The 103,860-nt window shown below is 53.7% G+C and overlaps 2 protein-coding genes, 1 long non-coding RNA gene, 1 other non-coding gene and 1 pseudogene across 9 annotated transcripts; 4 read left to right on the forward strand and 1 right to left on the reverse strand.

The window, feature by feature from the left end:
* Positions 1-3,809: 3,809 nt before the first annotated feature.
* Positions 3,810-30,508, forward strand: SYNGR1 (synaptogyrin 1). Of its 4 annotated transcripts, none has more exons than XM_047740223.1 (4): positions 3,810-3,992; positions 20,934-21,171; positions 22,482-22,627; positions 26,605-30,508. In XM_047740223.1, the coding sequence occupies exons 1-4, from the start codon at positions 3,894-3,896 to the stop codon at positions 26,824-26,826; spliced, it is 705 nt and encodes a 234-aa protein (XP_047596179.1). In that variant the 5' UTR covers positions 3,810-3,893; the 3' UTR covers positions 26,827-30,508. The 4 variants fall into 4 exon arrangements, with proteins under 4 accessions (XP_047596179.1, XP_047596182.1, XP_047596180.1 ...); XM_047740226.1 differs by having other exon boundaries at positions 3,811-3,992; positions 26,671-30,508; XM_047740224.1 differs by lacking the exon at positions 26,605-30,508 and adding an exon at positions 24,051-24,432 and having other exon boundaries at positions 3,811-3,992.
* Positions 15,575-15,705, reverse strand: LOC125108146 (small nucleolar RNA SNORA84). Its single transcript, XR_007129822.1, has one exon. It is a non-coding gene; the product is annotated as a small nucleolar RNA SNORA84 (small nucleolar RNA).
* Positions 30,509-34,530: 4,022 nt separating the features above from the next.
* LOC125108153 (uncharacterized) lies at positions 34,531-34,672 on the forward strand (annotated as a pseudogene).
* A 22,082-nt stretch (positions 34,673-56,754) lies between these two features.
* TAB1 (TGF-beta activated kinase 1 (MAP3K7) binding protein 1) lies at positions 56,755-89,701 on the forward strand. 2 transcript variants are annotated; one of them, XM_047740219.1, is made up of 11 exons: positions 56,755-56,891; positions 71,908-72,044; positions 72,421-72,574; positions 78,945-79,031; positions 79,542-79,680; positions 80,617-80,730; positions 81,313-81,424; positions 83,128-83,272; positions 84,880-85,102; positions 86,371-86,533; positions 88,025-89,701. In XM_047740219.1, exons 1-11 carry the CDS (start codon positions 56,859-56,861, stop codon positions 88,230-88,232), a joined length of 1,515 nt encoding a protein of 504 aa, XP_047596175.1. In that variant the 5' UTR covers positions 56,755-56,858; the 3' UTR covers positions 88,233-89,701. The 2 variants fall into 2 exon arrangements, with proteins under 2 accessions (XP_047596175.1, XP_047596176.1); XM_047740220.1 differs by having other exon boundaries at positions 86,377-86,533.
* A 1,617-nt stretch (positions 89,702-91,318) lies between these two features.
* LOC125106342 (uncharacterized) lies at positions 91,319-97,418 on the forward strand. Of its 2 annotated transcripts, XR_007129305.1 has the most exons (4): positions 91,319-94,158; positions 94,799-94,957; positions 95,196-95,351; positions 97,224-97,418. It is a non-coding gene; the product is annotated as an uncharacterized LOC125106342 (long non-coding RNA). The 2 variants fall into 2 exon arrangements; XR_007129304.1 differs by having other exon boundaries at positions 94,799-95,351.
* The last annotated feature ends 6,442 nt before the right edge of the window (positions 97,419-103,860 follow it).

The raw sequence follows: 103,860 nt of genomic DNA on the forward strand, positions 1-103,860 counted from the left end.
CTCAAGGTCTTGGGATCGAGCCCCGCATCGGGGTCTCTGCTCAATGGGGAGCCTGCTTCCCCTTCTCTCTCTGCCTGCTGCCCTGCCTACTTGTGATCTCTGTCTGTGGAATAAATAAATAAAATCTTAAAAAAAATTTTTTTTTTTAAAGATTTTATTTTATTTATTTGACAGAGAGAGATCACAAGCAGGCAGAGAGGCAGGCAGAGAGAGAGGAGGAAGCAGGCTCCCTGCCGAGCAGAGAGCCCGATGCGGGGCTCGATCCCAGGACCCTGAGATCATGACCTGAGCCGAAGGCAGCGGCTTAACCCACTGAGCCACTCAGGCGCCCCTAAAAAATTTTTTTAAATAAAGATTTATTGAATGAATATGTGAATGTATATTTACTTATTCAGTCCTTCATACTCACACAGATTTATTTCCCATTTTTAAAAAAAGTGTATAATTAACATACAGTGAAAATCACCCTTTTTTTTTAAAGCTTTTATTTATTTATTTGACAGAGAGAGAGATCGCAAGTAGGCAGAGAGGCAGGCAGAGAGAGAGGGAGAAGCAGGCTCCCCACCGAGCGGAGAGCCTGATGTGGGGCTCAATCCCAGAACCCTGAGATCATGACCTGAGCTGAATGCAGTGGCTTAACTCTCTGAGCCACCCAGGCGCCCTGAAAATCACCCTTTTTTTTTTTAAGACTTCATTTATTTATTTAACAGATAGAGATCACAAGTAGGCAGAGAGGCAGGCAGAGGACAGAGAGAGAGGGAGAAGCAGGCTCCCCACCGAGCGGAGAGCCTGATGTGTGGCTCGATCCCAGAACCCTGAGATCATCACCTGAGCCAAATGCAGTGGCTTAACCCTCTGAGCCACCCGGGCACCCCGAAAATCACCCTTTTTATGGACAAACATATATTGTCAATTTTATAACTGTCACCACAAACAAGAGAGAAAAGGATTCCATCATCCCCCAACTTTTCCCATGCTCCTCGCTAGTAAATCCTCCAACGTGCCCTCCAGCCACACTCTCAGTCCCTAGCAACCGCTGTATCTGTTTTCCGTCCCTATAGTTCTGTTTTTGGAAGGACACTAAAAGGAATCAAGCCGTCTGTAGTCTTTCGAGCCTGGCCTCTTTTACTTAATACAACACATGCTTTACTTAATACAACACATGTGGAGTGTATCCATTGTTCGTTCCTTTTCATTCCTGAGTAGTAACCCATTGCACAAAGGGTCCCACAATTTGTTTCCGCATTCTCCAGTTGCGGGACATTTGGGTTATTTCCAAGCTTGGACTATTACAAATAAAGCTGCTATAAACATTCTTGAGCAGGGTTTTGTGTGAACATAACTTTTTTTTTTTTAATTTTTATTTATTTATTCAACACAGATATCACATGTAGGCAGAGAGGCAGGCAGAGAGAGAAAGGGGGAAGCAGGCTCCCCGGTGAGCAGAGAGCCCGATGCGGGGCTCGATCCCAGGACCCTGAGATCATGACCTGAGCCAAAGGCAGCGGTTTAACCCATTGAGCCACCCAGGCGCCCCCAAATTAAAATTTTTAACCATTTTCATAGGTATGTGGAAGTGTCTCATCCTGACTTGCATTTCCCTAGGGACTAGTGATGTTGAGCATCTTTTCACAGGCTTAGGTGCCATCTGTGTATCTTTTTTGGTGAAATATAGCTGTTCAAGTCTTTCACCCATTTTCTAAAAACCAGGTTATTTTCTTATTATTGACTTTGTAGAGTTCTTTATATATTTGGGATGCAAAGTCTTTTTTTTTTTTTTAAGATGTATTTATTTATTTTAGAGGGGGTCGTTGAGAGCACGCAAGCAAGGGGCCAGGCAGAGGGAGAGGAAGAGAGAAACTTCAGCGGACTCCTCCCTGAGCTCAGAGCCCAACTCGGAACTTGACTTCAGAACCCTCGGGTCATGATCTGAGTCAAAACCAAGAGTCTGACACTCAACTGACTGTGCCAGCCAGGGGCACCTGGAAGGCAAATTCTTCTTTTTTTTCTTTTTAACAAAGAGTTTGGTTTTTTTTTTTTTTTACGATTTTATTTATTTATTTGACAGAGATCACAAGTAGGCAGAGAGGCAGGCAGAGAGAGAGGAAGGGAAACAGGCTCCCTGCTGAGCAGAGAGCCGGTTGTAGGGCTCCATCCCAGAACTCTGGGATCATGACCTGAGCGGAAGGCAGAGGCTTTAACCCACTGAGCCACACAGGCGCCCCTGGAAGGCAAATTCTTTATCAGATGTATGTTTTGTAAAGATTTTTCTCCCACATTGTCGTTTGCCTTCGTTCATTTCTGTAACAGCGACATTTGAAGAGTTTTGACGAACTTCAGTTGATGGATTGTTTTCCCTTAGGGATCATGGTCTTGGCGTTATATCTGAGAATTCCTTGCCCAACCCAAGGTCACAAAAATTTCTCTTGTGTTTTCTTCTAGAAGTTTTATATAATCATAGCAGCTACTATGAGGTTGTTGTATTAAATGGGGGATAATATATGTAAAGGACTTAGCATAGGGCCAGGCACAGAATGAACCCTCGGTAAACAGAGCCTACAATGGACATTTGCCGAGGTGATATTTCTTTTTTTTTTTTTTTTAAGATTTTATTTATTTATTTGACAGACAGAGATCACAAGTAGGCAGAGAAGCAGGCAGAGAAAGAGGGGGAAGTAGACTCCCTGGTGAGCAGAGAGCCCGATGTGGGGCTTGATCCCAGGACCCTCAGATCATGACCTGAGCCAAAGGCAGAGGCTTAACCCACTGAGCCACCCAGGTGCCCCTTCGAGGTGATATTTCTAAGACATGACCTCACACCCACCACACATTTCCTCTGCACAGACCTGTGTCCTTTTGTCACAGAATGACAACACAGCAGCAAAGCATATCCTTGTCCAACCTGATCCTGGAACCAATGGAGGTACCTGGGCCATGGAGAGAGGCCCTAAGGACTGCAGGTCATCTCAAGGGCCAGACCTGGAAGGTGTTCTCCCACTGCAACTAGCACTCCTCCAGCCTACCTGTTCCCATGAAACCTGGTGGCCTCGCCCAAATTGTAATGCGGTTCTGGAGAGCAGGGTGTATTTATTGTGCACCTCCTGTGTGCCTGGCCATTGGCTCCACAGACTAACAGAAGCAAACAATGAACAAATAATGACGTAATTAATTACTGAATTAAGGAAAAGGGTAGTGGGGAGGGGGAGGACACATTCATTAATTTCTTTTCTTTTTTGCTTTTCCTCAGCCTCCTCCTCTGTACCAGATGTCTTGGGCCCCTCCAGGCGTGGGGTAGGGGATACGCAGACACAGTGGCCCACGGCGTGATGTCAACCTAAAAGCAAGGTGGAAACTCAAAGGTCCTTGGGGAGGTGGATGCTTCGGAGGGCTCGGAGAGAGGGGTTATTCATTCGTGGTCCATTCAGTCATTCGAGAAATCTTCCTGTGGCATCTACTCTGTAGGAAGACAAACGCGGCCCCTGCCCTACTAGGTTGGGGGACAGACAGCGACAGAAAACAAATCACGCAGACGGTTTCAGCCAGAGCCTCAGGCACCGCGGGGCTGTGATGGGGAAAGCGCGGCCCGGGAGAGCGGCCGCCCAGGGGTGGGGACGTCCCGTATTTGCGGCACCCGCCCCGGCCCCGCTCCGCAGAGAGGTCACCACGCCGGCGACGAGCGCGCCCTCCACCCGGTCCGCAGCACGCGCGCCCCCGAGAACGAGCGCGCGCGGCCCGCCGCCCGCCTGCGCCCCGGCGCAGTCCGCGCACGACGCCCCCTGGCGGGAGCCCTCGACCACACCGGCCGTGCGAGCAGGGGAGGGGGCAGGGGCGCCGCGCACGCGCAGGGCCGGCGGCGCGCGCGGAGCGGGGGGCACCGCGCGGGTGCAGCCACGATGGAAGGGGGTGCGTACGGAGCGGGCAAAGCCGGGGGCGCCTTCGACCCCCACACCCTGGTCCGGCAGCCGCACACTATTCTGCGCGTCGTGTCTTGGGTAAGGACGGCTGGGTGGCCCGGCCGCGCCGGGGGTGGCGTGTCGTGGGGACGCGGGCAGGGGCGGCGCGCCCGGCCGGACCCCAACCCCGCCGAACCCCGGGCAAAGGTGCCGCAACCGGCGGGGAGCCTTCCGGACAGGGTGCTGGCGGCCGCCACCCCGCCCCCTCCTTCCCGGGCCTCGGGCGGGGGTCCCAGCGCTGGCGAGGGGCTCCCGCTCCTGCTGCCGGCGCCCTTGCTTCCCGGCGTCCCCGTTCGCGTGCGGCCCCCCATCGCCGTGACCTCCAGGCCGCGGCTATGCAGCTCGCGGCTCCGGTTGCGCGCTGCCGCCGGGCGGATCAGCGGCGGTGGGGATTGAGCCCGGGTCTCAGGTGGCCTTTTTTGGGGGGGGGTGGATCAGGGCGTAGATCAACTCCCGGTGCACGCCACGTCTGCCGTGGACGTTCAAGGAGGAGAGGGCCGGAAACCAGGTTTGATGGCTTAGCCCGGAAGGTATAGAGCGATGCGCTGGGAGCCGGGGACCTGGCTTCCACCCGGGCAGTGCCTCTCCTTCGCGGCGTGACCTTGGGCCGGGAACCACCCAAGGAATGTTTATGGGAAACGAGGAGTTACATTCTGAGGTGGGGAGAGGCAACTCTTCTCTCATGCCTCAGTTTCCCGATTTGTAGAGAGGTGGGAGGAGCCACCTTGGGCTCTGATATTTCCTGAATCCATGACCGCCCCACCAAGTACACCTGAATGCTTGTTGGGGGAGGGGGTTTGGCAGAGAGGCCTGTTCTGGACCTCATCCTGGTGCGGGTCAGAATCCCCCAGCAGTAGGGGGGGTCCCTGCTCAGACCTGGGGCTCTGGGGAAGGAGGATGGGACACAGACAGTGAGCACAGAGGGGGCGGTTCAGATGGTGTGGGCAGCACCCCAGGAGAAGAAGGCCAGTGCGGGAGGGGGTGCCTTTGGCCCCCCTAGGGTTTGCTGGCCATTGCCCAAACACCCTCACTGGAGGGTTGTGCCTCTGCGGGCCTGGGTCCTATTCCTATGGGCCCACAGGGGGCTAGGACTGGGGACACTGGACAGGGTCACTATCAGCGACCCCAAAGGACTACACCTAAGGCCAGCCACGGTCTCAGGGTGCTCAAGCTCCCTCACTTCCTGGGTTTTCAGGGCAATATTAGGATCTGATGGGTGGGACAGCTTGGGTGTTTATCTCTGGCCTCCCAGAGAGAAAGGAAGCTAACTGTCCTTTGTCTGAAAATGTTAAAACCTCCTCCTGGCACCACAAGAACCCCCTTTCTTCTTAAGATGGGGAGCTTGCTGAGGGCAGGGAAGCCCCAGTGGCCGCATAGGGCCTGGCCATGGGCCTGGCACCCCGGGCACATCCAGAAGGGTTTGTGGTACTGGATTCATTCATCTGTGCCAGTCTCCAGCTCCCCTGCGACCCCGACTGGCCCTTGGCAGAGACAGAACTCTGGTGGGGGGGAGGACACACCTGCCCCATCAGGCCAACCAGCTGTGTGCTCTGCTCCCCTTTGCCAGCCCCTGGGCCACGGGCCTGGGAGGTTGAAGCCACTGAGGAGGTGTGGGCAGTGTGCCTGCTTGGGACACTTCTGCCTTGATGGCTTCATTTAGCAAAGCTTCATCAAGTCTGCTGGGCCCCTAGGGAAGGCAGCATGACTCAGACGCAGCCGGTAGTGCTCGGGGATCACAGAGTCCCACTGGGAAGGGAGCCAGGTACCCCCCCCGGGGGGGGGGGCAGAGGCCGTGAGAGCCAGCAGAGGGGTACCCCCTGCTGTGGGAATCAGAGAGGCTTCGTGGAGAAGATGATATCAAATTGGGCCTTGAAGGATAAGCAGGGCTTACCTCTGTTCATCACGTCCGGGTGCCAGAGAGACATTCCAAGAAGGAGGAAGGAAAAGTAACGGTGGAGAGGCCGCTGGGTGCAGGGGGCCTGCGTGCAGTTACCCGCCACTCATTCCCCTACGGCTTCTGCATCACTTGAGGAAGCAGGCTCAGACCCAAGTTTACTGAGCAAGTAAGCAGCAGACAGAGGATCTGAACCCAAATCTTGGAATCTCCAAAGCACAGTAATCGCTTCTCCGGGAGCTGTAAGAGGTCAGAATCCTGGGTTTCAGGACTGGGCAGGATAAAGGTCATCTGGGCCAAGCACTCATCTACTGCCCAGATCCCCTCCCCACCCCCAGCGGCCTCCTAGCTGTGCTCACTGCCTTTGTGTGAGCAGAGACAGCTGATAGAGGCTCATTGTCGCCTTTAAAATATATATATATTTTTTTCTGATCACAAAAGTAACGCCTGCTGATGTCTGGAAGATAGAAACATCACTTGTGATGATCACACAATATTAATGTACTGGGCGTAATACCACCTTGTACCTAAAAATGGTGACGATGGTATATTTTATGTCCTGTCTATTTTACCACGATAAAAACAATCAGGAAAAAAATCACGTGTGATCCCACCACTCAGAGAGGCCCAGTGCCTGCCTTCTAGTCTTTTTCGGAAAATGTGTGGTGCGCCGACGTGTTCTAACGCGTTTGTGAGTGTGCAAGGGATGTAGCTGGAGACCTGACCTTGGCCCTGGTGTTCCATCGGCACCCCAAGAGGTCAGGGAGGCCGTGGACTTCACCTTGAAGCTAAGGAAGTCTGAGCTCGGGGCTAGGGTGACTGGTTCAACCCGGTTTGCTGGCCCTTTCCCAGCTTTAGCCCTGGAAGTGCTGTGTCCTGGGAGCCCTGTGAGTCCCACACAAACCCGGACACCTGGTCCCTCCATCCAGGACCACGTCTGGGTCCCTCCCTTGCAGCCGGGGTACGGCCCTAGCCCCATGTGTGCTCGTGGGCTGGGGATTTTGTGCCGTTTGTATAAGACTGATCTTGTTTCTGAAAGAGGGACCCCCCTACCCGGATCTACCCTGGAACCTGGGGCGGAAGCGGGTCCCCCAGCGCCTCCTCTTTGGCTTCCTCAACTGGCCCTTTCCCCACCCACTGGCCCCCAGGCCCAGGAGGGTGATTAGGCACAGCAGGCCTTGAACGCTTTGGCTAAGTGGGGAGGAAGCTGGCAGCTGGCTGGCCCAGCTGACTAGGAGCCAGACTAGAACCTTCCATGTCTGGGGTGAGGCAGGGGATGGCCGAGGTGGGGCAGCGTTCAGGGCAAGCTCTGAGGCGCTGCCTCTGCCCCAGTTGTAGGGAGACAAGGCTGGTCCGGCTGGCGGCCAGAAGAAGGCTGCCGCACAGACCAGCTACGACCACCCCTGTGCCTCAGTCTCCCCAGCTCATTGAGGAGGCTGAGCCAGGTCATAGGTGCCCCAAGACTGCGGCCTGTCAGGGGACACCTTTCTTTGTTCTGGGGCCAGGTGGGGGCCCCGGAGCTCTGGCGGGGAGCTAGCTGATTTTATATAAAGGATCCCCTCCTCTGTGGCCTTTGCGGTTTTACTTTTAGTGGGTCCTACTGCCATGCGGGGAAGGAATATTGGCGCTGGTGGAGAATAGGGTGGTTCGTGTTCTCATGTTCATTTGGAGCAAAACAGAATGCTAAAGTGTTTGAAATGTTGGTGTTTCTGGGGCTGATTTCCTGAACATCCCAGGATTCTGTGAGTAGGGTGGATATCACCCCCCACAAACGACAGAATAAGGCACAATCTGGAGGTCTGTGGGGTCCACATTCAGTGTACCCTTGTGGTCCCCCATCTACATTGCCATGGCACCAAGGGGGACTCGACGGGGTCTCGTTTTCATCCACACCCTCAATCACCCCAGTGAACACTGACAATAAAAGCTGAACTTGGTTTGGAAACAGCAGCTTTGAGATGAGACCACCCCCCCGTCCCCACTCCGGTCCAGATCACCATTCCCTAGCCATCCTGCATCAAAATCCTGGAGGTGTGGAGTGGGGCAAAGGGGTCTGGGGTGGAGATGGAGCCTCTGGCCAGCTCTGGCATTCAGTCATTCATTCCGCAAATGCCAAGTCCCTGCCCGGTACCAGCCTGTGTGTCCCACCAGAGACACTCTCAGTCCAGTGACACGTACTCCTTGGGAGGCCTGAGACACCACAAAAAGAAAATCCAGTAGGGGGTAGCTGCCTCTGCGAGTGGGATATGGAGGACTTCCAGGGGGAGGTGACTGCTGAGTTGGTTCTGATAAAGATGCAGGGAGGGAACATTGCAGGTGGAAGGAACAGCAGGTGCAAATGTCGGGAGCTTGAGGTCCAAGTGGGCTTTAGAAATGATGGGGAGCTCTTGGGGGTCCCCGGTGTGCGAATGAGAGTGCCATCACACTCTGTGAGCAGGCCCCAGGGTGGCAGGCGGGGGGCACTCACCAAAGACCTCGGGTCACAGAACGGGATTTCAAACGGAGAAGAGCTCCCTGTGGCTGCCATGGGGAGATGTGGCTTGAGGTTCTGGGAGCAAGTGTCCTGACAGGAATTGGGTGGCCTCATCCAGCCTCTCCTCTCCAAGCACCTGGCACAGCCGGGTCACTAACTCAGGGAGCGCTGTCGGCGGAAGTAGATCACACGCTCCTTTGTCCTTTATCACTAGCAGTCTTGGCATCTTCCTTATCTTTTAATCTGCTTGTGGCTGACCTTTGGCTAGTCCATCTGTCTTAGGTCTAGGAAGGAGGCAGTGGCAAGGAGGTCTTCAGGAGACGTTGGCCGAGGGCTGAGGTCTTCAGGAGATGTTGGCTGGTAGGATCCTGCCTTGCATCTTGGGCATTTCCTCATGCACAGGGGCAGTGCAGGAGCTTGGGAGCCTGGGGGAGCCTGGTACTTGGCGTGGGGAGCAGGATTGCCTAAGCAGGATCTTGGAAAATCCTGGCCTCTCCAAACCTCATCTGTGACCTGCGATTGGAATGATTAGCTTTGGGGCAGACTTAAAGCTTTGCGAAGACAGATATTTAAAGGGCCTGCCACACATCCGCTCTTTCCAGGCCTGTAGCGTCCTGGTCAAGTGGGTTTTGTTACCCCACTTCAGGTGAGAAGCTGAGGCCCGAGAGGTTAACTGGAGGGGCTGGGATCACAGCCAGCAGCTTCTGCGTCAGGGAGTCCCCAGCCACATGGGGAGAGCCCATGACTGGCTCCTGCAGGGCCCTGCCCCTGCTCCTGAGAAGCTGTGAGGCAAGCCCGAGCTGGGAGAGAAAGAACAAACGCTGGGGGAGGAGGGGCGGAGAGGAGGAAAAACCAGGAGGAGAGGAAGGGCAGATGGCAGAGCTGGCGAGGGAGCCGCGCTTGGCAGCCAAACCTGGAGAACCGGCTGTCCGGTGGGAGGAGAGGCAGGACAGGCCACTGGGAAGTGCCTGCAGCCTTGGGGCCTGAGGCCACGTTCTGCACCCCCCTCTGACCCTGACTGGTGGTATGACTTGAGCAAGTTGCCATGTCCTCTGGGCCTCAGTTTCCCCACCTGTCAAATGGGAAAAAGAGAGTCAAATTGGGCTCCTGGTTGCCAACCTTTCTGTCCTCAAAGAACCCCGACTTGCTCCTGGTGGGCTTCAGGTTGGGGACTTTGGGACCGGTCAGTCCTTGAAGTGATATCAAGAACCACATGCCCATAGCGCTTGTGGGGGTCCCGCAGCAGGGGGCCTGGGCCCCGGGTCCGAGTATGTGAGCAGAGTGTCTATTAGATCCTGGCCCAGCGGCTCATACCCCTGTGTGTCTGGAGGACCCCTCCCTTCCAGGAATGGAATTATGTTCAGCTTCCCTCATAGGGGGGCGGGGGGAGGTGTGAAGGGGACCGTGGGGAGGGTGGGTCACTGTTTGGCTGGGGCAGCCCTAGGCTGCCAGGCTCAGACTATTTAGAACCCCAACGAGCCGGGGCTCCCAGCTCCCAGTCCAGGGGGCAAGCAGACATGGCCTGGGGCCCTGACGCTTTGGCCCAGCTCTGAACATCCCTAATTGTAAATTGCACTAACCCGGCCTCCCCGCCTCAACCCTGCTCGCCTGGCAGCCTTCTTAAGAGAGCTCTTCTTTCCCTCATACCCCCCTCTGTCAAGCCTAGAGGTGGGACATGGTCCTCCTGGCTCCCGAGGCTGCCTCTAGACCGTTCGTTCTCCCCCAGCTTTGGCTTCCGTGCCGGGCTGGCTGCCCTCCTCTTAGGCCAGCCCCAGGTTGCCCCCGTATTCCGTGCAGGGCCCACCACCTGACACTTGCTCTGTCTAGCACAACCACTGCCAGGTGACTGTGGCTCCCACTTCTGTGATCCTGCTCCCGTCCAGCCTCGCCTCCTCCCACAGTCCTCTCCTCACGGCCCAGAGCCCCTCTCCCCTGGCCCACCTTTCCAGCAGCTGCCTTCTCTCCCCCACTCCTGTCTCTCCAGCTCTCTTTTCACCTCTTGACCCCAACATCTCTGAGCTTGGGACCTCTGAGCCATCGACCCTCGGGCTGGGCCCTCGCCCCGTCCTCCCTGTCCCCTTCCAGCTGAGCTCCTTCGGGTCTCAGGTCTCACCCCGGGTCTCACTCACCCGCACCCCTCCCCAGCCTCTTGCATCCGGTGCTCACCCTTCCCCAGTCTCTCCGGTTCTGTGGCCCCGGCCGGCCTCACTGCAGCCCCTCACTCCTGTCTGATCACAGTCTCCAAGGGGTCTCCCTCAGTTTCTCACCTGTACCCACTTAGGCTTTCTCCCCCTTCTCTCTGCCATCTGTGACCTTCTCCTTGCCAAACCCAGGGTCGCTGGTCATTAACAACCGTCTCGGCCGAACCTGGCCGACTGTGAGAGGCTCATCCGTCCTCCCCTTGGACCCAGCAGCCGCAGGACACACACACGCTGTCGTCTTCCGTTTAACACACACGGATCGCGTGCTGGGGGCCTGCTCTTGCCGAGGGCTCATGGTGGGAAATGGTGGAGGGAAGTGTGATGATGAAACCAGTAAAAAAACACAGAGATGAGCACACAGCCAGGGTGAGGAGACACTGAGGTCAGGGACAGGGAGGGGACAGTACAGTGGAGATGAGAAGGCTGGGGCCAGCCAGATGGAGAGGAGGGCTTCCCGGCAGGAGGAGTGTCATGATAAAGCCACACAGGTACAGCAGGGCATCGAGGAGGCTGCTGCCCGCATAGGTGTAAGCTAGGTTGGGGGGGGGCTGTGTCTGTTATGTCAGTCACTGCTGTGTCCCTGGTGCTTGATGGTGCATGGCATCTTGTAAAGGCTAAATGAGGTGGGGAACTGCGCTGCTCTACCTTCCTCTCTCCACCCTTTGTCCTTATTCAGGGTCTCCCACTCGGCCTTCAAGGCCCAACTCAGATATCGCCTCCTCCTTGAAGCCTTCCAGGATCTGCGCCCCCCCCCCCCCAGCTTGCTGTCTCCTCCCTGCTTCCTTTGTGCTCTCTGTGAACAGCTGTAAGAACTCTCGAAGCAGAAGGCATTTCCCCCTTTGTGTCTTTCTCCTTCTCTAGAAAGTAAGGCAGGGCCTGGGACCAGATTACCTCTCTGAAGACCTGGAATTTCCCCAGAGGGGAAGACCCTGGACCTTGTCAGGCTTGTAGGAACTGGCAGGGCAGAGGCAGGCACTGAGTTGAGGAAGAGCTCACAGACCTGGGAGGTTATCCTCGTTCTTCTTAACCAGCGGAGAGACCCAGAGAGCCTTGGTTTCCCTATCTGCAAAATGGGGAGAGCCGTGCCTGCCTCCAGGGGCCGCTGGGGCAGAGCGCGGTCCTGCCTAGGAAGGGCCCCTGGTGCTTGGTTGGCCTTCAGCGCTTTTCCAGGGGCAGCATCGCTCCCCCTCCTGACCTCAGAAAGTTCCGAGGGGGCAGGACCTGGGTGAGGAAGGACCTGGGCTGTAGAAGGTTGTTGGTGGGTAGGGGGAGGGGGATCCTCCTGCCCCGCCCCCCCCCCAGTCCCTTGGTTGCACAGCCACAGGAGGCTGAAGCTTTCAGTGCCTTGGGGACAAGGGTCTGCGTGCTCAGGCCCCTGCCCCATAGAGCCCCCTCCCCACCCCCACCGCTGAGAATGTGAGGGACAGCTTGCGGAAGATTATGGTCTAATCCCCTGCAGGTCACATCCAAGGCTTCAGAACAGGGTGCCCAGGCAAGGGAGGAGAGAAGGGACCCTAGGAGCGCCCCGACCTGACCCTGCCTCAGCCCTGCGGCTCAACACGAGGCTCTCTGGGAAGCAGAGTGGCTGCCTGGTGCCTGTCATGTGCTCCTGCGTTGGCTTCAGCCATTTTCCTCATATGACCCCATGGGAGGCAGGGCCCCACTCCCATGAAACGGGGGGGGGGGGGGGGGGGGGGGCTTGGCAGCCTGACTCATCCCTCAAAAGCACAGCTCCTTTTTTCCTCGCAGCCTTTCCCTGTGGCCCAGGGGCAGGAATAGGGACTTTGGTATGGACACTGACAGGAAGGCAGGTTCAGCTCAGAGTAAGGGAGAGGACGCAGGAGCCCCTCCTTACTGGGGAGTGAGCTCCCCATGTTCAGAGGTATGCAAGCCGAGGCCCAAACTAGGGGTGCCGAGGAGGGAATGCTCCCTACTCCTGACTCCCATGCTGCCTGTGCCCCTACCTATCTCAGATTTGCTGCTCTCCCCTTTAAGCTTTTCCTGACCCTCCCTCTGGGTCCCAGGAGGGAGTTGTTCACCCACAAATGAACCGATAACTAGGGACATTTGTGTATAATGATGTTATCGAGGAAATGAGGTGGAGTATCAGAGAATAGTGTAGATCTGGGAGTAGGGTCTGGAGGGTTTCTCTGAGTAGTCTTCTTGCCCTGAGGTTTGGATGTTGAGAAGGAAGCAGCAGGAGCCAGCCTGGGAGATCTGGGGATCTCTGGTATTCCAGGCAGAGGGAACAGCCAAGTGCAAGGGCCCTGAGGCAGGAATGAGCTTCGGGGAGAGCTAAAGGGCAGTGGCGAGAAAGGAGTCTGTGAGGAAGGCAGGAAACCTGGGTTGCAGTGGGGGAGGGATTTGCGGTGGGGGTGGAGGTGAGCAGGACAGCAGGGCAGTGACAGTTCTGAAGGGCCCTCTCCAGCTGCTGTAAAGGGGAGGATGCAGGAGTGGGAGAGGACACATCGAGACTGGGAAGCTGCTGTCATCGCCTGGCAGGAGGTGGTCGTGGCCTTGGCTGGCACGGGGGACATGGGGTAATTTGAGTTACTGGGGGGCAGGAGGAAGCAGTAGTCCCGGTGCCACATTGGATGGCCTTTGAGGATGAGCGCAGTTTGGGGTTTGAGCTCCTGGGTGGGAGCCAATGTGTGGAGGGATGAGGGGCACTAGAGGTCACTGGAGGTCACTGGAGCTGGAGAGGTGAGATGTGAACCAGCAGCCCAAGTAGGGGGGACCACAGAACCTGTCTAGGGAGGCAGTCCTCAGCTTTGGGAGGGACTAGGAAGAGTTGGGGTGGGGGAGCAGCCACCGGCAGAGGCAAGGAGGCAGAAGAGGTGGCTGTCCTGGGCCAGGCAACTTTGCAGCCTGGAGGTGGGCAGCAGAGACCGTGGAGCAGAAGGCTACCTGGGAAGATGTCCCAGTAGAGGGTGAGACAGACAGTGCCATTCACAGCTGGCAGGACCCAGGAGCTCCTCTCTCTACAGTTTCTCAGGGGGTGGGAGGAACCCAGCAGGTGCCTAAAGATGGTTAAGGCCACCCTCTGGGGAGTTCCCAGCAAACAGCAGCGACCTCTGGCCCTCAGGCTGGGTTGGCCCAGCTCTCCCTGGAGCTGGCTCAGCCTGATGCCCAGCAGGGGCCCAGACACGGCCTGCCTGCTCTGGGTGCAGATGTGGAGTAAAATGGGTCCCACTGCTCTTGCCCTGTGGGGTGGTGACACGGCTCCGAGGGCAGGTGTCCCTCCTGGAACTCATCCTTGTCCTAGAATTTGGGATCTGGAATTCACTGTTGGGTCAGCAGGTAGAAATTTGAAGGTAGAGATTTGGCTTACATTCTGGAATGGGGCGAAAGGGGGGCAGGCCTGGGCTGGGAGCTGGCACCCTGCTTAGCCGCTGTGGGCCAGCCTGTATGGGCCGCCAGCTAGAGTCCAGGCGTGTCGGGCCTCAGCTTCCTTCTCTGTGAAATGGGTTCAATGAGCCTCATTTGTGGAGATGTTTTTAGGTTTATATTTTCTTTCAAGGTTTTAAAAATATTTTAATTTATCTTATTTTATTTTTATTAAAAAGAGAGCGAGAAGGAGGGGCAAAGGGAGAAGGAGAGAGAAAATCTTAAGCAGGCTTCACATCCAGCTCAGAGTCTGACTCAGGGCTCAATCCCACGACTGTGAGATCATGACCTGAGCCAAAATCAAGAATTGGCCACTTGACCAACTGAGCCACCCAGGCGCCCTTCCTTCGAGGTTTTGGTGAGGATTAAGTGATGTGATTTTTGTCAGGACCTCCCAGTTGATGCGGAGTCCCTGCAGAAGCTGTGGGGTTAGCTCAGAGTCTCCTAGGGGAAACAGACCCAGAAATGAGTTCCCAACAGGAGTGTGTGCAGGGTCGGGGTGGAGGAGAGTTTTGAAGGGTGAAGGATCAAAGGAGCTTGCTCCTATTTGAAAGATGAAAAAGGTGGGGAAGGGGGGCATCTGGGTGGCTCAGTAGTTAAGCGTCTGCCTCCAGCTCAGGTCATGATCCCAGGGTCCTGGGATCCAGCCCTGCATTGGGCTTCCTGCTCGTCAGGAAGCCTGCTTCTCCCTCTTCCACTCCCCCTGCTTGAGTTCCCTCTTTCACTGTCTCTCTTTCTGTCAAACAAATAAATAAAATCTTTTAAAAAAAAGAAAAAGAAGAAAAGGTGGGGAAGGGCGTTCAGGGAGTGGGAACAGCAGGTGCATACTTCTCAGACAGCCTGTGATGATGCCAACCCTGGCCCTCTGGGATGGCTGAGCCAAGTGGGGGAGGGGGAGCGGTGAGGCCGGCGTGGGGGGTGGGGTGGCCTGGCCCGACTGGGGTCTCCATTTCTGTGCCTCTAAATCCAGTACCCCAAGATCCTGAAATTCTGAGGTACCCCTGATTTGTTTTTCTGAGTTCAACCTACCTCTGTTCCAACTGCCATCTGGAATCCATTTTTTTTTTAAATCCATTTTTATAAAGACCCAGGATTGGATTATAAAGACAGCAAAAAAACAGCCTTGGCCCATTTACATTGGTGCCTTTAAAAAAAAAAAAACCTTCTTTTTATAGTATTTTCTTTAGTTCAAGGCAAAGGGGTGGTTTATTTCCTGAGCCTTCCCTTGACCAGTGGCCTTTGTGGGACACCTCCCTCCCCCGCCACGCCACCTTGTCCTTTTGCGGAGGCACTAGTTCTGCCACCATGGACCTGAGTCCCATCCCTTCAGCTGATCCACTTGTCAGGAAGAGTTCAGCCATAGCTGCGTAGAATTTCATTCTGGTTTAATTTCCGGGCCGCTGGTGGCAGCTCTGTGTACTCTCGCTGCAGATCCGGCCTTTAGCAAGTCCCCTGGAGGCCGCCTGACCTGACGCAGAGCCTGGCATGGGGCTCCGAGAGACTCGGGTTTTATTTATTTATTTTTTTTAGAAAGTGAGATTTATGCTTTTGGTGAAAAAGGGTCATAAGTTTTATAAAACTTTCTAGGGAGCTTCTATTCCCCCCCAAATTAAGAATCAGTGATTATGCCAAACACAAAGACTCAACATAACAGCACAGGGAGGAGCTATGTATCAGTGACCGGGCTGTGGCGGCTGCTGAGAGAAACAGCCCCCACGCATAAATCACAGGGTTGCTCTGGCCCTTCACATCCACTGGAGAGCTGTACTTGCAAACAGCATCCAGTAACCACAGGGCGTGAGACTCGGGTTTTAGTCTGCAGCTCCCCCACCAGCCATGGTCCCAGGCAGGTCCCCGGACGCTGACCTCGTCCAATTAGGAGGATGCATGTTAGTCACCTAGCAGTTCCTGAGGGAGCCCCCCCTTCTCCCGGCGGGATGGGAGCGCTGGGGGCAGAAACCTGAGGCCCATCCCAGCTCGTAGGGGGGCTCCCTCCCACTGGGGTAGAGGGATGGCGGCTAAATGGAGAAGTTAACCCAGGGCTAGCAGGGTCCTTGAGGGAGTTCAGCAGCCTCAAGGGAGCAGTTATATATCCTTGGTAACACCTTTCCGTGTGTAGACTCTCTGCCCGGTCTGGGTGAGGCTCCCTGCCCTAGCCCAGCTCTGCTGCTGGCAGGGGATGTGGCGTGCACACCTGTGTCCCCACTGGTCATCAAGCCACACCCCTACCCCCAACCCGCTGCCCTTTGCTCTTCCTTCCGTCCCCCACAGCACACCTGTCAGCAGATGCTGGTGGCTTTACCTTCCACCTACATTCGGCACCCACCCCGTCCCACCACCCCCCTGCCGATGCCAGCCCAGGGCACCCATTAGCCCCCAGGGGGTCTCCCAGCTTTCACCCTAGCCCTGCACTCTTCAGTGCAGGCAGCAGCCAGGTCCAGAGAGGAAATAGTATGGGGAAGGAGAGCAGGGCGTGGGAAGGTGGGAAGCACTGACTGGTGAACTGAACTGGTGGAGGGAGGTGAGACCCCGGGGCCCTGACTGCCAGCCCTGGAAGGTTGGATCGTGTCTGGAAGGCGGTGGGAAACAGCTTTAGGGCCCTTCATGCTGCAGGGTGGGGATGGTGACCCATAGGTCTGGTCACCCCGCTGTGACTTCTCACCATGTCCCACTGTGGTCCATCTGGCCTTGTCACCCCCCCACCCCGGAACCTCGCCTGCTCTCCCTCCCACCCGTCCCATGCACCTGTGCAGCCCCACTCCTCGGTCACTTCTTCCACCTTCAGCCTCCGCCCTTCCTGCTCTGCCTGAAACACACTTCCCCGATTCCCCTCCTCTCGGCCTGGCTGGCTGCTTCTCGTCTGCTCCAAAATCTCAGCTCGGCTCCCTCCCGGCCGTTGCTGCCTCCTCCTGCCATCACTTAGGCCTGTGATGCCTCCGTCTCTGTCCAGCTGCTCAGCATCAGGCTGGCATTTGGGGACGCCGCCCCCACGACACGTGCACGACCTCATCCCTTCCTTCGCAATGCGCCATTGCTTTACGAATGAGGGGACTGAGGCACAGAGAAGGCAAGTCACTTGCCTGAGGTGACTTTGAGCTGCAAGGAGGGCTTGAGCACAGAGAGTCCTGCCTGCCAGAGCCGTGGGCTGGAGAGGAGGACCAGAGCTGGCACAGAGCCTCCTCTCTCTGCGCTGCCCTTGGGCCCCGCCGGTTCCCTGGAGGATGTTGCGATCTTGTTCCTTACCCTGTTGGGGACACACTGTCTCCAGCACGTGCCTCCTGGCCTCTCCAGGGACTCCCTGCTTCTCTCCCCAAAGAGGGCCCTGTCTTAATGGTTCCTCCTCTACTGTCCCCAAAGCCCCAGCTTCCGCCCGTCTGCTTTCCCACCCACCTCCTCCTGGCCTGCTTTTGGCCGGGGGTCCACCCTTGTCCCCAACCCTGGTGGAGCCTATCAGGAAGTACTTACTGCCCAAGAGGACCTTCCTGGTGCTCTTCCTTCTTTCCTGGGGCCTCTGGAGAAGGGAGTTAATCCTTGCCAAGCCCCTCCTGTGCACTGCTCTGCTCGGGGTGCTTGCTTGTAGTTCTCCCGTTAGCCCTGAAGGGAGGGTTAGTTTTTGCAGAGGACAGATCTGAGGCTCAGAGAGGTTGTCATTACCTGAGGCCACATAGCATAAGCCACAGGCCTGGGGTTTGGCTCCAGCAGCTCTGTGGGACTCCTCAGTGTCTGGAGCATCCTTGAGTCAAGAGGCTTTTCCATTCTGCAGGATTGGGGACAGCGGGTGACATCCGGAGCTGGGCCTCAGATTCCTGACCTGGCAGGTTCCCGGTAGGAACCCTGGACTTACCTTGGCGCACAAGTCCGAGGGGCTGCGTGAATGGCAGTCCCGAAATGGTGCTGTGCACAGCTCTGGCAGCCAGCCGTGGGCGCCTGCCTTCGTCTCCCGGTGGCCAGCGTCTGCCTTGCTTGTTACCCAGACTGTCAGTAGACCAGGAGTCCCTTACACAATTCCTGTGAAGTCCAGACTTCCTGCGTCTCCCCTCCTGGGCCCCCGAGCACCAGACGTGGCACTCAGTCACACCGTGGGCCCCTCGGGTGTCTGGAAAGACTACCCGTCCTTCAGGGCCCCCCTTCTAAGGCTGAGAGTCAGCCTGGTTAGAGGGGAGAGAGCGCAGGGCTGAGAATCGAGACACTTGGGTTCAGGTTCAACCCATTCTGCCGACAACAGTCCCACCTGTGTTTGAGGCTCAGTTTTCCTCTGCCGTTAATTGGGAGAAGTACCAATTGCCCTCTCTGCCTGGCGGGGTGATCCTAAGGATTCAGAATGTGTGGCATGCCTGCACGGGGCTGGACCTTGGCTGTGTGTACACGCTCGAGTCTGGACTGTCAAATGTGTGGCTCACAAGCTACCACAGCCCACCAGTGTGCTCGTCGTTGAACCAGAACACAGCCCCACAGTCTCATCTTCCTTCCTTCCTTTCTTTTTTTTTTTTAATTGCAGAAAAACCCACATAGCACACAATAAACCATTTTAAAGCACATAGTTCAGTGGCATTGATGTTGTGCAAAGATCACCTCTGTGTAATTTCAGAACCTTTCGTCCCTATAAAAAACACCCCATGCTCATTCAGTAATCACTCCCTGTTCTCCCCTCCCTGGTCGCCTCTGGTCTGCTTCTTGTCTCTGTTTTGCCGGTTGAGGATACAGGACATAAACGAAATTATGTAACATTGACCTTCTGTGTTTGACTTCCTTCACCTCTTCTTTTTCTCTTGTTTTAAGTTATGGCCTTGTCAGAACTGTTTTGTTGTTTGTTTGTTTTAATGACTAAAAACTATTCCATTATGTGGAGATGCCACAGCTGTTTCTCCATTCATCCATCGACGGACATTTGGTTTCGAATTTTTCCTAACACACAGTGCCAGGCACCAGTGGTCTCCACACTCTTGGTCATGCCCTCCTTTAGGAAAAACTTCCGAATCATTCCTCCCATTAAATGTAGATTTCTTCGTTTATATACATTATTACTCCACAGATGCAATACATTACAAAACCCACGTAAAGTATGGACATCTTAGGGACGCCTGGGTGGCTCAGTCCTTAAACATCTGCCTTCGGCTCAGGTCATGATCCCGAGTTCCTGGGATCAAGCCCCACATCGGGCTCCCTGCTCAGCCGGGAGTGGGGGAGGGGTGTTTGCTTCTTCCTCTACCTCTCCCTATGCCCCTGCTCATGTGTGCTCTCTCTCGCTCACTCTCTCTCACATAAATAAATAAATTAAATCTTTAAAAAAGTATAGACATCTTAGGAAGATGAGATTAAAAAAATAATAATACTTATCGTATTTTTTCCTACACCTGCCACGGAGTTACTGCCCATCCTATTAGCTGAGGATGAAAATGTGCCTGAAATTAGTTTCTTCTTTTAGAAAAATTGGAAAACACAAAGTGGAAAACAGGCAATAAAAATCCTTCCGGCCTCTGCCTCAGGCTCACTGAAGGCCACACACCTGAGGCTCTGAGGTGAGAGGTAGAGGTAATCTTTTTTTAAGATTTTATGTATTTATTTGACAGACAGCAGAAGAGGGAACACAAGCAGGGGGAGCGGGAGAGGGAGAAGCAGGCTTCCCACCGAGCAGGGACCCCCATGCAGGGCTGGATCCCAGGACCCTGTGATCATGACCTGAGCCAAAGGCATTTCCTAATTTCATTTCCTAGTCATTTCCTAGTTTCTGATGTCAGGAATCCGCTTAGCCAGGGGCCAGTGCCTCGGGATCCTCACAGGTTACCATATGGGGCCAGCCAGGGCTGTGGTCTTGTCTGAAGGCCGAGGGTGATTCCACTTTCAAGCTCACTCACACGGTGCCAGCCAAGGACTCGATTCCTTGTGGGCTGAGGGGCTCCGGGCCTTGTTGACTGTTGGCTGGAGGCCTTCCTCGGTTCCATGCCACATAGGCCTCTCCACCGGGCAGTTCAAAGCATGGCAGCTTCTTCATTAGAGCGAGCAAGTAGGGAGTGGCAGGAGAGAGCAAGCAAGGTGGAAGCCAAAGTCTTTGTAATCTCCTCACAGAGATCTTATCTCTCCCTTTTTGCAATATTCTGTTGGTTCACAGTGAATCTCAAGGCCCAGCCCACACTCAAGGGAAGTAGGTTGCACAAGGCTGTGAATACCAGGAGTTGGGGCTGGAGGGGAGGCGGGGTGGGGTGGAGGGCGGCCATCTTGGCTGGCTGTCTACCCCGCTGTGTAGACCCGTCACAGAGGGCTGCTGGGTTCAAGGAGGTACCATGTGCACTGCACTTGGGGGAGTACAGATTGCCCTGTAATTGGTGGGATTGTGACTGGCGTTACTTTTTTTTTTTAAATTAATATATTTATTTGAGAGAGAACGAGCGATGGGAGGGGCAGAGGGAAAGAACCCATGCAGACTCCCTGCTGAGTGCAGAGCTGGCCACGGAGCTTGATCCCAGAACCCCGAGATCATGACCTGAGCCAAAACCAAGAGTCGGAGGGTTAGGGGCACCTGGGTAGCTCAGTCGGTTAAGCATCTGCCTTCGACTCAGGTCATGATCGGAGATGAGGCTGGGCATGTGCCAACATCTAGGGGAGTCGGCCTAGGGTCGGGGCTTGACAGGCCCACCTCCCAGGACGTAAGACCACTCGTTCTAGGAGGCCAGGTCCAGCTCTAGAGGAATCTTGGTGTCAGGGCCCAGGAAGACCTCCCAGGACCTGGCTGGTGGGATGGTACCGCCAGATCTGTGGTCAGAGGGCTCCTTAGAGTCCGAGGCTGAGGAAGGAAGTGATTGTCCCCTCCTGCGCCATGTGACCCGAAGCAAGTTGCCCTCCGTCTCTGGGCCTCCCCTCTGAAATGCCTGCTTCACAGCAGCCTTGTGGCTGTTTGAGGTGAAGAGGGCTCGCTGGGGTGTGGGCAGGCAGCAGGCTGAGGGCAGTAGCCTTCCCTCCTCCAGGCCTGGTGTTGGGTTGGGCGGGCCTGGGTCTCACACCCGGCCCGCCCCTCCCCCGCCCCACAGGTGTTCTCCATCGTGGTATTCGGCTCCATCGTGAATGAGGGCTACCTCAACAACAACTCGGGGGGCGAGAAGTTCTGCATCTACAACCGCAACCCCAGCGCCTGCAGCTATGGCGTGGCTGTGGGCGTGCTCGCCTTCCTCACCTGCCTGCTCTACCTGGCCTTGGACGTGTACTTCCCGCAGATCAGCAGCGTGAAGGACCGCAAGAAAGCTGTCCTGTCCGACATTGGGGTTTCAGGTGAGTCCCCCGGCCCCGTGGGCACCCCCCAGCACAACAGAGCCTGTGGAGGGTGTCCCCTGCCCCGCGGGCCCATCACTCCTCAGCTATGAGGCAGGTGAGGGGATGGACTTGGGGTCACCTGGCTGGCAACAGGGAGTGGTGGGGCTGGGCCTGAGATACTGCAACAGCAGGGAGGGGACACGGCTTCCCGCCCTTCAGAGGCCCCTTCTGTGCCCTCTCCCTTGGTAGAGCCTCGTGAGAAGTCAGGCAAGACTGACAGCCTGGTATGCAGTCCGGGCCTAGGGAGGGTCGGGGTCCGACATGACCTGATGCCCCTGCCCTCCAGAAACAGCCTTTGGCAGAGGTGACCCGACCTCTGTCCCCAAGAGTTCTGAGAGTCTGATCGCTGGGTGCTTTGTTTGAAGGGCAGTGAGACTTTGGCTGTGGTCTCAGGTCCCTGGCTGCGACCTCCCCCCATTACCCAGCCTGGGGCTCTCAGGATGAGTCTGGCTGGCTGTAAGCAGTGAGGCCAGTCCCTTCGACCTAGAAGCTAGAATGAAATTAGTAGTTCTCAAACTGTATTCCACGGAGCCCCAGGTTTCCCCAGCAGTGCCTATGGGCCCAGCCCTTTGGCACACACACGCTTCATCGGAGCAGCTCTGGTTCTCCCTGGGTAATCTCTGAGCACCCGCAGGAGATCTCACTGCCACGAGGCTCCCGCTACTGAACTCCCCAGGCCTCTCCTCTAGAGGGCCCACCCGAACCTCGGGCTTTATGAGGCTTCAGGTATGGAAGAAGTCAGTGCTCAGACCCAGCCAGCCAAGCTGCCCCCCTTGCCCAGCCTCCTCCTCCTCCTCTCTCTACCCTGTTAGGCCACAGTGGGGCAGTGGTTGGGGCGGGGGAGGGGGGTTTCAGACCGCTGCCCCGCGCCCCGCCCCCACTGCTGCAGGGGCAGCCGGTGGTCCCCAGGTGGGGATTCAGCTGGGAAATCTGTGTGTGGCTGAGGTGATAGAAATGCCTGCCCAGGATGCCTGACTTTTCTCTCTGTCTCTCCCTCCTTCCCTCCCCTCACCGCCCCTGGCTCTCCCTGGCTCTGCTTGTGGCTGCGCTGTCCCCACGGGGCCGGCTCCTTTCTGTGGTCTCTGTCCCACTCCGTGTCTGACTGACCTCCCTGCGCTGGCCTCACCTTCCCTGTGTTCCCTTCTCTGCCCACCCCTGCCCCCGGGGGCCTCTCCCTTTGGGGGTGGGGGAGCGCGGGAGATGTGCTCCTGAACCCCTCCCTGGTCCTCCCCACTCACCCTCCTGCCTGGCCCCGGTGAACACCCCAGCCTTCTGGGCCTTCCTCTGGTTCGTGGGCTTCTGCTTCCTGGCCAACCAGTGGCAGGTGTCCAAGCCGAAGGACAACCCAATGAATGAAGGGACAGATGCGGCCCGGGCCGCCATCACCTTCTCCTTCTTCTCCATCTTCACGTGGGTGAGTACACCGCTCGCCCAGCACGCACCCTCCCACCCCAGCCAGGCTCCCAGGCTGCTGGCCTCGAAGCTTAGCCAGGGACTCCTGCTTCCTAGGGCCCAAACGGCCCCCTGCGTGACGCCCGCATGGGGCTGCTTCCTGAGGACGGAGGCTGTTGCCAGTGCCAGCGAGGACTGTCCCCCAGTGACGGGAGACCCTCGCTTTGGCGCAGAGCACCCTCCAGGGATCACGAAGGCCCTCCCAGCCGCTCTGGGAGTTGGGTTGTGGGCGTTTACCATAACCTTTTACAAACACAAGCAGAAGCCTTGATGGAAAGACAAGGTTTGCAGTCCTAAGGGAAGGAGCTCAGGCCTTGGCATCGGGAGACCTGGGCCACATCTTGGTGCTGCCTGGAAGTTTCCGGGACTCTGTCTTCCCATCTGTAAAATCAGGCGATTGGATTTGGGGTGGGAAGTTGTCATAAACTCAGATGCCCACGGGGCAGGCAGCACATGGGAAGTTCTGAGTGGGCGGGTGATAGGTACGTGCCCTCCAAAAGGGCACCCTCGGCCCGTGTTCCAAAGCAGGAATGGGAATCCACACAGGCCAGGTCTTCCCACTTTCCAGAGAAGACAGAAATCTGAATTTCTATGTGAAATCTGATCTTTATATGTTAGAAATTAATTCAAGTTAAAAAAAAAAACAAAAAACCTACTATGTAGGTCAAAGAAAGCATGTCTCTGGGCCCCACTGGCCAGACAGCACCCCTTGGCAAACTCTAGACCTAGGCTGGGCCCTCTTTCCCACTGGTTCCCGGGTCACCTTGATGTATTTCTTCTCCTGTCATCTCCCTCCTGCAGATGTCTGGGTCACATGGGCTCCAGGCCCCCGTCCGAAGGGTTCCCCTCCCCTGTGTACAGCCCCTTCCCCTCCATGCCTCCCAGTGGTCCTGGGCCCAGCCTCCTGCAGGGAGCCCCTGGGGCTAGATACAGGCCACCTAGCCCCTCCTGCAAAGCGAGCTGCAGCCCGCCTTCCCTGTCCCTCTACCCTCCTGGGCTTGTCCTGGAGTGACTTCCTGCTCCTTATGAGAGGCCTTGAATATCCATTTTCTCTAGGGACCCCCCAACCCCCATGCAATATTTGGAGGAGAACACCTGTGGTTCGGGCCCCAGCTCCCCAGCTGTGGTCACACCACACCCTCCATGGTCACACCATGCCCAGGGCTGGGCAGGAAGAATCAGAATACCCCAGGGCATCTCAGACCAGAGAAGGTGCCCCGTGTGTGGGGACAAGCCAGCCCACCCAGCCCTACAGGGAGGTGTTTGGAACAGTGAGCCCTGCCATGGGGATGGGGTTCACAGAGGAGGAATGGGTGATAGGACGGCAGGACTTCTAGGGGCAGATCCAAGAGCCTGACAGGAGCCTGCTGGCCCACTGCTGCCAGCCTCCCTGCTGGCACTTCTGCCTTTCCCAGCTCATCCCCGTTGGCCTCACCGCTGCTCTCTCCTGCTCCTGGCAGAGCCTGACCGCAGCCCTGGCCGTGCGGAGATTCAAGGACCTTACCTTCCAGGAGGAATACAGCACACTGTTTCCCGCCTCAGCCCAGCCGTAGGCCTGCCTGGCTTCCAGAGGCTAAGGGGCGCCCCAGGTCATGGCCAGTGGCAAGGCCATGGGGGCGGCCTGCTGCCGGGAGCGGCCAGGATACCAGGGTCCACAGGGCAGGGGAATGCTGGCTGGCAAGGCCAGTTCCGACCCTCCACTTAATCGTTTGTTGCCTCCTTTATGTTTCATTTGTCCGTTCATTCAGTAAACATTTATTGAGTTGTTTTGTGCCTAGTGATGAATCAGATGGGGTCCTTGGCATTAGGAGCCCACGAGCTGGGGAGGGGAAAACAAACAAATTGCAGTTTCCCCCAAATAGACTGCCAGGGGCTCTCAGAGGATGGGAGGTGGCTCACACGCGGGCTGCCGGGGTGCTGACTGTGGACGCTGTGAGAGCCTGTCCCTCACTGTGGCACAAAGGCTGACCTTACTCCCGGGGGAGGCTGGCTGCTCAGGAGCGGGGTGTGGGGGGCCTGCCCGAGGACGTCAGAGGATGCCTCGCCTGGCTCTGCTTTCATATGCTGTGTGACCCTGGGCAAACCCCTGCACCTCTCTGAGCCTCCGTCCACTACCCAGTGGACCTACCTCTCAGGGCTGTTGTGCGGATGAAACAAAGGCTGATGTAGGGCCTGGCACAGAGATGCTCAATAAATGTAGGCTCTTTTGTTCATTCATGCATTCATCATTCATTCTCTCCCAGGAGTCAGGGACACCTCCATAATCCCTACTTTGGGGGCAGTTCTCATGGGGTGAGTCCTTATTCTTCCAAAAGACTCTGACCTCCAGTTCTTTGTAGCCTCCAGCTTCCCTGGGCAGGAACCACTTTTCTCTCCACCCTCTGCAGGAGCTGAGGGGGTATTAGAGCAGACAGGCCCCAGAGCAAAGCACAGAGAGAAGGAGCTGCCTAACACTAGAGGCATACAAGTGCAGATGGCCACAGACAGTGTACCCGCTCTGGAGAAGGGGCCAGGCACACCACAGGTCCCTGGGCTCTGCGCACAACTCCCAGCCTCCCCTTTGCACCCAGTCCAGCAGGGTCCCCTGCCCTGTGACACAAATCAAAAGTCAGTGCCTGGTCACTGGGCTTTCGGAACTCTCCAGAATAAAATGCCAAGCACATATCAGCCTCTGCCTCTCACCAGATGGGCCTCTGGGGTTCCTCGTTGGTTTATGGCCTTGTCAGGGGGCTGACCAAAGAGTTGGAGCTGGAGAGGGCCCTGGCCTGGAAAGAGGAGCACCTCTGTGTTCAGGTCTGGCTTCTGGCACTAACTGCCATGAGGTCTCCTGTAACGAAGCCTTGAGGTCTCCTGTAACCCAGCCCAAAAGCGGGTTTGGAGGGCATTCGCCTCTTTGCATCACAGACAGACTACCTGCTGGAAAGATCTTTGGAGGAGGCTTTCAATGTAAACCTGAAAACTTTTTTTTTTTTTAATTTATTCCCTAGCTTGCTGTGGTCAATGTCATTGTCCTTAATAACAATGCAGTAGTTTTTACTGAAAAAGAATTTCCCGCCTATATACATATGCTGTAGACAAGTCGTTCCCAGTGAGGTCTTGTGGGGAAAGGGCTTTGTTGGTCAGATAAGGTTGGCACATGCTGCTTGCCATAGTTTTCCCCTTGGGGAATCCCAGCATACATTAGTCAAGGCTCTGACACTTTATTTTACTCTGTTTCCAAACTCGTTTGGTCAAATGTTTGAGTTACAATTAGGTTCAGCAACAAGTGAAATTGTAAATTGCAGCCCAAGTCTGTGAAGACAGTGCAAGACTGGCCTACGGGTTCCAGGGGACTTCCGTGACCCAGGCCTCTTCCATCCTTCCAGTTTGGCTCATGGACCTCATGGTCCCCTGTGGCAGCTAGAGCTCCAGCTACCACATCTGCATTCCAGGCATCAGGTCAAAGGATGGGACAAAAGACTTAGGGTGACGTGCTGGCCAGAACTTCGTCACATGCTTACACCTTGCTGCAAGAGAGACAGATGGCTTTTAGGAGATACCAACAGTTCTCTCTCCCACCGAGAACCTGTTTTCCCCCATTCCACATAACATGCTTGAGGACACAGTTTGAGGAGGATGCTGTGGCCTTTGGGCCACTTTAACACTACCCCCACGGATGTTTGGTGGACCGTCGTGACCTCTGTGACATGGGGGGGTGACTTCTGAAGGTTTCTGTAGCTAGATGGACGGTGTGGCTCTGGCTCTCTCAAGGGCTGGCCGCCAGCACAGACTCTCCCACCCCCCCAGGCAAGCTTAGTTTCCTCCTCGGTGCTTTGAGGGTACTTAACCCCTGTTGCGTGTGTCGTGTGAACTAACTGCCACTAACCCACTGTTCTTGTCTGTCTCTCCCCTAACCTTCCCCTCCCTCCTGTCCTCATCCTCGCCGGCGCCTGTCACCAGGCGGGCCAGGCCATGCTGGCCTTCCAACGGTACCAGATTGGCGCCGACTCGGCCCTCTTCTCCCAGGACTACATGGACCCCAGCCAGGACTCCAGCATGCCTTACGCCCCCTACGTGGAGCCCAGCGCCGGGCCGGACCCCGCCGGCATGGGTGGGACCTACCAGCAGCCGGCCAACGCCTTTGACACCGAGCCCCAGGGCTACCAGTCCCAGGGCTACTGAGCTGCCGTGACCACCTGCCCCTTGCCTGTCCCCGCCCCAGTCCCAGCTGCCCCTCCCCCCCACCCCTGCCCACACCCAGACCCTTGCTCCCTCCCAGACTGCCCTGCCCAGCGCCTTGCCAGCCTCTGCGCTGTTCTGCTGTGGTCCAGGGCAGCTCGGTGGGATGGGGCGGTGAGGTGTTGGGGGTGCGTCTCCGCGTGTGTGCAAGGCTGTCTGGCAGGGGCTGGGGGCGTTTGCACTCGTGCGTTGTGTCACCGAGCGTTCATCACGTGCCTACTGTGTGTCACGTATGGGCTTGATACAGGTAGTGAGAGACCAGTGGCCCAGGGAAGGGGGAAGACAAGGTGCAGAGGAGCCCCGCTGGTCCCGGAGGTGGGAATTGGTGTGAAAGCCCGGGATGATGCCAGGAAGGTTTGGCTCCGGGGTGTGTGGGGACACGTGGAGGACACTGGGGGCTGTCACCCAGCCCTACTACGAGCATGGGGGCGGTCTCCGTTTTATGGTTGAGAGCACTGAGGCCTGCAGAAGTCAGGGTCCCTTGCCCAGGGTCACGCAGGCAGCCAGTGATAGAGTTGGGCCCAAGCCCCAGCCACCTGACTGGAGAGCCCCTGCTGTCTCCTGTCTTCCCTGCCTTCCCCGTCCCTGGGGCTCCACCACTCAGTATTCCTGTCACTCTGGGAGGCCTTGGGGACCTCAGCCCGTGAGAGAACCCCGATTCTTCTGCAAGCCAAGGGCCCGCTCTGCCCGGCTGCTCCCCACAGCGGGACAGCCCAGCCTCCAGGCCCCGCTCCCCACAGCGGGACAGCCCAGCCTCCAGGCCCCGCTCCCCACAGCGGGACAGCCCAGCCTCCAGGCCCCGCTCCCCACAGCCCCACAGCCCCTCCCCCAGCCTCCAGTCAGGGTGGGAGGCCGCGGGGCTCGCCTCACTCACCAGTTTCCCCACGTGCTGTTCCGTGCTGTGCGCCCCACGGGGAGCTCTAGCACCCTCTTTGTGGCCTCCCAAAGGACTGACCGTTGTCCCTGCCCAGGGCTGGGCGGACGAGGAGGCTCAGAGTGGGGAGTGACCGGCCCAAGGTCGTAGTGACTGAGTGGCAGAGCTGGGCTTGCTGCCCGGGTTTCTTGGCCCCAGCCACCCAGCGGGTGCCCCAATGCCCTGCCCTGCCCTTGTGACCTCCCAGGAAACAGAAGTGATCTGGGACACTGTGTCATCTTTCCCTCAGCTGGGGTTAGCCAAGGGGCTCGGGGCCTGGAACACCCAAGGACATGTAGAGTCCTTCCACTGGCCTTCCAGAAGGCCCAATGAGAGGACCGTCTCCCTGTGGGAGTCAGGGGAGAGAGGGCAGGGGCTGTGGAACCCTCAAGGCCAGCCTCCGAGCTGCTGCCGTGGGACAAACCGCTCCCAAGATGAACGCTGAGAGCCCCTGGTGCATGGTAGGCTGGGGGAGACGGTAGCAGGTGTCTCCAAAGGCACGAGGAGGATTGGGAGGAGGAAGGGATTCTTCACTGAACCTTAAAGGATGGGGAGGCCTTAAAGGAGAGAGGCGTGGGGGTGCATGGGGCCCCGCGTCCACTGGCCGGTGCCCCAGGGAGCAGGACCAGGATATCGTGGCCTGGCACCATGCTGGCTGTTCCCACCACCGGCACCCCATGCCCCCACAAGAATCCTCAGAGGCAGGTGATACTCACTCACTTGCCCATTGACTCAGCAGCTGTCTCATGCCAGGGTTTCAGAAAACATGCAAACTGGCTATCCAGAGATGTGTCCCAAGCCAACCACTGTACCCAGGGTCCACCAGGGGGCAGAGTGCTATCCCGAGTGCTTGCCGCGGTGGGGTGGGGGTGGAGGGGGCTCTAGGAGGGGCCAGGAGGATGGGCAGCAGTTAGCACAGTGATGAGGGAAGAAGGAGGAATTTCCTAGATTGAGAAGTAGCATCGTTGTCCCCACTCAACAGAAAGCGAAACTGAGGCTCAGAGTGTAAACAAGTTAGCAGTGGAGCAGGGATCTGAACTTGAGCCTGTTCAAATCCTCGGGAGGGGCAGCAGTGACAGGAGAGATCCTCAGACAGCCAAGGAACAGCTGGTCTTCATATACTCCAATTTCCACATCTGGGGGAGGCGCCCTGTCTCTGGTAACCCGCCAGTGGCACAAGTGGGGATGGGATGAAGTGGTGGCGTTTACCAGGCCGAGCAGCGGAGCCTGTACAAGACCCAAGTTTGAGAAGCAGGTAAGGGGCGCGGGTGGTTGTGGGTGCGCTTCTGGCAAAGTGAGGTTCTGTACACACGCGGGAGGTTGAGAGAGGTCCGGCACCAAACAGCTCCCCTGCTGATGGACACCAGGAGACCCCATTCTCCCTGGGCACCAACCAGCTGCTCATGATATGGAGCTGGAGGGTTGGGTACCACTTGAGTTTCGCCGATCCCCTTGGTATTTCTTCTAGACTGTCCCTGCCACCCCAGACTGGGGAAGTTTACAGAACCCCTGCCATGAGGGAGGGGCCCAGAATCTTCTCACTTTGCATTCTTCACTCGACCTGGGGTACAGCCCAGACATGATCCCACCATCAAGCTGGGTGTTGGCAGGGGCCCAATAGTGGTGCAGGTGATAAATGGGGAGAGGGCGGGATTCAGCTGGAACCCAGGACTCCTGACTCCCCTTCTGCGGGTTTGGTAGGGACCCCCTGCTTCTTCCACTGACTGAGGACAGCACCCAGGAGGTCCCAAACTTAGAACCCATGTTCGTGGGCCAACAGTATCCTCTTTCCCCCTCCCTGCTGCCTCCCTCGGCCTCTCCCTTGCTTCCAACCCTTTCTTTGGAGAAGGCTGCCGCCTGCAGCCTGACCTTGCCGGGCTTGGGCTCCCTCCTTCCACCAAGCACAAGAGAGGGCCCAGGAAAACTGGGTTCCACACAAGTTTAGAGTTGCAAGGACCCTTAGAGAAGGTAGAGTAGGCCAAGAAGACCGTCATTTGTCCAAAGTCCTGCATAGAGAAGTTGAGGACGTCGGTCTCCTGCCCCTGAGTTAACACCCTGCACAGTCTTGGGCCGTCTGCCCGGGTGTGGTGTCTGGTACTGGGGGTGTGACAGTGGGGGTCTAATTCTCCAGGGTGTGGCATCCGCTCCCTTACTCCACCCTCCCGTGATTTTTGATCTTCAAAGACTCTCGGGGGCATCAGGCTCCCCCCATGTAACCAAGAGCCCCCACTTGTTACCCCTTGAGGGCCCCCAACCTTGGCCCAAGACCCCTTTGATTCTCTAAGGAGCAGGAAGGGGGAGCACCCCTCCCAAGAGTTTGTGGGAGGATGGGCTGGTCCAGCCATCTCCTAGCGCTGCCCCTTAATGTGACATTCCCCATCCCCTGGTGCCCACAGCCCTTGTCTGGGTGTCCCAGCCCTCCTGCAGCGTAACTGCCTGTGTATAGTATAAATATATATATTTTCTATATATAAGATGTATAATATAAGGCTCCACAAATATATCTCTGTGTGTGCGCGTGTGTGCAGTGAATGGCGGTCCCCATCCTGGGCCCCCACTCTGGACTCCCCCACCACCTGGTTAAGTCTCAAGAGTGAATCCAGTGGCCCCGTGACACCCTCCATTATGACATCTGTCCATTTGTGGTGAACCAAGTGAAGGTGGTGACTTCTGGTGACATAGTAATAAAGTGAAGACAAACCCACCAGCTGACTGCCACTTGTCCGGACGTCTTTGTTCTATCTGGGTGTGGCTTGGGGTCGCATTCCCTCTCCCCCGTGAATTGGCACCTGCTTTGTTTTTACTGTTCAGTACAAGTGAGGTCATGACCGTGACCGTTGAAGTCAGTGCTCCCCAGCTTTACATGTGTGCGTGCAGGCACACGGGCCTACATCTGCACACACACCCCTGTCACCATTCCCTATCCTGGTCCCTTTCCCAGTCCCTGGAGGCACTAAGCTTCCATACAGACCTACGCGTAGGTTTGCAGGACACTAATTAAAGGTTATGGTCCTGAGCTGGGCTGTGTATCTAGACACAGTGCTGGGCTCTAGAAGTCAACACTGAGCAAGGTAGTCAGCCCCTGTCCCCACAGACTAGTCCTCCAGCAGGAGGCATGGATGCAAAACCAACATGCAAACAAAATAAGTTGTGACAAGTGCTGAGAGACCATCAGAAGATGCCGTTTAGACCTGGGCTCAGATACAGACCCCTCTGAGCAGATGACCCTTCGCTGCGAAGAGCAGTTGTTCAGCCGCAAGGGGGTGAGCGATCTGAAGAGAGGAACTGAAACACGGAGGTCCCTGCCCAGGAAGAGCTGGGAGAGGCAGAAGGCAGGAGAGGCAGACACACAGGAGAGGAGGAGGAGGGACAGGCCACAGGGTACTCCAGGGTCCCACCGCACCAGCCTCCAGGCTTCCATCGGAGGTCTGGTTCCTGCTGGGCGACGTAGAACCCACTGACAGGCGGCTGCCCATCCCGATACGTGTTCAAAAAAGACCACTCCTGGGGTCGGATGGCAACCAAGAGGTGGCTGCCCGTTGTTCAGACAGGAAGGTCACCAGGGACATAGGGGAAATGGAAGAAATCCAGATATATTTGAGGAAAGAGCAGATCGGTAAGGGATGGCTTGGGCAAGAAGGGCTGAGGTGGGTGTGAGAACCGCCCCCCAGCAGAAAAGCAGGAGCTCAGGTGGTGGAGGAGGAGCAGGGGAGTTCCGGTCTCTGTGTCGGCTACGCCCACACCATGGCCCTCCGCAAGTCCCGCCTTAGTCCAGCTGCGGGGCCTCTGACTGGACAGAGGTGAGGACCTGATCCACGGGCCGCCCCCTCCATAGGCTGCGAGGTCCCAGAGCCGAGGTGCCAAGGCAGCACTAAAAGGCACCGCCCTCCCTCCATAACTAAGCCAATCAGATTGCCTCCCTCCACGATGGGGCAGAAGGATTGGTCAATCGGGAGGAAGCTGGAGGAGACTCCTAAGGAGGTGCAGTTAAGAGAGAAAGTGCAGGGGCGCCTGGGTGGCTCAGTGGGTTAAGCCGCTGCCTTCAGCTTAGGTCATGATCTCAGGGTCCTGGGATCAAGTCCCGCATCGGGCTCTCTGCTCAGCAGGGAGCCTGCTTCCCTCTCTCTCTCTCTCTCTGCCTGCCTCTCTGCCTACTTGTGATCTCTGTCTGTCAAAGAAATAAATAAAAATCTTTAAAAAAAAAAAAAAAGAGAGAGAGAAAGTGCAGGACAGGAGTTCCGTACTACCTGGGTCTACCTCCCTCCTCTTGCTTTAAGGAGGCCTGGGGGCTGCAGCTGCTTCCAATCACAAGAGCTTCACTACCTCCGGAAGGCTGCCTCACCTGTAACCCCTTCCCTGACAGGCTTCCAGAAGACTAATGAACTGCGAACCAACCAGACAGCAGAGCGCATGCGCGGAGTCACTGCTAACAAGCCCGATCACATCGTTATTATGACTTAATAGTCACGCCACCCTGCGTTTGCCTTTTCTGTTTTTGTCATCATTATTCACCTATTTCCTTCACTCTGGAGTAACCAAAGTACTTGCCACATACCTTACCTACCAAAGGACTTCAAAAATTAAAATCTGAATTCAAAGGACTCGGATCTATGGGAGCCGGGGGGAGGACTACTCAGAAGAATGACCCTTAGCTGGAGAAGATGGGTCCCAGATTAGGATAAAGAGGACATCACAGCGGTCATCTCTGCCCTCAACGATGACCAGCCTTCCATGCTGTGATGTGGTTTTCAAAACGTGATAACATGATGGCTTTTCCTTGGACTTGACAGAAATCAGTAAAAGCCTCAACAGGCTTTAACAGAGTAAGAATAATTTGGAGAAATAGGAAAATCCTTTCAAAGAAATACTAGCTTTCAGAATCAGAGCCCCTACATAATTTTCAGGCCTCTTAATTCAAAAAGCAGTAAAAAGGGGCGCCTGGGTGGCTCAGTGGGTTAAAGCCTCTGCCTTCGGCTCAGGTCATGATCCTAGGGTCCTGGGATCGAGCCCCGCATCGGGCTCTCTGCTCAGCAGGGAGCCTGCTTCCTCCTCTCTCTCTGCCTGCCTCTCTGCCTACTTGTGATCTCTGTCCATCAAATGAATAAATAAAATCGTTAAAAAAAAAAAAAAAGCAGTAAAAAGGAGTGCCTGGGTGGTTCAGTTGGTTAAGCTCTCAACTCTCTCTTTTTTTTTTAATGGCACCATTTTATTTTATATTAAGATTTTATTTATTTTGACACCACACGCACGAGCAGGGCGAGGAGCAGAGGCAGAGGGAGAAGCAGGCTTCCCTCTGAGCAAGGAACCCCATGCAGGGCTCAATCCCAGAACCCTGAGGTCACTACTGGAGTTGAAGGCAGATGCTCAACCGACTGAGCTACCCAGGCACCCCATAAGCACCCAACTCTTAATCTCAATTCAGACCTTGATCTTAGGGTCCTGAGTTCAAGCCCCAAGTTGGACTCCATGAGGGGGGTGGAGCCTACTTATACAGACACACAGAGATACACACAGCAGTTTAAAAAAAAAAAAAAGTGTAATTAAAGGTACTAAAATAATTTTTTTTCCTTTCAAAATATTTGATTACTTATAAAATGAAATAAGGGGGAAGGGTGCGCCTTGGTAGTTCAGTGGGTTTGAGCCTCTGCCTTCAGCTCGGGTCATGATCCCAGGGTCCTGGAATCGAGCTCCTCATCGGGCTCTCTGCTCGGGGGTAAGTCTGCTTCCTTCTCTCTCTGCCTGCCTCTCTGCCTAATTGTGATCTCTGTCAAATAAATAAAATCTTTTACCAAAAAAAAAAAAAGAAAGAAAGAAAAGAAAGAAAGAAATAGGGGTTATGCAAATGACATAAACTTAAAACTGCAAAAAAAATTTTTGTTATTAGTACATTTAGAGCTGATGATTCTTGTGGAACAATTTGTCAAAAGATTTAAGTCTTTAAAAAATCTATTTCATGGGGCACCTGGGTGGCTCAGTGGTTAAAGCCTCTGCCTTCGGCTCAGGTCATGATTCCAGGGTCCTGGGATCGAGCCTCACATCGGGCTCTCTGCTCAGCGGGGAGCCTGCCTCCTCCTCCTCTCTCTCTCTGCCTGCCTCTGTGCCTACTTGTGATCTGTCAAATAAATAAAAATCTTTAAAAAAAAAATCTATTTCATGTATACCTGAATTTAATTTTTTAATTTAATTCTATATGTAAGTTTATACAGTGGCATTTTAATATTTCCTCTAACATTTTCTGTACCTTGTGTAGTTGTACAAGAAACTGAAAGTTAGGGGCGCCTGGGTAGCTCAGTCAGTCTGGTTAGGTGTCTGCCTTCAGCTCACGTCATGATCCCCAGGTCCTGGGATCCAGCCCTATATCGGGCTCCTTGCTCAGTGGGGAGTCTGCTTGTCCCTCTCCCTCTGCCCCTCCCCTCTGCTCATGTTCTCTCTCTCATTCTTTCCCTCAAATACATAAATAAAATCTTTTTTTAAGTTTTTTTTTTTTAGATTTTATTTATTTATTTGACACAGAGAGAGAGAGAGAGAGAGAGAAATCACAAGTAGGCAGAGAGGCAGGCAGAGAAAGAGAGGGAGAAGCAGGCTCTCGCTGAGTAGAGAGCCCGATGCGGGGCTCGATCCCAGGACCCTGAGATCATGACCTGAGCCGAAGGCAGAGGCTTAACCCACTGAGCCACCCAGGTGCCCCCATAAATAAAATCTTTAAAAAAAAAGAAAGAAAGAAACTGAAAGTGACAGTCACCTGGCATGAGAGATGCTAAGCGATCGCCAAGGTGGCTCTCGCAGTGTGAGGCTCATACAGTGCACTTAGGAAACGTGGGAAACTTGACTGTGCAATTTCTAATGGGGGGGGGCCTGCATTCATGTTCTCCTCTGGAAAAAAAAAAAAACTGAAAACGACCTCATAATTTGTCTATAATTTTAACAACCTATTTATGCACCTGGTTACACTATGTTTGATTACAAGAAAAATTAATTTTAAAATTTCCTTTCTCAAAAATAAAAATAAAAAATAAAATTGTCTTTCTCATGAATAACAAAGCTTCACATGAAAATAGAAGGATTTGGGGCGCCTGGGTGGCTCAGTGGGTTAAAGCCTCTTCCTTCAGCTCAGGTCATGATCCCAGGGTCCTGGGATTGAGCTCCACATCGGGCTCTCTGCTCAGCAGGGAGCCTGCTTCCTCCTCTCTCTCTCTGCCTGCCTCTCTGCCTACTTGTGATCTCTGTCTGTCAAATAAATAAATAAAATCTTAAAAAAAAAAAAAGAAAATAGAAGGATTTGCTATAAAGTGTGACCTTTATTTTTTTTTAACATTATTTATTTATTTATTTGAGAGAAGAGAGAGACAGTGAGAGAGAACATGAGCGAGGAGAAGGTCAGAGGGAGAAGCAGACTCCCCGTGGAGCTGGGAGCCCGATGCGGGACTCGATCCTAGGACTCCAGGATCATGACCTGAGCTGAAGGCAGTCGCTCAACCAACTGAGCCACCCAGGCACCCAAGGTGTGACCTTTAAATTTGAGTTCTTGTCATAAGCCTCTGAATATTTGCTTTGCAATGTTGCGGTGGTTTCCAAAACCAGGGATACTAGACTCTGAAGAATTGACAACTCCCGGATACACTTTATTGCCATGTCCGTCCGTAGGCTTTGGTTTTGTGATAGTTCACCGACAGTTCACTGCGCACAGGTCCCGTCCCAGACTTAGGCTGCAGAGCTTCTGTTGCTGTAGATCTTCTGGACGGGCTCTTCTGTGAGCCAGCGGCGGGGGGGGCCTTCTCTCACCCTGGCTTGGGTGGACTGCAGCCATATTCTGCTGCTGCCAATCTGGGCCCGGATCCCAGACTGCCCCGCCATGTGGGTGCACACTGGGTGGCCAGGCCAACTGGCACAGCACCCATGCTGCCCACAGCCCACCAGACTTGCTGGCCAGGGCCGGCTCCCCACCACCTGGTGTATCTTCACACGCGTGCGTCCCTGTCCCGTTGGACTTCCTTTACAAAACACAGGTTCAAGGAGCAAATCATTACAAATTTCAAGATGGGGAGAGTAGAGTGTTAAACCAAGAACCATTCTGAGCTGGGAGGCCTCTGTAACTGCACAGGTCATACACCTAATGAGCTCAGCCTTGTCCAGAATACTGATTCCAGTTCCCTCTCTACTGCTCCTTCATTCTATCCTGTTGTTGTTTTTATTTTTTTTTTTAAGATTTTATGTATTTATTTGACAGAGATCACAAGTAGGCAGAGAGGCGGGGGGCTGGGGTGAGGGGAGCAGCCCTGCCACCAAGCAGAGAGCCCAATGCAGGACTTGATCCCAGGACCCTGAGACCATGACCTGAGCCGAAGGCAGAGGCTATAACCCACTGTTCCACCCAGGCACCCCTTGTTTTTAAGATTTTATTTATTTATTTGAGAGAGAGAGAGAGAAAGAGTGCATGAGCAGGGGGGCAGAGGGAGAAGCAGGCTTTCCACTGATCAGAGAGCCCAACGAGGTGCTTGATCCCCTGAGATCAAGACCTGAGCTGAAGGCAGACCCTTCATCAACTGAACCACCTGAATCGTTTTTTTCTCCTTTTAGTCTCCTTGTCAATTAGATAGCAACACTTAACTGTGGGCCTGTCATAGTGGCTATAATTATGATAAATTTAATCACCCAGTTCTAGTTCCCGGCACAGAGCTGCGAAAATCCTTGGAATTTCTGAATGATAGGGTTAAGAGGTTCACTTTGTGTTGTTCATAACAAGCCCCTTACAGTCACACCTGCATGTATGGTAATGAGGTAACTTTTGGAAAACCCCTAAGAATGAGAGGGGTTGCCAAGGAAACCAGCCTTGGGATGGGGGCTGGAGATTGAGCTCAGTCACCAATGGCCAATGATTGAATCAAGCATGTCTTCATATAAAACCCTAACCAAAGGAATTCCGAGAACTTCTAGACTGGTAAACACATCAAGGTTCTGGGAGGGTGGTGCCCCCAGAAAGAGCAGGGAAGCTCTTCACGCCCCACCCCTCCAGGTCCTAGCTCTGTTCAGCTCCTTTATCTGGCTCTTCCTGAGTCTTATCCTTTAATAGCAAATAAGTAATAGAAAGCAAAGCATTTTCCGGAGTTTTGCGAGCCCTTCTAGCAAATTATGGACTTATTCAGGAGGGAATCATGGCAACCCCTGATTTCTATAGCCAGCAGATCTGAAGTAGAGTGGGCTGGGACTTGCCATTAACATCTAAAGTGAGGGCAGTCTTGGGACTGAGCTCTTAACTTCTGAGATCTGACACTAATTCTAGCAAGATTAGGTCAGAACTGAACTACAAGATGGCCAGCTGGTGTCAGAGAGTGGGTCAATGTGAGAAAAAATCCACATGTTGGTGTCAGAAGTGTTGGTGCTAGCTCTAGTAGTAGAGAAGTGTGTGTGTGTGTGTGTGTGTGTGTGTGTGTGTGTGTGTGTCCAGAGCTATGCTAAGCACTTAGCAAATCTATTTCACGTCTTTCAATGCCTGTGACAGAGACACGAAGCTGAGCCCATTTTAGAGATGAGGAGCTGGGCCAGAGAAGTGGCAGAGCCAAGGTCACACTGGGCAGAGCCTGAAGAACCATAGTTCATCCGCCTTCAAAATCCGTGCTCTTGGGGCACCTGGGCAGCTCAGTCAGTTAAGCATCTGACTCTTGATTTCAGCTTAGGTCATGATCTCAGGGTCATGTGATAGAGCCCTGCATCAGGCTCCGTGCTCAGTGTGGGGAGGGGGTCTGCTTGAGATTCTCTCTCTCTCTCTTTCTCTCACCCTCTGCCTCTGCCTACCCCCCACCCCACTCTCTCTCTCTCTCTCTCAAATAAATAAATCGTTTTTTAAAAATCCATGTTCTTAGCCACTGCCTTTTGTTAAATGATTTTTATACCAGTGTGTGGTTGTGTCGATAATTCCCATATCCTTAAAGCCAGTTTTACACAAAAATCACCCCCACTCAGAATGTCTCTGGATCAGCAAAGTCTTCAACTTTGGTCACCCACCCGTCTTCCTCCGTGCTTACCCATCTCTGCTGTCTTCCCAAGCCTGTCCCAATTCTGTGTCTTAGAAAATGCTACTTCGAACATTTGAGAGATTGCTGACAAAACCAAAAAGCTTTTCCTCAAGCTTTTTCAAAAATTTGCAGGATTTTCAAAACTCACATCAGCTGGGTGGTGGCATGGGTCGAGCCCTTGCTGTTAGCATGGCAGACTCCCAGGCTCACCCTTGGCCCTCTTCTCCATCCATCCTTGCTTCCTTGGTAAGCCCATCTGGTCCCACTGCTTGAAATAGCCACTGTATACTGATCGCTCCCAAGCAAACACCCCCCAGCTTGGGCCACTTGCTTATCCGACTGCCGCCTTTACCTTGAGATATCTGGTCGATGTCTCCTGTTCATCGCCCTCAAAGCCAGACTCCTGGTGTTGCTCCCCAACTCAGTAAATGGCAACTCCAGCTTCCATGTGCTCAGGGCAAAAATCCTTGGAGCCATTCTGGTTCCCCTTTCTCTCATATTTCATGTGTGATCCGCTGGCAGATGCTATCACTCTTCCTCATTCTGACCACTTCTCTCCACTTCCACCATAACCATTCTGGTCCAAGCCACCCTCACCATTCTCCTAGGGCTCTGGACCACTGCAGGAGCTGCCCAGATAGTGTCCCTGCTTCCACTCTGGTCCCCTCCAGTCTGTTCTCAACACCAGCAGCCTTAATGATCATTATGGTAATTGTTGCTCCCAGTCTATGGAGCTTAGAATGTGCCAGACACTGTTCTGAGGGCTTCTTTTATATTAACTATATTTAATCCTCGTAATAACCATACAAAGTGATTACTGTTATTATCCCCATTTTACAGATTATGAAACTGAGGCACAGAGAAATTAAATAACTCATCCGAGGTCACCACTCAGCTAGGAAGTGACCAAGGAATTCTCACTTACTAAGCCTCTAAAATACAAGCCATTTACAGGGGTGCCTGGGTGGCTCAGTGGGTTGGAGCCTCTGCCTTCAGCTCAGGTCATGATCTCAGGGTCCTGAGATCGAGCCCCGCGTTCGGCCCTGTGCTCAGCAGGGAGCCTGCTTCCCTCTCTCTCTGCCTGCCTCTGCCTACTTGTGATCTCTGTCAAATAAATAAAATCTTTTAAATAAATAAATAAATAGATAAATAAATAAAATACAAGCCATTTAGGATCCTCTTCTGCTCAAAACTCTCAAAAGCCATTCTGGCTTTCTTAGCGTAAAAGCTGAAGTCTTTATAAGGGCCTGCAAGGCCCCACAGGACCTACCTCTGCTACCCCTCCTATCCCATTATCTGCCACTCCTCCCCTTGCTCTACCACACTGGCCTCCTCAGTCTTCCTCAGACCCTGTTCTTGCCTCAGGGCCTTTGCACATGCTCTTTCCTCTGCCTAGAATGTGCTTGCCCCTCCAAGTCTCTGTCTATATGACACCTTGTCAATGAGACCATGCCTGGTCATGTCTTTGAAAAACTGTGGACCAGGGCACCTGGCAGACTCAGTAGAGTTTGTGACTCTTGACCTCAGGGTCATGAATTCCAGCCCCACGCTGGTTATAGAGCTTACTTAAAAATAAAATAAAAATATATTTTAAAATTGCAGACCCCACCCACCCACTTTATTTTCCTCCATAACACTTTTTACTGCTTGACATATGTTTGTGTGTTTCTTCATTGTCTAGCTCTCCTCACAGAATTTCAGTCTCACTAGAGCAGAGATTTTGTCCTTGCTCCGTCCTAAATACAGTGCCTGGCATAGAGTAGGTGCTTAATTGCGAATTGTTGCCTTAATGAATGCATCTTCCCACCAAACCTCCTCCTTTCCCTGTGCTCACTATTCCAAAGACAGGCACTTTCAGGCCTGGTTCCCCTCCCTGGTCGTAATAGCCAAGCTTTGTCCCTCTCTTAAAAAAATCAAAGCAGGGCGCCTGGGTGGCTCAGTGGGTTAAAGCCTCTGCCTTCGGCTCAGGTGGTGGTCCCAGGGTCCTGGGATCGAGGCCCGCATCAGGCTCTCTGCTCACCGGGAAGCCTGTTTCTTCCTCTCTCTCCCGCATCGGGCTCTCTGCTCACCGGGGAGCCTGTTTCCTCCTCTCTCTCTCTGACTGCCTCTCTGCCTACTTGTGATCTCTCTCTCTGTCAAATAAATAAATAAAATCTTTAAAAAAAAAAAAAATCAAAGCATCTGCCAGATCGCGTTGACTCAACTTCCTAAATATTTTTCAAACCATCCCCTTCCCACCATCCCTCTGCCACCTCCTTGGTTCTACCCTTCCGGAACAGATGCCTGGAATGCCTACAAGAATACACTGAGTTTTGCAGACATCAAATTTTTCTGTGTCTTCTCTAGCCCCAACCCTTTCAGTGGATTTCTTGTCCTCCCCAACCCCGGGCCCAAACGAGCTCCCCTTCTAGTGCTCCCATCTCAGTAAATCCTTCACCATCAACACAGTTGCCCAAGCCGGGAACCTGGGGTTCTCCTTCACACCCCTTTCCACCTCCAACCCATTGCCAGTCCTTCTCTTTTTAGTTAATTAGATGTTTTTGAAAGCTGCCCATTTCCTTTTATCCTTGAGGCCACCACCCTGGTCCTGGCTGCCACCCATCTTATCTGCCTTATCTCAGCAGCCCCCTAGGGCTCCCCACCTGCCATCTGGCCTGGGCTCATCTTCCTAAAATACACGTGTGATCACGAGACTCTCCCACTTCAATGAATCCCTACCCTTTCCCGTGCACAGACAACACCCTCCCTGATTTGGTCCAGCCTCCTGCACCTCTTGATTTCTACCAGGGCTCCCTCCCACTCTTGCTTTGATCTATTCCTTTGGCCTGGGATGCCCTTTCTCCCTTCTCCACCTGCCCAATTTCTCTCCCCCACTGAACCCAGCTCCAAGGTCACCTTTCCTGTGAAGTTTCCCCTGACTCCCCCTCCACCCCCACCAAGTCCTCAGCACTGGATAACTACCATCCTCACCCACCCAGCCCTCCTGAGCAAGGTCACCTTGGCTGAGGCACTAACAGGCCAAAGAGAAGTTTGGGGGCCAAACAGTGAGGCCTGAGTAAGCACCTTCTGTGTGGCTGGAACCATTCCCAGAATCCCAAGGTCAAACCGTAGATGCATATGGCATGAGGAGGGAGTAACGGTCTGGAGAAGGAGAAGGGCAGAGAACCAGCGTGTTTGGAGCGGATTCTGTGTTCCCATGCTACAGGCTTTGAAAATGTGACTTCATTTAATCGTTGTCGCATCTCTGGACAGCAGGGATTTCAAGAACAAAGAAACTGGTGCATAAGGGTCACAAAACTAATAAAGGCAGCATTTCAAAGCAGTGTGAGGAAAGAAGAGATTAATCAATGAAAGGCCTTCTTGGGAAATTGGCAACATGTATGGAAATAACCAGATTGGATCCCTTCCGCTGCATTTAACCCCAAATGGACTAAACATGACCGCAGTTAAGTGATTATTTACTTCCGTTCGGGGTCAGGTAGCTCTTTCTCAACACAACACAGAAGACAGAGACCATAAAGGAAAACATGGAGAGATTTCATTAGACAAAATTTAAATGTTTAGAATGTCAAAAAATAAAATTGAAATGAAAATAAAAAACTGGGAAAAGTGTTTCCAACACTTAACAGAAATAGGTTCATGCTCTAAACAGACAATTCACATAATAAGAAATAAAGTGCACAAAAAATTTCCATTTTCTGCGTAATCATAGAAACACAAATTAAATCGAATTACGGTGCCATTTGTAATCTACCAAATTATCAAATACTCGCTTTAATAAGATTATTCTATCATGGGTGCCATGGGAGAATGGGTCTTAAAAATGCTGATGCTAGGGCGCCTGGTGGCTCAGTTGGTTAAGCGACTGCCTTCGGCTCAGGTCATGATCCTGGAGTCCCAGGATCGAGTCCAGCATCAGGCTCCCAGCTCCACAGGGAGTCTGCTTCTCCCTCTGACCTTCTCCTCGCTCATGTTCTCTCTCACTGTCTCTCTCTCTCTCTCAAATAAATAAATAAAATGTTTAAAAAAAATGCTGATGCTAGTGGGGTGAGAAACAAAGGCAGTAGGAAACACATAAAATTAAGCGTCTCTACAACCTGCCGCCAATTGGCAAATACTTGAGATAGGCAGATTCTAACATTCTTCCAGGAGCCCACCCCCCCCCCCGCCCCCACCCCCCACCCGTCTTCTTTAGCATATGAAAGTCCTCTTGGACCTCCCCTTTTCTTTACTTCTCCCACCCCCTGAGGTATAGAATCAGGTCCTGCTCACAATCCTGGGGCAGCCTGGGGCAGCCAGGAGCAGCAGGCAGCCCTCAGTCCTGCCCCTTGCTTTCATAAAACTACCCTTCTGCACCAAAGACGTCTCAAGAATTCTTTCCTCGCTGTTGGCCCCGGACCCCACCAACCTCACCAACACAACAATATCCAAAAAACTACATCACTAGAACCTGCCATTTTCAAGGTTATGGGGGCGCCTGGGTTGGTTAAATGTCCAACTCTTGATTTTGGCTCAGGTTGTGATCCATCTCAGGGTCATGCGATCAAGCCCTGTGGGGTGGGAAATCTGTCCTTGGCAGGGAGTCTGCTTGGGATTCTTCCCCTCTGCCCCTCCTCCCCAAAATAAATCAACAAATCGTAAAAAATAAATCAAGGTTATAAACAGGGGTGCCTGGCTGACTCAGTAGAGCATGCGACTCTTGATCTCAGGGTTGTGAGTTCGAGCCCCACGTTGGGTGTAGAGATGACTTAAATAAACTTTATAACAATATAAACATTTTGTGAGGAAGACCTTTCCTTTGTTCTAGATTGTTCTTGAAGGATCAGCTCCGTGGACCCTCTTGGTCAGGCAGCTGTGAAGCAGAAACTGCTGGCTGCCCTTGGGGAAGCCCCGAGCCGGCTGCTTTAGACTAAGACAAGGATTAGTTATGTAACCTGGGTCTGTTAGTCAAGAGACTTTTTTTTTTTAATCTGGATTTTCCACTCTATGCAGGGGAAAATCATGTGTGCATGCACAAGCGCAGTCCGACCATCTGCAAACAGGAGGATGGCTGAGCTGGGCAGGTCATCCTTTCCTGAACCACTGGTCTGGGCTGGCCGACTGCAGATGGTGCCCCAGTCTGACCTGGGGATATGTAGCCCTATTTTGTGATGGTGTGGCCTGCCCAAGCCCCATGAGGAGGGTGGGGGCTATCCCCGGAGAGAATGAGTATTCCCACCATGGAAGAGCCGAAGATTCGGGAGCAGAAGCTGAAGCAGGATGTCTCCACCTAGAGTGGGGGGACTGCGAGGTCTAGCTCCAAGCAACAGGGACTCCGTCAAGGGTTTCCACACTTGTGGGGTCCCTGCACTGAGGCGGGTGATGGAGAAGAAAAGAGACACACCAGGGCGGCCCAGTGAAGACTCCAGAATTTGGAGCAGCGACCTTCAGTTTATTTATTTATTTATTTATTTATTTTACAGAGAAGGGGATCAGAAGTAGACACAGAGGCAGGCAGAGAGGAGGAAGCAGGCTCCCTGTTGAGCAGAGAGCCCAACTCGGGGCTCAATCCCAGGGCCCTGAGATCATAACCTGAGCCGAAGGCAGAGGCTTTAACCCACTGAGCCACCCAGGCGCCCCTGCCAACCTGTATCTTGAGAGTTTAGAGATAAAGGAAGTTTCCAAAGGAATTTTTATATGTTAAAGTAGAGGATCCTGGCAGCCGGGCTAAGATTGCCTTTGCCCTTTGCAAAGTATTAACATCCAGGTAGCTGAGTTCCTAGAAAAAGGTCACTCTGTCTGCTTCAAGGTCATATCAGTGGGCTGTAGATAGTGAGGAAATTTAATTTTTCTTTTGCCTTTGTTTCCCACATCAATTAACATCAGTTAATTAGTTAACATCAATTAACACTCTTTATGTTGCATGTTGTATGGGTTTTGAAAAAGGCACAGCGTGGGGCGTCCACCTTTCCAGTATCATACAGAGAATGCCCTCTGCCATACACACCCCCTGTGTTTCACCTACTCATCCCCCCTGTGTCTTCCTGAACCCCCCAAACCACTGATTTGTTTCACTGTCTCTAGTTTCGCCTTTTCGAGAATGTTGTATAGTGGGAATCATATGTAGCCTTTTCTATTGACTTCTTTACTTAGCAGTAAGGCATGTACATTTCCTCCATGTCGGTTTCATGGCTTGATAGCTCCTTTCTCTGTATCTAGATAACTTTACATTGTCTGCATGTAGCAGTCGTCTATCCACATACCTGCCAGAGGAAGGGCATCGTGGCTGCTTCCGTTTGAGCGATTCTAAATAAAGCTTCCATAAATATCTGTGTGCAGGTTTTTGGGTGGATGTCCTTTTCAACTCATTTGGATAAATACGAAGGAGAGCAACTGCTGGACCATACGGCAAGACTATGTTTAGCTGTGTGAGAAGCCACCAAACTTCCGAAGTGTCTGTACTGTTTTGCATTCCCAGCAGCGGTGAGGGAAAATTCCTGTTGCTCGACATCCTCGTGGGTATTTGGTGTCGTCGGTGTTTTGGATTTTTAGCTCTTCTAATAAGTGCGTAGTAGTATTTCGTCGTTCAACTTGCTGTTCCCTAATGACCCAGGATGCGGAGGGTGTGTTCATACGCTTATTTGCCATTTCCACTCCAGGTTTAACTGTAAGCTTAGGTGATGCTTTCCGTAGGAAGGCTACGTCCCCCCAGTGTATCAGAGAGCCTTGCAGTGTAAGGCCTGATTCCAAAACTTAGGAGGTTCAAAAAATGGCCACACACCTGTCAGTGGGGTTCAGCTGATTGCCGTCTGGTGGGACTGGGCTGCTCAGCTTCTCGCTGTAGGCTTCCAGCTCTGTTGGGTAGCTCCGCTCCACATGTCTCACACCTTTGGATCACCGAAGCACAGATTAAAAAATATTTTTTGGTAAATGTTTCACTATAATTAGTTTCCTTTGTAAGCATTGGTATATTATTTTATGCATTTTTAAAAAAGATTATTTATTTGTAGGGCGCCTGGGTGGCTCAGCGGGTTAAGCCTCTGCCTTCAGCTCAGGTCATGATCTCAGGGTCCTGGGATCAAGCCCCACATCAGGCTCTCTGCTCGGCAGGGAGTCTGCTTCCCCACCACCCCCACCGCCTCTCTGCCTACTTGTGATCTCTGTCAAATAAATAAACAAAATATATTTTTTAATATTTTATTTATTTGACAGAGAGATCACAAGTAGGCAGAGAGGCAGGCAGAGAGAGAGAGAGGGAAGCAGGCTCCCTGCCAAGCAGAGAGCCCAATGTGGGGCTCGATCCCAGGATCCTGGGATCATGACCTGAGCCGAAGGCAGAGGCTTTAACCCACTGAGCCACCCAGGTGCCCCAATAAACAAAATATTTTAAAAAATAGAGAAGGTTAAGAAATTCTGGTCTATGGCGCATGACGCAACCTTGAGTATACTCCTGAGAAACGGGAAAGAACAGGCAGAGGCATCACACAAGGGGAATTGGTTAATTAAACTTGGTTGTGTCTTTACAACAGGACACCATGAGGGAAATAAAAACTTTATTGTAGAAGAACAATGAAATAAAACATTCAAATTATAATATTCAGTGGGAAAAGCAGGTTATAAAATAATATGTACAGTGAGATCTAATTTTTGTAAAAGCATGAAATATACGTGTGTCTGTGTATATATATGTGTGTATGTATATATATATTTGTATATATATATATATGAAAGTCTCAGAGAGGATATTTACCTAATTGGGTTTTTTTAAGATTTTATTTATTTGTCAGAGAGAGACAGAGAGCACAAGCAGGGGGAGCTGCAGAGGCAGAGGGAGAAGCTGACTCACCGCTGAGCAAGGAGCCCAATGCAGGACTCCATCCCAGGACCCTGGGATCATGACTTGAACCAAAAGCAGATGCTTAACGACTGAGCCACCCAGGCGTCCCACCAAATTTTTAATAGTAGTTATATCTAAGTGGTCTTGGAATACAGTGATTTAATATTTTTTCTCTGCTCTTGTTTTTTCATTTTCTGCATTAAATATGTATTATTTTTATTTTTAAAGGATTTTATTTATTTATTTGAGAGAGCGCAAGTGCACAAGTAAGGGCAGGGGCAAAGGGAAAACCAGGCTCCCCACTGAGCCGGGGGTCCTCCAGTGTGGGGCTGGATCTCAGGACTGATTCCAAGACCCAATGCAGGGCTTCATCCCAGGACCCTGGGATCGTGAACTGATCCAAACGCAGAGGCTTAACCGACTGAGCCACCTGGTGCCCCTAAATATGTATTATTTTTATAAGATATAAAACCACATTAAAAGCTTTTTAAAAATTTTCTCAATTTTCTTGAAGTATAATTTACACACAATAAAACTCACCACTTTTTTTTTTTTTTTAAATTTTACTTATTTGACACAGAAAGAAAGATCACAAGTAGGCAGAGAGGCAGACGGGGGAGGGGGGTGAGCAGAGAGCCCGATGCAGGGCTCCATCCCAGGACCCTGAGATCATGACCTGAGCCAAAGGCAGAGGCTCAACCCACTGAGCCACCCAGGTGCCCCCATGCAAATGCTTCTTAAGGGCAGGGACTCCACCCTATTCTCCTCTGGGACTTCTATACCTGGGTGTACGACAAACCCTTTACTTAAAGCAATTCTATCTTCCTACCCATCCTGCAAAGGTGTGTTAAGTGTCTGCTGTTGGCTTGGGTCATGTTCCTGGGGCCCTGGGATCAAGCCCCCCAGTCAGGCTCCCTGCTCAGGGAGTCTGCTTCTCCCTCTTCCTCTGCCCCTCCCCACCACTCTGTGTGCTGTCTCTCTCTGCTCTCTTTCTCTCAAATAAATAATCTTTTTTTTTTTTTAATCCTGTGAAAGTGATGGGAAAATTACTTACATATAACCAATGAGGCAGAGGAAGCTCAGAGAAGTTAAGCAACTCATCTAAGGCCACACTGTAAGTGGCTAAGCTGGAACTTGAACCAGGTCCCTCTGTGTCCAGAGTTTGTGCACTCGATCACACTGTGTAAATGACCCTCTGTAATGGGCAGACCCATGGTAGGTACGAGATGAGAAGTTTCTGTTGAATGAATGGCCGACTGGAGTGACAACAGCTAGCTAGCCGTGTTCCAGCAGAAATTGACTCTAATCTTTCTTTGTCCACAGCCCTCTGGGTACTCAGGAAAGACACCTTTTGCCTTTTTTGTCAGCTCTTAACCATCTTCCAGCAAACTCCTCCTTCTCTGGGCTCCTGACACCTAGGGTGGGCAGTGGGGAACCTAGAGGAACTGGGGTCTGGAGTGCCTGGAAATAAAGGATCCTCGAGGAGCTACCAAGTAGTGAAACAGCCTGCCTGGCAGATGGCCCTGGTCTGGCTTCCGAAGAACCTGCTTCCCTTGGTGCGGAAGCCAGGGGCCTTCACAGATGGAGCCTCAGGGCAGGTATGGGTGGCCACAGCTAGGCCTGGGGATGGCTGGCTAGAGCCATACCCTGCACGGACATCCTCCAGAGGGGCTGAGCCTCGGGAGATAAGCTAGAATGGATTTTCCTAAGATATTGTATCAGCTGCGAGCACAGCGACCAAGGTTGGGAGCCAGAACCAAGACTGGGAAGGATCTCATCCTTGTTCATGCTACTGGGGTGGAGGCTGGAGAACATTCCAGGAATCCACCTCGCATGTCTTTGCATAACTAGCTGCCACAAAAGGTGTTCCCACTGTGTTGGGTCAGCAGGATTGCCGTAGCAGGGTGGGGAGCAGTGCGCGGAAACAATAGAAATGTGTCGCTTCCCAGTCCCGGAGACCAAAAGCCCAAGTTTAAGGCATCAGCAGGGTCGGTTTCTTCCCAGGGTGTGAGGGAGGACCTGTCCCCGGCTGTCTCCCAGCCTGGCAGGCTGTGGGCCATCTCTGGCAGTCCTCAGCCTGTAGGCACATCACCCCTCCCTCTGTCGGGTTCACATGACATTCTCTCCCTGCGGCTCTGGGCCCAAACTTCCCCTTTCCATGAGGACACTGTCATAGTAGATTACGGACCCGCCTTACTCCAGGCAATCTCATCTCAGCTAATTACCTCTGCAGTGACCCTATTTCCAAATAAGGTCATGTTCCAAGGCACTGAGGGTTAGGACCTCCACATATGAATTTGGGGGACACAAATTCAGTGTGTAATAGCACTGCTATGGAGTAGAGGGTCACAAAGATGTTCTCTGAAGCAAAGGAACTCAATTCCTTCCTATCTGTGTGACCGTGGGCAAGTGACCTTACCTCTCAGGCCTCAGTTTTCATGCCTGTAAAATGGGACCTGTGCACACCCTTGAGAGAAGGCTCCAGCTGCTGCTCTTCCAGTTCTGCTCTGGTGTTTCTGCCAAGATTGCAGGAGCGGGCTGCCCCTGCCAGAGCCTGCGTAAAGGGCCAGTTCCCACGGGGCACAGGACTCCCTCAACCAGTGACTTTGGCTGGACCACTTTCCGGCTGCCCAGCCAACACTTTCCTAGGACAATATTATCTGCTGTCTGAGAATCTGCATACCTAACCTTCCCCCAGGAGTCAGACCTGCCTTCCTTACTCTCCCTCCTTTTCCCCTCAAATCCTGCTTCTCGGAGGACCAGAACTAACCCGGAGTAACAGTAATGATGAGGAGCAGGAGGCTGGCTGAAGACAAAGCAGGCACCTTGCACCCCCTCTGCACCCGCTCCCCTCGGCAATGTGTGTGACATTCCTCAGGCACCCCTGACTGCCATAAACGAGAAACAAATAGTTAACTTGCAGAGATCACATCCTGCAAGACAGAGTCTCCCTTGGTTTACAAATGTCCTAGAGATCTACAAACAAAGAAGTTACCTTATCAATAGCACAATTTCCAGAGGCAAATAACTCAGTTCCTCAAGCCCTAATGTCTCCCTCCCCACCATAAACAAAACTGGAGGAGGCTGAGGTAGAAGGGAATGTAAATATAGTTAAATCTCTTCTAAACCTAAATCTCACTAACAAAGACGCTTGATAGCAGGACTGTGACATCCCACCAAGAATCTCCCAACTATCTTGATGTTAATGGCTGGCCTAAAGACAACATTGATCAAGCCGCAAGGGCAAGGCCTCCGGGATCCCGGCACCCTGTGGGCCCTCTTTAGCATATGAAAGTTCCATTGGAGCCTCCCTTGCCCTCCCCTTCCCACAACCGCAGGGTACATAACCTGCCATCCCTCACAACCCGGCGCTGCAGCTCTTCCACCCACGGGTTCTGTCCCCGTGCTTTAATAAACCACCATTTTGCACCAAAGATGTCTCAAGAATTCTTTCTTAGTTATCGGCTCCGGACCTCAGCCCACTGAACCTCACCTAGGTTCTAGAAATTCATCAGTAACACATCCCAGGAGCGTGGTCATGAAGATCCTGCACACAAAGGAATATGTGTGAAGCGCTGAGAGTAGTGCCTGGCACTTGGTAGTTGCTCAGTGGAAGTTGGCTCATTCACAAGCATTTATTCAGTGCCTGCTGTATGCACTAAACGCTGGGGTTATGGAGATGAGTAAGACCTAGCCTCTGCGGGGCGCCTGTGTGGCTCAGTGGGTTAGCCTCTGCCTTGGTTCAGGTCATGATCTCAGGGTCCTGGGATCGAGCCCCACATTGGGCTCTTTGCTCAGCAGGGAACCTGCTTCCTCCTCTCTCTCTGCCTGCCTCTCTGCCTGCTTGTGATCTCTGTCTGTCAAATAAAATCTTTTAACAAAACAAACAAAATAACTAGCCTCTGCTTGCAAAGAGGTCACGGCCTCTTGGAAGAGGTAAACCAAAAACAGCCAAGAAACGGACGGTGCGATGTTGGGGGGTGAGCGTTCTGGAAGTGATCTCAGTGGAGCAATTCAGGAGAAGCAAAAAGCGGCGCTCTTGTCTCTTTCCACCACCCACAACCTGTCCTGCATCCGGGAGGAGCAGGAGTCCTCAGATCCCGATGTGATCGCACCCTCCTCCAGCTGCCCGGCACCTGGAGACCGCCCGGACTCCTACTGAGGTTCACACACTGCCCGGGGCCAGCCCCCACCCTCTGCTCTAGCTCTGGCTCGACCTCACCGACACTCTGGCCAGATGGACCAACGCACCAGGCGTTATCTGGGTCACTTTCTTTCTCTCCCGACTCTTTGCTCCTGACAGGACCTTTGCCTGGAACACCCTTCCTTTCAGTGTCATGGGACCACCTCCTCCACATCTTTCAGGCACCAATGGTCACTTCTCCCAGGAAGCCCTCCCTGATTTCCTAAGGCTGAGGTAAGCAGCCCTCATCTGGGTTCCCTAGCCCATCCCGGCATTTTTCACCACTCTGCTAGATCCCGGTTTCTCGTGTGTTCCTCCCACAGGACTGTGAGCTGAGGACAGGGACCGTGTTTGCATCTGAAAATTTTTATTGTGAGAGATAGCAAACCTATACAGAAAAGGGAGAGAGCAGCACCAAGAAACCTTGTATGCCCATCAGCCCAGGTGACATAGATCTGTCCCTCTGGTCCCTGCTCTCCTGTTTCCTTTCTTCTCTTTGCTAAAATAAAGCAAATCATTCTCCTCCCCCTTATAGGCTTCATTGTGCTTCTCTAAGAAATTCAATAGTTTTTAAACCCAAAAATGACTGTTGCAGAGCTCTTTGTAACGGCCCCCAGTGGAAACAAGTTTATTAGTGAACATTTGGAAATGAGCGTGTGTGCAGCCAAAGGACTAGGACACCTCCATTAAGATGATCCATGGGAAGACCACACAGCCACAAGGCAAAATGCTTGCACCAGGAAAAATCCAGAAAGGCAAAGAGCCCAATGCCAGGTTGTCTCTGCACTCTCCTTCGGCAGCCGGGGTTCACCAGCCTGGGTTCCCAGCCAGAAGGGAGAAGGTGAAAAGGAAGGTGGGCATGCGGATGGTGGAATACCCTTCCAAACCTTCTTCAGCATCCTTAGGGTCATCTTTCCAAGCTGCTATCTGTGAACCAGGGTCCCGGCAGCCACAGAGAAGCCGCACAAGAGACCAATGGAAACTGCCGACTTGGCAGGGAGCTGGCTGGAGGGCAGAAAAAGAAAGCCTACAACCCGACCTGGTCGGACCTTCAGTCCCCAGTCCTCTCCGCTTCCGTGCTGCACAACCATGTTTTCCTCTGCGGTCTGGGCTTTAGAAGGGTCCCGGGCAGGGGCACAGAGTGATCTGACATTCTGGGCCATGTGTATGGTTCACAGTGTGTTGGGACCCCGGTCCCTGCCAGATAGCCCTTCCATGCGGGCTCCGGTGAGAGGGCCTGGAGCTCTGCCTGGCTGTTTAAGTGGTTTTCAAGGTCAGCAGCTATGGGATCTTTGTTCCTCTGGCTTGTCTGGGATTGACCGCAAACCCCAGTATGAACCAGAGGGCTGTCCTGGGGAAAACAGGACCCACGTCACAACCCGGTGCCCGGGCATGCTGTCCCCAGAGGAGAAGGGGAACTGTCCACAGCAGATTTCCCTGTCTCACTGATGTGGAGAACAAAGGCAAAAGGGATATAGGAAAAATTAAATTTCCTTTGCAGCCCGCTGACAAGTACTTGGGACAAGCAGAGTGACCTTTCTCCAGGAGCTAAGCTACCTCCAGGTGAATCCTTTGCTGGAGGCAAAAGGCTACCTTAGCTCGACATTAGCCCAACCTCTAGGATCCTGTAAAAATCCCTTTGGAAACTTCCTTTCTCTCTACCCACCCCCCAAAATAGACATTATCAGTCATCCTCCACGTATATGGCCCCCTGATAAACATGTGAAGGGTCTCATGAGTAAGGTTTTTCTAGAGGGTAGTAAATGACCTTTTTATTTTTTTTATTTATATATTTTTAAAAGATTTTATTTATTTATTTGACAGACAGAGATCACAAGTAGGCAGAGAGAAGGGGGGGAAACAGGCTCCTTGCTGAGCAGAGAGCCCGATGCAGGGCTCAATCCCAGGACCCTGGGATCATGACCTGAGCCGAAGGAAGAGGCTTTAACCCACTGAGCCACCCAGGTGCCCCATAAATGACCTTTTAAAAACAACAGCTAGCCCCTCTAGGTCCTGGAAACCTTGCTTCCAAGTTCCTTAGAGACTTATACTATCCCTAACTACCTCCCCACTTGGAAGTATATTATTAACCATTCTTAGGACCCCAGTGCGGCTCTTTCTGCCCAGGGGTCCTGCCCCTGTGCTTTAAGAACACTTTTGCACCAAAGACATCTCAAGAATTCTTTCTCGGCCATCAGCTCTGGACCCCTCTAATAAACCAGCATTCCCAAACTGCATCACCTGGGAAACTAGACCAGAGGAACTTTGGAAGGAGGACCCACCATGGTACATTACGGAGGTGGTCAGGTGTGGAAAGAGGACTTGGGGTGGGGAGCGGAAGCCCCAAGTCCTAGTCCCAGCTCCCCCTGAAGTCGCTTGGGTATCTGGGGACAGATGGCCTGTTCCCAGCTGCCTTGTCGACCAATGTGATCTCTTCAGCTCTGCCTCTTGAACCAGTTAGATGCCACACACATCCGCTGAGAAGTTTCTCTGGAGCCTGTGAGGAGACCAAGAGCTGAACTGCCACGCTTCCTGCCCTCGGGAAGGTCTCGGCAAATAAGCAGCATGATTTTATTTTTTAAAGATTTTATTTATTTATTTGACAGAGATCACAAGTAGGCAGAGAGAGAGAGGAAGAAGCAGGCTCCCTGCTGAGCAGACAGCCCGATGTGGGGCTGGATCTCAAGACCCAGGGATCATGACCTGAGCTGAAGGCAGAGGCTTTAACCCACTGAGCCACTCAGGCGTCCCAACAAGCAGCATGATTTTAAATGATCAGTACTGACTGAGGGAGTAATTCTTGGGATGTGGATTAAAAAAAAAACAAACCACAAAAACAGGTTCCAGGGGCACCTGGGTGGCTCAGTTGTTAAGCATCTGCCTTTGGCTCAGGTCATGAACCCAAGGCCCTGGGATCGAGCCTCACATTGGGTTCTCTGCTCAGCAGGGAGCCTGCTTCTCCCTCTCCTGCTCCCCCTGCTTGTGTTCCCTCTCTTGTTCTCTCTGTCAAATAAATAAAAAACAAACAAACAAAAACAACAGGTTCCGGGAAGAACTCTGATTTGATAGGAGCCATGAAGAGAAGTTCGCCTGGTACTCACGTGGGAAAGGAGCTGCAAAGATGGGGAGGCAGGGAACCACGGGGGTGTCTGGGGGTCTTCAAGCAGTTAGACCAGGCTGGGCGGTGAAGGGCGTCGGAGGGTCTGCGGACCTCACAGGGTTGCCAGAAAGGCCTTGGAGTCTACCACCAGGGGGTTCTTATCTACGACAGCTGAAGACTTGTGACCACAAATGCAACTCTTCGGGTTCGTTCTCCGAGGATACCAGCTGGGGGCCCTGTGATTCACTCCATTCTGACAGTGAGCGCCCGAGAGAGCACCAGAACCCCCAGGCTAAGGGCTGAGTCCCATGAGACTGCTCCCTGCTTCAGAAGCCTGTCGTAGGTGGTGGGGCCCCAGGCCACCCCTGCTTCTGTCCGATTTGACTATAAATCAGGCACAAAACTCAGGGAAAGAGCTACTTTGCTGATTTATTAAAAAGGCTGTTACCAGGGGCGCCTGGGTGGCTCGGTGGGTTGAAGCCTCTGCCTTCGGCTCAGGTCATGATCTCAGGGTCCTGGGATCCAGCCCCGCATCGGGCTCTCTGCTCAGCAGGGAGCCTGCTTCTCCCTCTCTCTCTGACTGCCTCTCTGCCTACTTGTGATCTCTGTCTGTCAAATAAATAAAATCTTTAAAAAAAAAAAATAAATAAAAAAGGCTGTTACCAGGGGTGCCTGGGTGGCTCAGTGGGTTAAGCCTCTGCCTTCAGCTCAGGTCATGATCTCAGGGTCTTGGGATCGAGCCCCGCATCGGGCTCCCCGCTCAGCAGGGAGCCTGCTTCCCATGTGTCTCTCTCTCTCTGCCTGCCTCTCTGCCTAATATGTGATCTCTGCCAAATAAATAAATAAAATCTTTAAAAAGAAAAAAAAAAGGCTGTTACCAAAGACACAAATGGACTGCCAGATGAATAGGTACATGGGGCAGATCTGGAAGAATCCACAGAGCGCAAGAGCTTCTGGGCATATGGAGTGTGGCAGGTGCCACCATCCCAGCATGTGGATGCCTTCAGCACCCCAGAAGCTCTCCAAACCCCCTTGGTCAGGGTTTTGTGGAGGTTCTGTGACATAGGGATGGCAGCTTAAATCATTGGCCATTAGCGACCAACCCAAACCCAAACCCCACCCCCAAGAAGTGGGGGCGGGACTGGCTAATCCCATGACTGGATCCTCTGGCAACGGGCCCCCACCTGAAATTACCCAGGGCCTTCCAGCCACTGGTCATCTCATAAACTCCAGGACGGCTGAATGGGCTTCCAGTGAATAACAGAAGATGCCCCTATCACGTCCATAAACCAGAAAAGTTCCAAAGCCCTTCCAGAAGCTAGGAGGGTGACCAAATATTATAACAAAAGATGCTGGTGGGACCTGTCACTCAAGGATTTGGAAGCCAAGAACCAGAGATGAAGACCAGATGTATATTTCTCATTCAATCACAACATCACAGAGTCGTGGGGCCTGGATTCGAATCCCAAAATCTACCTGTTAGGTGACTCGCTGAACTGGAGTTTCCTGTTTTATGAAATTAGAGATGATTGTAAGACCATGTTGGAGGGAGAAATAACTACGATGAAAAAGCATCTGGCAAGTGTCTGCCATACAGGAGGCACTCAGGATGCGTTTATTATCTTTAAATAAAAAATTTTAATTTGAATGTAATGAACATCAGCACTTACCACAGGACAGGTCTTTCGAAGGCACCTCATTTAATCTGTTCTACAGAGGACCCTGAGACTCAAGTGGCTTGTTCAAGGTCACAGAGGTGAAAGTATATGGGGTTGGGATTAGAACAGAGTGGGTTGGGCTCCAAATCCTGAATCCTTCCAGACTCTTCTTCAAAAAACTGCCTGGTCCCTCCCACTCCCTTTTGTGGCACTGACAGTTCACAGCCTCCTAGTATCCACATCTCAATCCTTCTTTAGTGATGGAAACTGTAGGTGGGCCCCTGTAGCTTGGTCCAAAGTCTGGTTTCTTTACCTCCCTTCAGCTAGATTATAGTCAATGAGATGTAAGGAGAAACATCAGGTGGAACTTCTGGAAGTCTCCTTAAAAAGAGAAGATTGCATGCAAGTAAATCTTTAATTAAAAAAAAAAAAAGAGTAAGAGAAGTGTATCTTCCTCCCTTCCTCTCTCCTTCCTGCTGGCAGAACTCAGATGAAATAGCTGGAGTTCAAGCAGTCATCCTGGGCCACTAGGAGCTGTGCTGGTAAGACAAGATGATGTCACCAACCCAGACCTAGATGGCCTCCCCTTCCCTCTTCTAAATCATCAGCTCCTCTCTGGCAAGCCTTTCCTTCAGCATTTAAACAGGCTCAAGTTCCTCTCAACCTAAAAGAAAACACACTCGATCTCATGTTCCCTTCCCTCTCTCCTGCTCTTTACAGCCCACCAGCTAGGGAGAACTGCTGATTCTCAAGGTCTCCATGTCCCCATACCCCAACGGCTCCTCAACTCACTGTATCTGGGTTTCTGTGCTACCTTCCTACCTGAACTTCCCGGGATAAGGGCCTCTGGATGGCTAAACCTAATGGACTTTCTTCAGGAATCTTCTAACTAGATCACTCAAAAGTATGTGACATCGTTGTCCATTGCCCTCCTCACCCTGGGTTCTATGTGTCAAGGCTTCCCCACCTCTCCATCCCTCCTGCTCTTTCGATGTGGTCTTCTCTAGTCCACTCCATCTCAGGACTGATCCGACTTCTTTTCTTGCGTGTTTTAAAAGCACCTAAAATTTTCCAGCTGTTTTTAAAAAAAATTTTTTTTTCCGGAAGTCTGGGAGAATCTTTGGCAAATCTCTTTCCATCACAACCCCAACCAATCCATGAACCAAGTCATGACAATTTCATCTAAATAAAATCCATCCCCTTGGCACTGGCAGCAGACAAACTACTATCATCTCTTCCCATGAACTAACACAACAGTCCCTTAATTGGTCTTCACTCCAATGCTCCTAAACATCTGTTCTATACCTGGTAGTCAAAGGCATCTTTCTACCAAACACGTCCCTGGCTTGCTCATTAGTCAACAAGTTTCCTTTGTCCACCACATGAATAGCCCAACTCCAGCCTGGTCAGAACCCACCCCAGAGCCCTTCATCTCACATCTCCTCCACCTCTGTTCTAGCCACAGATCCCTTCTGGGACACGCATGCTTCTTCTTTTTTTTTTTTTTTTTTTTAAGATTTTATTTATTTATTTGACAGAGAGATCACAAGTAGGCAGAGAGGCAGGCAGAGAGAGAGGAGGAAGCAGGCTCCCTGCAGAGCAGAGAGCCCGATGCGGGGCTCGATCCCAGGATTCTGAGATCATGACCTGAGCCGAAGGCAGCGGCTTAACCCACTGAGCCACCCAGGCGCCCCCACGCATGCTTCTTGAAGCCGCACTCACACGCTCCCTTTTCTCGTGCCTTGTGCACTAGATGTCCCCTCCGCCTGGCCTGCCCTCCACTCCCATGCCCCATCCATAAACTTCTCTTCCTACCACTTAGCCCACTTCGAAATGATTTACATATGTAAATGATGTCCTCCCCAATTCAAACAGATTTCTGAGGGTGTCTTGTTCGCTGCTTCACCCCATAGGGCCAGGCATGGCCACCCAACGAATATTTATCGAGTGAATGAATAATTCACCAAACCCCACGCCCAAAGTGTTCATAAAGAACGCAAATCCGGTGACACAGGAGCCCCATCTGAAAAGCATCCTGGAGAAAATACGCAAACAAAATGGGCGAGAGCCAATCATTTAAGGAAGCTTTCCCTTTTCCTCCCGAGAGGGAAAAAGTGGAAGACAGCGCCTGCGCACACCCTCCTCCAGGGCCCCATCCCACTTTGGCCATGGGGTGGCGCTGTGGGCGTGCTCCCCGGCAGCCAGATCCTCCCGGCCGGCTTCAGGCCGCTCTAGCCGCCCTTCTCGCCTGCTCTGCTGGGAGGCGGGCGCAGCCCCGGGGGTCCCTCCAAGATGGCGGCGCAGAGGAGGAGCTTGCTGCAGAGTGTGAGGAACTGACCCGCTCTCCGGGCTGGGGGTTGGGAGCCCAAGGGGGGCCTGTCGGGTGCAGGCGCGGCTCCCTCTCCGCCGTTAGGCCGCCTCCTTCTCCCTGGCGAGGTGTGGCCGCCGGCCTCCCCTCTCCCGGGCCGGCCCCCCTCACTCCCGAGGACAGCGGCGCGTGCAGCCGCGCGAGGCCCGCGCGTGCGCGCTGCCGCCCGGTCGTCGGGGGCTGGGATTCGCGGTCCAGCGACCCCGAGCGTCAAGGGCGCGTCGAGGGTCGGGTGCGGCCTGGAGCCGGAAGGGAACGTGGCGCGCTGCGGCGGAGATGGCCCGGGCGGTGAGCCCACCGCCGGCACCGAGCGGCCGCGGGAGAAAAACAGTCATAGTCGCAGCAGCGGCTGGTTACCGCTTATCATCTCCCAGGTTTCCTGCCAATTGCTTTACGTTGTAAGCTTAGTTTATGTAACAGCCCCGGGAGGTAGGTACTACAATTACTCCCGTTGGGCGGGTAAAGAAACTGCGGCACAGAGAGGCAGGCGGTCACTTGCCCAAGAGGCCCACACTGCAAGAGGCCACATGGCAGAGTCAGGGTTAAAATCGGGCCGTCTGATTCCAGAAACCCTGTTAACCTCTAGTCGCTGCGGAAGGCATGACCTGAGTGGCAGCCCGGGTTCTGGTACTGACTCTTAACGCACTATGCCTCAGTTTCTTTAACTCTAAGGGGAGAGCAGGCCGTGGGAGATTTGTCCTGAGACTCACCCTTACTCCGTAATCTGGACCCCCATGGGTTTGTCGCTGGTGTCTTGCCCCTGCATCGTCCTGACTCACATGCACGTAGATACACATTTTGGTGCCTTGAGCCTGTTCTGACCTACCAGCATAGTGTGTGGGGCCCCTGGGGCCTCCCCAGATGGAGCAGTCTGTTGTGCTTGCCTGTGCACTTGTCTGACTCCCGTACTTAGGATCTATGACAGATCTCACCAGCGCTTACCACCACTAGGTGCCAGGCACTCAATACATACTGGTAAAAAAAGCATTTGTAGCCATGTCCAGTGCTTGGCGTGGGACTTACAGAGCTACCAAAGACACGCCCTCCTGCCCTGGGCCTGAAAGCATCAGAATCATTGGGAGGGATGACCTTCAGGGCTATATACTAATGACCCGCTTTGTGTACACTGTCTTTTGAAATTGCCCTTCCACCATAGCAATTCCCAGGGCTGCTCAGTGGGGACTGCTCTCTTCCCCTCCACATCTTTGGCTGCCCTTTTATTTGACTAGTGCTCTGCAGGTCAGCCTTGTCATTGAGTTAGGTAGGCCCGGCCCTTTGCTTTGTGAACTCCCAAAGGGCAGGGCCCCTGTATAAATTTACCCATTGCAAAAATTCCAGAAATACAGGCTGGACTGTAGTGAGTGCTGGAAGTGGTAACTGCTGTGGGCCAGTTCGGCCTGCTGAAGAGAGTGGCATCCAGCTTCCTTTCCTGGGTATGGTGGTGCCCAGGAGACTCAGGTTAGACAGAAGCTTTGCTAGCTCCAGAATGTGTTCCTGTGTGGAAGGGGAATCCTTTCAAGACAAGACAATTAGCTTTGAGCACATAACATCATGATGAGAGGCAAGGAGATGACAGAGATGTCCACACAAGGCCCGTCCCACCCTAAGGATGACCAAGACATCTCTGCTCACAGGGTGTCTGAGTGTCCAGGCCGCATATGTTGCTTGCTGACTGGCTCTCCAGTGTCCTGAGTCTGGTAGGAGCAGCTCAAACATCAGCATTGAGCAGATGGCCTCGAGGGTTCCTAGTCTGTGGTTGTAGGACCTGGGGATACAAAGATAAAGAAGTGTGCGCACCCTCGGGGGAGGGAGCCCTCTACTACTAACACAGGGCGGAAGGCACTGTGTGGTCAGTGTTGAGGGGCTGTGGCCGGCCTAATTTGACTGGGTCAGTGGAGGCTCGCAGGAAGGGCTGGGGATTTGCTGGCAACATGGTGCCAGGTGGGCGTGCTGGGGCCAGATGGCAGAGCACTGGGGAGTTTCACCTTTGGTCCCCAGCCAGCGTGGTACCTTGAAAGGTCTTTTGAAGAAAAGAAGAGCTTTTGAAGATAGCTTGATGTGTTCAAAGGAACTTGGGCCCTTTGCAACCTCACAAAAAGTCCAAGTCCCACAGGGACTTGGGCAAGTCACTTAACATCCCTGAACCTTGGTTCCCAGCAGAAAGGACACCCAGGAGTGTTGTTAGGATTAAATGAACTAACACATGACTGTCCTAGCCCAGCATGGACACAGTCCAGCCATGAAGTGCCACCTTCAGTTCTGAGCATTTAGGTGTCACTGAGCACTTAACTGTGTGGCCGATACTGTGTAGGTGCAAGGGACACTTTCCTCATGAAGCCTCTGTTCTGATAAGGGAGACAGTCATGGTGAGTAAATACTGATTGTAAACAATATAATACCTATAGCCTCAGTTGGTGCTGGGAGGAGTAGTCTGGATTCCTAGAATGGTGGAGGGGCCGTTTTAAGAGTGGTAGGGAAAGATCACTCAGCATTTGATGGGATGAAGTAGGGGATTTGGGAGGGAGTATCCCTGGTTGAGGGACCAGGGATGCCAAGGCTCGTGTGTTTGGGGAGCACCAAGGAGGCCAGCGTGGCTGCAGTAGAGTGCTTTGGGAAAGTGGGGGTCGCTGAGGTCCAAGGGACTTTGTGGACCCTGGTGTGGACTTTGGATTCTATCCTAAGTGTGCTGTGAAACTCGGTGGTTTTTAGGGATATTTTAGGTTTTTAGGGAGGGCTGTATTTTGGAGGACGAGCTGGTCGGATTTGCTGGTGGATCAGATGGTGGGTGTGTGACCGAGGAAGAAGAGTTAAGAAGGACTGCAAGGTTTTTAGTTGGAACAACTGTGCCCTTTACTGGGATGGGGAGTCTCTGGAAGTCCAAATCCAACTGTGCCCTTTACTGGGATGGGGAGTCTCTGGAAGTCCCGCACATTTGGGGCTGAAAGAATGAGGAGTTTGGTGTTGCCTCTGCTCTTCTGTCCTTAATTATAAAAAGAAAATCAACTTGAAATTCAGTTTTTTTAACTTAGAAACCTTGAGCCACTACAACTATAAGATCACAGGTGCGGGCTCTGAATTTTTTCTAATATACATCATCAGTTCCCCCATTAAAATAAAAACATCCACGAGGCCATCACCTACAACCGTCTCATCCGCCGTCAGAATGTGGCCGAGCGGCTCCAGCCCGCAGTAAGTGCCCCACAATTATTAGCCCCTTTAAGAATGTATGAGGACTATATTTGTGATGAAAACATAGAGAGCCTTTGATGAAAACCCTGCTGGGAGAGGTGGGGGCCAGGAGTTGAGCTAGTCCCAGAGGAGTGGGAAGGAAAAGGGGGTCATTCAGAAAGACAGGGATGGCAGGAGACACTGGGTATTTTGAGCTTTTTGGAGAGAGAGAACAGCTACCCCTCCCGAGCCATCTTCCTGGGGGCATTATTCTCTCATTCTGAGCTTCCTTTTTGCCTCCAAGGAATTCGGGTGCTTTCACCACAAAAACACTCGGCCTTTTCATACTATAATTTGATATTCAAGCTGTGGCCTGAACTTGGAACCATGCTTTGTCCACTTTTGCTGCCCAGGAGTTGGAGATGAATCTCTGTGGGGACTTTCATGGACTGTTAGTCTGCGACGTGGCCACACACGTGTGTGAGGCCGCTGAGGGTGTGTGTTTACCGAGGACTCGGAACACCCTTCACCACTGACCATGCACCTGGGTCACTATCAATGCTTTTCCTACCAAAACAGGAATTTGGGGAGCTCCCTCATACTAGTCAAAATTAGGCCTTTTTTTTTTTTTTAAGATTTTATTTATTTGTTTGAGCCAGTGAGTGAGAAAGCGAGCAGAAGCAGGGGAGAGAGGCAGGTGGAGAGGGAGAAGCAGACTTCCGCTGAGCAGGGAGCCCACGCCTCTGCGCCACCGTAGGACTTGATCCCAGGACCCTGGGATCATGACCCCACTCAAAGAAGGCGGACACTCAAGCCAACTCGGCCGCCCAGGTGCCCCTAATTTCGGCTTTTTGAAACGGCCTTCTTTCCTTACTATATTTTGTGTTCAGTTTCTTCTGAGAAATTAATTAGGAACCCATCAAAGAAAGTGGTGCAGGCTCAGTGTGGGGGGTATCTACGCAGCTCGGTGATGAGGCTGTGTGAGCGCAAGGAGCCCGCTTCTCGGCTGCTGGCAGACCTGGCATTTGTGGGTGTGGGAGAAAGTGTGCATCATTGTGCGCACAGGGGTGGGGAAGGGAGTGGTTTGGGTGACTTGGAAATACGTGACCTTTCTGAATATTGTTCCGAGATGCGGACAAAGGAAGCAAGAGACTCGGTGTCCCCCTCGGGGTGGAATCAGCAATAGAGAGTTGGTGTGGCTAATCCCTGAAGGAGGGGAGGCAGCTGGGGCAGCAGGATGGCCTCCCACCCGGTCACAGCAGCGTCAGAGCCATTTGGGGGGCACTGTGACATCGGGGGAACACCGGGCACTGTCTCACTCCCTCATGGGCAGAACTGGGAATTCTCTGGCCACTTGTCATTGAACATCCGAGGGGCTGTGGGGACTGTGTTCCAGGCAGGGCCTCCCCCGAAGGAGCACTCCTAAATATATGAGAAATTCTCCATGTATCTTTGCATCTAAGACATTAATTATAAGGACCCGTCATTATTTTATATACTGCTAAGAAAGAAAACATCCTGCTAATTAACTTGTAACACATCAACTTCGGATATTTAAAGATGAGAATATATGTCCTGGAATCAGCAAAATAAGTAGCTAACAGCACTAGGCTGTGAAACAACACAGCACAACCGCAGCATAACAGGGACGCCTGGCTGGCTGACTCAGAAGAGCGTGTGACTCTTGATCTCAGGGTTGTGAGTTCAAGCCCCACGTGGGGTGTAGTAAGCTTTTTTTTTTTTTAAAGATTATTTATTTATTTATTTATTTAACAGAGACCACAAGTAGGCAGAGAGGCAGGCAGAGAGAGAGGAAGGGAAGCAGGCTCCCCACTGAGCAGAGAGCCCAGATGCGGGGCTCAATCCCAGGACCCTGGGATCATGACCTGAGCCCAAGGCAGAGGCTTTAACCCACTGAGCCACCCAGGCACCCCGAGGGTATAGTAAACTTTAAAAAAAAACCAAAAACCCAAGAAACCAGTACCAAGTTATAGCGTGAAAGTTGCCAAGACACCAGATGGTTAATGACCGCTATGCCTCCGTGAACCCATTTCTCCGGGAGGGGCCTGTAGCATTGGGCAGTTATTTTCCCGGAGCCCGGGGACACGTACCCTGAGAGGGTTTGGTGTGTGCTGGCCTAAAACTCATTGTTACATATCCCCCAGGTGTTTTGTTTTTGTTTTGTTTTTTAAGATTTTATTTATTTATTTAATTGACGGAAACAGCGAGAGAGGGAACACAAGCAGGGGGAGAGGGAGAGGGAGAAGCAGGCTTCCCACCAAGCAGGGAGCCCGACATGACCCAAGCTGAAGGCAGGCCCCCAGGCTCCCCGCTTCCTTTCTTTTTTTTAACATATCACACAGTTTATTTGCTTTTCAACTCCTTTTCAAACTCTGATGATAATCAAGAGAGAAAGACTTGGTTTGTTCCTAGTGTGTCCTTAACACCTTTCTGATTCTTGCTAGTCTCCTCCCTGTTGTTTTTTATTTATTTATTTATTTTTAATTTTTTATTTTTTTTTAAGATTTTATTTATTTGACAGAGAGACTATGAACAGTGAGAGAGGGAACACTAGCAGGGGAAGTGGGAGAGGGAGAAGCAGGCTTCCTGCTGAGCAAGGAACCTGATGTGGGGCTTGATCCCAAGACCCTGGGATCATGACCTGAGCTGAAGGCAGCGGCTTAATGGCTGAGCCACCCAGGTGCTCCTGTTGTTGTTTTTTTAAAGATTTTATTTTTAAGTAATCTCTACCCTCAGTTTTCAGCTTGAACTCACAACCCCGAGGTCAAGAGTTATGTGCTTCACCAGCTGAGACAGCCAGGTGTCCTACCCCTGCCTTCTTTTTCTTTCTTTCTTTCTTTTTTTTTTTATAAACAGAACAGAGCTCCAGCTCAGTCTATGACCAGCAATAGGTTCAGCTAGAATTTAATAATCTTGTTTTGTTTTCATTTTTTATTATCTTCAAGATAAAGCAGGTGATACTGGTTTTCTACTTACAATGCTGAAAACATTTACATTCAAAAATGAAGTCATTTGAGTAGAATAAAATGTGGCGGTGTAAAGAAAAAAATAGGAAGTGTCTAGTTCCTTGAAGATAGTGAGTGGCTGGTTGAGGTCCGGGAAACATGGGCCTCTGGCTCTAGTTGGATCTGAGCAGGGCCCTTGGAGGTGGACAGGGCTCGGAAAGACCAGAAAAGGGGAGGGAGGCCTTGCCTCACCATGGATACTTTTTAGTATGCTTTTGGGTAATTTTTTTCTTATTTCTCCTTTATCTTAATACCAAGTCAAGTCCAGTTGGCTAAGAACTTTATGTTTAAAGAGTGTCAGTATGAAATAAGTAGGTCTTTGCCCAGCAAGTTTAATGTATATAAATAGTTGTTTGAAAGTGTGTGTCTGTTTCTATGGCTATACCTCTGGGGTCAGTAGCCTCTTTATTTGAGATCCCCAAAATACATTGGCCTTTCAAGTAGGGCAAACCTTTGGTAGAAGCATTACTTCCTTCCTGTGTCGGTGTGGACTCCTTCTGCCAGAAGTAGGTTAGCTTCCCACGCTTTTTTGTTCTGGTCATAGTTTTTTAGAAATCATTTGGAACACTGTATAGAAGGCCTTATCTGTACAAGATAGCTGAGTGAGATTGTTAATCTTCAAAGGGTAAGATTCAAAAATTATGTCAATAGGCTGGAAGGCTGAGATGAAAGCGTTAAGATATAATCCAACTAATGTAAATTTAGGTTTTAAAAAAATCCTCTACAGGAGTGTGGTTAGGGGAGACTGACTGGTGAGAACCTCAGAGGAAAAAGACGCTGTGATTTTTAGTTGACAGCAAGTGGGAATTTTCACTTGGAGGCTGGATGCCAGTCTTTTCTTTAAGTGATAAAGGCTCTTGGTTTTTGTGTCTTGATTTGTCTGTCCTACCACCCTACTGATTTCTTTGGTTTGAGTTAATTTTAACATTAATTCTTTAGGTTTACTATCCTATCAACTGCAAATAGAGATAATTGTACTTCTTCAGTCCTTAAGCTCAGCAAATATAAAATAGAGATAATTGGACTGCTCCACTTTTTTTTTTTTAAGATTTTATTTATTTATTTGACAAGACAGAGATCACAGTAGGCAGAGAGAGAGGAAGGGAAGTCCCTGCTGATGTACTGCTCTACTTCTTAAGCTCAGCTTCTTTTCTCTTATCTAATTGTGTGGGCTGACACCTCTAGTTCAGTGTTACGATAGAAGAGAAGGTGGGAGGGGCGCCTGGATGGCTCAGTGGGTTAAGCCGCTGCCTTCGGCTTGGGTCGTGATCTCAGGGTCCTGGGATCGAGCCCCGCATGAGGCTCTCTGCTCAGCAGGGAGCCTGCTTCCTCCTCTCTCTGCCTGCCTCTCTGCCTGCTTGTGATCTCTCTGTCAAATAAATAAATAAAATCTTCTAATAAAAAAAAAAAAAAGAAGAGAAGGTGGGCATCCTTGCTGTGTTTCTGATTTTTTTTTTTAAGATTTTATTTATTGGGACGCCTGGGTGGCTCAGTTGGTTAAGCAGCTGCCTTCAGCTCAGGTCATGATCCCAGCGTCCTGGGATCGAGTCCCACATCGGGCTCCTTGTTCTGTGGGGAGCCTGCTTCTCCCTCTGCCTCTGCCTGCCACTCTGTCTGCCTGTGCTCGCTCTCTCTCTCTCTGACAAATAAATAAATAAAATCTTAAAAAAAAAAAAGATTTTATTTATTTATTTGACAGCGAGGGATACAGCGAGGGAACACAAGCAGGGAGAGTGGGAGAGGGAGAAGCAGGCTTCCTGCCAAGCTGGGAGCCTCATGTGGGGCTCGATCCCAGGACTCTGGGATCATGACCTGAGCTGAAGGCAGATGCTTAACAACTGAGCCACCCAGGCACCCCTGTGTTTCTGATCTTAATGAGAATCCCACTTGTGTTTCCCTACTAAGTAAGATGCTGGCATTAGTACCAAATGAAGCATATATATAATGGCATGTTAAACTGTCCATTGACTACTGTTTTCTTGAGTGTTATTGTTGGGAATGGACCAAGACTGTCCTTAAGTAAACAATAGCACTGGAGTCCATATTCATTGACTTGAAAACCAGTTGCTAGTTAATCAAATAATACACAGTTGCTGGGGCACCTGGGTGGCTCATTGGGTTAAAGCCTCTGCCTTCGGCTCGGGTCGTGGTCCCAGGGTCCTGGGATCAAGCCCCGCGTTGGGCTCTCTGCTCAGCGGGAAGCCTGCTTCCTCCTCTCTCTCTCTCTGCCTGCCTCTCTGCCTACTTGTGATCTCTGTCTGTCAGATAAATAAATAAATAAGTAAAATCTTAAAAAAAAAAAAAAACACAGTTGCCCCTTGAACAACATGGCTTTGAACTGTGCATATTTACTTACATGCAGATTTTTTCCATGAATACAGCACTGTATTGTGTTCTTTTCCACGATTTTCTCTGTAAGATTTATATATTTACTCGAGAGAGAGGCAGCGCCTGAGTGCATGTATGAGAGGTTGGGCAGAGGGAGAGTAGAGAGAGAATTTTAAGCAGACTCCACATTAAGCGAGGAGCCCAACACAGGGCTTGATCCCAGGACCCCGAGATCACGACCTGAGCCGAAACCAAGAGTCAGCTGTGTAACAGACTGTGCCACCCAGGGGCCCCATTCCTTATGATTTTCTTAATATTTTATTTTTTCTAGCTTACTTTACTGTAAAAATTCATTATATAATACATATGACATACAAAACATGTTAATTAATCATTTATGTTATTGATAAGGCTTCCTTCCAGTCACCAGTAGCCTATGTCAATAGGTGAGCTTTGGGGAGAGTTGAAAGTTACATGTGGACTTTCGATTGTGCAGGAGGTTGGTGCCCCAATCCGAGTGGCATTCAGGAATCAACTATATTTCCAAAATATTGCTAACTCAATATTATGAAAATCAGATGTCAAAAAGAGCACTTAACATCACAGAGGTGGGGCGCCTGGGTGGCTCAGTGGGTTAAGCCTCTGCCTTCAGCTCAGGTCATGATCTCAGGGTTCTGAGATCAAGCCCCACATCGGGCTCTCTGCTCAGCGGGGAGCCTGCTTCCCCCCTCCCTCTCTCTGCCTGCCTCTCTGCCTACTTGTGATCTCTTTCTGTCCAATAAATAAATCTTAAAAAAAAAAAATTTAACATCACAGAGGTGTCCAGACCCTAGCCGTCAATACCTTCTGAGAACAAAGTGCTTTTAAGTAGATGTACCGTTGTCACACGGTTTTTCAGATTCGGGAGAGCTTGTTTCTCCCACACGAGCTGAGTGCGGCTGCAGCGCTCTGGGCAGCGTCGGCCCACTCCTGGTAGCAATGTCATGGGCTCCCATTGGGAATTGCTTTCAGATGAGTTGTCTCTGTGCCCTGAAATGCCGACGTGCCCAAGTCCTCTGTCATCCATTCCAGTTTGTTTCCTTCCTTCCTTGCAGAAGACTCTCATTGGTGGTTTTTGTAGTGTATCTCACAATATCAAGTGGGCCCATAAGTGGCTTGGGTAGTACTTATTTTTTGCTGGAAAGTATGAATTTGTTGGAAAGATTCGAGTCCCTGAAGCCTGTCTCTGTCCCCTGTGGGAGGTAGAGAATGGCAGAGGAAGCACCACAGTTGCAACACTGATGACAGGTTTTGCATCCTGGGTGACACATTTATATTGTTCATCTCGTATTCGAGGACAAGTTCAATCCTTCTCAATCTCCTCTTTCATCACAGACAGTATACTGTCTGTACTTTAGAAAGTATAAACATCTTCCGTGCTTTATTTTAAAAGATTTATTTATATATTCGACAGAGAGAGAGAGCGCGTGCACAAGCAAGGGCAGCAGTAGAGGGAGAGGGAGAAGCAGGCTCTCCACTGAGCAGGGAGTCCGATGCTGGGCTCCATCCCAGGACCCTAATGGCTTAACCAGCTGAGCCACCCACGTACCCCTTCGGCAGCCCTCTGAAACAGCTATGGGCCTTTGGGGTGCTGAATATTGGTCTCCTGACCCATCTTTTCAGGAGGAGGACATAGGACACACCTGACTGGGGAGGTGCTTTTGTGCTTAATGTCATTTGAGTTGGAGGCAAGAGACTGACCCTAGAAAAAACAGCTTTTGGAAACTCATTTGCCAGGTTGTCTTTGTGAGGTCTCTGACAATGGAGATGTATTAAGCAGATCTAAGACCTAAGGGATAATTGGCACAGAGCAGTTCATTGAAAAGTACTGAATTCCTTGGCAGTGAACTCTTTTCAGTGGCATGGAAGGCCTTACCCTGTTCCCACCCAGGCACACGTGCATGAACACAGTAGCAAGCCACTTTCCCCTCTGGTCACTGCAGAGGCCACATTGGCCTTCTTGGACTTCCGTAAATGTCAAACGCTTACTTTTCTACCTCAGGGTCTTTGCACATGCTGTTTCCTCTGCCCAGAAGGCTCCTTTCCCACTTTTCTGAGATGGTCACTGCTCCATCATCATTTGGGTCTGGCTCAGAGGTCGCCTCCTCTGACCACTTCCTCTAAAAGAGCCCTCACCATCTTTCTGTCCCCTTACTGTAATTATTTTCTCCATGGCACATATCCCTGTCTCAAATAGCTTTATTTATTGTATTACATGTTTAAAGTTTCTCGTTGACTAGAAAGGAGGCTTCAGACAAGGACCCTTAGTCATTTTCCACACTGTGGTTCCGGCACCTAGAATAATGCCAGCCTTCTGTAAATGCCCAGTAAATGTTTATGGAATATGTTTGTATTACTGGAACGTACTCTACCCGCGTAATGTCATATGTGGATTCCGAAGACTTAATTAAGTTGTCATTTCTATTAAGAGAGACATTTATATTGCTTTCAGATGAGACAGGTGAAGATTCCAGCTAGACAATTTGGGTCACCGTGAAGCAGTTTTTCTTTCATCGTATGTGTCTTAACCTACATGCCTGGTGTCCTCAGAGGCTGAGCAGAATTTCAGCTCTTGTTGCTGTTTCTTTTCCACAGCTAGGTTTCGGTCACATTTGCAGTTTTCGCAGGCTACTACTAATAGACCTTAGTGGCTTTTCAGACCTTGTGGTGACATCATGTGAATAAGTCCTGTAAAGAGATAAGATTAAAGACACACCACGTTGATGAATTGAAAGATTCAGCACAGTGAAGATGTTGGATCTCAGACTGATCTGTGAACAGTTTCAGTCAAAATCCCAGCAAGATTTTCTTGTAGATATAGACAAACTGAGATTTTATTTGATAGAAACACAGCAAGAAAGGGAACACAAGCAATGGGAGAGGGAGAAGCAGGCTCCCTGCCAAGCAGGGAGCCCATTGTGGGGCTCGATCCCAGGATCCCAGGATCATGACCTGAGCTGAAGGCAGATGCTTAACGACTGAGCCACCCAGGCGCCCCAGACATTTAAAATTTATAGAGAAGGCAAAGGAAATAGGATCACTGAAGTCATTTTGAAAACAAATGAAGTTAGAGGCAACCCACTACCCGATTGTATAATATAGATTATAAGTAAAATGTAGATTTGGTAATAGAGATTTTGAATATAAGTTTATAAAACCGTGGCAATCAAGAGCATGTAACTGGTGGAGGGATGGACACATAGGTCCATGGCACAGAGTGGAGAACAGAGACAGACCCACACGAGGACGGCCAGTTAATTTTTTTGAAAGAGGCGCAGAGATAATTTAATGGAGAAAGGGCACTCTTTTCAACAAATGGCGTTGGAACAGTTGGATATCCACATGTGAAACAAAAAAAACTTAGACCTAAACTTCCTGTCTTAGAGATTAACCCCAAATGGATCACAGGTCTAAATGTAAAACTATGAAACTATCAGAAGAAAAACTTAGGTCTCTGTGGCCAGGGCCAGGCAGACCGTTATTAGAACATGAAAGCATGCACCGTGAGAGAAAAAGCTGATAAAATGGGTTTCATCAAAACTAGAAACTCTTGGCCTGCAAAAGATACCAATAAGCAAATAAAATGACAAGCTACAGGGGTGCCTAGGTGGCTCAGTTGGTTAACCTCTGACTGTTGGTTTCAGCTCAGGTCATGATCTCAAGGGCTGTAGGATCCAGCCTGGAGTCGGGCTCCCCACTCAGCGGGGAGTCAGCTTGAAGGACCCGCTCCCTCTGCCCCTCCCCTGCTCGTTCTCCCTCTCTCTGTCTCTCTCAAAGTAAATAAATCTTAAAGAAAGAAAGAAAGAAACGAACAAACAAACAACAAGCTACAGACTGGGAAAAAATACTTGCAAATCACATGTCCAACAAAGGACTTTATCCAAAAGACCTTAAGCGCTCTCAGATCTCAACAGGTGAAGAAACGACCCAACTGAAAAATGAACAGAAGAAAAAAAAAATGGGCATAAGATTTAAAACACACACTTCACCAGAGATGGCGGGATGACAGTATAGCACATGGAGAGATGCTTAACACCATTATTAGTCACCAGGGAAATGCAGATCACAGCACAATGAACTAGCATTACACGCTTCCTCAAATGTCTCCATTTAACAAAGGGGACCCTGCGGTGAGGAGGAGGCAGAGCCCATGGAACTTGCCTTGTGCATTTATGGGCAGGAGCGCAAATGGTACACCACTTTGGGAAACAGTTAGCAATTTCTTAGAAAAACAGACAGCCATCTCATCCCTACTCTAGAGATGTGAAAGGTCACATTCACACAGAAACCTGCTTGTGACTCTTCATACTGGCTCTCCATACCTGCCCTGCCCCAAGCTGGGAACAGCCCAGAGGCCCTTGAGTGGATGAGCAGATGGGCTTCCATCCAACTGGTGGAAAATTCTCCATTGACGGGACAAACTTGCTGCCTGCAGCAACTTGTGTGTGGGGGGTAGAGGGAGGAGGTCTCAGGCATGGTGCTGAGTGGGAGGATCCCATCTCAAACAGGTTATGCACCTTGAGACCTGGATGAGTGGTGGGTTTGCCAGGGGCTGGGGCATGGGAGGGGAAGTTAGTGTTCAACAGGAACAGAGTTTCAGTTTTCCAAGATGGAAAGAGCCATGGAGATGGATGGCAGGGCTGGCTACGCAGCAGTGAATAGTCAGTACCCCTGAACTATTAAAGACGATAAAGATCATGAATTTTGCTATATGTGTTCTATCACAATAAAAAGAAAAAAAGTCACGTACTGCCTAATTGCACCGAAGACCTTCTTGAAAAGACAATGTAATGGCGCAGCACAGGGCTAGAGCAGGGTGTGGCTACAAAGGGGAAACACGAGGGTCTGCTTTGGGGTGATGGGGCTGTTCCAGATCTTGGGGCGGCAGTCACATGAAACGCCTGTTCCCACTCATAGACTCGCATGCCAAAAAAAAGTCCATTTTACTATATGTTAATTTAAATACAAAAATAAGCTCCCACATCCTGCAGAAGTTGCTCTAGGGTGCAAAGCACAGAACTAACCCACTAGAATAAATGCAACATGAAAGCGATTAAAAAAGCCATAGAGTCCCTGGCTGTCAGTATGTAAATGAACAGAACATGAAATTTGCCACAAAAACTAACCACAGGCCTTTTATGTATCCGATTGCAAAGGCCCGTCAAAGTGGTTTCCACAGCCTTTGAAGGCCCTGACTACTACCTTGGAGGCAGTCGTGCACAGTGTCCATGCCTGTTTAATACACAGCATCCCATCCAGACTTTGTCCTTGCAGTTGGCCTTTGATTGTCCCAGTTGTTTCCATTTGCTGTAGTTTAGCCCAGTGGCCCTGGGAATGCTCCTGTGAGCCCGGCCAGCTGCGGGGAGGCGCTCAGTGAGAAACAGTGGATTGCACATGAGCCTTGTGTCAGAGTTGTCTCTGCGGCTAAAGTAATGCAGATGCTCAGAGTGAACTCGAGATTTAGGCCGATCAGAATTTGTGTTTGGGCTGGGCCTGGACAGCTGTGTATGTGTGCATGCGTGTGTGTGTGTGTGTGTGTGTGGAAGGTTCTAAGCTCCATGGTGATGATACTGAGCAGTCTAGTTTGAGATCCATGGGGTAGAATGGAAGTCAGACAGGGGCAGGCAGGAGGGAGGGAGCCAGGCGTACTAGGAGTGCATGGGAAGGCTGTCAGTCAAGCCCGGCTGGGGGTGGGGTGGCCTTCCTGAAGGAGGACTTCCTAGAGACCCTGACTGCTGAACCAGAGTCCCAAAGAGCATGGAGTAATGCCAGACATGCAGACGGAGAGTGGGGTGCCGGGAGCCTTGTGCTGATGGAGAAGGCTGTGGCAACGGGCAGGTGGGAGAGTCACCAGAGGACAGCAGGGCCCCAGGGCAGAAGCCCCAGGGGCGCGGAGCCGAACACGGCGGTTTCTCTGGGGTCGGGCTGCCTGAGTCAGTCACCTGAAGGACTGCATTTGCCCTGCTGCATTTGCCCTTGTGCTGGGATCGGCCCTTCTGGGGGCTCGGCCTGGAGGCCTCCAGTTAGAGCTAGTGCCCAAGTGATTGGCATCAGAGCCACAGCAGGGAGAGGTACGGAGCCACCAGAGAGCTTTCTACCGAGAGTTTGCTCTCCACGAAGTGTGTCTCTCTCATGTTTTGTAACATAGTTCATGCTTGGAAACCACTGCTGGGCCTTAATTTGGGAGCTCTAGGCTTTTCTAGACTTTCTGGGGGAAAGCATTGCAGACTTCCCATAAAAACAGACCCTTCTGTAGGCTTTAGTTCGTATAAGCATTGTTTTCCAGAAGGAAGTGGAACCTTCTCCGCAGGGCTCTGGGGCTACTATGGTTTTGTTGGGGAAAAAGAAGAAAGTGCGGGGCCCAACCTGGGGGAGAAGGTGACACTTCTCCGTTTCTTGGTGTCCTTCTCAGGAGCAGCAGCCAAGCTGGACAGATGACCTTCCACTCTGCCACCTCTCTGGGGTTGGTACGGCCTCCAACCGCAGCTACTCTGCTGATGGTAAGGGCACTGAGAGCCACCCACCAGAGGACAGCTGGCTCAAGTTCAGGTGAGTGTGCTGGCAGTGTCCCCCTGGGCATCAGAGGCAGATTTACGGGGCAAGAGAAAGCAGCAGTTTTGTACCTCTCTCGAATGGGGCTCGCTGCTGAGGTGGGGTCCGTGGGAGGTGGCACCTGCTGCTGTCTCTTGCACATCTGGACTTCACCCCCACCCAGGGCCTGCCACAGTGGGAGCGGGGAGCGTCCCAGAGGGCCATGCCTGAGTGGCATGAGGGTCAATGTGGGGAGACTCAGGTGGGCAGCTAAAGCCACCACTGCCATGTCTTTGGCTTCCCCCAAGTCCTGACCCTCCTCCCCTCCACTTGGGAACTGTCGCCACTCTCCTGCAAGCCCCCGGTCCCAAGCTGCTCCCCCTCTCTCTGGCAGGAGTGAGAACAACTGCTTCCTGTACGGGGTCTTCAATGGCTACGATGGCAACCGAGTGACCAGCTTCGTGGCCCAGCGGCTGTCCGCCGAGCTCCTGCTGGGCCAGCTCAGCACCGAGCACACCGAGGCAGACGTCCGGCGCGTGCTGCTGCAGGTAGCGATGCTCGGGGCGGACGACCGCGTCCCCGGGAGCTCAGCCGACGGCTGCCGAGTGCTGGGCTCGCCAGGGCTGGTCTGAAGATGCTGCCGGCTCCGTCTGCGGAAGGACCCGCTCTGGGTGGCTCTCCGAGCGGCAGGGCGTGAGGAGAGCAATGGGCAGGGGGCCTAGATTTTTTTTTTTTTTTTTTTTTTTTTTTTGACAGAGAGATCACAGGTAGGCAGAGAAGCAGACAGAGAGGGGAGGAAGCAGGCTCCCTGCTGAGCGGAGAGCCCGATGCAGGGCTCCATCCTAGGACCCTGGGACCACGACCTGAGCAGAAGGCAGAGGCTTAACCCACTGAGCCACCCAGGCACCCCAGACGATTTTTTTTTTTTTTTTAAGTAATCTCTACACTCAGTGTGGGGCGTGGACCTCAAACTTAAAACCCCATGATCAAGAGTCACGTGCTCTTCTGACTGAGTCAGCCAGGTGTCCCAAGAAGCAAAGATTTTTTTTTTTTTTAAGATTTTATTTATTTCTTTGACAGAGGGAGACATAGCGAGAGAGGGAACATAAACAGGGGGAGTGGGAGAGGGAGAAGCAGGCTTCCCGCTGAGCAGGGAGCCCTATGTGGGGCTTGATCTCAGGACCCTGGAATCATGACCTGAGCTGAAGGCAGACGCTTAGCAACTGAGCCACCCAGGTGCCCCCAAGGAGCAAAGATTTTAAGAGCTGGTTGTGGCATTCCACAATGCCAGAGGCCTGTGGGCGAGCTGGAAGTTCCACGGAGGCCCTGTTGGAGAGCCCAGTGCTGTGTTCCGATGGGCAGTAAGATGAACTCCTGGGTCTGGGGACCTGAGTCTGGGGTGTCAGGACGCCTTGCTGGGGTCGGCGTACACTTAGACGACTGCCCCACAGAGGTGTTCCCCGCGGGTGTGGTGGGCGGTAAGCCAGTGCCGCACCACGCTGGTGACAGTGTGGTGGGTCCTGCCCAGCAAACGAGGAAGCGGCTCTGTGAATTCAACCTCCCAGCCGCTAAGAGGTTTGTCCCCTCACAGGCCCAAAGAATGGCAGTTTCAGGCCTTTGGTTTGGGAGCGTAATTTGCCATTCAAAACAATGCATTTTTAAGTCCTGTGGGAGCCCAGTCCCCCCGCTGTGAGCTCAGGCCTCTCCCGCCATTGTGTCCTGAGCTCCCCCAAGGCCAGGAGAGATAGGGGACCTGAGGGGACCTTCAGGCCAGGGAAGAAGGAGTAGGGAAGCGGTGACCCAGAAAGGCTGGAGCGTTGGAGCAGAGGGTTGGTTGCCTGTGGGTGGCGGGTGGAGGAAGCTGGGAAGTTATCCTTGGAGTTGTGGGTAGAGGGTTGTGTTCAGGAGCCACAAAGATGGGTGGTGACTGGGCTTCACGCAAGGGAGCCCTCCTGGAGGTTAGAGACGGCCTCTGGTGCTCTAGTGTTCGCCTACCCTCGGAGGCCTGTGACCTTCATCGCCCTGGTGTCCTCCAAATTGGAACCGCCCATGTGCGTGGGCCTTGCGTATGAAAGTCATCCCACTACCAATGACCCGACCAAACCACTGGCCTGTGAGCCACTGCCCCTAAGTCGGTAACAGTACGGACAAGGACAAGATGCTTGTTGTGGGCAGCCATGCACTGCATGGCCATTTGTCCTGAGCAGGCTGAGCTGACCCCGCCTTGCCACAGTCAGAGGGGGCGCACAGACCCCCTCCTTGGCGATCCCAACTTGCCAGGGGCGGGGGGTACTCAGGCAGTGGGGGCTGTGCCACTGCTAACCCCTGGGTCCCTGGGCAGGGGTCTGAGGAGCCAGAAGCTGCGTCCTCTAGCCATTGGGAAAGCCTTGCCCTGCGGGATTTAGCCCCTTCCAGAAAGGATCCTCTCCACGGTGGCGAATTGGCACTTGTAGCTGTGTCGCGCCACTGCTGGGAGCCGTCCCTGATCTGTGATCTCATGGGGAGGGTGAGTAGGGCAGCCGCACTCCGTGAGGGCCTCAGTTGCTAATAAAGCCCATCAGGGAGTCAGAATCTGAGGTTCTGGGGGAGGGGTGCAGCCGTCTGGGCCGGAAGCCCACAGGCAGCCAGGAGGGGCCACGGTGGTCGGTTGTCCCCAGGACACCCAGTCCACCCAGTCCACGGCGGCCAGTGCTGCTGCCTGAAAGGAGCCGAGGGGAACACGGGGAACAAGGGAGCGGGCTTCGTGAGTTGACCTTCAAGCCAGCTGGCTGTCGGCTGTGGCTTTGTGGGTACCTGGATGAAGAATGGAGGAGAGGTGTGCTGTGTGTTGCCTCCAAAGTGTGAGGAGATGCAAGGTGTGGTGGAGGCTGAGTAGTTCACAGCTGGTGTTTAACCTCAAGTGGGGTTTCCCGACCTTTACAGGACCAACTAAGGCCCTTGAATTTTATGTGAGGCAATAGCCCAGCCTCTGTGTGGCAGGTGAATCCTGCCCGAAGGAGGTTGAATGCCTTCTATATCCTCCTGCGTGTTAGGCCTCGTCATTTAAAGGGTGCCCCTTGCTGATGTGGGGTGGGGTTCCCAGGAAGTGTCCACAAGAGCAATAAAATGTCTCTAATATGTGTCCCAGTGGGTAGTTAGAGAAGTATACGGTGGTTGTCTCCTAGAGGAAGAACGGGCTCCAGGGAGCAGCCGGGTACCTGGGGCAGGGTCATGGGCAGGTGCCCCTCTCAGAGGTCAGCATACAGGCTCCAGATCCTGCTGTCCGGGATGGGGCAGGCCAGGAGGTGATGGCGTCCACAGCACCTGAGCCAAGGCCTCTAGTTTGTGTCCTGGTCTTCTTGAGAGTAAGCATTAGGGTTCCCTGATCCCCAGAGCTGCCCATACAGGGAGGCCTCCGCATCATCTCAGGAGGGAGGGAGCTGGGTTTCAGGCCACTCTCCATGGGTACCCGGAAGAGGCCCAGAAACACCCCCCCACCGTATCCTTTAGCGCCCCTCCATTGGTTCCTGGCTGTAGCAGCAAACAAGATTTGAACTTTAAAAACATTCTTTTTTCATCTAGTTAGAGCATTGATACCATCTACTGCTCTTAGTACCAGCTGCCATTTCTATAAGTTATAATGGCATGGCCTTTTATTTGTGGCCATGAACTCCTAAGATTCTGGCCCCAAGGGTGCCTCCTCTGGGTTGGACATGGTCAGGGAGTGTGGAAGCGCAACACTGAGCAAATTGACATACCCACCGAACCATCCAGTGTCTACCCAAGAGGGGATGGGCTTCATCCAGGGTTGCCCATGGTGGGCCTGAGCTCTGATCTCAACAGATAGGCCCAGCACCCAGCTCTAGAAACCCATCAGGAGAGGCAAAACATCTTTCCCCCTTATCTCCGAGGGCACTGGAGGCTCGGGGATCTCTTCCTCAGAGCCTACTGCTTTTTGGATTTTGTCTGTCTCCTGCCTTTGTGGCTTGACACATTGGGGAGCCCCCTTGCTGTGGTGACAAGTCCGGGGGTCCTCTAAGGTGTCTCTACTAAAATGGGTCCTCGATACCTTGGGTGTTTTGTTTAACCAGTTACGAATTTTAGAGTCTTTGGCCAGACTAGCCAGACAGACGCATGTCAGCCACTGCAAACAGCAGCTGGGAGCCAGTTCCAAGTCCCGTAAGTGTCAGCACCGTTCTCCCCACTTTGGACAAATGTTTCTAGAAAACCTTGCATGGCCAGCCTGGTATGGTTACCTGTCTCCATTTCCGGGCCACGCTGGTCGTTGTCGGACGTTCTGGTGCAATGGAAGGTAGCTGGGAACACCTGGGATGGAGGCCGTCTCTTTCCCCACTCGTGCTGCCGCCTTCTGCTCTCGGGCGGCCCAGTCCGTGTCCGAGGAAGTGACTCCAGGTCTGCCAGGGCTGTGCCCCCCAATGTGTCCAGGCAACACCCCCCCACCCCGGCCCTCAAGAACATAGCAGCCCACCGCGCTCAGTAAGGCTCGGGCCACTTCGGCAGAGCTCTTCCAAGTCTAGTAGTTTTTCAGCCTCCTCTGGGGACTGGGAGGAAGCCAGTAGCATGTGCTCAGGGGCCCCGCTTTTAGTGAGGGTCTGTTCTGCTGTAGCATGCCAGGGACGGGACTCCCAGTATCCACTGGGTTGGGGGACGATCTGCGACAGCGGCAGGGAACACAGCCACAGAGGAGGTGCTGACCCGGGGCGCCATGATGCCCCTGGTGGCGTTGCCTCTGCCATGGGTTAGGGCTGGCTCCCCCAGCTCAGCAGCCAGCCTCCCTTTCCCACGCTAGTCTAGGGGAGCTCTCCTTGGCTCCCAGGGGCTACCTAGCCTGCGCCCCTGCTGGGACGGAGGCAGCGCCATACTGTCCTTGTTAGCTCACTGGGGCTCGACTTTGACCCACGATTAGAACCAGTCACCTCCAGACCAGACATCTGGTGGGGTCTTGTTCCTAGACAAATGGGAAGCACATCCACCTTGGACTGGGGCCTGCTGGCCAGTCTCTACAGGGGAGCCTGACCTTTTACTGCACTAACAACCTCAGGTGGGCATTTGTGGCCGCACCCCGCAGGGGGCCAGGCGACACTGCAGGACTGCCAGCAAGTGGCGCTTCCTTCCCAGGGAGCTGGATCTATCTGGGGGAGGACGATCGCAGGCCATTCACAGCTCCCAGGCATAGTATAGAAGGACAGACTGCCCCGCACCGTCCTTGTCACCAGCAGTGCTGAGAAACCAGAGCGGGCATATTGAATGAAGATGATGTCCTGAGGTTGGCGGGTCACCCCCTCGGCCTCCAGGCCCCACCTCTGGGGACGAGAGACCCGCAGGACTGTTGTGACTGGAGGTGCAGTCCCAGGACACACACCCCTCCATCCCCCCACCTCCCCACCCCCCACCCCCGCAGAGGAAGCATTGCCGCAGATTTGTCATTACTTACAGATCCCAGAAGCAAGAGGGCACCATTGAGCGGTGGGGAGGGGAGGGGGACAGTCCTCCCTCCCCAGTCAAGAGAAAGGGCAGAGTGGCAAGCTCCTGGTACTTAGGAGGGCATTGGGGTGGAGGTTACTACTTCCCATAGCCTTAACTCGAAGGTGCCCCAGGAACTGCGAAGCGGGAATTTTTGGTGGGACTCCTAAGCTCAGGCCCTCATCTGTGTCCAGACTCAGGTTGGGGCGGTGTTATCATGCCTTTAGACGTCTGGGTAGCAGCTCAGAGGCAAAGTTGTTTTTCTCAGTTGTTCTGGTAACACAGAGGCTCCCCACATCCCCAGAGGCCAGGCCCAGGCAGCCGGCCGGCCTTCCCCCTGAGTGGCAGGGTGGGCTCTGGAGGCGATCCTCCTGGGGAGAGGGGTGTCAGGGGTGTTCCTTGGATGAAGGGGTGGGGGGAGGCTGAGCTCTGGGAGAAGCAGGGTGATTTGAGATGAACCCTTTCCTCTGGCTGAGGCTCGGGTGCTCAGCTTCCTATTTGCAAGCGCCCGTGGGCCTTGTCTCCTCCCTTTGGTTCGCTGGTACCTGCTGGCCGGTCCTGCTTTCTGCCGGCTGAAGAGCTGGAGGTTTTCCTCCTGGCATCTCTGCTGGAAGCACGTCCGGAGGCACTTAGTCTGAGATGAGAAGGATGGATTCCTATTCCTCGAAAACCGTGTTCCCGGCCGTTTTCCAGCCTCGGCACCTGGGCCAGAGGGCCTCTGTGGCCTCAGGGCCCTGAGCCAGTGAGTCTCGGCTGGTTCCCTCGCCTCCTGGAAGGCAACAGTGGGACCAGGGTCAAGGGACCGGCATTGACCGGCACCGGCAGGATATAGTGACGAAATGAGGTGTCATTGCCCCAGGCTCCCGCTGGCCCAGGTGCTGGGTGTGCAGGGTAGATTATCTCCGTCCCCGCTCCCCAGAGCAGCGTTTGTCTCCTTCGTGGGTAGGATGGAGACTGCCTGGCAGGCAAGCGGCAGAGCCGGAATTCACCCCAGGTGGCCTGATTCCAAGCCTTGCTTGGAACCTCTGTGCCAGCTCCTACCCCTCTAGTGTCCGCAGTGCTCTCTGGAAGGCTCCAGGCCCCTGGGGCTGAAGGCTCTATCGGAGCCACAGGCCTTGCAGTGCCCTGTGGGAAGCCCCTGTCACGTGATGGCCTGCATTTCATGCAGAATCTGTCACTTTTTTATAAGATTTTATTTATTTATTTGAGAAAGAGCAGAGTAGGAGAGAGGGGCACAGAGAGAAGCAGGCTCCCCGCTGAGTAGGGAACCTGATGTGGGACTCGATCCCGGGACCCCAAGATTGTGACCTGAGCTGAAGGCAGATGCTCAACTGACTAAGCCACCCATGCGCCCCCAGAATCTGTCACTATTAATAGGCATTTCAGTATCTGGTGACAGTGGTATTTTGAACTGGCCTTTCCCCTGACACCCCTCCCTGTCCTCTGTGCATCCAGGCCTTCGATGTGGTGGAAAGGAGCTTCCTGGAGTCCATCGATGACGCGTTGGCTGAGAAGGCAAGCCTCCAGTCCCAGCTGCCAGAGGTAATGTCCCCAGCCTGCTCCCCGGGGGAAGTACCCCAAGGCCCAGCTTCGCGAGGAGCAGGGACTTACCTGCCATGTTACCCCCCAGCCATTGACAGGACTGGCCAGAGCGGTGGGTATTAGGGGGACAGTTCCTGACCGAGGGACTGGGCCATAGTGCGTTTGCAGAGGCCCCTCCGAGGGGTCTCCCGGGTCCACTGTGGACAGCTTTAGTTGGGCTTGGCACGGGGGTGGGCGGTGAAGGATGTGAGAAAAGGCCCTTCCAGATCAGTGCTCGGCCTGAGTCTGTGCATCGCCTCATCACCCACCCGCCCACATCAGCCACTGGCCCTTCCAGAACCGACAGGGCGAGTATAGTCCTGTCTGGCCTTCCTGGGAGAAGGCTTCCCCGGAGCTGCGGTGTGGCTTCATTCCGGCCAGGCCCTCCGAGCCTCGCCTTTGAAGGGAGGGCCTGCTGGGGGGATGGTCCTGAGCACCCCGCCTGCTCTGACCCCCTGGTGTGGCCTCTAGGGTGTCCCTCAGCACCAGCTGCCCCCGCAGTACCAGAAGATCCTCGAGAGACTCAAGGCTCTGGAGAGAGAGATCTCCGGAGGAGCCATGGCCGTCGTGGCTGTCCTGCTCAACAGCAAGCTCTATGTCGCCAACGTCGGTGAGCCACCTGCCTGTCGCAGGGCAGGAGCACTGGCCGGGAGAAGGCCAGCCTCGAGCTCTGGGTGTTCTTTGGGCAGCCTGCTTCCCAGACACACAGGCCCTCCAGCCTGTGTCTCCTGAGACCCTGAGGTCCATTTCCCCATTTCTGCCCAGGAACACCCCAGCCCCAGCGCGGAGAGTGAGAGGTCCCGGCTGGGAGGCAGGCGTCCCAGCTTTAGTCCCTCACTCTGCCCCAGCTGGCTGCGGGCAAGTTGCGTCCCCTCTCTGGGTTGTCTCAGCGGCTTCCTCTTCTGGAGGAGATGGCCTGGCTATGGAAGACCCACTCAGCATCCCACAAAGGGCTGTGGGATGGGCTAGGTGAGGGGCCCCGGGGATATTTGGATTTGTGGGAAAGGAGGCCATCTGGAAACCCGAAGGCCACACTCACAGGTTACTGTGGGAGCAGTGCAGAAACCCCACTGATCATGTCTATCTTTTCCTTGGGATCTCATGGCCAGAAGTCAAAAATACAAAAAGACAGGGTGAAAAGCATAGAGCGGACACCTGTGTGCCCAGCCCCCAACCCCAGCAGTCAGAGCCTCAAGGCCAATCTCATTTCCTCTCCAGTCCTTTGGCCCTGCAAACCCCAGACATCGTGTCACGTTATCTCTTTGTAAATAGTTCAGTACATCTCCCTAGAGAAAAGGTCTCCTAGTAAAACCATAATTATCCCAGGATGACACTGGAAAAGTTCAACCTAATTCTTTAATACCATCAGCACGCCTAGACTGGTGACTCACCCCAATGGTCTAAGCCTATTTTCTTTGCTGTTTCAAGGATTTCCCTGTGTGAGATGCTGCCTCCCCCCCCCCCCTCTCTCTGTCTCTCTCTCTGCTCCACCCGTCCTGTTCCTCCTGTGCACAGTCTTGGCTCAGCTGCTCAAATTCTCCTGCAGGTACAAATCGTGCCCTTTTATGCAAATCCACGGTGGACGGGCTGCAGGTGACCCAGCTGAACGTGGACCACACCACGGAGAACGAAGACGAGCTCTTCCGCCTCTCTCAGCTCGGTGAGTCGGGGCGGGGCCGACCCCCATGGCTCACCCTCAGTCCTCTTCGTGGGGGGCCGAGTAGGGAGAGGCAGGAAATGCTCGGGCTGCAACCTTGGGCTTGGGACCAGCCTGCCTGGGGTTGGATCCCAGCTCTGCCCCTTACTAGCTGGTGATGTCCGGAATTTTGGAAGTTTGTGCCTCAGTTTCCCCATTTGTGTATGAGGATCGTAGTCACACCTGCCTCAGGGCCTTGTGAGGATTAAGACTCCTTATGTGTGAAGTGTTCCAGGAGTACTGAGTGTACGCAGGTACTATGACCTCTAGAGACTAAGGCCAGAGAAGGCTCGAGGCTGCAGCTCGCACGGCACAGCCGCTCGCTCCCTGCCCGGGGCCTCTGAGGAAGGGAGCGTTCTGATGGGGCTGGGCACTGTGGACACTGGGGCCCCTTGGGTGAGCCATTCCCTGGGACACCCTGGTGTGACTTCATTTTCCACCCAGCGGGTCCTTGTTGTCTTGTTGGGGGCTATGTCTGTATGCCGTTCTTTTCCTCCTTCATGGTGAGCAGGACCTGGGCTTGTGCTCTTGCTCTCCCGCTGGCAGGTTTGGATGCAGGAAAGATCAAGCATGTGGGCATCATCTGTGGGCAGGAGAGCACCAGACGCATCGGGGATTACAAGGTCAAATACGGCTACACTGACATCGACCTACTCAGGTAGGGGGCCGACCCAGCTGCCCCCTGTTTGTGAGGCCGGAGGGTCTGGGCAGAAAGATGGTCAAAAAGATGTGGTTGAGGTAGCTGAGAGCCCAAGGAGGGCGGTGCTCCTCCCAGAGAGGCTGGTGTGTGGCGTTAGACCCAACAGGCTGGGAGGTTCTGTAGAGCTGGACTGGCAAGGGGTCAGGATGGGGACATGAGTGAAAGCCAAGGGCAGCAGCCAGGGCCACAGGGCCTGACAGGAGTGACCAGCGTTGTCATGAGCTGCCACAGATGGGCCGCAGTGGTGACTGGGCTGTCGTTGTCCCAAGCCTGTGCCCAGCTCTTTACACTCTGTCTCGCTCGCTCCTCACTCAGGCCCTGTGAGGTAGGTACGGTTGTTGGCCCAGAGGTGTGTTCATCGGAGGCAACCGATGTGGAGACCGAAGGGGGCCGCCTGCTTACAAGGCTGCCAGGGGCTGAGGCAGGGCTTGAACCCAGGCATTCTGAATCCAAAGCAGTGTCCTTAACGGTGACTGGAAAAACAGACCTGCAGGGGGCGGGTGTGTGTGTGTGTGTGTGTGTGTGTGTGTGTGTGTGTTGGGGGTGTGGGGTAGTATGGGGTATGTGTATGCAGTGTGTATGCATGTGTTGGGGGTGTGGGGGGGTTATTGTGTGCACAGTGTGTGGGGGAGTTGGGGGGTGTGTATGTGGGTGCGGGGGCGTGTGGTGGGGGCTGCAGCATGTGTGTGATGTGTGTATGGGGGGTGGCATACGGGGGTGTGTGGTGTGGGTGTACAGGGAGTTGGGGGTGCGGGGAGGATTTAGGCAGTTGAGTTTGGAAACTTCTGTCTCTAACTGGGCGGGGGGGTCTGTTGGCTTAATTGGAAGGTACAGTTTCAAAACAGGTCAGCTAGCGCCGAGGACCCACAGTGAGAGTTCCCCCCCACCCCGAGCCTGGACTCCTTCCCCAAAAGCTGCTGGTCTCCTCCGTATCCTGCCCCCGGGCTCCCATGCACGTGTGTGTGGGGATGTGTTGAGGGGATAGCCCCCTTCCTAAAACACCCGCAGGTGCTAGCATACCCTTTCCTGTGCCCTGCACCCTCCTCGTTTCCCGATGGGTGCTGTGCTCCCCACTGCGCAGTGCAGGGGGGCGGGCGGCACCCCCATAACCGCGGCCAGGGACCCGTAGCGAGGCTGCAGCGGTACTCACCGGCCCTGCTCATGGGCTCCCGGGATGTGTCCAGACTCTGCTCTTCCACGTGCTGTCGCCAGGAACATCTCAGACTTGCCTCCGCGTGCGCACACACGTGCTGGAGCTTTGTAACATTCGCTGGCCCTCCTGGGTCCCTGTGCACCTGGGGAGTGGACTTGGGGTCTGAGCAGGCGTGGTACTTGTTCTGGAGGAGCCTAGGCGAAGTGGCCTTTTACAAGTGATCCCCACCCTCTTGCTGTCCCTACTGCCACCGCACAGGCTCTGTGGCCAGGAGGTGGGGACTGGGGCCAGGATCAGGTGCCCGCAGCCGCCCCGCTGGCTCTCCAGGCTCTCAGAGCTTTACATTAGGAGCCACGCTCGGAAGATAGGTCCGTTTTTCTGGTTTCTCTCTTTTCTCTTGTTAGATGGGCATTTGACTTTACATCCTGGGTGGATTCTTGCCCTTAGCAGAACAAATGTCCCCTGGGGCCCTTCCAAGCACAGCTCTCCCCACACTCTCTTCCCACAGCGCCGCCAAGTCCAAGCCAATTATCGCGGAGCCCGAAATCCACGGTGCGCAGCCCCTGGACGGGGTGACTGGCTTCCTGGTGCTGATGTCAGAGGGGCTCTACAAGGCTCTGGAGGCCGCCCACGGGCCCGGGCAGGCCAACCAGGTGAGCCCAGCCCCGGCAGAGCACCGTCAGCCCACCCGCAGCATGGCGTACTCCCCTGGGTACCCAGCCAGCCCTCCGGCCCGCTCCACGGTGCTCAGGGACCTGGAGCTCCAGTTCGAAAATGCCCTTACCAGGCAGCTTCTGCGCCTTCAAAGCTCCCGGGAAGAAATGCCCGGCGCTCCAAGAACACGCATCCCACCCAGAAGCCTGCTTGTTCTGGGCTTGAAGCTGGGTCAGTCCCCAGGGCCCCAGGAAGTGAATTTCCCCAGGCACATTGCTCTGATTGTGCCTGAGAAGGGCCCTGGTCCAGGGAGGAGAGCCCAGAGGGTATGACTTGAGCCTCAGCCTCCCTCCGCCTCCTCCTTCCCTGCCTCTCCTCTCCTCTCCCCTTCTCTCCCCTCCCCCCGCTCCCCTCCCAGCCGCACTTGCTTACAGCTTGCTCCTCGTCTCTGACAGGGGGTGATAACATCCACCTTTTTGGGATTGGGGTAAGGGCGAGGTGTGATAAGCTTAGGTCCCCAGTCAGTGGGAGCCGCTTATTTTTCCTGTGCTGGGAGCACACGTGTCAGACAGTTGTCCCTAATGCGAGGCTTCGAGACAGTCAACCTCAAGGATGATTTTGAAGGGAGGCTGCCTTTCCCTGACCTTGGCTAGTGAATTCAGGTTGTATCTCTCCTTCCATTTGTGCTTCCTATAGGCAAGTAACCTTTTCTGCTTTGTCCTCTTTTTAATTAAATGTTAGGAGAAGAATGTCTCATGTGCCTATCTCCTGATAACCAATGTTCAAGGTTTTTCATTTACTTTATTTTATCATTCCTGCCAGTAGCCTTATAACCCAGAAGATGGGCTCGTGGCCACGTCGAGTTAGGCAGCTTGGAGCTGATGGAGTTCAGGGGCTCACCTGAGGTCCTGAGGTGACAGCCAGTCACTGACAGAGCTGAGCCCACCCCAGACAGGGCTCAAGTCATCTCCTGTGACCTGTCTCAGCCCTCCATGAGACTCTGGCCAGCCATCATGTAGAGGAGTTTGTGTTTGTGCTAGTTGTCAGTATGTTTTGTGTTTTTTTGTTGTTGTTGTTTTGTTTTTTTTTTTTTTTTGGTCTTTGTCAAAGAATTATCCAGTGGCTTTTGCTGGGTTCTAGAATAAACTGGATAGTGGACTTCTCTGAGGCATGTCTTCATTCTGTATTCCCTGTTTATAACAAAAATGGCGTGACGTAGCCTATAGTAAGTTTGTTCCAGGAAAGGAAACTTAGTAAATAACAGCAATTCGTACCAGGCTTTTTCGTGGTCTCGAGTGCCCTGCCATCCATTGTGCAATTTAATCCTCTTAATAACCCAGCGAGGTGGATATTATCCCCCATTTTATTGGTGTGGAAGCCAACAGTTGGAGAGATCACAAGGTCACACCTTTTCTAATGAGAAAGTTCCAGAAGAATTAGCCAGAATACCTTGAAAAGCTCAGATTACAGGCTGGACTGCTGGAGGCTTCCTTCACCTGCTCGGCTGATACCCCCTAAATGTCCTGATTAGACTCCGGAGTTGCGGGCGGCAGTCCTGGGCGCCCCCTCCCTTCTCCTCACCAGCTTTTGCTCCCTCTCCCCCTAGGAGATCGCCGCCATGATCGACACAGAGTTCGCCAAGCAGACTTCCCTGGATGCCGTGGCCCAGGCCGTGGTAGACCGGGTGAAGCGCATCCATGGGGACACCTTTGCCAGTGGCGGCGAGCGGGCCAAGTTCTGCCCGAGGCACGAGGACATGACCCTGCTGGTGAGGAATTTTGGCTACCCTCTGGGTGAGATGAGCCAGCCCACGCCATCCCCGGCCCCAGGTATGCACGCAGTGTGACTGGGGGGGCCTCCTGAGGAGGTCGGCCAGGGCTCGGGGTGACGTTGGAGGGGTGGGCCTTGCTGCCTGGGGTGGACGTGGATCCAGAGGCCTGGCTTGGAACCGTTCTGATCTGGTGTCTGACCATAAAGCTCTCCGAGCTGAGTTGTTGTTGTTTTTCCCTGTTGCCTGTGAAATGATAATCCTAGCACGTGCGGCCGACCTCCTGAACGTCTGAGTACGTGACAGGCACTTTGCCAACCCCTAAGGCCACATAATAGGGATGGTGGCTACCACTGCTTGGGTGCCTACTGGGTGCCTACTGGGTGCCTGGCCCTTTATGCCCAGAGTTCCTTCAGGCCTCCTTAAAACTCTAGGTGCAGGGGCGCCTGGGTGGCTCAGTGGGTTGAACCTTGGCCTTCGGCTCAGGTCATGATCTCAGGGTCCTAGGATCGAGTCCCACATCAGGCTCTCTGCTCAGTGGAGAGCCTGCTTGCCCCCCTCTCTCTCTCTCTGCCTGCCTCTCGGCCTACGTGTGATCTCTGTCTGTCAAATAAATAAACAAAACTCTAGGCGCAGGGGGCACCCCCTTTTACCGAGGAGCTGAGGCTCTGGAAGGAAGAGAGGGAAGCAAGGACAGAGGGGCCCCCGAAACCTCGCTCTGTCCCTGGGCCCTGTTGCGGGTGAGGCTGAGATGCTTTATTTTCTCCCTTTGGAATTCCGTGGTCAGGTTGCTGGGGAAGAGAGGTGCCAGGCTTTTTCTGTTTCTCTCCCCGGTCTGCTCAGTGTCGAAACTACCCATTCCTAGGGGCTGCCTTTCTTTGTCATTTCTCAGACAAGCAGGGCTTAGCACGAGAGCAGCACAGATAGACTTGTTCCCCCGCGGACACCAGGGTTACTGGCGTTTCTGTAACTTGTTGTTATTGCAACCGTGTTTTTTTTGGGCCAACCTCCACTTCACCCTGGGCCGAGAGTGCCGTGGGGAGCCCGGCAGTCACCCTGTCCTCGAGGCAGCTCAGCGCATGTCCTCCTGCTTTAAACACCGGTGCCTGCTGTCGAGAGGGGCCCCCGCCCGCCCGGAAGAGTCTGCCATTAAACAGATGCCCCTTCACTGTCCCACGGGGCAGCCTCTGGAGCCAGGCCTGGCCGCTGCCCACCTTCCCGGCCCCTCAGTCGCTGCCCCCATGATGCCCCGCGGCGGCACTGTTCCCACCGCCCCAGCGATCCCCCCTCAGCCACTCCCTGCAGCCCACCGCTCTCTCCCCCCACAAGCTGCAGGAGGACGCGTGTACCCTGTCTCCGTGCCGTACTCCAGCGCCCATAGCACCAGCAAGACCAGCGTGACCCTCTCCCTTGTCATGCCCTCCCAGGGCCAGCTGGTCAACGGGGCCCACAGCGCTTCCACGCTGGACGAAGCCACGCCTACCCTCACCAAGTAAGCCCTCCCCCGCCCCCAGCCATCCCCAGTCCTGCCTCCGTGCCCCTCGGTGCCTAGATGGGAGTGGCCACGGGGCCCAGTCCTGGGCTCGGGTGATGTGGGGTGATCCCCACTCCATCCCTGGGTGTCCTTCCCAGACCCGGAGGCAGGAGGAGGCTGCTCTGCAGGTTCCAGCAGCTCACTGAACCCAGACCTGGGCGGGGTGGGGGTTCAGGGGCCAAGTGGGCAAGGTGGGCCAGGAAGAGACAGGCCGCCATTGGCCTACTGTTTGTGCTTTCCCGTGGGTCCCACAGATTCGTTTTCCTTTAATGGGAAGGTTCTCGTGTTCTTTTCTCTTTTCCCCATCTTCTCCCCATCTCTGAGCCTCCGCAATGGCATCCATGCTTGGGGGACATTATTTGGCCTGTGCTGGCTTGTCAGAGCCCAGGCTCTGACTAGAGTGTCCCATTTTAGCTTTAAAGTGAGTCGTCTAGTTTAAAGTTGGGGGGGGGGCGGTGCATGGAGGCAGCAGGAGGCCCAGAACTTAGGGGTGAGCAGGCTGGCCCCCCTCATCGCTGCAGACCTGCCTCACAGGTCCATGTCTCTCCAGCCCCTTCACTTTTGTGGAATGTCCACCCCCCCCCAGCCCCACCACACCAGGGGACCGGGATCTGGTTTCCACATTCCAGCCCTGCACAGAACAATAGGGATGCCACACCCAGCCCACGCAGAGGATGTGGCCAATTGGAAGGGCCACCCAGGAGGGAGTGGTGCTGTGGGCCTCTGCCCCCCAGGGGCCTTCCCCTCTCCCTGCCCCCACTGCCGCCCGCCATTGTTGCTGCTGCTGCTGCTGCTGTGGGCCAGAGGGACCTGCCGGGCTGCCAAGCAGGGGGCATCCCAAGTACGCAGGGCTGCCTGGAGGAAAGAAACCCCAGCTGGGGCCTCAGAGGCAGAGCAGGACAGCAGGGGTCCCTGACCAGGCAGGACAGCTGGCCGTCCTGCCGCACCTCTGCTTCTGGGGCTCCTGAACAGCCCCTTTCCTTTGGCCTGTCTCTGAGTGGGAGGTGGGCTCTGCTGTGGGTGGGCCAGGCCTGGGGGCTGGGCAGGCTGGCAGGTAGTGCCCATCTGTGAGGTGTTTCATGACAGAGCAGGTACCCAGGGAGCTCTGGCAACAGGGGGCCTGTCCCCACCAAGCCAGTGAGGAGAATGAGAAGGGGGGAATGAGGAAGGCTTTTGGGGAGCAGCTGGAGTGGACCGCCTCTGGCTTGCCACTGCCCTGAGGGAGATGGTCTGTGTCCCATTCTGTCGCATGGGATGCATGGCGATCGAGCCCTGGAACCGCGTGATCTATCCTGTTAAATTCTAGTTCTCTTGACTATCCACATAGAGCTCGAGCTTGGGAAACACACTTGATTTTTCACCTGCCATTAAGAACATTGCCCGGGCTGGCTCTGGCCTGGGCAGGAGGGCCTCTCTGTCGCTGACCGATTGTCCCCTGCGTCCCCACAGCCAGAGCCCAACCCTGACGCTGCAGTCCACCACCACGCACACGCAGAGCAGCAGCTCCAGCTCCGACGGGGGCCTCTTCCGCTCCCGGCCCGTTCACTCTCTCCCGCCTGGCGAGGACGGCCGCGTCGAGCCTTACGTGGACTTTGCTGAGTTTTACCGCCTCTGGAGCGTGGACCATGGCGAGCAGAGCGTGATGACAGCCCCGTAGCCCCAGCTAGGGGACATGGCCTGAGCAGGACCTTGCCCGGGGACGAGGGGGCCCAGCTTTGGGGCCGAATGGGCCTTTTCCTGGCATCTGCCTGTTCCGAGGTGGGGCAGGGTGCCGGGGAGCACCCAATCCTCAGCCTGCACCACACTCGCACCCCACCCGCACCCAGCCATACTGGGTGCAGCAGAGAACGTTCTCCGAGAGCAGCCCTGCACACCAGACCTTGGCCCAGCAAAGGGGGCTGAAGGCCCCGCCCTCGAGCAGACTCATCTAGGACCACTGCTGTTTCTCCAGTGGGGCTCAGGGCAGAAGCCACACGGGCTGCGAGCCTGATGCGTGGGGCAGACCGCGAGGAGTTCCGTGGCCCAGCATGCCAGGAGTCTGGCAGCTGCCACTTTCTCTGCCCTCGCAGCCCTGGGTGGGGTTCCTCCCTCCCTTCAACTTCCAGACTCGAGCCCTGGGTGGCTTCTGCGCCTTCAAAGCCTGCACCTATCCCTCGGCCTCCCCAGGTTTTTCCAGTGGTCAGTGTTCATGAAGGCCAAGGGAAGCTTCAGGAGCCTGGGCCGGCTACACTTCTGAGCAGATGAAGTGGAAAGGAGCGGGAGGTCCAAGAGGAGCCCTGGTCCTAGAGCCCACCGAAGGGGATGGGCTGGGCATGGCTGGGCCTCCACAGACCTGGGGGTACAGGAAAGGTGAGGACATGCTGGGACTGAGTGGGGATAGTGGCCGCTCACTGACAGTCTTTACTGGCTTTAAGGGAAAAACAGGTCAGGAGTCAAGCTGGTGGGGGCGCGTTGCAAAGACCCGTGGGAAAGAGGTTCTTGGATACCAGGTGGCCTGCCTGGGTGACCGGGAATCTCAGAGGCACGCCCCACTTTCGCAGACACTTAGGGACGGGATCAGGGCAGCCCAGGCCCCGAGAGCACACATTCTCTGCCTTCAGTGGGCATAGGCTGGCAGGGCTGTCCCCAGTGGCAGAGGAGGAGGAGGCCCGGGAGACTCCCGGCTTGCTGGCTCCCACAGTCAGCAGTGGAGCAGAAGTCAGACCTCTTCATCAGTCTCGGAGGCGGCCCTGGGTCCCTCCGCCCCTCTCCAGCTCCTGCCCCGCAACACCCCAGACACAACTTTTACCAGGGACTGGTAGGTGCGTGCCGCCTCCGGGGTGCCTGGACTTGGGACAGTCATAGGCAGGCTCCAAGGCGCCGCTCCCTGCGGCTGAGTGGGCAGGTGCGGGGCGGGCGGGGGACAGTCTGCGGGGAGAGCAAGAGCCTCTCGCCAGAGGGCCACCACGGCCCGCCACTACGAGGCCATCTCTGTTCCGCAGGTGAGCAGATTTAAAGTCTGTCTCGAGGGCTTGCAAACAAAGAGAATTCTTTTCCAAGAATGTCTCTGTGATGCTGTTTGGTGTCTAGAAATAGAATCCCTTTTTTACGGCAATAAAGAAAGAGTAAGAGGTGGTCTTACATGCCGGGTGCGGAGTGCTGCTACTCAGGTCTCGTGTACCTCGCCGCAGCCTGGGGGGCTGGGGGCCTCCTCCTGTCGTTCTGCTCAGCGGCATTGCAGGGACGCAAACCCTAGCCTTCTAATAGGACCTGCGCCACCTGCCTCCCAGCCCAGGCGGGACAGTACTGGGTATCCGGCGTCCCTCCCTGTCCCCACACAGCTGGAGAGGGGGACAGTTTTCTCATGCTACAGGCCAGGTGCTCCAGGCTCCAGGCCAGTTCTTGGTCCGTGAGGACCAGTGTGGCGGACAGAGTTCTGGGTCACCAGGACGGCCCCCTCCCCCTGTCACCAGATAGTGGACATTCAGGGAGTACCTTTGCTTTATTTTGGTTTTGTTTGGGTGGAGGGCTTTCCATAAATCCTGATCTACAAGTACCAGCCTCTCCCTGCTCTGTGGAACTTGACTCGCCCGTCTGACAAGGGCGTGACTGCTTAGAGGCAAAAGCAAAGCTCAGTGTTCCAGTGCCGGCATCTGAGGCTCCTGGGTTCCCCTGCCCCTCTCTTGGGAAGGGCTCCACTGGCAGGATGGGCCTTTCAGGGTCCGTCCCCACTCTGGCTTCCCCAGCTGACCCTCGTGAAGCGCTCAGGAGCACTGCTGGCCTGAGACCCGGAGTCCTGGTGTCAGCCCGGCACCCTGAGAGGGAGGCGGTGGGTCCCCCGTCTCTCGAGTGACTGAGGCGCAGACAGGTGGGCCTGCTCCCTGTCACAAGTGGCCCTGTCCAACCTCTAGGCTCCCCAGGCCTGCCCTAGCACCTGCTTTGGCCCCCCAGGCCCTGCCTAGCTGGCTTTGTGTCCCCGTGCCCCGTCCTCCGTGTCCTGCAGCTCTGCCTGGGCCGGCCTCTGGGGGCCGAGAGGGGCACTGGTGTAGCTTCCTGGTTCCCTCTGGTGGATTAAGCTGTGAGGCAGAGAGGGCTAGTTGGGGGGTCTGTCATAGGATCTCAGAAATGGCAGGAGTCGGGCCCAGAAGGGAACAGGGCAGCGGGGGCCAAGCTGGGAACCACAGGCCCGAGCTCACGCACACGCTGGGCTGAGCCAGCCTCTGGCCACCTCCTACCGCCTCACTGGGGAGAGCAGTCTCCCCGGGGCTGGATCACAGAGGACCAGAGAAGCCCTATGTCCACTTGTCCCTTGAAGACATCGGTCATCTCACGGGATGGGATGCGGTCCCCGCCTTGACTGAGGACCTGGCCTGGGTCAGACCAGATGAGGCGGGAGTTCATGAGCTGCCGTCATCCCGGGGCCTGAGGCAGCGGGGTGGGGGACCAGGACCTGCGGCAGCACCAGGAGCCCCATGGACACTCCCCACGGGGGTTTGTTCTCTGGAGTCTCCAGCCTTTGTCGGGTCCTCTCATTCTCACAAACTGACCCTGCTGCTGAGCTGCAGGAGGCACCTGGCAGGGTGTCCCCACTACTGGTGGCATTGGCAGTGAGACCTGTCAGGGGCCACTCAGGCCGCTGGAACGTCGTTGGGAAAGTGGGCTCTTTACACGGTCGGCTCTTTATTGTGCTTCAGGCCTCTGTGCAAATGCTACATCCCAAGGGAGGCCTGCCCTGGTCCCACCCCAGCCCCATCCCAACCCCATCTCCCTGTGGAATCTGCTTCTAGAAACGGCCTGACATTTCTTGCTTGTTTATCTGTGTTGTCTCACTAAGATGTCCCCTCTGTGAGAGGGGGACTCTGTCTACTTTATTCCACTGGGTCCCGGCCCCAAGGTCTGCCAGCCACACAGTAGCTCTCACATCCGTGTTAAATGAATATGACAAGCTGTGTGACCTTGGACGAGTTACTTGACCATGCTGAGCCTCTGTTCCTTCATCTATAAAATGAGGAAACCAGCTTTTAAAAAAAAAAATTTATTTTATTTTATTTTTTCAGTGTTCCAAAATTCATCGTTAACGACCAACTTCTTAATAAGATTCCCCGCGGGCCTGAGTCGCCATAGCTAGGAGATGGTAAGGACTGCACTGCCCCACAGATGTGGAAATGGACAAGAGCATGCGCACAGATTTCCGCCGCTCTCCCCGCACACCCCACACACACTCAAAAGTCCCGTATAATGAAGGCTCCCCCCGGGACCTCCCATGAAACAGGTGTACTGGCAGCTTCCCCTAGGAACCCAGACATTGGCAAGTGGGTGTATGCTGCTTGCCTCGTCTCAGCCAAAGCCCGGAGGGAGGCGATCTGCTGGGCTCCTCGACGTTTCTTCCAACAAGGGCATCTTTCATGATTTTTCCTTCTGGGCCCCCTATTTTGAAACCAAACAAGGACGCAGATCACTGCCAATCCAGACAGGCTCGGCATGAGCACGCGCTTTGTTCCCACACAGAGGTGATGTCAGCCCCGAGCAAAGACAGGCACTTGACATTTCCACGAGCCTGGGCAGCCTCCCCCAGGACATACACAGTGTCTGGCAGCCGGCTTTGAGGAATTATGGACACTAGTTTGCAGATGCCGGCCCTGCCTTCGAGACCCCCAGAGAGGTCAGAGGACCCCACGCTGTGCGGATCGGTTGTTTGGTCCAGCACCTGCTTTTGCTCTCCCAGGTCATGCAGTGGGCTGGTGCAGGGACGCGGTGAGGCCTGGACCTCCACCGCTTTCTCAAGGCCAGAGCCGCAGACGGTCTCCACACCTTCCATAATCAAGTTCCTATGCTTGTAACCTCAGCAAAGCCATCCCATGGGCCAGACGGGACTGAGCTTGAACCTTCCACAGCTCCAGTCTCCTGCTTCCTGGCCCCTACTGTGTTGGAGTCACTCGCGTGCTTGCTCCTTCCTCTCCCCCCGCCCTGAGAACCCCCGCCCCGAACCCCCTCCATCCTAGACTCTCCTCTAGGCATCTCGGTAGCCATCTGGGCAGCATCTAAGGAGTGTCAGAGGAACACGGATGGATAGACGAATTGTCTAAAGAAGAGCTTCTGGAACTTTCTACAGGAGATACCATTACCTCAGAGAAAACTACTCCTACCCCAGCACCCCCAGAGTTTTAGGAGTTCTAAGAAATTAGATGTCTCCATTTATTTTGAATTTCGAGTTGAATTCTGTAGTCAAATTCATAATATCAAATGGGTCTTTTTTTAGTACAAAAACTTTTTTTTCTTTTTTCAGATATAACATTTAAAATTAAATTATCGAGTCATTTGATACTTTAAGAAGTGAACCACGTCGGTCCCATGGCTCCCTAGAGCCAATTGCCGAGGGCCAGGTTGGGAACTTTCCAGACCTTTGTTCTGCAGGGGGGCCCTCCTGGGCTGCTCCCCACCCAGAGCCTCCGGTCAGAATTTGTCTGTAGGTCTACTGAGTCCTGTCATGAGCCCCCCTCCCACCGGACACATGTGGAAATAAAATACAGGCAGAAAGTTTGGGCAGAGTTCTGGGGAGACAGATGTCGGCTCAGGCTCAAAGAACTTTCCAACAGTGTCCGGTATGGACGTTGTCTCGCCGGCTGCCTGTGAGAGGTGAGGAGCTGCCCGTCAGGACGGGTGTGTGAGGAGAGGCTGTCCCTGCCTGGCACCAGAGGGTCTGGGGGAGGACAGAGCCGCAGGCCCCCGCCTGGCTGCCCATTAGGGCCAGGGGGCGATGAAGACCAGAGCTAATACAAGGACAGATTCTTCAGCTTCATCCTCGCCTCCCAAATCCGAAGGGAAGCCCAGGAGTCTGGACTCTGACAGGAGTGCAGGCTCTTCCCCAGAGGCAGGGCTGGCCGCCTTCTGCCATCCTGCCCCTCCCTGTGGCCTTTCGTGATCCGGTGCTTCTGGAAGTCCAGCCTCTGCATGCCGGGTGACCTTGGATGAGGACCAGAAACTTTCCTATCCTAGGCTCTTCCCCCAAAACAGCTCAGTTTTTTGTAAAAACAAAACCACGACGACTACCGTTTAATGAGTTCTCACTACGTGCCAGGCACATACTGGACACGCAATGTCACCTGTCACAGTTAACAACTTAGCAAGGAGCAGATCCACGCCCAAGAGAGAAGGAAACCCAGACCTGGGACAAGCAAGCTGCCCGGGATAACACAGAGGGGAGATTTGAACTCAGGACTTTTCTCTCGGCACCACGATGCTTCCTCCTGACTTTCAAACCCCTTCCCGGGGTTGGACGGGGATGTCCCCATGCCGGTTTAACCGGATGGTACGTGCCGACGCCCCCCAGGGCAGGAGGGAAGCTCTCATGCCGAGGACCCTCTGAGATCTGAGATCGTGGGGTTGTGTTACCTGTTCTGACTCATCCCTTGGGTCTGGGGACAAGGGAGGTACCAAGCCTCCCCCAAGCCTTGCCCCTCCGCGGCAGACCCAGCAGGAATCAGCCACAGCCTGTCCTGAGGAGCTCACACCCCGGGGGTATCCCTGACGAAGACTTGGGGGCTCCTGGCAGGTTGCCTGGAAGAAGTGAGCCTGCATCTTGAAGGAAGGACAGGAGTCACCGGGTAAGGACAGAGGAGAAGCAGCCTCTGATGACAATGAGAAAGGCCAGGAGAGAGCACGGCCTGGGGGGTGGAGGGCCTATGCCTGGCAGGGCCATGGGGTTCTGGCCGTCCTTTCTCCAGAGGCCGAGGGGAGACAGGGCACTTTAGTGAGGGAATGTCAGGCTGTTGACAGGGCAGGTGGGAGGGGCCTGGGAGGGGAGTCAGGTGGTGGAGATGGCCGAGGTGGGTTTCCAGACCCTTCGGAGAGGACCAACCCCTCGAGCTGACCCCCAGCAGGACCTGGGAGGTGATGCACACAGCAGAAGCTTCTATGACTTTGAGGAAGGAACATGAAGATGACGGGCATTTCAGGCACCGGGAAGGAGCATGTGTCAGACTGTGCATTGGTTCCACCATGAGGTCCTCTGGCCCTGGCCCGCCAGCTCCCACCCTGCACCCTCCTGGGCCAGATCAGGTCTCCCCACCCTCCTGGGACTGGGCCAGACCCCTTCGTGCATCTCTGTGCCAATGCTTTCCCTGCTGCCCGGGAGGCTGTTTCCCCAGGGTGAGAACTATTCATTCTTCAGGACCTGACTAGGATCAGCTCCCTCTCCAGGCATGCCTTCCCTGGCTCACCCTCTCCCCGGCACCCCTGCCCTAGGGCCATTGGGAAACTGGGGCTGAGGTACGGACCCACAGACTCTGGTCTCAGGATCCCAGCCATCTGCGCGGGGCCGTTTGTGGCCCTGAAGGGAGCTGGACCCAGCTGTCCCAAGGGAAGAAGCAGGACCCCACTCAGAGCAGCCAGGAGCTCAAGCAGGTGGGTGACCCCGGGCTGGGGCAAAGACACATTGTGACATCGGTGGGTCTCTTCTCCTCCCCAAAAGTACTAGACATCGTACTTTACAACTGCAGTGGTATCAAGATGAATGGATTATTATATAGCAAAACATTTCCTTAGAACCAAAAGTTAATTTTGGGGGTGCCTGGGTGGCTCAGTCCCCGCCTCACCCCAGTCTCTATCTCCTTCCCTGTGTGTCCTTCCCTTTCTTCTCCAGCAACAAAGTGGACTGGGCAGCGGCCGTGTGTACCATGCGGGGGCTGTGACAGGGAGACAGAGAGAAGGCGACCAGAAGTGTCACAGCTGACACTCCTGACTCAGAGGGGCTCACAGTCTCTGGGCTACAGCCAGCCAGCCCTGAGCTCCGGCCAGAGTGAGTCCTGAGACCCGGGCTGAGGAGGGGACCCTCCTGGAACGGGCTTCCCAGAAGGTTCCCCACAGTGGGGGGGCTGGAATCTTGCTAAAGGACTCGGGCTTCTTGGGACTGGCAGGCTGGTCTTGGCCTGACAGCCTGGCTAAGGATGGCAGATTGAACACACACACCAAATGTCCCCCCTCGCCAAATCGCAGGAAGGCTACAGAGAGGGCATCCTTTTCCTTTCATTCTGAGGTAGAAACACAAGGGTGGGGCAATCTGGATGGAGACCGAACCGTGCAGCCCTGAAGCTGGGGAGTTAAGTGAGGGTAGAGGCAGCTGAGTCAGGGGCTCAGAAGAGCCGAGTCCCAAGCCAGCTGGGACAGGGGTATGCTGAGCCCCCGCGTGAGGAACGCCACACAGCCAGTAAGGGGCTTGGCCCAGCGGGCAGCACCAGGTGGGGATATTGGGTGGGGGCAAAATATGGAGCAGTCAGACTCCTGAACCCCTTTTCAGGACGTGGGAGCTCGGTGGCCACCTGCCCACCCCAGCCCCAGCAGAAAACTGGAGTTAGGTTTACTGATGGAAAAGCTGCTGTCCCTGGCCTGGGGATGGGTCATCGAGCTGAAAACAGGGAGCCAAGTACCGGGAAATTCCGAGTGCTGGGGACCCTGTCCGCTATCCCCTGTCCCCTTGCCATACTCCCAGCAACAGCCAGGCCTTTGCCCCCCAGGCAGCACGCTGAAGTTCCTCTCCAGAGAGTCGGGTCCTCCCAAGGATAAAGTCCTAAAAATACTGACATACTGGGGCACCTGGGTGGCTCAGTCGATTGAGTATCTGACTTGATTTCAGCTGGGATCGTGATCTCAGGGTCCTGGGATCGAGCCCCACGTAGGGCCCCGTTTACAGCAGGGAGTCTGCTTGTCCCTCGCCCTCTGCTCCTCCCCACCCCTGCCCCTCTCAAATAAAAAAAAAATACTGACGTAGAGTTCTCCAAAAAGTGCGCCCCCCTGCCCAAGCTCCCTTCAGTGGTGCTCAGGTGTCTATCCTAGCACACCCTGAGGACCCAGGTCCAGATGCGTGTCCAGAGCTCTGAGACATAAGTAAGAAGAATGTTAAAACGACGAAAAGCAGCAGCCACGTGACCCAGCAATTCCAGCCCCAGGAAACGAAAACCTAACAACCACACAGAAAGCATACACACACGCGCATTACTCAGAAGGCAGAGACGACCCCACTGTCCATCCGCGGGGTTGGCATGTAGTGGGGTACCCACACGACAGGGTCATCTCCAACCATAAAACCAACAAGGCTCTGACACCTGCCTCAACCAGGATGAGCGTTGGGGACATTGTGCTGAGAGAAGGCAGACATCAAAGGTCACATATTGTATTATTGTATTATTCCTTTGAAATGAAATGTCTGGAATAGGCAAATCTGTAGAGACAGGAAGCAGATTGGTGGTTGCCAGGGGGAGGCGGGATGTCGAGTGATTGCTTAATGGGTGCATTTTTCTAGGGCGATGAGAAACTCAGAATCTAGAAGGAGGTGATGGGTGCACAGCACTGTACATTTGGAAATGGATTTTTGTGTGTTATGTGAACTTCACCTCAACTAAAAATCCTCTAGGCTTGGAAAACACCTAGATGAACTGCTAGGTTTAGCATCCCAACACAAAGACAATGAGAGCCTGAAATGCTGGGTTAGATTCTCCAGCAGTCCCATTTTAAAAAGGAAAAAGGAACAAGTGAAATTAATTTTAATGTATTGTTTCTTGAACCCGGTATAGACAAAACGGTATCATTTTGACATGTAATCAACATAAATACTACTAACAAGATATCTCCTTCATATGAAGTCTTTGACATACAGGTGTATTTCCCCACACAGGACATCAGAACGCAGCCAGCCCCATTCCGGGGCTCCTGGCTCATGCTCCCCTCGCTGGAAGGGACAGCTCTAGGGTGTCTCACACTGGAGTCTCAGGACAGAAGCTGCAGAGTATGAGGGTTTAAAATTCTGTGGGTGTTGGGGCACCTGGGTGGCTCGGTCGGTGAAGCGTCTGCTTTGGGCTCAAGTCATGATCCTGGGGTCCTGGGACCAAGTCCCGCATCGGGCTCCCTGCTCAATGGAGAATCTGCTTCTCCCTCTTCCTCTGCTGCTCTCCCTGCTTGTGTTCTCTTTCTCACTCTGTCAAATAAATAAATAAAATCTTTAAAATATAAAGTAAAAATCCATGGGCGTTGAATCTATGAATTTAAAAATAAAGAGGCTATAAGCCTACTTGGGGTCGTCTGAACAATCGCATTAGAAAGAAGTCCTCAATCAAACATAGAATTACAGTGTGATTCAGCAATTGCATATCTGCGTATACATGCGAAGTAAGAACAGGAACTCGAAGAGAAACTCATACACTAATGCTCACAGCAGCATCATTCACCATCATTCACGATGGCGAAAAGATATGAGCAACCACTCACTGATGCCCCCGAGGAACGAATGAATAGAAAAGCCAGATGTGGTGTATACATACAATAGGGTATTATTCAGCCTTAAAAAGGAAGGAAACATTCAGGGGCACCGGGCTGGCTCCGTGGGTGGAGCATGTGACTCTTGATCTCCGAAGCTGTGGATTTGAGCACCATGTTAGGAGTAGAGTTTACTAAAACGTAATAAAAATTAAAGGCAGGAAACTCTGACGTTGCCCCAACACGCAAACCTGGAGGGCACTAGAGTAAGTGCAATAAGCCCGTGGCAAAAGGACAAATAGTGTGTGGTTCCCTCCTAGGCAGAACGTGGAGGACTCAAGTTCACGGAGACCGGAAGTAGAATGGTGGTCGCCCCCAGCGTTGGGGGCGGGGCCTGGGGAGGGACAGTTTCAGCCTGGGAAGAGGCACAAGGTCTGGAGGTGGCTAGTAGTGCCCGTTGCACAGTGCCGTCCGGTACTCGATGCCTCTCAGATATACCCACAGAAATGGTTAAAATGGTAAATTTTATCTTGTGTATATTCTACCCCAGTGAAGACAAATACATCCCACCACCGGGATTTGGGTTCCTGTTGCCCAGGGTGGTTGAGACTATGGTCACTGGTGGGGGGACCGCGCAGGCGGTGACCCAGCTGCGGCCCCGCAGGATGGGGGACAGGGAGGTGACCAGAGGAGGCTCAGGGAGGAGGGAGGACCGCCGCCCTCCCTCCCACTTAAGAACCAGACCCGTCTGTGCTGAGAGCCAGCAAGATCCTTCCCTGTTGTGAGTTTGAACTTGTGTTGCTTCCGCTGCTGGTCACATTCGGTTCTGTAACTCTCCTTCAGTTTTCATGTTGGAGGCTAGCATGAGCAGGGGAGGCTTACTCCTGGCTCTGAGTCTGTGCATAATTAAGAAACACTGTAATAGGGGCTCCTGGGTGGCTCAGTGGGTTAAGCCTCTGCCTTCGGCTCAGGTCATGGTCTCGGGGTCCTGGGATCGAGCCCTGCATCGGGCTCCCTGCTCAGCGGGGAGCCTGCTTTCCCCTCTCTCTGCCTGCCTCTCTGCCTACTTGTGATCTCTGTCAAATAAATAAAATCTTTAAAAAACAAAACAAAACTAATAAAGTGACTGAAGACAACCCCAGGATCCATGAGAAATATACTTTCCTTAAAAAAGCTCTCATGTTGGGGCGCCTGGGTGGCTCAGTGGGTTAAAGCCTCTGCCTTCGGCTCGGGTCATGATCCCAGGGTCCTGGGATCGAGCCCCGCATCGGGATCTCTGCTTATCAGGGAGCCTGCTTCCCTCTCTCTCTCTGCCTGCCTCTCTGCCTACTTCTGATCTTTGCTTCTGAAATAAACACATAAAATCTTTAAAAAAAAAAAAAAAGCTCTCATGCATTGCCTAGTTTTGAGCAATGCTATGACTTGGTTTCTAGGTTTGTGTCCCCCCGCTTTTTAAAAAGATTTTATTTATTTGACAGAGCAAGAGAGGGAACATAAGCAGGGGGACTGGGAGAGGGAGAAGCACGCTTCCTGCTGAGCAGGGAACCCACTGTGGGGCTCGATCCCAGGACCCTGGGATCAGGAACCAAGACGAAGGCAGAAACTTAACAACTAATGACGGAGCCACCCAGGGGCCCCTAGGGTGTTTTTGTTTTTTAATATTTTATTTATTCATTTGACAGTGAGAGAGAGAGATCACAAGTAGGCAGAGCAGCCGAGAGAGAGACAGGAAGCAGGTTCCTCACTGAGCAGAGAGCCCGATTCGGGGCTCGATTCCAGGACCCCGAGAGATCACAACCTGAGCAGAAAGTAGAGGCTTAACCCAGAGCCACCCAGGCGCCCCGCCCCTAGGTTTCTGTCCCTTGAGACACAGTCATCTCTGCATCCCCAAGGGGCCAGCATCCATGGCCAATTTCAGAACCATTTCCTGAGTGAAGAAGTAAGTGCATGCAAGCATAGAAGGAGGAAGAATTTGTGAGCAGGAGAATCAAGGAAGGCTTCCAGGAGGAGGGGAAAGAGGGAATGCAGGTTGAGGAGTGGAAGATGGGGCAGGGTGGAAATAGCTTGGGGCTAAGCACCAGCCCTGGCCCAGAGGATATTGAGGGTGATGAGTCAAGGCCCTGCCCAGCTGCAGTGTCACACCTGGGACCCAGCTGAGTCCTGCTGTCCTGGTTGGTGGGCCAAGGGGACCGCCTTCCCCATCAAACACCCCAGCAGGGAGTTGCCCCTCCCTCCTCCTGCCCCACACCCAGGACAGTATCACCTCCTCTTCCAGCCCCACCCACCTGGCCCTGCCTCCATCACCTCGGAACTGAACCCCCACTGCCCTACTGTGGAGCCACTCATTCACTTGCAAATATGCAGTGGGAGGGAGCCTGATTTCTGCCAAGATGGAAACAAACTGCGGCTCTACCCGGGGAAAGACAGACTGCAAACAAGGAAATAGTAAGTATGTTGTATGACATCAAGCAGTAACAGTATGGAAAACAAAAGAAATCAGGGGAGGGGTCCTTCTGCCACCTTCTCGGGGCCCTCAGCTAAGTCCACAATCCAGGCCCCTCCGGAGATGGCCACCTGGCTTCAGGAGGGCCTGGCTTTGGAGTCTCAGGGTCTCCTCCTGCAGGATGGGCTCAATGTTACGGGAGAGAACACTGCTGGGATGAGTGGGGCCCAGAATCCCCTGGGGCAGCTGGAACAGGCTGGCCCAAGGAGGGAGAAGTCATCCCGGCTCCAGCACCCAAGACCCAGATCTATCTCACAGGTGTTTTTTAACACAAAGGTAAGAGGCCTGGCCTGTGCCCACCTCCCTGTGGGCCAGGAGTACAGGTAACAGATGGTCCCTCTGTGGCCTCAGGGTCTGCCATGGGACCCTCGTTGCCAGGGGCCTAGTGCCAGGAGGGCTGGAGATGGAGGGGACGACTGCTTTGAGCTGGGTGCTGGAGGAAATGCGGCAGGAAAGCAGGAGATGGGGGCACCCTGGTGGCTCAGTGGGTTAAGAGTCTGCCTTGGGCTCAGGTCATGTTCTTGGGGTCCTGGGATGGAGCCACGCGTCAGCCTCCCTGCTTAGCGGGGAGCCTGCTTCCCCCTCTCCTTCTCTCTCTGCCCCGCCTTGCTGCCCGTGCGTGCACTTGCGCACACACGCTCACTCACTTGCGCACACACGCTCACTCTCTCTTTCTCTCTCTCTCTGTCTCTCTCAAATAAATAAACAAAATCGAAAGGAAAAAAAGAAAGAAAGAAAGAAGAAAAGAAAGAAAGTAGGCGATCTGAAGGTTTGGGCTGTCTCCATATGTGCCAGCTCCGGGTCCTCCTGACCTCCCCGTGCCTCAGTTTCCACATACATGAAGTGGAGATGGTCCCTCCCAAGGTGGTAGGAGGAGCAGACCATGGTGGGGAGCCAGTCCTCCACGAGAAGGAGCTGTTTTTTCAGTTGGTGATAATCTTAGTGGCAGAGGCGGAGTGGCCCCTGGAAAAATGGGATGTGGTTAGCTGGGGCCATGTCATGTCCTCCCATAAGCTCCAGAGAAGCCGTTTCCTCTGAGCTGCCGTGAATATGATCAGGAAGCCACTCTGGGGGCGGGGGAACACTGGATGGGATTCCAGGCTCAGCTCCTTCTCCTTCCTGCTGTGTGGCGTGGCCAGGTCACTCCCCATCTCTGGGCCTCTGCTTCCTCTTTGGGGTCTGGTCATGATGATAGCTCAGGGCCCCAAGCACCCCCTAGGAGGCCAGCCCGAGGAACCCAGTTGCTTTGAACCCCCACCCCCTGGGGTGAGTGACATAATCCACTTAGGCAGCCTTGGCACCCATCCAGGCTCCTTCCTGTGCAGAGATGACCAACAAGATAAAGCGAGGCCAGCATGTGGGGACAAGGCTTCCGGGAGGCAGCGAGCAGTGAGCAGTGCGCGTGTCCAGGCCAACAGGAAGGAGGGGCGAGGGGTGGGGAGGGCAAAGCACACGCAGGTGGATGTGGACCCCCCCCCCGGGGACAGACCATCTGTGGATGGCAGCAGTGGCGGCCCCTGGGTGGTTTTTGGGGGATCTTAGTAACCACCCAGGCTCCATTAGCCCCAAGTAGGCCTGCTGGCTACAGAGGGTAGTTTAAGAAACATCCCTTCCTGGGGCACTGGTCTGGTCCAGTTGGTAGAGCACAGGACTCTTGATCTCGGGGTCATGTGTTCAAGCCCCATGTGATAGATACGTAGAGCTTACGTAAAAGAAAAAGAAAACATCCCTTCCTTAAGATCACCCCGCCCTGCACAAGCCCTTTGTAGAAATTTGGTCCCATGGTCCCCTGGGGGTGGGCAGCATGCCTCACTTTCTGGCAGTTTCTCCAAGAGGAGGGCCAGAAATGGGCTGGTGGAAGGCAGAGAGCCCATCGAGAGGGTGAGAGCTGGGGATTGGGGGGTGCTCTGTCTGGGCTGGAGGCTCCCACCACCCTGGGTTCTGTGGACCTGCAGAGCCTGTCCACACCTTGCCCCCATGAATGTAACCCCAGTGGGTGACCTCAGCAGGGGAACAGGGGTTTGGTGGCCCTGGCAGAGGTCTGGCAGCACTTGCCCTGTGCCACCCCTCCAGTTAGCCTCTCAGCCTCGGCTGGTGGCCACGGCTCACTCATCTGTATCAGATTATCCCAGAAGAGGAAGGACCAAGACCTCTGGGCCAACCCGTGTTCCGTTCTCCACACTCATTTCCTCTGCCTCCTCACCCCATTCCCTGCATGTCTGTCTCCCTGGTTTTTTTTTTGGGGGGGAAGGGGGGGACCAAGTCCCAGAGAGGTGACGTTTCTTGCCCAGGTCACCTCTGGTGACCTTCCACCAGGTCAGTGGAAACATGACTTGAACTTGAACCTGTCACATTGTGGTGATCCTAAGAGTTCAGAAACAAGAGTTCAGGACTTAAGTGTATCAGTTAACTGTTGCTGAATAACAAACAACCCCAAGCCCTGTACCTCAGAGCACACACCAGCATGGATTAGCTCACGACTCCGTAGTTCGGGAAGAGCTGGCAGGGACCCTTTCTCTACTGCGTGCATTACTGTGTGGGGCGTCCGACCTGTCTCTCTCTGGGGTCTGGGGCTGCAGCAGGGGGAGCTCGGCAACCAGGGGTGGGCAGGGCCTCTCTCCTCCATGGTTTCTGGGGCTTCTTCCACGTGGCCTTTCTCTAGTGGGGTCTTCCTCTTTCCTTATGTGGCTCTGGCTTCGAAGCTGGAGGAAATGGACACAGTAAAGCCTTTGAAAGCCTAGGCCTGAACTCTGTCACTCCCAAGTCCTTCTGTTGGTCAGTGCACACCCCACACAGGCTACCCAGATGCCAGGGGAGGCAAGATCGCGGACTGCGTGGCCGAGTGACGGGGATGGGAGGAATCGTGGGCAGTCCTTCCATCCTAGGATCTTGCCCTTAGAGTGGGCCACTGCTTGCTGTCAGACTCCTGTGTGATGGGCTTGGGAGAGTGGATGGTGTCCTCTGGGATTGCAGAGGAGGGAGGGCCCAGGGAGCTCCAGGGCCTGGCTGCGGGAGGACGAGAAGGCGAGGCTGGCCCTGGCCAGGCCTAGGGGGCCAAAGGCCTCAGAGCCTCTCTTCAAGCCTCTGGGTCTTTCCCTCTCTGTCCCCATCTGCTCAGCTGCCCAGTCCCCCCAGGATAAGGCGGCTGAGCCCCAGTGGGGAATGAGGCAGGGCCTGCTCATCTGGTTGGTGACAACTGTCCACAGGCCCTGCCTGGGCTTTGCTGAGATGCTGAGCTGGCTGGGAACAATGCCGTGGCCCCCGCCCTGCCCGGCCCTGGGCCCCCCGGAGGGCGAGAAACTTCCTCCCAGCAGCCCCACCCCAGCCTCACGAGTTCTGAGAAAACGTTGGCTCCAGATTGTGACATTCACTGGTCAGCGGGGAGGAGGCCGTGCAGATCCTTCGCCCACCTCCGCCCTCGGACCTCCTCAGAGACCTGGCAGCGGCCACCTAGCGCGGGCTCTGGAGGTGGGTCCCCACCCTGCCGCTCATTAGCTCTGTGAGCTTGGGAAAGTTCATTGCCTCTCTGTGCCTCAGCTTGCTCATCCGAGAAGTG

This window comes from Lutra lutra, chromosome 8 (assembly GCF_902655055.1).
Source record: "Lutra lutra chromosome 8, mLutLut1.2, whole genome shotgun sequence".
Taxonomy (NCBI): Eukaryota; Metazoa; Chordata; class Mammalia; order Carnivora; family Mustelidae; genus Lutra; species Lutra lutra.

Bases quoted from the DNA above. Each gene is read 5' to 3' on its own strand.
- SYNGR1 (XM_047740223.1), top strand. From the start codon at position 3,894: ATGGAAGGGGGTGCGTACGGAGCGGGCAAAGCCGGGGGCGCCTTCGAC. The intron at 3,993-20,933 runs GTAAGGACGGCT...CCCGCCCCACAG, and splicing joins TTCTGCGCGTCGTGTCTTGG to GTGTTCTCCATCGTGGTATT. The intron at 21,172-22,481 runs GTGAGTCCCCCG...TGAACACCCCAG, and splicing joins GTCCGACATTGGGGTTTCAG to CCTTCTGGGCCTTCCTCTGG.
- TAB1 (XM_047740219.1), top strand. From the start codon at position 56,859: ATGGCGGCGCAGAGGAGGAGCTTGCTGCAGAGT. The intron at 81,425-83,127 runs GTAGGGGGCCGA...CTCTTCCCACAG, and splicing joins ACTGACATCGACCTACTCAG to CGCCGCCAAGTCCAAGCCAA. The intron at 86,534-88,024 runs GTAAGCCCTCCC...GCGTCCCCACAG, and splicing joins GCCACGCCTACCCTCACCAA to CCAGAGCCCAACCCTGACGC.